The 108,623-nt window shown below is 35.8% G+C and overlaps 4 protein-coding genes and 1 long non-coding RNA gene across 15 annotated transcripts in view; 1 reads left to right on the forward strand and 4 right to left on the reverse strand.

Moving 5' to 3' along the window:
- The window catches only part of LOC109848398 (probable serine acetyltransferase 2), a 10,949-nt gene extending 2,584 nt beyond the window's left edge, over positions 1–8,365 (reverse strand). Inside the window, exons 1-9 of one of the 5 annotated variants that reach the window (XM_020417864.1) lie at positions 8,133–8,364; positions 6,554–6,751; positions 6,372–6,431; positions 5,550–5,645; positions 5,427–5,451; positions 2,926–3,020; positions 1,873–2,039; positions 1,589–1,662; positions 1,406–1,465 (exon numbers count right to left, since the gene is read on the reverse strand). In XM_020417864.1, the coding sequence (XP_020273453.1) occupies positions 1,406–1,465; positions 1,589–1,662; positions 1,873–2,039; positions 2,926–3,020; positions 5,427–5,451; positions 5,550–5,645; positions 6,372–6,431; positions 6,554–6,751; positions 8,133–8,222 (865 nt within the window). In that variant the 5' untranslated portion in view covers positions 8,223–8,364. Of the gene's footprint in view, positions 1–1,405; positions 1,466–1,588; positions 1,663–1,872; positions 2,040–2,925; positions 3,021–5,426; positions 5,452–5,549; positions 5,646–6,371; positions 6,432–6,553; positions 6,752–8,132 lie in introns of all 5 variants that reach the window. The other 4 variants (XM_020417868.1, XM_020417865.1, XM_020417866.1 and 1 more) reach the window with 4 other exon arrangements.
- Positions 36,011–38,876, forward strand: LOC109848442. The gene is made up of 4 exons (XR_002248792.1): positions 36,011–36,444; positions 36,559–36,696; positions 38,341–38,478; positions 38,567–38,876. It is a non-coding gene; the product is annotated as an uncharacterized LOC109848442 (long non-coding RNA).
- LOC109848441 (probable rhamnogalacturonate lyase B) lies at positions 39,488–48,494 on the reverse strand. Of its 6 annotated transcripts, none has more exons than XM_020417931.1 (16): positions 48,342–48,494; positions 48,177–48,261; positions 47,939–48,060; positions 46,641–46,691; positions 46,430–46,552; positions 46,231–46,356; positions 45,703–45,844; positions 45,465–45,635; positions 45,077–45,232; positions 44,677–44,783; positions 44,492–44,582; positions 44,265–44,406; positions 44,032–44,188; positions 40,736–40,852; positions 40,316–40,442; positions 39,488–39,931 (listed from the first exon to the last, which is right to left on the reverse strand). In XM_020417931.1, the coding sequence occupies exons 1-16, from the start codon at positions 48,362–48,364 to the stop codon at positions 39,674–39,676; spliced, it is 1,998 nt and encodes a 665-aa protein (XP_020273520.1). In that variant the 5' UTR covers positions 48,365–48,494; the 3' UTR covers positions 39,488–39,673. The 6 variants fall into 6 exon arrangements, with proteins under 6 accessions (XP_020273520.1, XP_020273521.1, XP_020273523.1 ...); XM_020417932.1 differs by having other exon boundaries at positions 46,231–46,350; positions 48,342–48,493; XM_020417934.1 differs by lacking the exons at positions 46,641–46,691; positions 48,177–48,261; positions 48,342–48,494 and having other exon boundaries at positions 46,430–46,506; positions 47,939–48,002.
- On the reverse strand, positions 51,203–57,207 carry LOC109849846. Of its 2 annotated transcripts, none has more exons than XM_020419731.1 (5): positions 57,006–57,207; positions 53,790–55,057; positions 52,423–53,210; positions 52,240–52,321; positions 51,203–51,615 (listed from the first exon to the last, which is right to left on the reverse strand). In XM_020419731.1, the coding sequence occupies exons 3-4, from the start codon at positions 53,198–53,200 to the stop codon at positions 52,299–52,301; spliced, it is 801 nt and encodes a 266-aa protein (XP_020275320.1). In that variant the 5' UTR covers positions 53,201–53,210; positions 53,790–55,057; positions 57,006–57,207; the 3' UTR covers positions 51,203–51,615; positions 52,240–52,298. The 2 variants fall into 2 exon arrangements, with proteins under 2 accessions (XP_020275320.1, XP_020275319.1); XM_020419730.1 differs by lacking the exon at positions 57,006–57,207 and adding an exon at positions 51,768–51,945.
- LOC109848238 (ubiquitin domain-containing protein DSK2b-like) lies at positions 69,036–81,985 on the reverse strand. Its single transcript, XM_020417654.1, has 6 exons — positions 81,634–81,985; positions 71,735–72,502; positions 71,026–71,228; positions 70,791–70,937; positions 69,905–70,046; positions 69,036–69,535 (listed from the first exon to the last, which is right to left on the reverse strand). Exons 1-6 carry the CDS (start codon positions 81,842–81,844, stop codon positions 69,387–69,389), a joined length of 1,620 nt encoding a protein of 539 aa, XP_020273243.1. The 5' UTR covers positions 81,845–81,985; the 3' UTR covers positions 69,036–69,386.

A 108,623-nucleotide genomic window follows, 5' to 3' on the forward strand; every position in this document is an offset into this window, starting at 1 on the left:
TTAATATTATAATTTTTAGTTCAAGTAATACTATTAAGATAATTATACTATCTATATACTATAAAAATATTTATCTATTTTTTTAATTATGCTATTAAATAGTTTAGTACTATAAATAATTTTATAAATTTTTATCATACTATCATTAACAATTAATAGTACTATTATTAATATTAAATAATTTTTCATAAAAATGTTATTTTTTCAATCATTACCAAGTATAGATTATTCAGTATCATGTAATAATCTTTGAGAAAATACTCTAAAACTAAATTATTTATTTAATTTATTTAATAATATAATACTAAATAAATAGTGTAATTCATAATTTATGCGATCTTATAAAAATATTTACACCATTTATGCGATTCAAAATTTATTCTATTTATTTTATTGCTCATTGAATTATAGTATAATTCTTAATAGTATTTAGTAATATATTATTCTATTTATACTATTATTTTAATTATTTTATTATAATTCATAAATAATTATTATAATTATTTAATTGGTTACTACTAATAATTTTGTATACTTATTTTATTAATTTAAAAAACACTATTAAGATCATTATACTATTAATACTATTACAATTATAATAAATACAAATTATTTTCATACTATTATCATACTTGTAAAGGCTAATAAAATGGAAGGTAACAGGTACTGTCAGGTAGTCCTCCATAAGAGGTGAAACCCAAGGCACAAGGCATAAGCATAATGAAATTTTCTTATTTTTAATTTTTCTAGAATTCTAAATATTATATGAAGATAAATTAGGGACAAATTTCAAATTTTCTATGAAATAACATACTTAAATAATAAAATAGAGTTACCAAAGATTTTAAAAAAAGTGAGGAAATGCATAATTAATAAGAGGTTATATGTAATTAGCGAATAATTAATTACATCCAGTGGCATATTTGAGAATTATCAAACCTAAAAGGGTAAAAATTGAAATTGAAAGTTTTGCCAAGGCAATCCTCTTTTATATGTAGTATAGATTACTAGAAGCCTTTTATGGTCATGAGCACATTTATTGAGGTTTAGCAGTGAACTTGGAAGGTTTTAGTTCGAAGAACAAGATGATTAGTAAGGAAGGTAACAATTTTCTGCAACAATAAGATGCCTGTATAAAAAATCTACTGGTTTCTTGCTTGCCTCACCCTCGACCATAATAATCGACTTGCGAGACTAACTTTCAGCATTCTATGTTATGTGCCCAATTATCCCCACAGAACCATTAAAAAAAGAAATATGCAACACAATTTTTCTACATCCCGACTTTTACAGGATTGTTGAGAAACTGTATCCTATATTCTCATGATAAATGTGCTTTTGAAACTATTACGAGGTGTTGCTAAAATTTTCTTGAGCAATTATCTCATGTGAAGTTTAGACTCACCGTTAGAGTTCACCTTGGAAGACCTAACAGTTAACTGTTCGAAACAATACTTTGTTGCATCTGCAATTTGATAGAATAAGTTACATTAGATGTAGTAAATATAAAAATATAAGCTCATAAGGACATAGAAATTGCATTTTCAAATTGAAAATGGAAAATCAAATGATTCTTGAATACACTAACCATGTTTCATTGTTAAGGATGGGTCTTTCTCTTCCAGCCATCTGACAACTTGGGCAGGATTACCAGCAGACATGCTTTTTTTTCAACAAGAGTAAATGGAGAAAAAAAAATTCAGCACTATCAGTTTAGCACATATGTAAAGCTACGGAAAAACATTATTGCATAGTGACAGTAAAGAACAAAGGGCAACTTCCTATACATGGGCTCATGGCAAGAAAACAGTTGATGAATCGCTCATGCTAGCATGTGATTTCATCAAGCAATTGAAATGGGATGTAGCTAACCTGTGAGGAGGAACATGTTTCAGTACAAGCGAACCAGCAGCGATCATGGCACCTTCTCCTACAGTTATGTTACCAAGAATGATTGCACCAGCTCCAATAAGAGCACCCTGGCCAATTTTCGGATGCCGGTCTCCGACTTGCTTGCCACTTCCTCCTAATGTAACACCCTGTGTACATGTATTCCAACATACCAAAAACCAGTTCTTCAGCAATTCCGAAAAGAGAGAATTTTTCAGGTCAACAAACATCATATAATGCTCTCGAGAGGTAGCTAGCATATATGCTTATATCACTATGAGAAAATATACAAATAACATAGTTGACAAAAACTAGCCCCAGATTACATAAAAGAAATGAAACTGCTCGAATCAATACTGCTCCTTATGGCTCAACCCAGATAAAAAGTAAATTATAATGCACGCACACATACACACGCACCCACGCACACACAGAGCACACACAGAACATGCGAGTATGGATATGCATGCGCACGGAGGGAGATATATCAGCACAACTCCTTACAGTCTACATAACACGCCCAAATGTTATCATATGATAGTGTACATACTATCAATTTCTACATACTGAGAAGATTAGTAATCTGATTGAAATATTAATATCCATGATACTATTCAGATAATTGAGCTTTATAAGACGAAATTCAGCATCAGGAAGCCACGGACCACCTCAGATTATGAACAAAGCTTGAGCCATACACTTTAAGATTGTAACATTTAAATATGCAGTAACCTGAATACTTCAAGTGAAATGCACATGCAGACATGTGTATGCCAAGGGAGAGGATGGGAGGCAGAAGAAAAGGGTGGATGGTGATGGTGTCTTTTTTCTTGTTTTCTCTCCCTTTTTTCCCTTGGGGTGGGTAGGTGTGTTCTTGGGATTTTGTGGGGAGCGTGAATGAGAGAGAGGTTTGTACACTGTCAAAATATTATGCACGAGAAGCATCTCTATAGCCATGATCTAGTCAAAAATGTGTACGACACAAAGACCCTATAGTGCTATTAGGTCATGCAAGAATAGAGAGTTCATACTTGCCTGCATTAGTGAAACCCTGTTCCCTACAATGGCAGTTTCACCAATAACTAAACCTGTTGCATGGTCCAATAATATCCCCTCACCAATTTTTGCAGCTGTATTGATCGATAACAGAAGTATAGAAAAACTTCACACTCTTCCTAGGCAAATATGTATGATAGAAAGAGAGATCCAATAAGAGAATAAACAAGAGGCAGGAGTCAATTATGGTACAATCATAAGTAACTGTCGGCAACAAAACCAATATATAATTACAATGTATTTTCACGATAAAAAAGAAAGAAAATTTATAAATACCCTTGACCTGCAAGCATGTGTTACCTTAATCTCTTACTCTTCTCTTCCAGTCCCAAGTCAAGATCAAGGAAGAGGGTTGCCTTGGATAATAGATTATTTGGCATTAAAACTTAATGAGGCATCCATGAAATAAAATTTAAAAATCAAATAACAGAGCATCCCTTCTGTGACACATTTATGTGGATGCAACTACATTGCAATGATAAGAAATTACAGGTTAAAGCATAAAATAAGTTAGTTGAAAAGACGGCTAAAGACGATAGGGCATCTTATAGAAGACGTGAAAAGTTTCAAAGAAGAAAGTTAAGAAAGTATAATAAAGTTTTAAAGCCAAAGCTGCAGCGAATTTATATATGAAACAAAGGAGGGAAAGAAGTATGTGGGTGTACAGATAGGTATAGTATATATGTATGCAAAGCAGCACATGTATGTATTTACGTATCTAGGTACTTATAGATATGAATGAATTTATGGAACAGAATCTTATCACACAAATAATAACTGCATTAGTAACCAAGAAATTATATCTTCCAACTCCTATCTATAATAATATAATATCATTTGACTCCTAGCCCAATCCTTTTTCTTTTAAGATCTTTTCAAAAGATTTGACAAGAGATAGGCCTAAGACATCATCGATTGAGACCCTTAAAAAGATAGTAATAGTGCATAAGGAGATATCTCTTTTCTTTACTTGGTGATCAACTTGCTAAGCATATTCAGTATGCATGCACTTGTGCATTTTTATTTCCATCAGTGCATGACTCATTTTCCCCATATGCATACATGTAGCACATGTCCTGTTCTCTTAGATAAATTGAAGACAACAAGATCCATTTTGTATAGAGAAAAAGGATGCATGTTTGTATTTCGAGTGTTCAAAATTGAAAAAAATCGCAAGAAAAATTCAAATTTTCTAGTAGAAAAAGAAATGACTCACAAATTACAAGTTACCCTTCTGGAGGCAACAATATGGAATAATTAACAATACATCAAAAATTGGGATCATAAGTTATGTAACAAGATAAACAAAGAAATAAAATCTTATCTAACTTGTCAATATTTGAGGTTCTTTCTTAGTTTACTATTTAAACAAATATAAAACTAGTAATCTCGTTTAAAATCATTATAGGTACTCCGTCAGCATAAATACTTACTTCAACTTTCAAAAGAAGTGTTCACTTTTCTATAATTAAAATTCACCACAACAATTATGATAATCAAAATCAACGAGCTGTTTCTCAATATAATGCAGCAATTTAAGGGATACAACTCCAACAAGAAGGGTGATGCAACATTAAAAAATTTTGTTCAGATTTTAATTTTAATTAAATTAGTTACGATTAGATTTGTTATTAGTTAGGAACGAACTTGCTATTTTGTTAGGAATTGTTATTTAATTATATCTTCTTAGAACTTTATCCTGTCTTAGTTTACTTCTATAAGTATGTTGAACTTCATTTCAAAGGGGTCAGAAGGAAAGTTTATGAAAACAAACTTATTTGGAGAAATCTATTTTTAGTACATGACTTGCTACTTTCGCATGTGATTTGCTATCTTATCTGGTATGTGATTTGTCCAGGATTGAACATCAAATTATCTCTTTAATTTGTTATCCACAAATCAAAAATCTCAATCCCCTTCCTCACCACGTCTTAGACATTGATCAAATAAAAAAACAAACAGAAATCCACTGCAAAATATCTCTTTTCCTTCTCTGTTTTCCTGCAGCCACCACATCAGCCCTTTTGTTTCTTCAATCTCCTGCAGCCACCACACCAACCAAACAAACCCCTAAACAAAACCTGCCAACACTCCACAAACAACCCCCTGCCCCGATAAAGTTTAACATAGCTTAACAGTCACTCTCAATTTTAACTTAAAGTCAAACTAATAAGCTAATTAATGCAAGCACTTTAGTTACAACTCTGATGTAAGAGGAACATTAAATGTTAAATAAATTGAAAAGTTAGAGTTACACTGTCAGCATCTTATGGTAAAAGCTAAAATTTAAAGTCCAAAAAACCTACCTCGTAACACTGATAACACATTTATCACTCCTGACAAATAAGTATAATAGCTAGCATAGCTACTTGATTAAGAATCCATAATAATATTTGCACTCAAAAAGGAAATATAACTTGCATGTCAGCTCAGAAATCTTTTTCACTGAATTCTAGATTACAAGGAAGGAGGGGAAATACCAGGGTGTATATCCACAGAGAAAACCTATAATAAATCAGAAAGTAACATTAAATAGTTAAATGAGTAGAGATAAATATCCTGCTTTGTGAAGTACATCAAGTAGTTGGCTGTGTAAAAGTCACCTCACTGATTCGACTTTGTAATGCCAGAGCTAAAACTCTGCGTCCCCGGTTCCACAATGCGTGAGCTACACGATATGATTGCAAAGAATGATAACCCTACAAGAGAAGGAAATAACAACCCTCGCAAACTAATCGTGCTGAGTAATTAATCGACAGGGAAAACATGTTAGGAACTAATATAACTTCTAGGCACCAAAACCACTAATTTCTAACAAAATATGATACGCTTTAACCTTATGTTTCTTAGCAATTGTGCATTTCATAATGTCTTTTGCATATGTACCTACATGACGTTGTGCTTTTGAATTATCTTGCAGATATAGCTTTTTGACAGACATCAACTAATGGGGAAATTGTACTAGAAGTTTAACAGATCAAGTTTTGCAATTTTCATGTCAAAATACCTTTGTTTATCCATCAGTGAGTCATACCAACAAAGTCTCGCCTTATGTACATACCCAATAAGTTTAATCAAATACATGAGCATATACTTTCTCATATGATGAAAGACGGATTTAAGAGAAACACTGTTTAATAAATCATAGATAGTGAAGTATGATTTAGTTCATTTAACTTTCTCGTTAATTATTTTTTGATTAGTTGTTGGCAGATGAAGGAGTGTATCAGAAAAATAACAAACTAATGTATGGTCACGTAGGTAAACATGCAAACAGCTAGTTAAAACATGCAACCCTTCAGAAAAGTATACACTAAAAAACCATTTCTATACAACCTTGCCCAAGTATCTGATAACCACATAAAACTTGTGACTGACATAGCATTTAATCCATCAATGTTAAGATAAATCAGTAAAAAACATGCCTTAAGGTAAAGAAGTGCCCAGCTATAAGATGCGCATGCAGGATCCCTATTCTTGAATGCCTGTATGGAGGAAGTAGTTCTATGCCATCAATAAAACATCAGCAGTGCCAGAAATAATTGGATAAACAGACAGTTGAACATAAATGAAAGAGAAGGCTTCTTTTAGATGAAAAGAGGGTCACCTGAAGGTCTAGGCGAACTGAGCGCTTAATACCTTTATCATTCATTATCACATTGTCAAAAATATCCATTAATTGTGTTGCCAGCAATGTAGGATCCTGGAGCCTATTAGCAAGTACAAAACTCAGCGCTCGCTCCAAACAATCATGAGATAAAATACTTGCATACAGGAAACTGCTTAAGATAGGTTCGTTCTCAGCCTGAGACAATTGTATGGTAAGTGACAGTAAGAATAATTACTGATGTATGGGAAAACCAACTGTTAAGTTCAAAAACCACTCATATTACTATAACAGTATAACCTTAAACGCTTGGACCCAGTTTAAATCTGCAGTTAAATTCACAGCGGTTGGGCACTCAATTGTAAAATTTCAGATTGAGGTGTGTCTGAAAGTTCTTCGATGGTCAAGTGGTCAACAGATATGGAGAAACAAGAATCATTTAACAACGGGCATGGCATTAGCCAAAATCCAAACATGGACATGGTTAGATATGTATTCATCTAAGCATATGTATAGTTGATTCAAATAATGTTTATTTTGTACTATTCATATAAAGAACCTAATTTTAGTAAAATGATCGACAAAGTAATTAGTTTCCTCAAAAGGACCACAACATACTCCATGTAACACATCATACATAATGTTTGAGGTAAGTAGAAATTTACAAATGTGTTAATGTCCTGACTTGGATGGCATTCTTGCTGCGCCCAAATGTGTCGCACATACCAATTCGTTTACCAGAAAAAATTTCCTACCTATCATAGCCATTATTGGAGCTATCAAAACTTCAAATGATGAGGCTAAAGACGAACTAAACGCAGCTTTTGAGATTCCTGATCTTTTTTTTTCTTTTTTCCCTTTTTTTCCCTTTTCTTTTTCCCTTTTTTTCCCTCTCTTTTCTTACTGCAAAATCACAGTTATAGATGTGCTATATACAGTTGGCAAAAACATTATTTCCAACCTGAAAGAAGGTTGCAGCTATGAAGATTACAAAGCCCAAACATATCAACTAGCAAAAATCCAGATGGAACATATAAATTCCCCTCTCATGATAAATGGTCCGATACATTCATTTAAAAGCGTAGATAGTGCACAAAAGGTCACAGCATGCGGATGAATTTTATTAGAATCATAACTCGCAAATTAAACCAGATCATAGCTCAATAAATCATAATCACCATATTCGGGTCCTTACCTATCAAAATAGTATGTGTTACTGATAATTCAATAATGACTCGTGAAGAATTTACCATGTTTACATGTTTAGCTTACAAGCTGAATTCTCACCTCTACTGTGACTCAAACATGGCCGTGCAAAACCTTAGCAAAAAAGGAAAAAAAACTATTTCTCTTATGGGTCAACTATAAAAATCGATTCTTTTTGTCCTTAGTGGGAGTAACCTCCGGTTTCCTGTACTATCATTAAACTCGCTTCTTTGCACTCGCTGTTTTCTAAATACACATCATTAAGATTCATAATCTTATAGAAAATCAAAAATCAAGAAGATTCAACTAGAGAGCAACCTAGAACCGAACCCTAGTTTCAAACAGAATTAACAAAAACCGCAGAATCTTTTACCTCAGACTTGGCCTCAGCCTTCATCGCTTCCCAAATGGGATCGGCGTCGCCACAAAAATTCTCGCGTTCCTCCGCTCCTTCGATGAGCATCTCGGAGAGGAACCTAGGGTTTCTAGAGAGAGAGAGAGTAGAAACCCTAGAGATAGCGAATTCACGGCGATAATGAAAGCGAGGGAAAGGCAACGAGGAGTGAAGAGATTGAGCCGTTCGCAAAGAAGCGACTCATTAGTTGCCACTGTACTAGAGTGGTTTTGTCTGGGTCAGCGGACGGGAGTCAATAAAAAATGTTAGGACAAAATTTCAAAACCAACCTGTTTTGAATCTTAATCTTAAAAAAAGACTCGTTTCAAACTTAATTTCAAAAACCGATCCGGTTGGGTGAAACTGGGTCGGTTTTTTAAAAAAAAGTTCTCAAACTTCACGAGAGTTAAAGTCCCGTGAAGTTTTTTACGTAACAAAACTTCCTGGGACTTCAACTCCCGTGAAGTTTGGGAACTTTTTTAAAAAAAAACCGACCCAGTTTCAACCCAACTGGGTCGGTTTTTGAAATTAAGTTTGAAACATATCGGTTTTTTAGGAGCACGAGAGCATCTAAGTAAGGAAAAAAGATAACAGTACCAGAAAGTTTGTGCCGCTTTGATACTAGCTAGGAAAATTTGTGTCAAGGACCAGAAGCAAATTTTATGTGCTGCAACTTTTTTGACTTTTTTCATGTGGTTCAATCCTTAAATTTTAGATATATGTTCTCTAGTTCTCTTTTAGCAATTATTACCTACCAACTAAACATAGAGAAAATAAAAAGTAAAAAAAAACTCCAAAATGTTATTATCTCCTCTATTCTTTCATGTTAAGTCTAAAATCAAGTTGAATTAGACTTAACATGAAAATCTATTTCATGTTAAGTCTAATTCGATTCATGTTAAGTCCAATTTAATTCCTTTTAAGTCTAATTTAAATAATGTTATGTCTAATTCAATTTGTTTTAAATCTAATTTCATGTTAAGTCTAATTTAATTCATATTAAGTCTAATTTAATTCTTTTTAAGTCTAATTTAAATAATGTTATGTCTAATTCAACTTGTTTTAAGTCTAATTTAATTGGACTTAACATGAAATTATACTTAAAAAAAGTTACATTAGACTTAACATGATTTAAATTAGACTTAAAAAATTTTAACATGATTGAAATTAGACCTAACATGAACTGTTATTAGACCTAACATGAACTAAATTTAGACTTAACACGAATCAAGTTGGACTTAACATGAAATTAGACCTAACATGAACTGTTATTAGACTTAACATGAACTGAAACTAGACTTAACACGAATCAAGTTAGACTTAACATGAAATTAGACTTAACATGAACTGATATTAGACTTAATATGAACTGCATTTAGACTAAAATTAGACTTAACACGAATCAAGTTGGACTTAACATGAAATTAGACCCAACATGAACTGTTATTAGACTTAACATGAACTGACTTAGACTTAACACGAATCAAGTTAGACTTAACATGAAATTAGACTTAACATGAACTGATATTAGACTTAACATGAACTTAATTTAGACTTAACATGAACTGAAATTAGATGTAACACGAATCAAGTTGGGCTTAACATGAAATTAGACCTAACATGGATTGTTATTAGACTTAACATGAACTGAACTTAGACTTAACACAAATCAAGTTGGACTTAACATAAAATTAGACTTAACATGAACTGTTATTAGACTTAACATGAACTAAAATTAGACTTAACGCGAATCAAGTTGGACTTAACATGAACTATTATTAGACTTAACAAGAACTGAATTTAGACTTAACATGAACTGAAATGAGACTTAACACGAATCCAGTTAGACTTAGCATGAAATTAGACTTAAAAGGAATTAAATTAGATTTAACAAGAATCAAATTGGTCTTAACATGAAGTAAAATTGGACTTAACACGAAATTAGACTTAAAATAAGTTGAAATAGACTTAGCATGATTCATGTTAAGTCTAATTTAACTTACTTTTAGACTTAAAATAAGTTGAATTAGACATAACATGATCATGAATCACACTGGACTTCATATCAATCAAATTGGACTTAACATAAAATTAGACTTAAAACATGTTAAATTAGACATAACATGATTCACGTTAACTCTAATTCAACTTATTTTTAGACCTAAAACAAGTTGAATTAGACTTAACATGATGCAAATTAGACTTAAAAGGAATTAAATTAGACTTAACATGAATCAAACTGAACCTAACATGATAGATCTAGAGAGAACGAAGAGGGAGGAGAAAATGAGGGTATTTTGGACTTTTATGTTTTTTTTCTCTCGTTGTGCTTAGTTGGCATGATAATTACATGTAAAAAGGGCTGCAGCACATGATGTACCCTTTCTTTGAGCTGAATCACATGGGAAAAAAGTGAAGGGGCTGCAGCACATAAGGATTTTACTTTTGGGCATTGACACAAATTTTCCTCGATACTATATCATACTCCCTTTAAAAGTACGAGTTCGGAAAAATATTTTCATGGTCAATATTACCCTTAACTTTTAAAAAAAATCTTTTTATGGTCAATATTACCCTTAATTTTTTTGAATATTACATTGTTATCCTAATCTATTTTAATTATTCTATCTTTCTTGAATTGGTAATCAAATAATTTATCCTATTCATACTGATATTTAACATGTTATTGGATAAAGTAGATATGTTAATTTAATATAATTCAAATACTTTACTTATTTCAGTTTGCAGAGAAATCTAAAAAAACATATGCTAGCAAGCACATAAAAATTTTTAGACTTTGTAAAAAATATCCTTTAAGTTTTAAAAATTATAAAAACACCCCTACAAATTTAAAATTTTATTAAAACACCTTAAAAATTATAAATTTTACTTCTTTCAATTTAGTGAGAAATCTGAAAAACATATCCTAGCTAGAAATTAAAAGTTTTTTAAATTTGGAGAAAATATCTTATAAGTTTTGAACATTGCAAAAACACCACTAATTGTAAAAAAATACCTTAAAATTTTAAACCTATAAACACACTAAAAACCTACAAATAACATTAACAAACCCTAAAAATTTATGAAATTTACAATATACACTCTAAATTTTTTATAAATTACAAACTAAAACCCTCAAAATTGTAAATATAGGAATTTCAAATAGACACTCTAAATTTTCAACTTAAGAGTACATTGAAAATATAGGAATTGCAAATATCACATACATAAGTTATAATTTATAGAAAACATCCTTAAAATTTAAAAATTACAAACAAAAACTCAAATTTTAAATTTTACGAAAAAAACACCATGAGAATTGCAAACTCATTAGTAAATTGAAAACAAATGAATTATAAATAGTCTATAAATAATTTACAATACGTAAAAATGACCTATAAGTTTAAAAAATTATAAAAAAACCACTAAAATTCATAATTTTCAAAAAACACCATGAGAATTTCTAACCTATGGACACTAAAATGAATATACAAATTTACTAACAACCCCTATAAAATTAAAAATTTGTAAAAAATATTATACTTCCTTTAAAAGTATAGGTTTAGAAGATACTTTTCATGGTCAATATTAGCCATAACCATTTTGAAACGAACATAACTAATTAAAAATCTATTAAATTTGAAATTTAAAAAAAACCCTTAAAGTTTAGTACACTGCAAATTACCCCCTCCAAAGTTTAAAAAATTCAATGACTTTTTGTAATTCCTTGATTTCAATGTAATGCTTAATAGTTTTGTATATTTGTAAATTATAAAAATTTTGGGTGTTTTTACAACTTTTAAAACTTTGAGGGTGTTTCTTTTGTAGTTTTCTAGATTTTCATTGTGTTTTCAGTGTAATGCATAGATTCATCAATTAATAATGATAATGAAGAATAAGTCATTTTAAAGATGTATTAGGCTATAGGTAAGATGTATTAGGCTATAGGTAAGCGCACATCACTCTTCCTAAGCAGTATAGTTTATATATGTAAATATTTTTAGACAATCTATATAGTGGTTAAAAGGATTTTAACTTTAATGTACTATTTTTTATAAATTATATTTAATGTGAACCCACCATATAATTTTGACTGTGGTCATCATAATTTTAATATGTTTGATTGATTGACTAAATAGGTATATAGACCATAGATTACTTTACTTTCTCACATGAACTAATATTTGGCGCTTAATAATTTAAATTATTACTTTTAAATTTAATATAAAGAGAAGCTCTAATAATATTTATTTATTTACCTGCAGGATTATACAATCTCAATTCCTATTTTTTACTTGAGATTTAGTCCATATATCAAATTAGTAACTATAACGTAAAGTTAACCAATTTTGTGGAGCCCAACTACTAGCTACAAGCATCGATGTAAACCCCCCCCAATATATATACTATATATATATATATATATACTAATATAATATATATATATATATATATAATAATATATATATATATATCATATATATATATATATATATATATATATATATTATAATATATAAGAGAGCAGGAGAGAGAAGCACGGGATGAGATAGAGAGAGAGAGATTATACTGGGTATCCTTTCATAGGAGGCAGATTTTCTCCTTGTCACATATGTCGGTACAATCTTCACCATCTCAAAAATAGGCACAATCCCCACCATACTCACACTCTCTCTCCTACATTTATGAGGTATGCGTGGAGATTATACCACAATAGGCGTCAACGGGAGAAAATCCCCTCCTATTACAAGATACTCATTAATCTTATATATATATATATATATATATATATATATATATATATATATATATATATATATATATATATATATATATATAATTTATTAAGAAGGGTCATATAATCTTATATAATAAAATTGATTTAATACTAAATAGTATTATCGTTGTAATAATATTGTTATTAAAGAAAATTCTTCATGAACCAGTATGTTATTTACAATATATAAACAATACACTCTAAATTCTTGTGTGTTTTATAGAGCCAAAAAGTTTGAATACAAGCCTCTAACATTTTACTCTCGTAACAACAAAATTCACTTAGCAGGTGTGGATATTCCATATGAGTTATATGTCCTATATATAATACAATTGCCCTAGGTAAGTAAGTTATAATAACATTTTTTATTCACATCATTTGGAGCAAGATATGATAGTGACCTTGCATCAAATAAAAAATAAATTCTAATATTTAAAGCACATGAGGAAATATATCATAATCTCCCTGTTCTAATTTTGCAAGAAAATAATTCTTCATAATTTCAATTTTATTTCTATGATACAGAGAATGTTGAACCATACAATGATGATATTATTCTTTATAATATTTTTCAAAGAATAAAAATTAATCAATTCTTCAAGTACAAGTGTTGCTCCTCAACTGTTTCTTTGTAATATTTTTAAGGTATTTGTAATTTACAGTTTTACATCAATTTGGTAAAAGTTTATTAAAGTTTTACTTCTATCAATCCCACAAAAAGCTTTATTTTTTTATTTTTATTCTACTTTTATTAATTTAAATAGTTATGATATTCAACCACATACATTGCACGTGCATCTCAACTAGTAAGAAATAAAAGAGTGAGGCTTTTTTTTTGTTAAAATTGTAAAAAAAAAAATGGTAAGTCATCATGACCTTGCTCTTTTATTTCTTTTAGTGTCAAAGTAGTAGGGAAAAAGTAGTATGCTTATCACTACTCCCTAAGCAACGCTCTAAAAAAAGGGATGTGTTTGAAAATATTTTTTTCAAATAGGCACATTCTAATATTTATTTCTCAAAATCGATCTGTTTGACATTTAATTATCAAAATTGACCAACTTTTAACCATGTCAGTATCGTGTGCCAAGAGTTGGTCGATTTGTTTTTTAAAATACATTTTTTAGACTATGCGAGATTGACAGTATCATGTGCTAAGAGTTGGTCGATTTTTTAATGTATTTTTTAGACTATGTGATTGTCAATAGTGGGTAACTGGTAAATGCCTGTGGAGAAATTTGGAAAATTCAGGTTTTTGCAGATTCTGTGTCATAAGTCGACTCATGCACAGGCATAAGTCGACTTATGGTAAGTCGACTTATACAGACTGTTAAGTCGACTTACGTTCTGCTCTGGATTGTTGGTTTTTTGCTCTGCCAAGTCGACTTATCAGGTCTGATAAGTCGACTTACGATCTGTTCTCCAGTTGTTGTTTTTCGCTCTGCCAAGTCGACTTATGCAGACTGTTAAGTCGACTTATGACGGGTTTTTTGGAAAGTTAGAGTTCCTATTTGCAGTCTGTTTGGGTTTCTGTTTTGGTATAAATACCAATACGATTTGAGGGTTTTATAGGGAGAGTTTTGGGGTTTTGGAGCACAGAAAAAGAGAGATCTTTCTGAGCTATTTGTTAGGGTTATTGGTTGAGAGATTGAGAGATTTGTTGGTGAGATTAGTTGGTTCGTTTGAGCGATTTGTAATCTCAATTTGTACTCTCCTTCTCTATTAGTGAAAACCCACCCCCTTCTTGCCCCGTGGACGTAGGCAATTTGCCGAACCACGTAAAACCTTGGTGTTTGTGTTTTGTTTGGTCTTTCTCTCGGCGTTCGTTGGTTTGGTTTCTCAAAGCATCAGTCACAACAAGTGGTATCAGAGCACGGGCAACGCTTGGGCTATTTGGAGGAGTAGATCGCTTTGGAAGTTCATCTAGGGCTTCGTTTGGTGATAAAGGTGGGATCTTTTTTTGTAAAAATCTCGTCTTTTTCAGTTTGGATCTATTTCTCGTTTGTTTCCGCATTGGTTTGGTGGTGCCTTGAGGATTATGGCCGAGAAAGAAGGAGTTGTGGGCAGTACTTCCGGCGTGAAGACCGTCCAAAGCTTGAATATCCACTCAATGAAGATTGATGTGGAAAAGTTCAATGGCACAAACAATTTTGGACTTTGGCGATGCGAAGTCATGGATGCGCTCAACGCGCAAAATTTGGAAGATACGTTGGAGTTGGACGGGAAACCGGACAACATTGATGAGAAGGTTTGGAAAAAGATGAATCGAACGGCGTGTGGTGTGATTAGGTCTTGTCTCACTCAAGATCTAAAGTATGATGTGATCAATGAGACTTCTGCAAAGAAGATTTGGGAGATCCTTGAGAGCAAGTATTTGACCAAGAGTGTGGAGAATCGCTTGCATTTGAAGAGGAGGCTTTACCGCTTCCAGTTGAAGAAAGGAACCTCCATTGGTGATCACATGAACCACTACACGAAGCTTCTTGCGGATTTGGCGAATGTGGATGTTAAGATTGAAGATGAGGACAAGGCGTTGTTGCTATTGAGTTCCTTGCCTGACGAGGAATATGAGACCTTCGTTCTTACTCTTATTAATGGGAAGGCATCTCTTTCGTATAGTGAGGTCACCGCTGCACTTGTGAATTATCAGCTTCGAAAGAAGGATAAGGAGACTTCGTTTGAGCCGGTAGCGGGGGCGTTGGTCGCAAGAGCAAAGGGTCCAAACCGTAGTGGGAGGTCGCAGTCTAGAGGGGCACATCTTGGAGTTCGTAAGAATCAATGTGCCTTTTGCAAAGAAGATGGACATTGGAAAGCCGATTGCCCAAAGTTAGTTGATCGAGCCGGGAAGAATAAGGGAAAAGCTATTCAAGCTTCAGAGGCGAATGTTGTCAAGGCTAGTGGCAACGATTCAGATTCGGATTCTTCGGGCTACTCGTTATCTGCACTGCCGTCAGTTTGTGTTGCCTACTCTACAGAGTGGATATTGGATTCGGGTGCTACATACCACATTTGCCCTAGGAGGGATTGGTTCTCCAGCTTTCAGGAGTTGGAAAGAGGGGATTTCGTGCTCATGGGGAATGATCACAAATGCTCTATTGGTGGTATTGGTACTGTTCGGATCAGGATGAGTGACGGGGTGATTCGGGAGTTGGTTGGAGTGAGGTTCGTTCCTCAGTTGAAGAAGAACATCATTTCACTTGGAGCTTTGGAGGCAGCTGGCTATAGGGTGACCTTGGCGGATGCACGCTTGAAGGTTACATTTGGGTCCATGATTGTGATGAAGGGCGTCAGAAGAAGAAATTTGTATTATTTGCACGGAAGCACGGTGATTGATAGGGAAATGACGACTTCATCAGATTCGGCTAGACTGTGGCATTGTTTGGTGCTGGGGTATATGATTGGTAATACCGTGCATTGGTTGTTGAGGAGTGCTATGACCTGCAGATTGAAGTCCTGTGAGCACATTAGGATGAGCGAGACCGTGGTGGAGTTTGGCACTTCTATCCATCGAGCGAGGGGTCTTTTTGGAGGTGTTCAGTCAGGCATTTGGGGGCCTTCCAAGGAGGCATCATTGGGAGGTAATCGTATCTTGGTTTCCACAGTTGGTGATTGTTCTAGGCATTATTGGGTCGCGACCAGTTCCCGTTGGTGTAAAGTCCTAGAAGTCAACAACAATTGGAAGAAGTGTATTGGCAGAAAGGTAACTCATTGTTTCAGCTTTGGTAGGGGTCCTTTCTTGCGTTGGTGCCGAGCTCACGGCAATAGGAGACACTTCATTGGTGTGGAGACTTTGGGGCGACGAGATGAGATGACAGTTTCGATGGGTCGTTCCTTTCTGGAGGAGGATCGGCGTTTGATGTCGAGCATTGGCATTGGTGTGCGGGCTTCGACATATTTGGGTCATCTTATGCATAGGTCGCCGACTGCTGCTTTAGGAGTTATTAGATCTGGTGGAGCTGCTTCAGATTTTGGGTCGCGTCGGATATTTGGATACCCAGCATTTGGTCACATCGTGGATGTGAGATTGGATCCGATTGCGCGTTTGGGGTTCGGAGGCTCAGTTGATTATCGTTTGGGAGCTTCTGATTTTGTTCTGAGCAGGTATGTCACTTTTGACTCTCGGCAGGTGGAGAGTGTTGATCAGGTCATTTGGATATCGCAGCAGGTGGAGAGTGATGCTACTCCACGTTGGGTGGAGATTACTCCACATACTCCAGATCATACTGCGTCATTTGGGATTCCAGCTAAGGTGACACAGGTTGGAGATCATTTGGTTTTGGATGCAGATGATGGATTGGTTTTGGATTCAGTTGCAGCTGGTAGATATAGTTTGGATATGGCCATTGGTTTACCTCAGGTGGAGGTGTTTGATTTGTCTCAATTTGGGGTCATTGGGAATACTATCAGTTGCAGATCGTTTGGTGATATTGGAGAAGAGTTGCAGACTTTTCTATTTGATTGAGGGCCTTTGGAGGCCGTTTGGGTGAACTACGTGAAGGCTTGATTCCTTGGGCAAAGGATACGTAGGCAGTCATTTTGATGCAGCCGATTTGGTGAGCGACATCGACATTTGGGGTGAGTGTTCACACTCTCATTTGGGTCTCAGCATGTGAGGCATTTGTTTGGTTGGTGTCGGCTCAGTTTTGGGAAAACTTCGCCGAGGTGGAGAATTGTGGAGAAGAATTGGAAAAAGCAGATTTTTGGTCATAAGTCGACTCATGCACAGGCATAAGTCGACTTATGGTAAGTCGACTTATGTTGGTGCATGAGTCGACTTACGTTCTGCTCTGGATTGTTGGTTTTTTGCTCTGCCAAGTCGACTTATCAGGTCTGATAAGTCGACTTATGATCTCTTCTCCAGTTGCTGTTTTTCGCTCTGCCAAGTCGACTTATGCAGACTGTTAAGTCGACTTATGACGGGTTTTTTGGAAAGTTAGAGTTCCTATTTGCAGTCTGTTTGGGTTTCTGTTTTGGTATAAATACCAATACGATTTGAGGGTTTTGTAGGAGCAAATCTGGGGATTTTGGAGCACAGAAAAGAGAGATCTTTTTGAGCTATTTGTTAGGGTTATTGGTTGAGAGTTTGAGAGATTTATTGGTGAGATTAGTTGGTTCGTTTGAGCGATTTGTAATCTCAATTTGTACTCTCCTTCTCTATTAGTGAAAACCCACCCCCCTTCTTGCCCCGTGGACGTAGGCAATTGCCGAACCACGTAAAACTTTGGTGTTTGTGTTTTGTTTGGTCTTTCTCTCGGCGTTTGTTGGTTTGGTTTCTCAAAGCATCATAGTTGGTTGTTTGTTTGGCTTCCGCGCCGCGCACAACAATGCCATTATAGACATTGACAATGTCATACATAATATTCCTTTAAATTTTTTAATAAATATGATAATAGGCTAAATGGTTCAAGTTTATGGTTTTTTAATTCTTTAAAAGGCAGTGGGTTTAAATCCCACATTTGTCAAATTAAATTGTGTATTTAATTTTTAAATCTTTTTCAATGTTGATAAAATTTTATTTATCTGAAGCGGGGACTCACAATCCCATATGAGATCTGGATTCAAACTGAGGACAATTTAAAACAAACTTTACGTCTAGCACCTTAGCCCACTAAAACAAATTATTTAATTTAATTGTTAAAATATTTAAAAGGTATAGCTTTGTTCGGATTGGTTTTTATTCAAAATTTTGAGTGGAATTATAACATGTTTGAAACAGAATTTTGGATAGGATTAGGTCGGACTATTTAATCCATTAAAATAAGATAGTTTAGAAATTTCTGACTGAGGCCATGTTTGGATTAGGTATTATTTTGAAGTAATAAGTCTTCATCCCTTAAAATAAAATAGTAAGGTGTTTGGTTCAAGATTTTGGGCGGGGATTAAGGTTTTGGGTGGGGATTAAGTTAGATTAATTAGTCATTTGAAATGAAATAACCTTGAGATTCCGGACTAAAGAAGGGCGAGAGACGTGGTGTTATTGTAATCCCGGGACTCTTTACTATTCAGGATTAGATCTAAAATGACAACTTTACCCTTAAGTTTCCTAACAATTCACCTGTTGCCGTCATATGCTGATAACAAAATTATTCCTCACATGTTGCCATCATATATTGATAACAAAATTATAAAAAAAAAAAAAAAAAAAAAAAATCAATTCATGCGGCTTTGGCAACATTACATTTGCACTTCTGAGAGAAGTGGGCTTTCATATGATCATTGAATGATCATATTAGCGAATGGTGTCCTTTGTTGTTCCTAAGTCCTAAAGACTTATGCTAATAGTTTCGAGTTTCCCACTAAAGATATTTGTCAAATTTGCATCAGAAACAACGTAGTACAATCTAATCTATATCTATATTTATATCTATAATCTATAATCTATAAACTATATAAAAAAGATTAGGTTGTTAAAACTTTTAATTTTTTTTTTGCCCTTTTAAATTTTGATAAATTCTAACTGTACTATTATCTCTAATTAATCAATCATTAAATAAATAAAACTTCTTATTTATTATGAACCTCCTAATATTCCTAAATAGTTATAAACATCAATAACATTATAACTATTAATTGTTTTAAAATAAAATAATGAAATAAAATAAGTATACACAATTATTAGTAATAACCAATTAACTTTATTATTATTATAATTATTTATAAATTATAATAAAATAATTAAAAAATAATATAAAAATAATATATTACTAAATACTATTAAGAATTATACTATAATTCAATGATCAATACAATAAATAGAATATATATTTAATGGCATATACACTTTAATTATTTTAATAATATCACATAAATTATGAATTACACTATTTATTTAGTATTATATTATTATATAAATTGAATAAATAATTTAATATTACTTTTTGAGTATTTGCTCAAAGATTATTACATGATACTGAATAATCTATACTTGGTAATTATTGAAAACTAATCTTTCAAAAAAAATTATTTGATATTAATAATAGTATTATAATTGTTAATGATAGTATAATAAAAATTTATAAAATATTTATAGTATAAATTATTTAAGTGCATAATTAAAACAAATCAAAGTAGATAAATATATTATAGTATAAAGATAGTATAATTATTTTAATAGTATTACTTGAACTAAGATTAAAATATTAAATAAGGTAACTTGTAGTAAACCACCACAAACTTTTAGTATTTTATAGTAAATAGACATTATGAACTTTCAAAATCACACTAAACCCCTAATAACTTTTGTAGAAAGTCCCCAATATTTTTTAGATAAGTTACACCAAACCTCCAATAACTTTCAAAATGCATTTTATGCCATTTTCTGGCACTACAACAAAATACAATATTGCCGACGAAACAAAAACGTCTGCAAAAGTTTAAAAAACGTCGGGAAAAATCTTTCTCGACGTAAAATGCACCGGCGCTAACGCGTCACCAAAAGTGCATCAAGAAAAATATTTGGCGACGCAAACATACTATGTAGGTAAAATATTTGGCGACGCAAACATACTGTGTCGGTAAAATATTTGGCGACGCAAACATATAGGGGTTACCTGCAAAATATAGAAAGTTATTGAGGATTTTCTTTGAAACAAAAAAGTCATTAGGGGTTTAGTGTGATTTTAAAAGTTCATAGGGGCTAAAATTTCATAAGGATTTAGTGTAATTTACTTTATTAAATAATTATAATGAGAAGTAACTACTACAATATGTTGCAGGTATTAAGTGTAACTATGTAGGAAACATCAAGAAAAAGCTAGCAAGATTAATGCAGCTTAGTTAATTTAAAATTAAGTTAAAAACTTTCAACTTGGAGGGGTTTATTTAAGAGAACCTTATAAATTTGGCATTATTTAAGAATAATATTAGATTTGGGGACTTGTTTAAGAAAAGGTTAGCACTAGGCGAATCATTATAAGAAAAACATTCAATTACAATAACTACACAATAATAATTAATTTATACATTTCTTTTTAAGCAATCTTATTATACAATTTTATTTATTAACACATAGTTTAACTATTCAATAAAAAAATTAAAACTTAAAAACATTTACGTTCACGTGCAAAGCGCGTGCATTATACTAGTATTCATATAAAGACAATAGCGACGAGAGCATAACTGAAGAGAAGTATTGTATTTATGTAAATGGTACTAGGTGCTTTTGCGTTGGTCCATATCCAAAATCCAGTGAAATTCTGTGCAAATTTACCAAGACTTATGTTGGAAATTGGGGTGTAGCCCAAACCTTGTTAGACCCTAGAGGGGGGGTGATTAGGGTCTTATGCTAATCTAATCCGATTTTATGCCAATTAAAAACTAATTAATAAATTATTCTTACAAGATAGATATACAATATGTTACAAGCAAGAATAAGCAATATGAACAAATGAATATATCCTAGCAATGAGATACTATAAATATATGTGCAAGGATATATAACCAACACAAGGGTAAATAATCTAAGCTAGATAGTGGACAAACTAAATAGTGAGACAATGGCGAAATGAGCAATGAGCACAAATAAGAATAAACGTCAAGGCACACACAAACACAATCAAATGATCACGGAGTTCGGCCCTTCTGTCCTACGTCTCCGCTCCCCACTCCCGGGGAGAAATCCACTATCACAATCCGGTTTGGAAGCCGGAACTTCTACACACTCGGTTTCTAGCTAACCGAAAACTCTACAACTCACACTCTTACAAACCCACTCTACACCCTAACAAGTGTTGGACCTAGCCGTGTCTCCCTCAAGTGCTCGGTTACAACCTCTCCCTAGGTTCGTCAACCAATGCCACTCCTCTTGGGACGATCCCCGACTCTCACCACACACTCCTCTCGGTGTACAAGTGTATTACAAAGTGATCTCATGATTAAGCACAATACAAAGAATGATTGTTCTCTAATATGGATGAGAACACAATAAAAGCTCACACTCAATTGTTACAACTCTCACCAACCCAAATATACTATGTATGAAAATACAATAAGCTCAAGTGTGTGTGTGTGTAAACAATGAGTAAAGTCAAATCTAACTCAAATAGCAAATTAGCAATAATAAGAATACGAAAATCAATAATAATATTGCTAGAGAAAAGAGTTAGAAAACTTCTCTATAAACACAAAGAGAGGATGAGAAGATATTAAAGATGAACTCCTCAACAGATGATACAAACTCCTCTTTGTAACAGCAAACCCCAAAAACAAACTAAACAAACTTAAACTCTTTTAAAACTTGTTAAGAGTGGTGGTCTAGTGGTGGATTGTCCTTCTAACATATGCATATTCAAAGAAGCCTCCATTAGATCTTTTCTCTAAGGTTGTTAAACCAAAAACTGATATAGAGACCAAGCTCTGATACCAATTGTTGGACCCTAGAGGGGGGGTGATTAGGGTCAAGAGGCTCTAATATGCAATTAAAAATCAGCACAAGCAAACCACAAAACAGAAATGTGATAAAAGTAAGAGAGATAAGGTTAGGAGTTCGTTATCCTTGACGCGCGATGTGTTAACGAGGTTCGGCCCTCTGGCCTACGTCCCCGCTCCCCACTCTCGAGGAGAAATCCACTACACACCCGGTTTGGAAGCCGGAACTTCGTCTACACAGCGATCTCCATAGATCTCTCTCACTACACAGTTTGATCTCACAGATCACACTCCCTCACAGTAGATCTCCACAGATCTCACTCACACAGCAGAAGAAAGAAATGCAAGAACCTCTCTTTACACAGCCCTTATAGCAAAGAGAATGTATACTGAAGCTGGGAGGTGAATCACACTTGAAACAGAGAGAAAAACAGAGTTTTGAAAATTTACTCAGGAAACAGAAAAAGCTCTCTGGTTTTTCAAACGTTAGGGCTGAGGAAGAAGAAGAGGTCTGGGGGGCCAAGAGGCTTAGTAAATATATCCGCTAGTTGAGATTTGGTGTCAACAAATACTAGGGATACATCTTGTCGCTCTACATGATCGCGTAAGAAATGATGGCGTACATCAATATGTTTAGTTCTAGAATGCAAAACCGAATTTTTGGAAATATTTATAGCACTTGTGTTATCACAAAAGATTTTAATATTTTGAAAATTCAAATCATAGTCAACTAAACTTTGTTTCATCCATAAAACTTGAGCACAACATAAGCCGGCGGCAATGTATTCCGCTTCCGTAGTGGACAATGCAACACAATTTTGTTTCTTGGAAGCCCAAGAAACAAGGGAATTTCCTAAGAATTGGCATGTTCCACTAGTACTCTTGCGATCTACCTTACATCCGGCAAAGTCGGCATCACAAAAACCATATAAATCAAAAGAGGTGCTTCTTGGATAAAATAAGCCAAGGTTAAAAGTTCCATTAACATACTTAATGATTCTTTTAACCGCAATTAAATGAGACGCTTTGGGAGAGGCTTGAAAACGTGCACATGCACATACACTAAACATGATGTCGGGTCTACTAGCGGTGAGATAAAGAAGACTACCTATCATACCTCGGTATAGTTTTTGGTCCACATCTTCACCACTCTCATCCGCATCAAGCTTAACACTAGTACTCATGGGAGTAGGCGCATGCTTAGAATTCTCCAACTTGAATTTCTTCACCAATTCCTTCGCATACTTGCTTTGTGAAATGAAGATCCCATCCTTAGTTTGCTTGACTTGGAGCCCGAGAAAGAATGTAAGCTCTCCCATCATACTCATCTCAAAGTGATCCTGCATTACTTTAGAAAATTCCTTGCACAAGGATTCATTAGTAGCACCGAAAATGATGTCATCCACATATATTTGAACTAAAATGAAATCATTTTTCCTTTTTCTCACAAAAAGTGTGTTATCAATTGTTCCTTTTGAAAAACCATTTTCAATAAGAAAACTAGAGAGGCGAGCATACCAAGCCCTAGGAGCTTGTTTCAACCCATATAAAGCTTTTTGTACCCGGTAAACATGATTAGGAAAAGCATGATCTATAAAACCGGGGGGTTGCTCAACATACACTTCCTCTTCTATAAAGCCATTTAAGAAGGCACTTTTAACATCCATTTGAAAAAGTTTGAAATTTTTAAAGCTAGCAAATGCCAAAAACATCCTAATAGATTCCAACCTTGCAACCGGTGCAAAGGTTTCATCATAGTCTATGCCCTCCTCTTGATTGTATCCTTGGGCAACCAAACGAGCTTTATTTCTAGTTACAATGCCATGTTCATCAAGTTTGTTTCTAAAAACCCATTTTGTACCAATAACACTAGCATTGTTAGGTCTAGGAACTAACTTCCAAACTTCATTTCTTTGAAAATTGTTTAATTCTTCATGCATAGCCAAAACCCAAAACTCATCATTTAAAGCATCATTAACCTTTTTAGGTTCTAGTTGAGATAGAAATGCAACATTACCACATTCACTCAAGGCTTTTGAGCGAGTTATAACTCCTTTTGAAGGGCTCCCAATGATTTGTTCCTTTGGATGGTTTGATGTGAATTTCCAAGCTTTAGGTGGTTCAACTTGTTCTTGAGCATTGGTGCTATCTACATCCTTTTGAACTTCTATAGAGGGAGTGTCATTGATTTGCAACAAGTCCAATCCTCCCTCAATATCATCATCATCATCTTTCCTAGGCAACACAACTTGAGAGCCAACATTAGTCTCATCAAAAGTAACGTTTATAGACTCTTCAACAACGAGGCTTCGTTTATTGAAGACCCTATAAGCCTTACTTCGAGGTGCATAACCCAAGAAAATACCAACATCAATTTTGGAATCAAATTTATCATGGTGATCTTTTGTATTTAAAATAAAGCATTTGCAACCAAAGACACGAAAATAACCAATGAAAGGAGTTTTTCCATAATAAAGTTCATAAGGAGTTTTCTTAAGCTTTGGTCTAATCAAAACACGATTTAAAACATGGCAAGCCGTATTGACGGCTTCCGCCCAAAAATATTTTGGTAAATCAAATGAGTTTAACATAGTGCGTGCCATCTCTTGTATGGTACGATTTTTCCGTTCAACAACACCATTTTGTTGTGGTGTTCTAGGAGCGGAAAACATATGAGTTATACCATGATGAGCACAAAAATCATAGAAAAATTCATTTTGAAATTCACCACCATGATCACTTCTTATTTTAACAACTTTCAAATCCTTTTCATTTTCAATTCTTTTAACATGATTAGCAAATTCTTCAAAACAATCATTTTTCTTTGCAAGAAATATTGTCCATGTAAAACGAGAAAAATCATCAATAATCACAAAAACATAGTGTTTGCCTCCAAGAGAGGTAACACGCATAGGACCAAATAAATCAAGATGAAGTAATTGCAAGGGTTTAGAAGTCGATACCTCATGGATGGATTTGAAAGAAGATTTTGTTTGTTTACCTTTGGCACAATCCTCACAAATTGTATCTTTTATGAAGTGCAAGCTAGGTAGCCCTTTCACAAGATTCTTCTTAGACAATTTTGATATTAACTCCATATTTGCATGTCCAAGTCTCTTGTGCCAAATCCAAGGATTTTCATCAATTGCCGCAAGACACTTTACATCTTGATTCACTAACTCATTCATCTCAAAAATGTAAACATTAGACTTGCGATTTGCAATAAAAACAATTTTTCCATCCATACTAATGATGCATTTATCCGGTTTAAAAGAAATATCAAAACCTTTATCACTTAATTGGCTAATGCTAAGAAGATTATGATTCAAACCATTTACTAAATAAACATCTTCTATAATGGGTGAGGGTTTCTTACCAATAGAACCGATACCAATGATTTTACCTTTCTCACCACCACCGAAGGAGACATTGCCTCCTTCAATCCTTGATAGGGTTGCAAATAACTCTTTGTTGCCCGTCATATGATGTGAGCAACCACTATCAAGGTACCACATCTCCTTACGTCGTTGCCGTGACGTTCCCTACAAAAGAAGAAGATGAAGGTGTAGTAGCTTTAGGTACCCATGTCTTGGGTCCTTGGTGGTTAGTAGTTTTGGTACCTTTGGGTACCCATATCAAACCATAAAAATCTTCATTGTCTTTAATTCTACAATGAGTAGAAATGTGTCCATGTCTCATACAATAGGTGCATACAAAATTTCTTTTGTATGTACGAATGTTAGAACCATGAAACCTATTTCTACCATGGTGATTGTAGTTGGCATAAGCATGAGTGGGTCTAGTCCTACAACCCTCAATTTCTAATCTTTCAATCTTTGATCTTAATTGCTTATTCTCGAAATCGAGATCTCCTAGCAATTCATCTTTTAGAGCAAGAGAGGTTGTTAGTTGTTCTAGCTTAATATCACAAGAGGCATGCAATTTTTTGAAAGAAGAGTATTCTTTAGACATTCTTTTAAATTCAAAGTTCAACTCTTCTAAAGCCATAGCTATGTCACATTGCATATAAAAAGATTCACTTTCGGCCTCGGATATTACCTCATGTTCATTTGCCATGAAACAAACATTTGGGTCATGAAGAGCAAGTTTGGCTCCTTCTTCATCACTATCCGAGTCACTTGGTTCGGATTCTTCCCATCCGGCATACATAGCCTTCTTCTTCTTGTACTTCATGTACTTTTCTTTGAGCTTGGGGCAATCCTTAGCGATGTGACCCGGTTCATTGCACTCAAAACATTTACCTACACGAGAGGAAAACTTGTTGTTAGATCGAGGGTTAAATTTTTTGTTCATTTTTATAAGTCTAGAGATTCTTCTAGAGAGATGAGCCACTTCTCTAGAAAAATCGACTTCACTCTCCGACGATGAAGATGAGTTGTCACTAGCTCCTTTGAGAGCTATGGTCTTCAACTTTGGTGACGGCTCCTCAACTTCTCGTGATGGCACTTCCTCCTTCTCCTTCCCCTTGAGCTTCTTCTCATGCACTTTGAGCTTTCCGATAAGGCTATCAAGAGCTAAGGTAGTGAGGTCATGAGCTTCCTCAATGGCCGTAGCCTTGGGCTCCCATGCCGGAGTCAATGAGCGAAGTATCTTGTAGTTCATCTCTTGAATGGATAATTGCTTATCTAGACCATGTAATTCATTGATGATATTAGTAAAACGGGAAAACATAGCATCAATGGATTCATTAGGAAGCATTTTAAATAGCTCATAATCATGCATGAGTCCACTAATCTTAGATTCCTTAACTTGGGGTGTTCCTTCATGTGTGACACATAATTTTTGCCAAATTTCGTATGCGGTTGCACACGTGGAAACCCTATTGTATTCATTGGGGGAAAGACCATAGATTAAGGCGTTCATGGCCTTAGCATTTAGATTGGCAAGGTGCCTTTCATCATCGGACATGTTCTCAACTTTGGACTTCTTTACATATTTCTTTTCTATAAGCCCTAGGATGTCAAGATCAATGCAACGAAGGTAAATTCTCATCCTAGCCTTCCAATAAGCAAAATTTGCCCCTGTGAAGAGAGGTGGTCTAGTGGTGGATTGTCCTTCTAACATATGCATATTCAAAGAAGCCTCCATTAGATCTTTTCTCTAAGGTTGTTAAACCAAAAACTGATATAGAGACCAAGCTCTGATACCAATTGTTGGACCCTAGAGGGGGGGTGATTAGGGTCAAGAGGCTCTGATACCAATTGTTGCACCCTAGAGGGGGGGTGATTAGGGTCAAGAGGCTCTAATATGCAATTAAAAATCAGCACAAGCAAACCACAAAACAGAAATGCGATAAAAGTAAGAGAGATAAGGTTAGGAGTTCGTTATCCTTGACGCGCGATGTGTTAACGAGGTTCGGCCCTCTGGCCTACGTCCCCGCTCCCCACTCTCGAGGAGAAATCCACTACACACCCGGTTTGGAAGCCAAAACTTCGTCTACACAGCGATCTCCACAGATCTCTCTCACTACACAGTTTGATCTCACAGATCACACTCCCTCACAGTAGATCTCCACAGATCTCACTCACACAGCAGAAGAAAGAAATGCAAGAACCTCTCTTTACACAGCCCTTATAGCAAAGAGAATGTATACTGAAGCTGGGAGGTGAATCACACTTGAAACAGAGAGAAAAACAGAGTTTTGAAAATTTACTCAGGAAACATAAAAAGCTCTCTGGTTTTTCAAACGTTGGGGGCTTACAAGAAGAAGAGGTCTGGAGGGTTTATATAGAAAAGTTTAAATCATTTTAAAACAAAAACAAATCTTCCCAAATGAGATAATAATCTCTTCTTCAGACCCTCATCACAGACTGTGCCAAACACTAACAAGTGAAAGCACAGTAAACGATGTAAATGACCGTTTAAAAAAGTCACGGCTGACCAGAGGCAAAAATCGGTTGACCGAAGGAAATTTCGGTCGACCGAAAAATGCCTTCGGTCGACCGACCGAAAAATTCGGTCGACCGCGAGCAGCTAAGGAAATTTGGTAAAACACGCAGAGACTCATCGGTCGACCGGCACGGTCGACCGATTAAAGATTGAAAATTCGGTCGACCGTACCGGTCGAGTCATAGGATCGGTCGACCGGACCGGGCGACCGATTTCTGATATTTTCTGAAATCTGATTTTTGACCAACTTGAAATATTTGCAAAATATTTATTTGACCTCTGAAAATTCTGAAACTTTGTAAAATGTTTTTAATACTAAAAACAAACTGCTTGGAAAAAGAATTTTGCAGATAGGTACTCAAACTTGTGAAAAATAGTATTTTGTGAAAAACGCTTAAAAGCACAAGTTTAAAAACGTGTGTGTGATTCCCAATAGCTTCAAGTAAACTCAGTAACTCTTTGCCTACATTCTAGCACTAGAGAGAAAAACAAAAGAAAGCTAATATCCTCATATAGAGAGCAATATACTTGAGCTTTGATATAGCTTGAATCGGATGAAGCTTTTGATCGAATTTGTCGTTCTTGAAATAACGTTGCTTCATCTCTTGGCCTCCTCCTCCTTTGGATATCTTCGTTGTAGCATATATTCCATCCATCCTCCATTAATGGCACTAACGAGCTTGACAAATGAGTTTACTACATTTACACTCAATAAGCCATTAGTACCGATAATGGTGGTTGTAAGAACATCATCAAAACATAAGGGCTAACAATCTCCCCCTTTTTGATGATGACAACCAACCATTATATAAAGAAAACAAACAGAACTGGCTACAGTTGAACGCGACGGTCGACCGTGAGAACTTACAGACTGACGGTCGACCACCACGGTCGACCGTAAAAGTTTCTGCTGACTTCTTAGGAAAAAAACATGGGCGTGATCGACCGTGGCGGTCGACCGCGAACTGATATATGAAATTTCAGGTTTTGAAAACAGTTTGCTGATTTTAAAACACTGTTTAAAAATATCAAATAAATTCCAAAAATTATGAAACTTTGGAAAATAATTATAGACATGATAATACACTTGCTACAAAAATTGGTTTTCTGAAAGAACTTCCCAAATGAGAAATATCATCATTTTGCAAAATAGTCCAAAACACAAAAATGTAAACATATGAATTTTGACATTTAGGCTAAACCATGTTTTGAAACTTTGCACAATAATTATGTAGACTTAATAAAATATGTATATGATTATTGTTAAGTCCAAAAACTAAGAATACAATATTTTTATAAATACAATAGAAAATGAAATATATGAGTATGTATATGAAAATATATTTGTTTCATATCTAAGTAGTTAAACCAAATCACAATAATAAATATGAAATATGTAATTTCATATTTATAAACATAAAAACCAAAACTTGTGTTGTATATATATATGACTACATATATATACAAGGAAACCAATAAAATGTGTGTGTATATGATATTGAGCTTAGAGTATCTAACACACATAATATAAAACATAAACTAGATTACCCAAGCACTAACACACATAATATAAAACATAAACTAGATTACCCAAGCCGATCTTGATCTTCAATAAGCTTGACTTTGTATAATATGCGGGTGAAGCTGAACTTGGATCTTGAACTTGAATTGCATAAGCTTCACTTCACAATTCCGCCAACCTCCATTTGATATCGTCGTTAAAGCGCTATTCCATCCATCCTCCAACATATTGTTTGCCTAGAATAAATATAAAATACAAATACTAGACAAACAGTATTAGATGTAAATTGTTTGTAAATCATCATCAAAACAAGAAGGCCAACAAACCTGGTTGGCGACGAGCTCCTCCAGTGAGCTTTAGGCGACCTCGATGAAGCTCAGGCGAGCTCGAAGAAGATCCGCAGGCGAGGTCCTGTCAGGCGAGCGCGAGGAGCTTCACTCAGGCGAGTTTGGTTGTAGACGAACTCGAGCTCGAAAGGACTTACAAGCGAGCTTGGAGTTGGGACGAAGGTGAGATCGAGTGCTCTCTTCACAAGCAAGTTTAGGCACTCGGTTGAGTGCGGGATAGGCTACCAACAACCCACTTAGGGTTTCCCTATTTAAAGGAATCTAGAGCCCAAGCCCTATGTGCGCCGATCCTCTCTCTTCTTCGTGATCTCTCTCTCTGGCGGCTGCCTCCTCTTCTTCGTTCTTTCTCCAGCGTCCAAGCAGTGTATTTTTTGGGTGAGGTTGAGAATTTAAAAAGGGGAATTAAGAATGGGATTAGAGAGAGAGAGAGAGAGAGAGAGAGAGAGAGAGTGTGTGTGTGTTCCTGTAGCATTTATTGAGGAGAGAGAGGAGAGTTTTTCTTGTTGGAAAAACTCGCGCCCTTATTTAAACAACAGATAGTTCTTTTTCTATTAGTTCCCTTTTGAGAGATCTCAAGTTGAGATCCACTCTTTTACAAGCTTTGTAATCTTCTTTAATATAAAAGAAATTATTTGTGTGGCTCCCGAGGATGTAGGCAAATTATCGAACCTCGTTAAAACTTGGTGTTCTCTGTTCTTGCCATTATTTTGAATTTGTTGTGATTTCTTTTTTTTTATTGCTTAACACAAGATCCAGTAGGGCAAATTCCGCAGAACAGATGTCACAGCGTATCTGATATTTTCCTAACAACTGGTATCAGAGCCCTTGTTCACATCTGTGTGTGTAAGAAATGGCAGAAGAAGGCAAATCAAAAATTGAGAAGTTTGACGGATCAGACTTCGCCTACTAGAAGTCACAGATGGAGGACTATCTGTACCAGAAGGATCTTTACTGTCCGTTGATGGGTAAAACAAGAGGAAATAATAAAGAAGAATCCGACGAGGACTAGGAAATATTAGATCGAAAAGCCCTGTGGCAGGTCCGATTGGCCCTCGCCAAATCTGTAGCACACAATATATTAAAGGAGAAGACGACAATGAGGCTTATGAAAGCGCTCGCAACGAAGTACGAGCAACCGTCAGCTGCAAATAATGTGCATCTCGTCAAGACGCTATTCAACCTCAAGATGGCAGAAGGATGTTCCTTCACGATGCATCTCAGTGAGTTCAACATGATTGTTAATCAACTTATCTCAGTCGACATTAAATTTGATGACATAGTGCAGGCCCTATTGATACTATCGCAGTTACCGGATAGTTAGGCAGGTTGCGTAACGCAGGAAAAGAGAAGTTGAAGCTGAAGGAGGTGGTAGCTATGATTCTATCTGAGGAGGTTAGAAGAAAATCGAATGAATTAGAAGGTTCAGGTTTAGCCCTAAGTCTCGACCAGAGAGGCAGAAGCCATAATAGAGGGAACCAAAATAGAAATTGATCGAAGTCGAAGAAGAAAAGATCGAACTCGAAGGTGAGATCTATCAAGGGGAAATGTTAGAACTGCAGCTAGGAGGGTCACATGTCTTCTACCTGTAAAGCACCGATGAAAAATGAGCAGGAGGCTCATATTGTGCAAGATGCGCTGATTCTCTCTATGGATAGCGATTCCGATTCATGGGTTATTGATTCGGGAGCCTTATTCAACGCCACTGCTAATAGAAGGCTATTTTAGAACTATGTAGCAGGGGACTTTGGGAAAGTATACTTGGGGGATAATAAACCCTGTAGTGTCATTGGAAGGGGCGACGTGCAAATACAGTTGAAGGGCTCTAAGTGGTCTCTGAAGAATAACAGACACATACCGAAGTTGAAGAGGAATCTTATTTCGGTAGGTAAGCTTGGAGCAGAAGGCTATGTTATAATTCACCGGAGATTCGTGAAAAATCTCCAATGGTATAATGGTGGTTGCCCGAGGCAACAAGACCGGTACCCTCTACCTAACTTCACACGCGAGTGACACCCTCGCGATTATTGCAGGCAAGGAGAATACAGATCTATGGCATAATAGGCTGGGACACATGAGTGAGAAGGGTATGAAGATTCTATACTCAGAAGGGAAGCTAACCGGCATCGATTCGGTGGAAGTCGGTGTTTGTGAAGACTGCATCTTCGGGAAGCAAAAAAGAGTTAGTTTTCTGAAGGGTGGAAGACTACCTAAAGCTCACAAGCTAGAGCTTATTCATACAGATGTATGTGATCCAGCTAGTGTGTCTTCTCTTGGCGGTTCAGCACTCGAGGAAGGTGTGGGTATACTTCATGAAGCACAAGTCAGAGGTGTTCAACATCTTCAAGAAGTGGAAAGCCATGGTGGAGAATGAGACAGATCTGAAAGTGAAGTGTCTGAGATCAGACAATGATGGAGAATATGAATTGGAGGAGTTCAAAAAGTTCTGTACTCTGAACGGGATTCGTTTGGAGAGGACTACTCCAGGGACGCCACAACAGAATGACATAGCAGAAAGGATGAACAGAACGCTGACAGAGCGTGCGAGGAGCAAGCGTCTACATGTAGGTCTACCTAAAACTTTTGGGCGGATGCGGTGCATACAGCAGCGTACCTGATAAATCACGGACCATCAGTTCCATTGGACTTTGGGATTCCGGAAGAGGTTTGGAGTGGTAAGAAGGTTAATCTCTCACACTTGAGAGTCTTTAGGTGCGTGGCATATGCCCACATCAGTGACCATGTCAGAGACAAGCTGGAAGCTAAGTCACTGAAGTGTACATTCATTGAATACAGTATTAATGAGTTCGGGTATCGTCTTTGGGATGAGAAGAACAAGAAGATCATCAGAAGCCGAGACGTCATATTCAATGAGGAAATGATGTACAAGGACAGGGACAATGCCAATACGGGCCAAAGCAGTGGGAGCAGCACTACGGATGCGGGCGCATCTGAGTACATGAATTTGGAAGAACTTCTAGATGGGGGAGACAATATCAATTGTGACCAAAGAACGGAGGAGACTCCAGGTGCAGAACCGACTACCCAGGGCGAGGAGCTTAGGAGGTCCTCCAGGATACCCAAACCGAATTCCAGGTATCTCTTGTTACTAGATTACCTACTTTTGACAAATAGCGGAGAATCAGAATGCTATGAGGAGGCTATACAAGTGAGCAAATCTCAGCAGTGAGAGCATGCAATGCAAGAAGAGATAGTTTCTCTCCACTCGAACGAGACATGGGTGTTAGCCTAGCTACATGTATAGAAGAAGACCTTACATAACAAGTGGGTTTACCGAGTCAAGAATGAGAGTGATGGAAGGAAGAGATACAAGGCCAGATTAGTCGTGAAGGGGTTTTAACAGCGGGAAGGAGTGGATTATACGGAGATATTTTCTCCCGTTGTGAAGCTCACAACCATCAGGGTGGTGTTGAGCTTGGTAGCTGCTGAAAATCTCTACCTTGAGCAGTTAGATGTGAAGACTGCCTTTCTTCATGGTGACTTGGATGAAAAAATCTACATGAAGCAGCCTATTGGTTTCATTGAGGAAGGAAAGGAAGAGATGGTGTGTAGGCTCAAGAAGAGCTTATACGGATTGAAACAGGCTCCACGACAGCGGTATAAGAAGTTTGATAACTCCATACAGAGCAATGGCTATGGAAAATGCAATTCAGATCATTGTTGTTACTTCAAGAGGTTCGGGTCCAGCTATATCGTGTTATTGCTGTATGTTGATGAGATGTTAGTTGCAGGATCGTGTTTACAGGAGATAAACAAGCTGAAGAAGCAGTTAGCAAAGGAGTTTGCCATGAAAGATTTGGGTGCAGCAAAGCAGATTCTTAGGATGCAGATCAGCCGAGATGCGGCTGAGGGGACGTTGAAGTTAAGCCAGTCTGAATACATTAAGAAAGTACTTCAGAGATTCAACATGCAGAATGCTAAGGTCGTTAGCACGTCCCTTAGAAGCCAGTTCAAGTTGTCTGTTGAACAATCGCCCAAGACTGATGCATAGAAAGAGCACATGCGGAAGATGTCGTATTCATCAGCCATTAGTAGTATGATGTACACAATGGTTTGCACGAGGCCAGATATTGCCCATGCAGTGGGAGTTGTGAGCAGGTTTGCAAGCAACCCAAGGAAGCAGCATTGAGAGGTCGTGAAGTGGATATTGCGATATCTGAGAGGGACTACAAATATGCCACCGTGTTTCGGGAGAAAGGAATTGGTACTGTAGGGATACATTGATGCAGATTTTGCCGGTGATCATGATACGAGACGAAGCACCACGGGGTATGTTTATACCTTAGGGTCGACAGCAGTGAGCTGGGTCTCACGTTTGCAGAAGATTGTGACGTTATCCACAACTGAGGCAGAGTATGTCGCAGTGACCGAGGCGAGCAAGGAAATGATTTGGTTAATCGGGTGCCTGGAAGAGTTGGGTCTGAAGCGGAGGAACGAAGTTCTTTATTGTGATAGCCAGAGTGCTATACACCTTGTCAAGAACCCAATGTTTCATGCCAGAATGAAGCACATCGAGTTATGTTACCACTTCATACGCTCGATGATTGAGAACGGGAAGTTACAGTTGGAGAAGATTTTAGGGAGCCAAAATCATGTCGATATGTTAACTAAAGCAGTGACCATTCAGAAACTAGAGTTGTGCGCAACTTCAGTTAGCCTTCATATGTAAAGATGAGGGCGGAGCCACACAATGAGAATATAATTATTAAGAGAGCTTGCTGATAGCGGTTTGGTCTCCAAGTGGGAGATTGTTGGAAATTGGGGTGTAGCCCAAACCTGGTTGGCGATGAGCTCCTCCGACGAGCTTTAGGCGACCCCGATGAAGCTCAGGCAAGCTCAAAAAGATCCGCAGGCGAGGTCCAAGCGAGCGCAAGGAGCTTCACTCAGGCGAGTTTGGTTGCAGACGGACTCGAGCTCGAAAGGACTTACAGGCGAGCTTGGAGTTGGGACGAAGACGAGATCGAGCGGTCGCTTCACAGGCGAGTTTGGGCGCTCGGTTGAGTGTGGGACAGGCTATCGACAGCCTACTTAGGGTTTCCCTATTTAAAGGAATCCAGAGCCCAAGCCCTATGTGTGCTGATCCTCTCTCTTCTTCGCGATCTCTCTCTGGCGGCTGCCTCCTCTTCTTCGTTCTTTCTCCAGCGTCCAAGCAGAGTCTTTTTTGGGTGAGGTTGAGAATTTAAAAAGGGGAATTAAGAAGGGGATTAGAGAGAGAGTTCTTGTAGCATTTATTGAGGAGAGAGAGGAGAGTTTTTCTTGTTGGAAAAACTCGCGCCCTTATTTGAACAACAGATAGTTCTTTTTTGTTGGTTCCCTTTTGGGAGATCTCAAGTTGAGATCTACTCTTTTACAAGCTTTGTAATCTTCTTTAATATAAAGAAAATTATTTGTGTGGCTCCCGAGGACGTAGGCAAGTTGCCGAACCTCGTTAAAACTCGATGTTCTCTGTTCTTGCCATTATTTTGAATTTGTTGTGATTTTTTTTTCATTGCTTAACACAAGATCCGGTAGGGCAAATTTCGCAGAACGGGTATCAGAGCGTATCTGATATTTTCCTAACAACTTACTGGTAGGTAGAAGGACACGGTGGACATTTGCTATTATTTTCCTAATTCTATACCGCCTTTATAATAACAAGTTGATAAACATGATATAGATATTACATGTGTTAATATCAAGTTAAACCAAACAAATTTCTAAATATTTAACTCACTATAATCTCCTAGATTGTTATAATGCAAGGATAAAACACTACCACATACCTTACATAAAGGAACGGTTTTGTGGTGTCGGTTATTAACCGTCGCGTTAGGAATCAAGGGGAGCGGTTTCGGTGCGGTTTCTACTGTTGCGCTTGGCTTAAGGGAATGGTTTGACAAGACCGCTTCGATAGGCTTGAATCTATTTCAAGCACTTAATCCTTGCCCTCAAGTTTTCATGTGCGCCCAACTTTTTAACTTTTATTTCTTAAATCTCAAACTCGCAAATCGCGGTTAGGGCTTTGGCTAGGGCATACAAGCTCCCAAAATTTCCTCACCCAAATTCATTCAGCCACCATAAATCCTGAAGAATCCCCTAAATCCTATGCACCCTCAAGCCCTAAAACTCTCTCCCCTCTCAGCAAAAACCCTAAGTCAGTTCATTCTCCTATCTCTTCTCTCACTCAAGCGCTCTGTCCATCAATCTTCTCCTCCCTCCGGTCAACCGCCAGCAAACGCCGCCTCCTCTTCCTCACTGACCGCCAGCTAATGGTTCGATTTGAAGGAAGATCATGATCAGTCGTCTTCATTTTGATCAAAGAAGGAGGAGATTAGGATCAATTGCTTAAGGTTTAACAGATTTATCCATATCAAGGTATTTTTCTTGCGCACCAGGTGTTTGATTTTGTTAATTATTTCTCTTAGGTTTTGATTTTTGATGCAAGTCATCCTTTTGTTGTTTTGATGTTGATTTTTGTGGAAATTGTAGTTATTTGAGGATTCCTTTGGATGTGATTCCACCAAATTCTAGGGCTAAAAATTATATGGTGCTTAGGTATTACAATTTCAAAAGTTCGCCATCATGCAGATCCCACCACCAAACGCCACAAGGTCAACAACCCTTGAGGTACTATTTTGATGTAGCATTTTATTTAATTCTTGACTGGGTATGAATTTATAGCATTCATCCTAGTAAAGGAGCAAACCTACACAGTTTTTTTTTTTAAATTGTCCTGACTAATTTATATTTCGTATTAAATTGTCTCAATTTTTTAGAACTGCATAGGTCTTGTATTATTTTGGTTGATGAATATGATGAAATTGTTATTTTAGATAAGTTGACTTTCTCTGAATTTTCATTTCACCCAATTAATAAAAAATACGAGGACATTGAATTATTTATTGTGACAAACACCAATTTCAAGTTCTTGTTAGTGAGATTTGGTTGCAAGAATTTTGTTCAATTGGTGGAAAGAGAGGGAACTTCGGTGAGAATTAGAAGTGAAAATGGACAATATCTCATCATTTGAAAAAAGACATGATTCTTTCATCCCCTCAGTTTATCAGGGAGGAGGACCATATAATTTAACGACTACTATTGTTCAGCCTTATGGAAAGTCATATGTAGTCTCATTCTTCCTATGTCATTACTCTTTTTTACCTTTCGATAGATAATTTTAGTGAAATATGAGTTTCTTGTTTTGTACAACTGTCATTATTCTTGGTTATCTTTCTGTACTCCGCTCATACGATGTCAATTCAATGCATACCAAACTTTCCTCACGACCTTGTAGGTTGCTATTGACCCCCCGATCTAATTTCAGGGTCATGTTGAGACCTGTATCAAAAAATAGTTGCTCTTCAGAATTTGAATCCTCATAATATTTGACCATATAATTTAACGACTACTTTCAATGTATTAATTGTGTCATAGCAACTTAGTTTTTGGTCATGTATCTTTATTTGTCAGCTTATTGATGTGCTCATGCTGCAAATGCAAGTTTTTACCTTTATGCATGTTTCTGATGTATATTTAGTTTTTTTTCTGCACATTTTGAGTAGTTTTTACTATATCACATACTCTTGATAGTTATACAAAGCAGTCATTATTGCCTTCTTATTGTTGGTACACATTCATTTTAGCTGATTCTTTAAAGGGTTTCTGTTGCAGCCTTAAACACACGATTCTCTTGTAACATTACTATTGCAACTCATGTAAATCTGAACCTCAGGATATTTTGTATTAAACACTTAAAATCGTTACTTCGTTTTAGTAAGCTGTTGATGAGAAACATCTGGCTTCTATTTTTATCTTGAACTTAAATTATTGTTTTGGACCATGGAACTTCGCTTCTATATACGCATATGCTACTTCTGTATCTGCGAGTCCTATATTGTTGATGGTTTTCTAGTTATAGTTTATACTATAAATAGTAGCATGTATACCACCAAAATGGGATCAGGTATAACCTTAATTTATTATATCAATTTTATGCAATTACTATTGTTCCAAATACTTTCTCTTATAAAAAAGTCCCTGGTAAGAAATGGTTTGTTTGAACTTAATTCCTGTGAGATCATGATGGATGGTGCATAATTTGTTGAGTCTGATGTCCAATTATGATATGTTTTTGTAAAAGGACAAAAATCCATTGTTCGAGTACAGCAGGTCTTTGTGCTATGAACTTTTTTAGCATGTTATTTGTGATCCATTCAGAATATTTTCTACATGGTAGCTTTTAATATAATCTGATATCATTTACATGATCAGGTGTTTAAAAGAATCCTCAAAGCATATGCAACAAAACTTTATTCTCGATTACCCAAGGGGGGTTCAGGGCTAGTTGCAGCTGCTACTGGTACAAATGGGCAAATCAATGTTATATAAGCACTCTTTTACTTGTTGCTTGTAAGTAACAATTCTTTTTGAAATTCTCTGATTTTGTTATGTAAGTTTACACTTATATTAATAAATCAATTACTTCCCTAAATTGCAGGTTCCTAGTGAGTATTGGACAGGTTCCTAGTGAAATTGGCGAAATTGGCGATTGAGGCTGACAGGTTCCTAGTGAGTATTTGACATTGAGGCACAAGTTTTTGGAAACAAATAGAGAATATAAAGTCTTTGACCAAGAAGTTTCATTTTTTGTAATCAAATGTTGATGTTGTTTGAATATTAGTTCGGTACGATATTTTCTGAGCTGAAATGTTGGTAATGTGGATTTTATACTTTGTAGTTTTTATACTATACCGATGTATGTTGACACTTATCATTATAGTTGATTATGCTCAACATTTTCACTTTGATATTGTGTATTTAAATTTGACTTGGGCCATGTTCTTAAAAAGATTGTACATGTAATTAAATACTATATGATTTTGCCGTAGGGAACCAAGAACAACTCAATCGGAGCCGTTGCAATAGCTCAATCAAAAACACTGCAATAGCTCGATCAAAACTGTTGCGATAGGTTAATCCAAACCGTTGCGTTAGGTCTTTTAAAACTGTTGTAATAGCTAAAAAAACCGCTGCAGTAGCTTGAAAACCGTCGCAATAGCTCAATCAAAACCGCTGCAATAGCTTAAAACCGTCGCAATAGCTCAATCAAAACTGTTGCAATGGCTTAAAAACCGCTTGCCTTTTAAAACCGTTGCGTTAAATGCGGGGGCAACGGTTCAAAAAACCGTCACAATAGAGTTCAAAACCGTTACGGTAGAGGTAGGACAACGGTAGCATATGAGGCGGTTTGAGAACCGTCGCACTTGCTCAAGGGCGACGGTTCCATGGCTAGTGCAACGGTTTTGAACAGTTGCGTTAGAGCAAATATGTGGTAGTGAAAGAAGTCCCCGATCCTTGCACAGTCTTAGTATCAAAATGCTTAGAGCCGATAAATATACCAGTGTCAAGATTCACGCAATTGGGACTCTTGTGAAGGGTATATATTGGAAGGGAAGACGGAGCGAGGTTAAGAGATGATTGGTTTAGGAATTGAAGTTAGGGTGAATACACACGCAATCAGTACCGCATATCACATTCAGTAGCACTACATTCATGCTCTTCACTCTACGTTAGCTGTTACATACTTCAGATGCACGGATGATAGTCACGTCCTCCTGTTTGAGTCGGAGTTCGTAGGTCCTTCTAAGCGAATGTAGTCATACATTATCCCGTGAAACGGACTTGTGTTCATCGCCTGCGTCAGAAATACGGTATTCGTACCTTCAACGAGCCAAGAACCCCGCACGTCAACATCATACAGCCAGTAGAGACCATGGATCCCATGTCTCGCAATCGCGTTATCCTTGCCAATTATCCCCGTCCAGAAGTGAGGAGGGTTTGCATTCAGGTCGTTGACGCGGACCTTTAACAAAGACAAGTTATGTTTATTAGTTTCAACAAAATATGGTTAATTGCAAGTACGCAGTCTGTGCTATGCATGCTACAGTTGTCAGTTGTAACCCCTTGACATCAGATAGCATTACTTTTGTGCTCAATCCAGAGGGCAATGTAGTTCTTTTTTCAGTTAAACTGAGGGCAAAAGCTAATGTATCATCACGTGATTTCAAAGGATTCCTACGTGACATCTCAAACCTAAATTAGAAAATAATGCCATCTGCAGTTCAGGAGATGTAAGTGCTAATAATTTTATGGAGTGCAAGTGACTACATCCTCGTGGTAGAAAGGAGGTGTATCCGCAATTGACCATGTCAAACACAGACTTTGAAAAGAACGGCAAAGTTTCTACCTGTAAGTCAGAATACGAAGCCGATGCAAGTGCAATCCGTAGCTTGTAGTTTCCATTTTGATCAACAGGGTCAAGTTGGAATCTTATCTGCCAAGTGGTCGATAGATATGAGCTTTGACCACTCTTCCTGAAAGGAAAAAGAATTTTTGAATTAGCTGTCACAGGCAAAAGAAAATGTGCTGGAAACTAATGTTCATTTTTTGTATTTTGTTTTGTTTGCCAATTGAAACATGTAAGCTAACAAGGAATATGACAAAAAACAAACAAAATAATTTATGAAATGTCACATTTCAAAGGAAAGGGGGTCGTTAATATTAGCTCAAGTAGTAATCCAAATATTCTTATTTCTTATCCATCAATAATTTAAATTTGTTTATGTACTGAAATACCGATCAAAATGCAGCACTTAGGCAACCTTACCGTGTAACTTGAGCGAAGAACCAGTCCTTGGTATAGTCACTTTCACCGATAGTATAAACAAGATCTCCATCTGGGTATAAATCTGCATACCTCTCCCATAGTCCATATTGCCTAAACCTGTAATAAGAACGTCGCATATTTGTTAGTCATTTCGAAAAAAGAAAATTGTCTTCAAAATTTGTTAAGTTGAAAACCTTATTGATCAAAAGCTTTTTGACAAATTTACGGTTAATGCGAGTACATCCCCTGTACTATCACCTAGTTGCTTACACTCAATTGCGGATAGACTTCCTAGTTCTATGTAGATCTCTTGACTAAAATGTTTTTATTCTTAAAAGTCTATTTGTCATAAAAAACTTCCTCGAAGGGTAAAAGAATTAAATGAGTTTCACTCATGATGCAGACCGCTTAACAGACAATTTCATGGATGATTCAAACAATCACGAGCTAAATACAAATTTATACGTATTATTGACTTCCACAAAAAAAAAAACAATCATATCTTCCAACCTATAAGGCAGATTCTGACATATTATATATGTAAATCGCCTATCTCGACGAGACGGAGCCAACTAGATTGTCAGATTTTTAAAATCTCATCAGTAATACCCGGTTTTGGCTGAAATCCTAAAATAATTAGCTTTTAGTTTATTTTTAGTAATAAAGTTGGAGTCTATTTAGATTAAGAAATAAATTCATTTTAGAGTCAAATTAGATTAGGAAACAAATTCAATTTTGACTCATGATTTGTTTCCTCTATTATAGGGAGTCTTTTTAGGATATAATTTGATACTATCTATTTCTTTGTAATTCTAGTCTTACTAGGAGTCTTATTTGTATTTCTATTTAAGAAGAGTCATGTAAACCCAAAGAAGAATAATAACTTTTGATTAATAAAATTTCTCTTTTTAATATTTTCTTCGTGGATTTGAAGTTCTTGTGGATTCGAAGATTGTTCTTTGTGGATTCAGAGAACGTCCTTGGTGGACTTCGAGGCTATAACTTCCGCACTGCGTTAATTTGTATCAGAGCTTTGTTCCTCTGATCCGACGGCATGTGATGAAGCCTTTTTTTTCTTGAACTGAGTTCGACGTGTTGAAGACCGATGTTAATCAGATAAAGATTGTCATAGAACGACTTGCGTCGATAGTGCAGCGTCTGAACACGGGAGGAGTTCGAAAATCGTGTTGATGATCACCAACGACATGATCCGACTCCACATGATGAATTCAATAGTGATGACTATGAAGCCTCATGCCACGGTTATGATCGCAGAGACCACCAAAGACAGGACAATTATGACACTAGAAGATTAAAAATACCATCCTTCAATTGAAAACTTCATGCTGATGATTTCATTGATTGGATGATAAAGTTGATAAGTATTTTGAGTATAAGATAATCCTAGAAGATTAAAAAGTTAAATTAGTGTCTTACAGGCTTAAAGAAAAAGCATCTGTATCGTGGGATGAAGTACTGATAAATCGATACCACCAAGGGAAGGATCCGGTTCGAACGTAGGCAAAGATGAAGAAATTATTGAGAAACCGTTTCTTACCTTCCAACTACAAGCAATGTCAGATGTCTTTAAAAGATTCTTTTATCTTAGCCGCTACGATCCGTCTAGCGAAGAAGGTGGAGCGAGAACTTGAGCAGAACGACATATGACCTTTATCATGAATGTGTTTAGAGAGTTATCAAACTAGTTATGAATATGGGAAAATTAAGAAACCTCAATTCATCTCTGAGAAAGAGTCTGGATTTGTGAAGAGCACTGAGGAAGCATCAATAAAGACTTCATCAATTATGTCAATCATAGAACCGAATCCATTTAAGACAGAGATTGGTAACGAGAAGACTTCTCTAGTGGCAAACAACAAGACGCTCACTCCCAAAAAGGAAAATTTTGCCATCATCAAGATTCATTTTGAGGAACCTGATGTTGATGATATGTTAATAAAGATGAATATTCTACATGATATCGTGAGTGATGTGTTCCGATGGAGAAGGATAAAATAGAGAGCAGGATAATTGATGGTATGTGTGAATTTCTTGGTGGAGGGCTCGAGGCAAAGAAGATGAAAGAATTATGTATGGATAATTGATGGTATGTGTGAATTTCTTGGTGGAGGGCTCGAGGCAAAGAAGATGAAAGAATTATGTATGAAGTATGAGGGAGAAAATTCTTATTCTTGGTGGAGGGCTCGAGGCAAAGAAGATGAAAGAATTATGTATGAAGTATGAGGGAGAAAATTCTTATTTGGAAGCAACGATCATCAATAATTTCAGCAACGATGAGATGATACCGACGACACTAGAATATGGGAAGCAGCAAGAAAAATATTTGGAAGAGTTTTTCATGTCAACTACAGAGCCACATGCTGCCAATTATATACACATGTCATGGGAAAGATTCATAGACAAGTTTGATACAGAAGAAGTCCTAGCAGAGGAGGTAAAAGAACAAATGGAGAAAATCAACGCTAAATACAAGGTTGATGCTGATCGTTACAAGCGAAAAAATATTTAATAATGAAGTTACTATTCTAATAAATATAAGCTCGGGGTCGAGCTTCTTTCAACAAGGGGAGACTGATGTAGGACACTTAACAGATAATTTCATGGATGATTCGGACAATCATGAGCTAAATACAAATTTATATGTATTATTGACTTCCGTAAAGAAACAATCATATCTTCTAACCCAGAAGGCAGATTCTGACATATTATATATGTAAATTGCCTATCTTGACGAGACGGAGCCAACTAGATTGTCAGATTTTTAAAATCTCATCAGTAATACCCGATTTTGGCTGAAATCGAAAATAATTAGTTTTTAGTTTATTTTTAGTAATAAAGTTGGAGTCTATTTAGATTAGGAAATAAATTTATTTTTATAGTCAAATTAGATTAGGAAAGAAATTCAATTTTGATTCATGATTTGTTTCCTCTATTATAGGGAGTCTTTTTAGGATAGAATTTGGTACTTTCTATTTCTTTGTAATTCTAGTCTTACTAGGAATCTTATTTGTTTTCTATTTAATTAGAGTCATGTAACCTCAAAGGAGAATAATAACTTTTGATTAATAAAATTTTTATTTTTAATATTTTTTTCATGGATTCGAAGATTTTTCTTTGTGGATTCAGAGAACGCCGTTGGTGGACTCCGAGACTATAACTTCCGCGTTGCGTCAACTCAGGGCGCTATCTGCAACAATAGATCTACAAGGGATCTATCCACAATTAACCTTAAATCTAATAGCCAGCCAAATTGAATTGAGTTACATAAGAATTACCTGTCAGGATGATTGATATAGAGTCTGTTGACATAGTTAGGGTTAGGATCCGGAACAAAGAACTCAGCGGCTGAGCGATCAGGGACTCCTATCTCCCACAAAGTAGGACCATCTCTTGGAGGCTCATATATAAGATCACCCAAATCGATAATACATCCTGCTCAATTAAATGCCAAAAAAAAATCCACTAGTGCATGTTTAAGTTTATTTCAAAAGGGATGACACAACCTCACCTGCAGTTAACATAATAGTTGCATCAAATCTATAGTCTCCAACAAAGCCAGGAACCCATGCATACAGATTATAATCTCCAATTCGAACATTGCTAATTGAGAATTCTCCAAAAGCATCAGCCCTTGTCCAGAACTGGTATCCCTGAAAAGATCCTAAGATGTAATATTATGATTATTTACTTGATATTTCAACTAAAACATAGGAATAATATCAACTTTATGTTGACCTTGCTTTCCCTTTGCCACGAACCGGTTTCCCCTGGTAAAGCCAAGCCGACATATGCATAGCCTGCATAAATGTATTCATCGTCTATATACCTGAAGGGGAAAGTAAAACAAAATAACAAGTTAATCCTTTGGGCTTCTATATGTCTTTATTGTGAGAATAAACTATATTAAACCAAAATAATACCTATCACTGACAAGTAGTCTACCAGTAACGCAACCTCTCTGCTCGGATGTCGGGTAGTCCTCTGAGAAGGGAAAATTATATGGCCAACTGTCTACTTCAATTTGCATCTGAACATTAATTTAATAGGAACAATTAAGAAAATTTGTGTCCCTCAATTTTTTTTAAAAATAATGTGAACTTTGTAACAAGCAAAATAAGAGGAGGATTCATCAAGTGTATGAACTTAGAGAAGAAATTCCTATCTTCGAAATTCTTAATGCTTTAAAATAAATGCAGTGATTTGAAATACTAAGTTGCATTTCAAAAAAGTTTATTTTATATCAACTGTTTTTTGGCCCGAAGTTACTATAGTGATAGTGTACATTTAATTAAGAGCAGGAAAAAACAGTGTGATGACAACCTGAATCTTTGCATCCTCCCACAAAAGTTGTGGATCTGTAAAAATCCAAGAAGAATTAAGATACATAAACACTGGACCGAAAACCTTTTTCCAGTATTCTCCACCTCTAAATTGTAGTGCAAGGTCAGCACCGGCATAATGTGTACTGACAAACATCTGCGTGCACACAAACATAATGTCAGATATATAGCAAATTGTCTAACGTGAACACAAAAATACATGACAAATGCTAAATACACTAGAATATTCTTTGGATACTACGTTACAAACATGTTACAGAAACAGACACATGGAACCTAATTCCAATCCACGAGGAAGTTTCCCACATGTATCTTGTAGAACGAAAGCAGTATGAATAGTAGTGCATTTAATAATATACTACACTTACAGCAAGTGTAGTAGGACCAACATGCGAAGTAAGATCTTGCTTGATGGGCCCACCAGTTCTGAACTCATCACTAGGTGTAATTTGCCAAAACCCTATCGGAGGGTCGAAAGAAATCCAACCATGTACCTTGTTATCCTTGTTCTCTATCGAGTATTGATATTTGTCATCCACCTAGGTATATACTCCACAATTAGATCAACAAGAAAAGTAAATTTCAACCAAAAGTCCTTCATGTTACCTCTCCTTTGAGCTCTGGATTGATTGGATTCACCAAAAGCACGGCCTCTGGATATGCTAATTGTTTACCCCTCCCTGGGAGACGGTCATCAGGCATCGGCATGATCCTCTGTCTGTCGTCAGCTAATGCCATATATTGGAACCTATATTGAATAAAAATTTGTCATTCATACTAATAAAACATATATCTTGTCCATAAAAGCTAACTAGAGCACAGGGTATTGGCTCAAAGTTTTAAAAGAATTGAGCTTGAGCTAGTCAATAATGCTGGCTCTCTAGTATAATCTCAATATAGATATTTCCAACTTGTATATTTATCCTTCAATATCCTAACTTACTATGGCATGTGACTTCAAAAACATATAGTGGATATAAAGGAACAGTAGAAATAGAGAAAAGTGTGTGTGTGTGTATGAAAATTCAATGGTTAGCTTAATGAATATCTATTACTTAGCTTCAATTACAGCAAATATAAACTGTCTGTTGAGAAATGTAATATTCAAAAAAATGAGGGCTGAGAGCAGCGTACTTGTCTTTTCGAAGCTTGAATGCTATCCGAGCCTCTGGCATATCAAAATCAGGCCAACCCTCCAAATGCTCATAAATGCCGTAAGTGTAGAATCCTGAAGATCCTCGGAGCATTACAAACCTAAAACTGGAATATCAGTTATCTCATAACTATCAAAATGTCAAAGAAATTTCTCACCAAAACAAAAAAAATTACATACCTCTTTTCAATGTTTAATGGTGCAATCGTAGTGTCTTTTAGGGAAGGATCCCACATCCGGGTGAATGACACCTCCACCTGATTATCATCTTCAGCTATTATGCTAAAATCAGTACCTATTATCCTAGATGAGAGCATGAATGTCCAGTTTATTTGGTATTCAACATACTTCAAGGACATAAACACAAAACGAACATAACGAGCATATTTACTTATCAAATATTATATTGCCTCCAGGTTCACTCCAAACATGATCCCAGTACCTATATGCCCACGTAAGCACAATGTAAGAATCAAAGCAACTCAAAGTTTATATGACTACCATCATGTAAATTACACCTTACTTATGCCAGTGTTCTGGACATCCATTTTTTTTTTGGTAATTGATATAAAAGAAACTGTTCGATGTCTAAATTGAAAATATGAATACATGTTAGCAAGAAATATGGTTCCTTGCTACAGCCATTGAATACATTGTATGTAGGTTAGGTACAAACCACGTTTGTCCACACTAAATTGTTTATTGGCACTTACATCTCATGAACTTCAGACAAGATAATTTCCTAGTGAGAATCATGTGAGAAAATTAATTTTTTTGTCATCGGTTTTAACTGATAGAATGAAATCAACCTCAAAATTGAGGGCAAAAAGTAATGTACGCTCACATGATTCTCTCCGTAACACGTTAACCTTGAAGAGAAATAATGTTCAGGGAATGTAAGTGCTAATGAAATAGTTTTAAGGGATATATGTGGCTTCACTTCCAGAGTACAGGGAGTGTATTAGTAGTTAACCCCTTACATGTATGGTGACAAGGATAAGGCTTGGGTCCTCGCAGGAAAAATATGGTAAATTTCTCTTAACCCCCTGAACTTGAGGGTGTTTTGCACATAATCCCCTGAACTTTTTATTCCACTTAATCCCCCTGGATTTATCTCACTTAACCCTCCAAACGTAATGCTGTGAACTTTGACAGGTCACGTGCCATGCACGTGACAGCATAGGACCGAGGGGGCCCAATTAACTTTTTTCATAATTTCCGGTTGTATTTTCAAAAAGGCCGGTGTGATCGTTTCACCATTAGCTGCTGACGCTGTCATGGGGATGTTCTGGAAAAACTTCAAAGTTTACAGGGAAATTGGAATAAACAAAGTTTGGGAGGGTTGCGGGCAAAACCGCCCAAAGTTTTGGGGGATTTAAGTGCAATTTACTCAAGAAAGCAATCATCTTCGAAGAGGATACCCTAAAACCTAGTTGTTAGATACTATGTCAACCATTTTTTTTTTCTTAGGAAAAATACCATATCAGGTGCAGCCGTGCAGGCCAAGAAAGCAAATCAGGCCATCATTTGAAATGGCAAGTTCGATAACGTAGTCACAATCACAGCATGCGCAACTAGTTTATAAACAATAACAGGGCAACATCAACCGCTTTCAAATACAAATCTATACTTTAATGTACCTAATTCTATAAATAGCTAGTCACAAGTTAAGGGGAAAATAAAGCATACCCTCTATTGTCTTCTTTGTTGAGAACCTCCATCACATTATCCACACCATTATATTGAATTCCAGTAACAATCCCATCCGGCTTCGACAATGTAAGTTGCAACAACCCATTATCAATTATAACCTACAAAACCCATACATACACATACACACGCACGCGCGCGCGCGTAACCACAAAATCAACAAATAATCCATAACAAATAAAAATATCATCAGGATACAAGGAATTTTGATGCATACATATTTATCTTGAACATATAGCCGGACCCCGATAGGCGACATTGGACCCTGTTGGCCTGAAGTGCAGCAGTTTGATATGGCTTTCCTGTTACATATGGACAGTAGATCAAATTGGGCATAGTTTTAAGACGGCTAGGTGGTTATTATAGTTAGGACGTGTGTTACCTAAGTTTATGAAGAGGACGCATGCTGCGGGAATTCTCTTGAAAGCCAAGTATCAGTCTCTTGAAAGCAAAGATGAGAAAGGAGTTTAGCTTTGTAGGAGGAGGGAGAGGAGGGAATTGGGATGCTTGTTGATGTCACGGGCGCTTGTTTGTGTGGGGTTTGAGACGCTTGTCATGCTTTTGGGATGGACAGAGATTTTACTTCTTGGTTTTCTGGTTAAAATATTTTTTGGCTAACGAGTCAAAAGGTGCTCTTTTTTTTTTTTTTTTGAACTGTAGGGATTAGACTCGGTGTTCTGTGTAGAAATATCACGGGGGAGGATTAGGTACTGAAAAGGCTACGAGAGTAGGGAGCTTTTTGGTTATATGATCTAATCGAGGCTAAATGCCACTTAAATAGGGGTGTGCAACGGTCGGTTCGGTTCGGTTTTTATCAAAATTTGAACAACCGAACCGAACCGCCTATAATTCAAAACCAAACCGAACTGTTGCAAGTCGGTTCGGTGCGGTTCGGTTCGGTTTGTTCGGTTCTAACTTCATCAAAATTCTTATCAAACAACAAACTGTGTTAAAGAGAAAAAAGATATCAACCAAGTAGGAGATTATGAAGCATTAAACACTGATATAATGATATTGATTTTAACCCATAATGATTCAGAAAATGAGTTTAGTGTTTGAGTTTTTGACTCTTTGGGGACAGGTCGGGTAGGGTTTGAGATCAGAATGGGTAATGTTACGCTATATTCGGTCGGTTCGGATCGGTTTGGGTTGAAAAATTTTCAAACCGACCCGAACCGTCCTACTCATAAAACCGATTTTTCCGGGTCGGTTCGGGTCGGTTCGGTCGGTTTTTTCGGTTTGGACCGAACCATGCTCAGCCCTACACTTAAATGCCCTATTGTTTTACACATTTATACTAAAATCCCCTAAGTTAGTAAAAAAATAGCGCTTTAATATTCTAAGTTGTAAAATTTTGATACATTAGTACCTTTTTGGTAGTTATCATCCACATAAACCTAAGAGTACGTCCTAACGACTAGCAGAATATATCAAAGTGCTACTTTCTTATAACTTAAAGAGTATTAAAGTGCTACTTTTACAATTTAGCGTATTAAAGTGTTATCTTTTTTCAACTTAGGGTATCAAAGTGATACTTTTAACGACCTAGGGTATTTAAGTGTCAATATGGTGAAACAACATGATATTTAAGTGCGATTTAGCCTATAATCTATGTATTTACTTGCTTTAAAAAAATCTATGTATTTCTATTCTTAGAAGAAAAGTATAAAGTAATGAAGCCAAATTGGTAAAAGAAATTTCTTATATGAAAATGGAAACCGAGGAGTTTAATATTCAGTGGAGAACCCTCTAGTTGAGAGGAAAGAAAGTAAAACACACAAATGGATTGCTTCCACTGTTCCACCTATATTAAATTGAAGTTCCTCCCTAACAGAAAAATAAGACTGTTATCTGAAACTGCTACCTCTAAAAAGTCCATTTTATAAATCTCTATTTTTGTTTTATTTTGTTCTTTTTTTTAAAATCTGCTCTAAAATTTATGACCAGAGAGAATTGAACTTGGATTGCTGTAATACCATGTCAAAAGACCCCATCACTAAACTAAAACTATCTAGTGGTGATGAGGGTAGCAATTTATTCTCCATCACAGGAGCCTTTTTTGACTTTTAACACCATACCCAAACTTGAGTGAGAGGTCATATAAAAAAAAGTAAGCCTAAGAGCATCTCCAATGGTATACTCCATATTTAGAGGGTTTGAAGAGAATATTCTTCAAGATTCCTCAAATATAGAGGGTTTGTAAAAGTTGTGCTCCAATGGCGCCCTCTATATTTATATGAATTAATCTATCATTAACAAATTAATAATATAAATAAAATAATTAAAACTTATCATTTTTTGTACAAAAATTATACCTTTAGAACCGTCTCGCTGAAACATTTTAAATGAGATTAATATTGAATATTTTTAGAGTCATTTTTAAATTAGTTTATTTTAATATAATAAAATAAAAATATTCGTTAATAAAATATTTTTAAAATTAGTTTATTTTAAGACGATTCCTCGCTCGACATAGGAACATCCAAGATCGGGAGGCTCACTTTGAACTTCGGAATGCACTCATTGAATATTTATGGCAAAGACATGGTAATAGAATAATGTAATTTTTTTAAGCTTGATGTATTTTAAATTCTCTGTACTTTAATATTTCATAATGATAAATTTAAAATTAATATTAAAAGTATTAAATATTAGTCTCATTTTGAAGGTTTCGGAAAGACAATTTCAATGATATAATTTTTATTTAAAATAGACGAGTAAATTTAAAATTATATTAATCTAAATAATTAGTTTAATTATATTTAAGGATACAATTGGTATTTATGAAAAGTTATAATGAGATGGGAAGACAAAATTGGAATTAAAATATATGAATAGTATTATAGAGGGCACCCTCTATATGAGCCCAAACCCTTCAAAAATTAAAATATATGAATAGTATTATAGAGGGCACCCTCTATATGAGCCCAAACCCTTCAAATATAGAGGGTTACTGTAGCACCCTCTTAATATAGAGGGTACCCTCTATATGAGCCCAAACCCTTCAAATATAGAGGGTTACTGTAGCACCCTCTTAATATAGAGGGTGGTACAGTTGCACCATTGGAGCCAATGGTACTCCATTTATAGAGGAATGGAGTACCGTTGGAGATGCTCTAACAATTAACAAACTACTGAAAATCCTTGGAAATAAGGCCCGACGATGAGCAAGAGATATTGACTTAAAAGAGGGGACAAAGAAATCAAACTCAATGGAAGATACCTGATAAATAACAAAATTAGTATAACACAATGCTCAAAGGCTACCTATTGCATTGAAATTTTACGACATTCAGTAGCACAACAGAAGTTACAATTATTGTCTCCACCTCTCTTTAATTCAAGTGAGATATGCCCTCTTCAAGAATAACTAAATATACTACAGTAGCAATCCTTTCTACAAAGATAGCCAAGCAAAACTCTTTACATTACCATGAAAAGTTTATAATAGAATGACAAGGTAGTCATCCAAATAAGGGGCCTAAATCAAAATACATTGCTTAAAAACGGTGACTTGTGACTATGCATTGATTCCATTCTTTGGAACTGAGATTGTGCAGCAAAGATTTGAGTTGCGGGTGAAGATTCTGAAGAATGATCCTGCAACTTTGCTTTACCTACAATGTTCAGAACTTGCATTCGATGCAGCTCTTTGCCTGCAAAGGATATGGGAAAACAATCAGATATTAGCATCATTGGATAAAAGTTTATGCCTGAGTTTAAGCCTCGAGGGGCAAGGCATGAATTTAAATGGGTAAATTCAAAAAAAAAAAAAAACCCCAAGAAGTTTGGCCCATTTTGAGATAACCTGTTGGATAATCCAAATGCAGTAGGTGCCATTCTTACTGGCGCTTCTAACTCTCCTCTCCTACTTGTTTTGTTTTTCACAATAGTTGTTTCTCCAAATAACAGAGAGTGGTGAGCAAAAACTTGAGTGCCTCTAAATATAATCCATCACGCTCCCAATATATTTCTCCAACATAACCCTCAAAAAAATTGGAAAGTGCAATAAGTGAATGCTTAATAGAATTTCATGGCAGTTTCTTCAATTATACAAAATTTATAGTAGCATTCTGAAAAATCAGCGATATTTCATGATAGTTTCTTGAAGTTTACCCTTAAAATAACTTATATAAGTGCTAAAATATAAAATTGTAACCCTCAATCCTCACCACAATTTTGGAGTTTTGGTGTAGTGGTAGAGACTTTGAAAATATGCATACAACAAGTTCCTAGTTATAGGTATGGGGTGGGTGGGGGGCAGTAGAATGCTGCATTACCTTCCTCAAGTAAGAGATTTAATGCTCTTTTCTCCAGCTCAAGAGCACATCTACTATGATCAACAGCAGTTAGGCCGAAACACTGTTTACCAAAAGAAATATAAATATGTTAGAGAAGTGTAATTTTGTAAATTCGTCATTTCGCAAATTCGTTGTACCATAAGAGATGACAAACAAACTTACTCTGTTTATAATCCTCTAAACTTGACTGTTCACAGTTCTTCAAGAATGCTTGAAGCTGAATATACCTTTGTTTCCAGTCTTGAGTCCTTGATCTTTGAGGATCAACTGGAGGAGTTTTGGAGTGTTGATTGCTTGGTCCCTGAGGACAAACTCGAGCATTGCAATATTGATTGCTCACTCTCTGAGGATCAATTGTCTTTTCACTGTGTTGGTTGCTCTGAAGATCAGCTGGAGATTTGGAGTTCTGATATCTTGCTCTTTGAGGATCAATTGGAGCAATTTGGTGATTAACTGGAGCATTTGCATCATTCACGAGTTCCTGGGTATCAAGTGGAACAATCGGAGGACTTGGGTCTTGATTGCTTTGCCTCTTGGGATCATCGGGAGCTTTGCAGTCTAGATTACTTGGTCCTCTTGTATCCACTATCTCGTTATTGCACTCTTGAGCTTTGTCCTGCTGCACTTTGAGCTCATGTTTTAATTCATTGTCAAGTTTCATTGACAATAAGGAACTAGAAGAATCCACATTTTGTGACAGTTTCCTCCTTACATATACAAGATGACCATTTACTCCTCTGTTAACATGAGATTGATGGCTTGATGAGCTCAATGAGGAATCAGGATGCTGCCTCTTAGCACCAACTGATGCCATTATGGTATCATTTGTGGCTATTTTCTCTTTAGAATTTCGTGAGTTCTCTGCTGACGTTGACATTATGCTTTCAGAGGTACTTAGCTTAGTATTTTCACAGTGAAACGAGGTGTATTGATCAGTCATCTAGAACAAGCTGAAGAGAATGTCAAAAAACAACAGTAGTAATAGCAGTTAGTAAAACTCCATAACCATTTTTGTGTGAATGATAACTGAAAACGGCAGAAGTACTGGAAAGAATACATATTCATATATGATTACTGCAGGATAAGAATGCAACATTTGGGGTGTGTGTGTGTGTGTGAAAAGTAGTTTTTACATGGTATGTAAGGCTAAGGCTCTTTTCAACACCAAAAAATGGTAATCTAAACAAGGATGTAAACACGTAACTTTACCAGCAGCGGACCCTGCTATTATAAACTTAAGGTCATCTAGTCAAGGAATGAGTAAACATGACCTAAGATGAGGAAATTTCCCGATAAGTATACCAGGTTCAATCGTTGTAACATCTTAGTTTATAAGCCTATAAGCAAGCAAGGGAGGAAAAAACCGCATCTCCTGATTAATGAAGAAATAGGACTGGCTACACCAGAATGTAGGAACATCCTGCCTACAATCTCGGCAAGAGAACTTGGCTAAGGTAGAAGATATAATAATCAAAACAAGTTGGAAATATCTTCATGGTGACATATTTTACTCTAAGATCAGAATTTACCATCGAATAGTAGAAGGCAGATCCAATCAAGCTTGCATCAACACCATATTCTCCATCATTGCTGATATCCATTGGATCTCCATCTTTTGCCCCATGAGTGTCTAACTTTTAACCAAACTTTTTGGGTATAGATATATGAATCCTACTCATCCATTCTCCTCTATAATAAAATGGATTAATTTAAAAAGAAAAACAAATGACCAAAGGAAACTCTCAGCAGACACCAATACATTTAACATGGAAAACCCTTTAGCTGAAGGTAAAAACCGTTGGACCTAGCCTAGAAAAATCTCCAATATCAAAATAATAAGTATGCAAAATTTCTTCCTTAGATACTTGCATCCCTAGACACTTTAGAGGTACACTCATAACAAATAGGAAAGGAAAGAAGACTTGTTCTACACGTGAGAAGGAACACAAAAGACAGGTGAAAATACTCTCTTCTCTTTTTTTTTCTCTCTCCCTAACTCAGGTCTCTATGGCTTGGGTTGAATGTTGTTGTTCTGCCTTCAACCGGAGGAAACGAAGAACATTTATAGGCACAAAACCAAAGTGTCTCTTCGCTGGAGAAGGTAAGCAGCACTCTAGGCCGGTATTGTAGTTCCCTAAAATTGACTTTACCACCATCCCCTCCATTTCATTTTTCATGTGGGTATACCCACGTTCTCTTGTATGGTCACACCTCCATCAATAGGAGGGACCACTACAATTCTCCCCTCCCAACTATTTAGAGAGGTCCACCACTGCTAGCTTCAAGTAGAGATCAATCTTATTCTTAGAAATAACATTCATCATCATATCAGCAGGATTCTTGTGAATATGGATCTTCCACAGCAACAACTGCTTCCCTTTCATTACATCTTGTAACCAGCATTTCGTTCAAGAATGTTACGTGCTATTCTTGTTAATATTAATAACGCTTTGACTGTTCGAGCACATATATTACGTATCTATCCTTCCTTGATAAACCTTTGCATCCACAATATTTTACTTGCTTTTGTAGCTATGATATAGTCTATTTCTTTTACGGATAAAGCAATACACTTTTGCATCTTGGACTGTCAAGATACAACTCCTCGCCGCTGAGTATGGAACATCTTTGGTGTAACATGCACTTTGTCATGCACATCTCCTCATGCTGTAACATTCTCTAGTGAGGAAGGAACCGTCATGTGTTGGAATCTCCATCAACCTCGTTATTTGAAATTTCATCAATTGTTTGGCCTTCATGAATTGTTGTTGTCCCTCCTATTAATGGAGATGTATCCCTAAAAGAGAAAATAGGTGTATCCACATGAAAAATGAAATGAAGGTGATGGCAGCAAAGTGAAATTAGTGAGCTACAATACCGGCTAGTGTGTCGCTCACCTTCTTTCAACAGAGAATTTCTCTTAAACTCTTTCACACTTCAGTTTACTACCCACCCACCCACCCCAACACACATGCGGGCACGCCAGAAAGAGAAAAGAATCAAACAAAACGAAACATCAAAGTTGTTAATGGTCATCTGCGATATAACAAACTACTAACACGTCTTTCTTAGTTGCCTCCATCCCATCTTTTTCCTACTTCAGCAACTAAAAATATTTAATCCTAAAGTAGCTGAAGTGTTGCCTTCATATATTATAAAGTGGTGTATTTTACTACATTCTAAGCATAGCAAAAGCTTTTATCATCAGATTAAGTGTATTTCATGTCAAGCAAGTTGATGGCAAAGTCATATAAACTTTTGATATAAGTATGCTAACTATGATAAAGTTAAAAAAAATTATAATAAAATTGCGATAAACTAATCTTAAGAGACCCTCCAAATCCTGGCTTGCCAAAACTACATACAACATTAACATTTACTATTTATCAACAATTCAGAATTTACAAGCTCAACATCCTCCAATATCGTGAATCTCATTATATCAGGCATAATCATAACATAATCAGGGCTAATATAAGCTACTTGTGGTAAACTTCAATGTCATATGAGACCAGCGAAATTTTAACAAAGTCAACAACCTAACATTTTCTACTAAAAGCACATTGTCTTTCTAAATGATCATACAATGATGAATCTCTTGTGATCATACAAAAATAATAACAATACAACAATCTATAGACTGATCTCATGGCATTGCTTCTTTCTTTACTACTTAACTTCAAGAGAGTCACTTGAATATACCAAAATAGTTCAAGAAAATACATCAAATCAAACTACAAAACCTAGACATCCACTAAAAACACATTTAGTTTAAGAAAGTTTAGAATGTACTCTGCGTGAAGAAAGAAACTGCTGAAGACTATCATCATTCATCAGAAATAATCGACTCAGATTAAAAAGTACTCTCTTTCTATGTTATCAATAGAATAAGGAGGTTCATATACTCATGGGCTTGTAAAACACCAGACAATGTGACTTATTAGATCGAATCTACAACATATACTCTCTCTTCATTGAAGAAAACTGTGATATTTAATATAAAACTGATGATTGTGGTTTTCTTCCTCAATTACATGAATGTAATTTTGTTAACAAATGAGACAGGCATCGCACCAACTTGGCATCACACCAACTTACCTAAATTGCATGCAATCCCTCTTTAAAAAAATAAATAAATCTAACTCTAGCACTTTAATACATAATCTATCCTTGAAAATTTACTAAATACTCCATGAAAGGCTCTTTCTCACAGGAAACATAAGTCTAACTCATGTTACCTTGTACCCTTTCAAGCATAACCCTAACAACCTCGGAAAGATGTAAGATGCAGTAGACTTGGATGCATCTACAGACTGTGTCAATTATTCAATCTATCTGTCACATCCCCCTTCAAACAAACCATACAGCCAAATACCAAAAAACTATGCTCATAATTAATCAACTTTTCGCCCTCCACAATTTTTCAAGAAACCCAGGATCAAAGTTTCAAATTTTATCAAGTCAACGGAACCAATAATGCTTATTGAGATCACATCAAAATCTACAAATACCTATAAAGTATAGACAATTCTTTCGCTTGCAATTCTACCGTACCCAAAACTTGTCCCACTGATTATTTCCATCCACAACTAGAAATTCAAAATGGAAAGCGGCAAAATTAAAGAAGACCGACAAAGGGGCAACTCAAATTTTGATCAAAATTTCTCAGGAACACAAAAGATCCATCAAGAAATTTCACCAAATACAAAGATATCGTGAAGAAGAAGAAAGGGGAAAGTTTCTACCTTTGAGCATTACGGCCGATCTCAGTGGGAGAGCGAAAGGAGAGAAATTTTGGGGAATTTCAAGAAAATAAAAATAAAAGGCTAGCCAAATTGTACAGAGAGGAACTTTGGCTCTAAGGGATGAGAAATGACAAAATGAGACCTTTATTACAGTTTCAGTTCCTCTCTCTCGCTCTTAAAATATTAACGGCTCTTTTTTTTTTTCCTTTCTTTTTTTATCCTCTCTCCTTTTGGTTTTTTTAAAGTCCGGTTAAGGGTTTTAATAAAAAGCCAACCTTTGAGCATATATATATATACTAGTATTTAACCCGTGCAAAGCACGGGCTAGTATTAATCTTTTGGTTTGTTTTATGTGTACATATTTTTATGCATCACTTGCGCTACTGTGATAACACTTTTTGTTGTCTTTCTTAATTTCAGCATCGTTCTCAATTCAAAGAATTATATGTTGTTTGCAAAGTTGACATTTATGTTCAATAAGTAAGATTATTAAATTTACTAAAAAGCACTGGTACGAATATACATTACATACATGTGTAATTACAGAAATTTACTAAACAGCACTGGTTCGAAGCAAATCTCCAAACAAATCTTCAAAAATTTCAAAAACACAAATCAAAGAACAATTCACAAATTGATGGAAACAAATCAATGAAGCACAAAAATGTATATAAAACCAAACAGATTTATCTCCTTACAGCGCATGAAAGCTCTTCTCTCAACCGATCCATACATGGAAGCCCATTATTATTATTATCAGACGAACATGCATTCTCACCAAAATTCTGTTCTCCCTTCATCTTCTTCCCTTTATCACTATCATCATCAACAACATTCCCCACTCCATTTTTCTTCACAGCAACGTCTGTAGTCAAAAACCCGATACGATTAACGAAGCCCAACTAAATAGTGATCAACAAAAAGTCCCCAAATCAGATTATTAAAATAAACAAAATTAGAAAAAAAAACAACCTTTTTTGGCATCCTCTTCCCCATCATCAAGGCAAAAAGTCCCCATTTTCTACAAACAAATTTAACTCTCCATATGTATCTTGCTACTAAAATTCTCGGTAGCACACCTACAGCTACATGCAATGGTGAATCCCAACTTAAAGTTCATACAAACCATAAAAAGGCAGAGACTTTCCTCATTCGTAGTTCTTAAAAACCCCACAACTGACTATCAAAATCACAACTCCAGATCACAACAAATTTCATAGAAATATTCTAATAGCATGCTAAATTCTGCTCTGTAAAACCTTGGTGTTTGTGTTTTGTTTGGTCTTTCTCTCGGCGTTCGTTGGTTTGGTTTCTCAAAGCATCAGTCACAACATTTTGTTCTCTCTGATTTTGTTATTTATGTTTTTTCCCCTGTTTCTTGGGTGTTTTCATAGATTGTCTGAAAATCTCAAGCAAAATATTTGCATATATAGATATTCGTTTTCTACAAAACCCAGAACACCCATTTCAATAAAACCCAACAAACTTGAAAGAAAAACAGGAAGGAAAAAAAAAGATGAGTTTGTGGAAGCTGGTGACTTGAGATTGTGATGGTTTGGTCGTTTCTTGTGCCTCGAATCCCTGATCGGCGTATCCTCGACGATGAGGCTAGCGAGGAGAAGGGCCCCTTCATCCCAGCCAGCCATGGCCGCCGCTGACCTGAACCCGGGGCTGAGAATGCTATTGGTTTCTTTTGATGGGTTTTTTGGGCTCTTGGTTTCTTCAGATGCCATTGTTGTTTGTTTTTGTTCTTCAGAGGGGAGAGGGGAGTTTTCAAAAGACTTGGTGGGGTCGCCGAAGATGAGGCGGTCTTTGAAGGAGGCAGAGGGGGATTGGGCGGAGGAGGGGGAGGAGGAGATGGGGACGGAGACCTCGTTGTGTTCGGGGAGAGGGCAGAGAGGGGAGGAAGGGGAAGGAAAGGAAATCAGCAGAGAAAAGAAAGGGGGAAGTGCTTCACGCCGCTCCTCGGAAGAAAGAGAAGACAAAATGGGGAATGTGAGAGAGAGAGAGAGAGGGAGAGAGAACGTGGGTTTTCATTAACTGTTAATCAAAGCTTTGACGTGGGTTTTGGTTCTGAAAACGTGCGAATTTGGACGGTTGGGGTGAATTAATTCAATAATGGACGGTTGTGGAGAATTGAGGGGTAAATACAAAAAAATTATAAAATTTACTGTTCATTTTAGCTTTTTTATTGTTCTCCTTTAGTAATAAAGAAGTAGATTTCAACTCATGCCTGGTGAAAACAAGGTCAGCTAGAATTTTGTTTTAATAAAAAAAAACATCAGACTAGTGCTGCTCCTAGTTTTACTTGAACAGCGTCGACGTCGGGCAAAAATCCGGACCGGGTCGGGCCGAACTGGGCAAAAATCCGGACCGGGCCAGGCCGGGCCAGCCCGGCCCGGCCCGGTCACAACGGTCAAGTGACCGTTGTGACCAAAAAAGGTTAAGTGTGCGACGAATTTGCACCAAGAGCTCCTAAAAGGCCAAGATCCGATGTGTGGAATTTTTACGAGAAAATCGACGTCACCAAGGATGAACACGGTAGGATCCTCACCCAGAAGGCTAAGTGTGCGTTGTGTGGCAAGATTTTTTAAGCTCATCATAAGAGCGGTACCAACCACCTCAAACGTCATTTAGATAAACACAACAAAGACCAGACTCCTCAAGGTGATATCTGACAATCTATGATTTCTCAATCCTCCTCTTCTGGTAGTCTCGGTAGTTGGAACTATGACGCTGCCAGAGCCAAGAAATGCGTAATCAGGTTTATCATTCTTAAAAACCTTCCTTTTAAATTAGTAGAAGATGATGAATTTGAAGATATGTTTAGAGATGGTTTTTATCTTGCATTTTAAAAAAATTCTCGTCAAACCTGTCAACGTGATATTTTAAAATATTATCAGGAGGAATAAGGAAAAATAATTTCTTATTTTAAAATTTTAAACTGTAAATTTTCTTTAACTTCTGATATTTGGACATCTAGGTTGCTTATATGCATAATGCTTCTGAACAAAGACTTAAAAGATAGAAACAATTTTGTAAAAGAAAAAATATAAAGCCCAGACTAATTCCAAAAGATGTTGACCATAGGTAGAATTCCACCTATACAATGTTAAGTGTAGCAATAGAATATAAAGACATTATAACTGATTTTATAAATTATTATGCTTCTAGTTCTAGTTCTGGTAGCACTTATGGAATAACTGAAGAAAAATGGACAATTATATGTAATTTAAATGAAATGTTACAAGTTTTTTATGATGCTACAATGTTATTATCTGGCTGTTATTATCCAACCATTACTTTAGCTGCTTTACAAATTTTAAATATTCAAATTTTTTTTGGGAAATATCGTATGGATGATACTTTTGGATCTATGATTTTTTAAATGGAGAGCAAATTTAATAAGTACTTTAGGCCTATTCCTCATATTTTTGATTTGGGGGTTCTTATTGATCCATGCTTGAAGGATATTGGCCTTCGAAGTTTGTTACAATCCTTATATGGTAATCAGATTATAGACTTAGATGATGGAACCACCCTTACTGCTACTACTCATCATTTAGCTATTAGAAATTATTTTTAAACCTTATATGATGAGTATGCAGCTAGACATGATGTAGCTACACAACAGTCTACAGCTTCGGTTTCTTCGAGCTCATCTCGAGGTAAAAGTGTAAGTTTTGATAGGTATGCAATGGTAGCTGAGCTAACTGGTGGATCTGGACTTGGATCGTCATCATTGGAGGTTTTTGAAATAGATGAATATTTATCTGCTTCTTTAGTTAAATGTCAAGAAAATGCTTTAGATATTTTGCAATGGTAGAAAGTATATGGATCAGTTTCATATCATATACTTTCCACCATAATTCATGACTTACTATCAGTGTAGGTTTCGACAGTAGCTTCGAAATCCTCCTTCAGCACAGCAGGTGTGACGCCCCTGGGTTCACACAAGGCTGCAGTCCGAGGTGAAACCAGAAATATCAAACCTGCCATGTACCACACCGTGCAATAACATGTTTCACCATCACAATTTCTATCTCTCTAGCGGAGTCAACAACAGGTGTAGTACAAAGCAAGTAAAATGTTATACAAGAATCAACTGATGAAATAATAAAGATCAAATTAATATTTCAACATCTAATATGTTGGAGTACAAATAAATGTTTGAAATAAATAAACTGGAGTTCTCATCAAGTCTCAAAATACAAAATGTCTGACAAGAGAAAATAAGGCACACAGCCTTTACAACTTCTAGAATAAAACTCTCAAATGTCTAAACAGAAGTCTACAGTGGAGCTCAAAGAAAATATAACTAAAATAGATGGCTGAAGCTAAAGTGCATCGCCGTCAACCTGCGACTCTCCGGGCTCCTGGCTCGTTACCTGAAAGGGGGAGGGACAACGAGCGTCAAAGCGCTAGCGAGCAACATCACAACCAACCCCAAGGGATAGGGCTCGTTGTCTATAAAAATACAGTTAATACATAATAATATAAATCATTTACACAAACATTAATGGGTTTTAGTACTTAGGGAAATACAACACGAGCATAGGTACGTCGAGCGAAATAATCCAAATAAGGAAACCCTCATGTATATACCTTATAACTCAAATTGTAGATCCCTAAATATTAAACCCGAGGTTGGTCATAAGCAATAAATAAAGAAAAGAATACATACTCATCTCTACCAAAAAAAAATGTAAACATGTCAAAGCTACAATAGGTCTCATGCACAACCTAGGTAGCTATCATGTCCCAGCCTAATACAATATATCATGTACCCAATTTGATTACGTGACATGCTCAAGGTTTAGCAAAAATCTAAAACATGATTAAAATGAATTATAGTCCAACACGAGGACTTTAATGGATTATAGTCCAACACGAGGACTTTAATGGATTATAGTCCAACACGAGGACTTTAATGGATTATAGTCCAACAAGAGGACTTTAATGGATTATAGTCCAACACGAGGACTGCGTATAAGAAAAGTATGCATGTGTTATAATAGCAGGAAAGGACTTCATGAGTCGACTCATGACAGTCATGGGTCGACTCATGACTTATGGGTCGATTCGTATATGTTAGACCCTAGAGGAGGGTGATTAGGGTCTTATGCTAATCTAATCCGATTATATGCCAATAAAAACTAATTAACAAGTTATCATATGAGCTAGGATAAGCAATATACAATATGATATATCCTAGCAAAGAGATATATAGCAAAGTATATATGCAAGAATATATAAACAACACAAGGGGTAAACAATCTAAACAAGATAGTGGATGATATAGATAATGAGCTAATGACAATGGCGATATAAGATATGAACATAAATATAAATGAACGCCAAAGCACACTCAAACACACTATATGATCACGGAGTTCAGACCTTCCGTCCTACGTCTCCTCTCCCTACTCCCGGGGAGAAATCCACTATCATAACCCGGTTTGGAAGCCGGAACTTCTACACACTCGGTTTTCTAGCTAACCGAAAACTCTACAACTCACTCTTGCAAACCCACTCAACACCCTCACAAGTGTTGGACCTAGCCGTGTCTCCCTCAAGTGCTCGGTTACAACCTTTCCCTAGGTTCGTCAACCGACGCTACTCCTCTTGGGATGATCCCCGACTCTCATCACACACTCCTCTCGGTGTACAAGTGTATTACAAAGTGATCTATACAATTAGGCATAATAACAAGGTGTTTGTTCTCTAATACAAGGTGAGAACACAATGTAGGCTCACACTCAATGTCACACAATCCCACAACCCAATTATATAATGTATGCAAATACAATAAGCTCAATGGTTGTGTGTGTAAACAAAGAGTAAATCAAATCAAACTAAACTCAAATAAATTCTAGCTTAATAAAATGATAATCAAACAATTATATATAAATGTAAAGCTAGATTGAGTTTAGAAACACTTCTCTAAAGATGACAAGAGAGAGAGGGAGAAGAGTTGAATGCCCAAACACCAAGGAATGATCTCCTCAAGCTCTTGTGAAAGTTTCTTCATAAACAAACTCTTGAAACAAACTTAAAAACCCTTAAACAAACTTATAAAACTCTTTTTAAAACTATCTTAAACATCCATGAGAAATAATGAAAGTTGAGGGCTTTTTATAGCCTCTTAAACCAGCCACAAACTACCAAAAATCGAAACTATAAAAAACTAGCCGTTACTAGCCGTTATAGGCTGAAAAGACCAAAATACCCCTAAATTCAGCATTCTGGAAATTTACATATCTGGCTTTGTAAAATCAATTAAAAATAGTAAATCAACTCTAAAAATTATGAAATTTTGAGGAAAGGTTGTAGACATGTAGAAGAACATTTTAGAGAAAGAATTTATGAAAAATTATTTATCATTTGAGAGAAATAAATGTTTGAACACAGATATACAGTTTCTGAAAATCTGCTGACATACACGATTTTGTAAATTCAATTGGGCATAGTAAATCAACTCCAAAAATAGTAAAATTTTGAAAAACGTTTCTAAACATATAGATAAACATGTCAAAGAAAGAATTTCTTGAATATCACTTCCCATTTATGAAAACTCATCTGTTTTGTAAAATATGCACGAACATGTGCACGAACAAAAACATGATTTTGTAAATTCCATTAAACATAACAAATCAATTCCAAACTTGATGAAACTTTGCAAAATATTTATAAACATGAAAACAAACATGTTACAAAAATAAATTTTCAATTTTCATTTCTCAATTGTGAAAACTCATTATTTTGTAAAAACATGCATGAATATGAATTTGTTAAGAACATGTTTTTGACAAAAAGAGTTTAAACGCATATTGAAACTTTATGAAATGTCTTCATAAACATTATAACACATGAATATAAAGTAAACATGGTCAATAAAACAATATCACAAAGTTTTCTCAAAATAGCTCATTTTGTGAGAAAATCCAATATTGTGTGTGTATATGATATTGAGCTTAGAGTATTAAACACACATAATATAAACCTATACTAAATATACCCAAGCTTGATGAAGGTCTTCAATGAGCATGACTTGGTAAACTTTGCGGAAGAAGCTTGTAATTGGATCTTTAACTTGAATTGACGTTGCTTCACTCTACAATTCCGCCAACCTCCATTTGATATCGTCGTTGAAGCGCTATTCCATCCATCCTTCAACTACGTTGTTTGTCTATAATAAATAAGAAAACACAAATACTAGACAAACAACATTAGTGGTAAATTATTTGTTAAACATCATCAAAACAAGAAGGCCAACAGTATACTGACGAGTCGACTCAGCAGAAACAAAAAGACAACACAACTAGATTTCGTGAGTCGACTCATGACAGTCATGGGTCGACTCAACCTGTTGAGTTGACTCATGATGAGCCGTGGGTCGACTCACGAGCTGAACAAAGCATTTCTCCCAACTGTAACTTGTTCAACACGATCCACACTTCCATTTTTCTGATCTACACTTCTATAGTCATCGATTCTCGACTATAATACAGTGAGAAAAACATATTTATTATGAGAAACGATTTTCTTGTAGGTAAAATCTAACATTTAACTCCTATACATGAAAGAAAGCATTTAATCAAAATAAAACTCACATTTTTATTCTTTAAATAAAATTTCAGATCTGGGTTTTCATGAAAAAACTTGTTGGTGGGGATTTAAAATCCGAAATACATGATCTCTAGCATTAACCCTAACAAAGATGTTGATTTATACTTGAAAATAAGTCTTAGGTTCAATAAAACCTATGGAAAACAGTTGTAAACAATTAGAAACATGGGAGAAGGGTTGGGCGAGATGTTACTCGCCTCAAAAGTGATGATGAAAAACCCCCTTCGCTGCAATCCACGAAAAGCCGCTGAAAATCCCCAAAAATCGCCCAAGAAATCCCAAAAACGAGCTAGGGTTTTGAGGGGGAGAAGAGGCTAGGGTTTCTCTAGGGTTTTCTGATGAACAAGAGTGTTTTCGGGTGGGGAGAAACATATATGAGTGGATAAAACCCGACCCGAAACCCAAACAAACCCGACTCAGAAAACCAGAAAAACCCCGATGAGTCGATGGGTCGACTCATGACTCATGGGTCGACTCATGATATAATGAGTCGACTCAGCAGAGACTAAATAACAACAGGACTCGATTTAGTGAGTCGACTCATGACAGTCATGGGTCGACTCATGGACTAGAAACTGCATACTCTGACTTTGCTGCATATAATTGAAATCTAGCACACTCAACCTCATTACTGATGTGCATATACATACTCAAAAATCTACGGGGTCTTACAGCAGGATGTTTGATCGACGATCACAGGACATGCTTAGATCCGTATACTGTACAAGCGGTGATGTGCTTACAAGATTGGTGGAGGTACGAGAAGCGAACGCAAGGCATCGATCGGATGGCTAATTAAAGATAAATTTGAAGAATTGGGACTAGCAGATAGATATAAAGAATAAATAATATTCATCAAATTGTAATTTTTATATCTTAGCTTAAAATTTGTAAAGAATTATTTTGGAAATAGTTGCAAATGATAGTGATATAGGTGAGTAGGTGCCAACCTAGTTGGGATGTACTTATCTATTGTGATGCGATGAATTCTAAAATAAATTTATACTTGTAATTTATAAATAATTTATTAATTGTTAATAAAGAATTTATGTTTATAATTTTTTATTTGTAATTTATGTCATTTTAAGTGATTAATCAAATTATTGTTTTTTATTAATTTTTTGTCTTTTTTTTGTATAATTTAAATTTTAAATATAATTAAAAAAATAAACCGGGCTGGCCCGGAACCCGGCCCGATCGGGCCCGGGCCCGGACCCGGCCCGGGGTACCCGGGTCCAGGCTCCGGTTTTGCCCTACCTAGGCCCGGATTTCCGGGCCGGGCCGGGACGGATGGACACGCCTATCCATCACCCTTAAATCACACCATAAATTTAGATCACATCTCTTCTAACCCTTCTATTTAATGTTATTTTTTATTATATATTAGAATTGTATAATTAATTTAAATTTAAAAAATTAAAAAAAAATATGTTTTAATAAAAATTAACTAAAATTGAGAGATGATGGAATGATGTCTAAAATATCGGAAAAAAGGGAAAAAGAGGAAAAACTTTGTTTTTTATTTTATTTGTTTTTTGATTTTATTACAATAATAAGTCCAAAAAATTACAAATTATTATAATAATAATATCTTATGAGCAATCCAATAGTTCTTCTTGATTAATTAACACTAAAGTAAATAATTATTATTAATAATAGTAAGTTTTAAATATATTAAAAGTAGTCTTATCATCAAAATGCATGACTTATATGCTTATTAATTATTGAAAATTATCCTTGCTTATATTAACAATTGTCCCACTAAAATATCTCATTTTAGAAAATTACTTTTAATTATCCTACTAAAATATCTTACTTTAAAAAATTATCTCATACTAAAAATTGTTCCACTTCTATCAAAAATATTCTAGTTGACTAACACTTAGAGAAAACAATGTTATTTATTTAGTTTGTGGATAATCATATTATTCAAGAAATTTATTATTTCTAATTATCTTATGAGCTTAACTGTAGAAAAAGCAGGTATTTCACTGTTTAGATTATTAATTGGGTTGTCCTATAAAATACTTCTAAGGAGATTAATTTTTCCTAAGGTGGGGTGAGTCAAGTAGAACTTAAAAGTAGAATTAGGATAATTTGTAGAATAAAATTTTATAGTGTTAGAATTAGAACTAGAAAAAAAATTACAGTGTTAATCAACTAGAGCTGTAACAAGACTAGAACTGGGATAACCGTACAAAATTATCCCACTTTTTTTACTTTTCAATATAAAATTAAGAGTTCCAACCTCTCAAATTATCCCAAGTTCTAGCTTGGAACTAGGTTGGAAGAAACCAGAACTCTCCATTTTATTTTCTTTATTTTTATTTTTTCTTTACCTCTTTGCTTAGATGATCATCACCATCATTAGACCATGCTTTCAGATTGGATATCGTCTCCTCTTAGGGGCTGTTTGGTTCAATTTCTATATAAAAGAGGAAAAAAAATTACTCAAAATTTGATTTCCTTGTATTTTTATAAAATTTGTAGGAAAAATTTATAGAACTCAAAAGAGTATCATATTTCTTATTTTTTTGCTATATCTTTGTTTGGTTCAAAGTATGAAAAAGTTTCTAACTTTATAGAAAATATGTTATTTTCCTTTTCTTTTGTTTGGTTGGATGTCACTTTATAGAAAATAGCTTACTAACAATGCCCGTGGGAAATTACATGGGAAGGGTACTGATGTACTTAATTATTGTTTTAATTTATGCGTCATATTTCTGGGTGATTTTCGTCCATTTTGAGCGGAAATTAATTTATATAAAATGGGGTAATTTTCTGTACTTTATAGAAAACTTTCCTGTAAATTTTTTTTGAACCAAACACAGTTTATAAAAATCTCCAGAAAAGTTTTATTTACAAAACTGCCACTATCAACCATTTTCTATAAAGTTTTCTATAAAACCACTCAACCAAACAGCCCCTTAGTCATCTTTTATATTTTCTTTTTTATCGTATATCATAATAATATAATTAAATTAAAAGTAAAGAAAGTATAGATCCTTAATTTATTTGAAAATAAAATTGAGAGATGACTAAGGGGCTGTTTGTATAGATACTTTATAGAAAACTTTCCTGTAAATTTTTTTTGAACCAAACACAGTTTATAAAAATCTCCAGAAAAGTTTTATTTACAAAACTGCCACTATCAACCATTTTCTATAAAGTTTTCTATGAAACCACTCAACCAAACAGCCCCTTAGTCATCTTTTATATTTTCTTTTTTATCGTATATCATAATAATATAATTAAATTAAAAGTAAAGAAAGTATAGATCCTTAATTTATTTGAAAATAAAATTGAGAGATGACTAAGGGGCTGTTTGTATAGATACTTTATAGAAAACTTTCCTGTAAATTTTTTTTGAACCAAACACAGTTTATAAAAATCTCCAGAAAAGTTTTATTTACAAAACTGCCACTATCAACCATTTTCTATAAAGTTTTCTATAAAACCACTCAACCAAACAGCCCCTTAGTCATCTTTTATATTTTCTTTTTTATCGTATATCATAATAATATAATTAAATTAAAAGTAAAGAAAGTATAGATCCTTAATTTATTTGAAAATAAAATTGAGAGATGACAAACAGAGATATCAGGGAGCAAAAAAGAAGGAAAATATGAGAAACCTTTTTTAGACTTGTACTATAATAATAATTAAAAAATAAAAAAAACTACAGCATATATATTATATAATAATAATTGACAATACCTTATAGTCTAACAAAAAGTTATTTAATAGTAACTAACATTCTAGTAAACAAGTATCAATTAATAATAGGAAGTTTAAAATACATGAATAGTATTTATATCATCAAAATGCATAAATATATACTTCATGATCATCAAATATTTCATTTAATTAGAATATCAGGCTTCACCAAATTGTTCTCAACTATCCCACTAAAATATCCCACTAGCAAAACATTATTCCAATTTTAAGGTTATCCAAATTCGCGTGAAAATGTCCCAATTGGCTAACACCCCTTAAGAAACTTAATTTGGTTTAACTGTATTTGCTTGAAGCCAAATTAGCTTGGGGCTCGTCTAAAATGAAAACGAAGCATATCCAACAGAGTCCGTATTGATTTTAAGAACCTGACATGAGTATATTTTTGATTAATTTCCTCCAAGGTTACCATCTATGAGATGTCTTAACGGTTACTCTTCAAAGCGCGCGTAATAAGGTAATGTTCGTTCATCATCTCATAAATAGGCTAAGCGCAGCGGCCGGAGCCCACAACTTCAGTATACGTCTAAAATACGTCGGCATGGGAAAAGCATATTTTCTTCTCCATTCAAATACCATCTCAAGCTCACCACAACATCTATGCACAAAGAATATAATGAGCTGCAAATCTTTCAAGGCCCAACACCACAAATTATTCAAAAGGAATGACAAGACTAAAACATATTCAGTAATCAACCCAATTTGTCGAATATAGACAATTCACAAAGTATTAAAAGTATGTATTTACAAAGATCCTGGGTTTTTTAATAGAGCATATCCATAAAAAGAGAAAGAAGATGGGAGGAAAGAAAAACGAAAAAAGAAGCAACCCATAACTTCCACAGGAGTACATAAAGTTCAAACCTCTTTTAACCAATACCTCTAATCCCTCCCACGCTAAAAAATAGGAAGTGAATAACTGCTTGTCCTGGCTTTTCTTGAAGGAAAATATATAGGAGAAATGATAATCATTGAGACCCATTTGCGACTAGTATCTGCACCGCGTGATGAGAGTCTTTACTGACCAAGGTTTCCCAAAAGCCTCTCCACTGCAGCATGAACATTTCCAGCTGTGGCGCTGAGTGCACGAATGTTTTCCTGAGTGTCGAAGAAACCCATTTCCTGGAGCTGGGTTAGCTGTGTCGCATACAACTCTTCTGGTGGAACTGGAAAAATGGTGGCAGATAAAAAGAAGTTTTATTTAAACATGTAATCGATAAAAAGTGAATTAACATAGGGTTAATAGCATATGGACCTCCTAACGTATCGTGCTTTAGAACTTATTGTCCATGTAGGTTGATTTTCACATAGACCCTCAAGTGAAATTATTTTCACTCTTTTACCCTCGGTGAAATTTTCGCAGATGTTTACACCTGGGAAATTAGTGTTCTATCTGAGGGTAAAAAAGTCAAAAAGCATCCAAGCGGACATCTGCCAGAATGAAATTGCAGGGCAATAAATATCCGAAGTGTGATATTACAGGGTCTGTGTGCAATTAACCGATTAACATAAGTACAGATGTTAGAATGCCTAACCATTGGAGGGATTGGGCACACCGAGACCACCAGCACCAAGTCCCCCGAACATGTTCATCAAGAAATCCATGTTTGGCATCCCTGCAGTACAATGACATGATAATAAACGACAGGGAAAAGATCTACTTGGTTGATGAACTTTGTAGCTTCTGTAGGAGAAAAACAGATTCATATTTTATATTTAGAGGAGGTCCTTACCCGCACCACCAGCGGTCTGGTTTTGTCCCCTGCATTACACCAACGAAAATAGAAATTAGAGTTCCACAGAAACATGGGAGGGGAAATGAAAATTGATCACCACAAATGATGAGAGCTTTTAAGCTTGAATTTTACAATAAATCAAATGTAATCGCAAAAATCCATATATATCTACTATAAACTTTACATGAATGTTTGAGGTAAGGTGATTTGTTACTTTCATAGTTGGTTATCACCTCTACATGAAAAGGAAAACCTCACCATACTAACTAAGAGACCCAATATAATTAAGCCCCGTTCAGCCACCAAGTGGGTCTACTGTGGCTCCCACTCCCTTCCACAACAGAAAGAAACCAGCCCAATAATCAAAACAGAGGGGAGTAAGGGAAGAGGGTTAAAGTTTAACCAGACCAATATACAGACCAAGAAAGATGGAATATTGGAACATGGTAGATACGCCAGCATAAATGCAGTTGGTTGATTGAAACCCCTAAACCCGTGACTAAAGAATATAATACTTAAACGGCCAAGGGTCAAAATTTTTAACGAAAAACTTTCTACAATTTACTTGCAAAATGCAAAGTAGTATCTTATTGTGTACTAGAGATATTGAACCTCTTCGGAAAAGAGTGACTGCAAGGACATGAGGTGCTGCAGGAAAAGAGGAAAAAGTTATTCAGGAAATGATATGAAATAGAATCTCTTGGTAATTAAAGTCAACCTGCATTGTTTCAGGGTTAGTCATCTGGCGAATAAAATCTGGATTTTGCAACATCTCCCTTAGCTGGGGATTAGAGTCCATTGCAGTTTGCAGCTGGGGATTCAGACTAAGAACCTAGAAGCATTTTAGAAATTGAAAATTAGCAAAAATACATTTTTTACTGCTATTTCAGTAAATAAATGTAAAACAAATCACAATTAACCTGATTCATATACTGAGGGTTGGAAATAAGACTCTGCATCATTTGATTTATTGCCGGGTTTTGCATAACCTGACTCAAGGTGGAAGGGTCAGGCATGCTGCCAGCCAGACTCTCCAAGTTTGGTATTCCAAGGCCGCCTAACCCAGCAATGCCAGGTGCTCTGGCTTCACTCACAGATCTTGCATTGTTTGGTTGCGTACCTCCTGTGTGCGCAAAATTTCATAAGTACCATACTATTTAACAGTACAACCTTACAGCTCATTGATGAAGAATATGTTTAGCAATTAGCAAATCCTTCTTTTGCGAAACCTTACAAGGGCCCTATTACTTATCTTTAAAAAATCCATTTAAGTGTGTAAAAGAATAAGGAAGAATGTTTGGTAATTCCAGTAACTTTTAAGGATCTATGTTAAGGGGCAAAACAGTCTTTTTATATGGGATGGAGTTGTTGGAGGTGATCGAGGGATTAGTCGAATTCTTGGAGATCCAGGGACATGGGATGGAGATTTTGAATTTCTTAAGAGGGAAAATTAGTATTTGTAACATCAATAAGTAAACCTCCTTAAAAGGGCGAAAAAGAAAAGACGGAAAATCCCAACTCATTGCCTTCATCCTAATGGACAAAGCAATATGTAAAATCTACCAAACATGTCACTTTAACCCTTATAATAAGTTGCCAAACATGCCCAAAGAAACAACAGTAAATCACCTGTGTTTCCCCAAGGGTTAGGCAGTGGATTGGTATTCGGAGCAGGAGACCCAGCAGTTGCTTCAGAACCAGCAGTTGTTGAGTTCGTTGACCGATCTGTGGTCTGTGTAGTGCCTTGGTTCCCCAAAAGGGCTGCGAATGGATTTGACCCTGCCCCATTTCCAGTCTCCCCTGCCATTGTTGTGGCATTCAGAAATGGCTCCTGAACAGTTTCATACATGCGCCTTAGCATATTAAATCCTTCTGGGGTAGATTCGATGTTGCTCATAGCTCTATCTGTGTTGCGCATCATTTCTCTCATAATTTCAGGATTCCTTGCAGCTTCCAGAGTCTGCCTAAGAGTGCTGGGGTCATTAAGTACATGTGCAAGTTCAGGATTTCGGTCTATTATTTCCCTCATTTGAGGATTGTTCATAATCAAGTTGCGCATTATGTCAGGGTTGTTCATCATGTTTTGGATGGCGGGCAAGTTCATTAATTCCCTCATCATGTTAGGGTTCTGACTTAGCTGTTGCTGCATCTGATCAAGCTCTGGAAGTCCAAATAAACCAGAACCACCAGTGCTGCCCAGACCATTGAGTCCAAGACCAGGAAACAATGAACTACCAAGACCTTCTCCCCCAAGACCAGCACCTACACCTCGTGTAACTGCCGAATTGCTTCCAGTACCTGAAGCCCCAAGGTTGCCTGCTCCTGCATTAGTATTAGCCAGGGTTGGTTGTGCTGCAGCTCCACGAACCAAATGAATAGTATGATCGTTTTCAACACCTAACAATGATACAGTAGGACCAGTTTTCAGTCATAAGCATGAAAGGAATGAGGAGAAACAAGTTTGTATGGACATAAGAATCATGCTCTTAAATTCCCAGACGAGCAAATTCTTCATAATCACAAAAGAAAAAAAGTCAAATCACAACTAAAATCAAATAAAATTGAAACAATAAACAGTGACCTTCAGCACCAAGTGAATAGCATGATTGCTACCAAAGCTTGTGCGCCTCTAGAGCCTCCTATAAATAGAAGCCTATAATAGCTGACTGTTACATTTTAATATGTTATTCCGAGGACCAAAAAAATATTGTAAAAATTCATCATTCCTTATCTCTAACATAGTTCACTCAACACCACATTACCACAAATTCTCAGCACAGTGGCATGTGTGATACTTCAACTATTTAGTCAATTTCCTATAGTCTAGGAGGTGATCCTGAGATTATAAATTTTCAAAAAACCAGACCAATCACCAAGAACTGCATAATAAAATGCTTTCATGATTCATCTATAGAAAACTGCAGTATCAAATTTCCCAGCGCTTCTCTGTTTATGTTAAGCCAGTAACAAGAAAAGAATACAATCTTGGTTTCAGTGTAATATTGGACACTATTGAATTCAGTAGTTTCAGAGCCTTGGTAACACAATCTAGAAGAATAAAAAAAAAAATTGACGATAACATCCAAATCTGCATATTACTTGTCCATAATTGATGAAGTTTTGAAGGAAGATTTTACAAGAATAATTCTAAAATTTTAAAAGAATAATTCCATCTATGCCATATCCAACACTGACTTGTATATAAAATTAATTAATATCAAAGATATTAAAAAGTTTCTTGTTACAAATCTCCAAATGTTTTTCCCCCTTGTTTTGAACTTTTTTTTACTTTAATTTATTGATTTCTGATATTTCGTACAACTACCTTATCTTCTCACCTCGTCATCATAATTCATAATGAACATGGATTTGCGTAAGTACTTTGAGTTGCTTACTACTAAATATTTCATGAACTAAATGTTAGGCACACGTCTTATGATGCAACTGATAAGTAATGCATATACACAGAACAGTTCACATGTTTATATAAAAGCAAATGTGATTTTTATGAATCATATGATTTTTTATATTTTGATCGGGATTTAAAGAAAATCATTGACGTTGATGGTTTGATGCGAAAAAAATTGTTTAGTGGTTGCAGAATAATAACATGAACTGTTAAGGCTGGGGGCTGTGGGGGGGGGGGGAAAAGAAACTCTAGATGTAGTCGCAAAACCAAATTGTCATCTATAAGTTTTAGTTTATACCTTTTGCATGTTAGTTTTGGCCGATTTTGTCCTGTAACTAAACAAAACTACAAAACCTAGTCAGCATCAACAGATCAGTCATCTATAACTTTTATTTTTTATTTTTTATTTTTATTTTTTGTTTTTTGCATCTGAATTTTGGTCGGTTTTGTCCTGTAACTGAACACAATTACAAAACCTAAGCAATATTATGTGCTGGTTGTACTTATAGGGTTTAGTACAGATTTAACTCATAAATACTCCAATCTGCTATCCTGAGGTGATTTGTTCTTGAATAAACTACTAAAATTTAGACTAACACAACATAAGACTTAACAAGTTTCTTCGTTATTTGGTTCTAATTAAACAACATGCAGGAATCCAGTAACCAGTTGTAGAATACCTTTGTAACTATTGCAAATTCAATTTCAACATAAATTCAAACTAAAGCAAGCAGACAAAGTAAAACAGAGGAGCCTGTTCATTACAGCTTATGCACTCAAACTGTTGCTAAACCATTCTGTTTCAAACCGCCTCAATCAAACTAACACACACAAGTCAGCCAGGATCCAAAGGTCTGAAAGGAACCTTACAGAAGCAAAAGCCCCTGTTAAGGGATTAAGTGAACATTCAGCATAACAAAACCCGTGTTACTACCTTTAGCCAGGACCAATATAAATCCGACTATCATACCAGCTTTATCACGGGCCACTACAAACTTTGATTTACATTGATAATACTGAGAAAATCATTCGAGCAGAAGACTAGATATTTAAGGGTATCTTAGCCAATGATATCCCACAAAAACTCAATTAAAAAAAACCCAAGAGAAAACCTGCACATGGTTATTTTTGTTCGGAACTTGTATTTGTCTCCTCATTTCATTTCCCTATAGCCAGGATAGCAGGGTTAAAGTTTTGTAAGAAAATCATGAAAGCCCAAAGTTTTTAAAAATACTAATAGTTCTATATTTGACTAGGTTTTAGGTAGATCAAAAGGTTAACTAATATTTCTCAATGAGCCTTGGATCTGGGGTAATATTTATCCAACTGAGAGAAAAAAGCAAGTTAGATTATCTTTAACGGAGTTAGGGACTGATTAATTCACCAAGAGAATAGCAGCCTCAAATAAAAGTGCAAGCAGACTCAAGTTTACATGCATCAGTCTCATACATTTCACAGCTCCATAGTCAACTGTCAGTAATTTGGAAAGTGGTCTGGCAATAAGACGCAGAAGCCTGACAGTGGAACGTGTTTAATACATATCATATTGTTCCATTCATATATTGTATAAAACTCGTGATAATTTACTTTAACAAAAACAGACAGAAAAGCATGAAGACTTTACAGAGAAATTAAAACTAAAAGCAGTAATTCTAGTAATGGTAGCCCTTTCATTGTTGTATACACGGTGAATGTATTCTAAGGAGATCCACGGGATGGTCTATGTCATATTGCGGGTCAAAGCTTTTATGAAATGTGACTCCATGTACCGGCCTAACTGTTAAGTTTCTGATGCTTTCAGAATATCTTCCTGGATCTTTACTAATCTAAAATAACCCAACATCTCCTTTTCACACTGATTTTATAGCCTTAATTCGCTACATAGAAGCTGGAAACTCAGCCACCTCATGTGATGGCCATATGGTAATGAGCTTATCATCTCAACATAGTATGGGTGTGAACAATGTTCAAAAACACGGTTTTCTTATCCATGCAATCCGAGAGCAAGTCAAGATTAATTGCATTATGTTCCGATTAATCAGATTATGCGGAATTATGCGTTTTTGAAATTTTTAACGTATATTTATTATTTTTTATACATAAAAATGTATATAATTCATAAAAGATGGATCATATATTAAGAAAAATGCCAATATACATGTGACTGAATAATCGATAACTAAGTAACTAAGTAACCACTCAATCCAATGCATCCATTATCCATGCATATCATAATTAACTAGCTACTCAGATAAAAGTTACTAATTAAACACTAGATTAAAATAAAAAGTTCATAAACTAAAAGTAGAAGATGGTGAACACTACAAGGAAAAGGCGGTGAAGAGGGGATCCAGTGGAAGATGGAGAAGACTGGAAGATGAGAGCTTGCCAGCGGTAGAAGAGGAGATCCGGCGCGGCGGCTAATGGAGAAGGAGAGTCCACGGTAAGTTGATTTCGGGTTTCATTTCATTTTTTTTAAGTCAGATGGAGCAGAAAGTTATCGGGTGTTTTAGATAAGAAGTCGGGTAGGTATCAGGTTTAAAACATGTTCGAGTTCATTTTTTTGACCCGAAACCCATTATTACCTGGAAGAAAAAAAGCCTCTATATTCATGTTATGCAGTGCGAGTAAGCAATTTTCGCTCCATTATGTGGTTGGCCGCATAACTGAGCGAATCAACCCATTTCCCAGCAGAAATGGACCAATTCCGCTTATTCGTCCGCATATGCGGGCCAGTAAACCGTCTTTTAGAACACTGGGTGTGAAGGCTATATGATAATGAGTTCATCGTCTCAATATACTTCAGATATGGGTTAGTCAATTTTGTGAAACTACAAATATAATGAGTTATTGATAGCTCAAAAGACTGAAAGATGGTTATGAAGGATTGCAAGCATATTACTAACACATTGCATTACTATGCCATGTGTGCCAGACGACATTAGTTAAGCCTTTACCCCAAACTTTGAGGTCGAGATAATATGAATCTATTTTCCTCGTTCAGCTCTTTTAAGGCCATGTTGGCATGTTCTCTTCTGAACAATGTTTTAAATTGCTATTGCGGCCGCCATGTCCGACATGTCGGATTTGGGGACTCGCTGCAAGGAAATCTCAACTTTCATATTGTATGACGTTTTTGACCCAATATCAGGGACATGTTAGTGAATTTTGGAAATTAGGCCGGTTTTTTTCTATTTTTAGATTACGGCTTTTAGGTTTGGGTTTACATCGCTATAATACACCTTGTCACATGCATATATGAACAATTTGTTCAAACAAAACTTGTTATTTTGTAATACATGCTTCTTTTACTTTTAACGTCTAAAAGTTTCCGTTGAGCTTTTGCAGTTGAGCTTCAAGAATGTTAACAATAGGTAGAGACCTATTCTATAAAGAAGTGATTGTTCATGCTTCAACAATTAAAATAGAAGCTCAAATTGAATGTTCCTTGCTAGTTGTTAGTCTTGTAGATTACATTTTAGAACATTATATTATATATCACATCATCAAATTTGGCACTCCAATATTTACTGCCTATCCCCGATATTTTCCCGATTTTTGCAATCTGCTATGAATTTTGACCTTCCGACATGTCCCCAACATTCGATATTTAAAACCTTGCTTCTGAACTAGAAAGTAGATATCCTTTCTTACTAACAAGCCATCTTTCATATGACACCGATTCAAGTAACGGTGAGGAATGGGGGAAAACTCAAGCTAAAGTTACATGTACCAAATGATGTCAGCCACATCTTGGTTCTTCTGCATTACCAAGATTATCTATCTCTAGCAATAGGATCCAAAGATGTTCAACATATGAAGTCATTGGCACATATATATTAATCCCCATTATTACAAGATGATAACACATCTATCTTTATCCACCAAGCCATACATCTTCTACAGTTGACAATCCAAATTGCTTCCAGCAACTTTTTATTAGATGATGTTCAAATGTTGGTGTGCATCAGTTGAAGAGTCATCATTCCAATAAGACTGGGGTTCTTCATAACTGTAGGTACTGGTAAAATAATTCAGACAAAGGATTATACCTGCTATGACCCAGATATTCATGTCTAATAATTGATGCCTGAAAAAAATCTTAGGTAGTTGTAAGTGAAACTCAAAATCAAAGCTACCAATTTGCTAAATATAGACACATCACACATGAGGATTATAAGTTGAAATATCCACTGGATAGACTCATTAAGTGACAAGAATGATAAGGTGCGTCATCTAGTATCCATCAACCATAGAAACATAATGTAAAAATACACTGGACAGATTAATTATGTATTAAAAGATCACAAGCATCGATATGTTATACTGTAACAATTTGGAAGCAAACTGCAAACATGTCATGCGACCTGCCTTAGCATAAACAGAAACTATCATCAAGAGTATAAACTAGTCGCTTTTGTCCTAAGGCCATGTTTGGATTAGATTATTTTGACTTAATAACCCTTTATCCTCTAAAATAAAATAGTGAGACATCTGATTCAAAATTTTGGAAGGGATTACATTGGACTATTTAATCTGTTAAAATAAAATAGTCCAGAGATTCCAGCTAAATGAGGGGAGGGGATGTTATTATAGTCTTGGGACTATTTCCCACTTGGGATCAGGTCCGAGAAGACCATGTTACCCTTTAATTTTCTTAAACATTATATAGGATTCCGCTCTCCAATTATTTCCTTGGACTGTGGCCATCATCTACCAAATACAGAAAGTTTAAAAAACGAACTGGAAGATCTGAACTCAGCAGAAAAAGAAATCTGAATACTCCTGGTGAGCAACTCTTAGCTATTTAATTCATGGTTTGTAATATGTTAGTTCTTTGGTAATTTTTTCACTCCACTCAAAATAATCATTCTTTATTTCATCTTTTCTTAACATTGCATCATCCTTCGGAACTGTGCTGGGCTTTGGTAATGTGATAGAGCACAAAGAAATAAATGTGAGTGTTAAAAGGCTTGATTTAAATTGCCTGGACATTACATTTAGGTGGACTAAGTTTTTTTCACCCTCTATGTTTATGCCAAAATTGCAAATTATGGCTAATTAGGTTTGATTGTCTTGACATCTATTTATGACTTTCTTGAAAAAACGTTAAATTAAATTAGATGTTTGACATAAAAAATTTACGTGAAACAACCAAAATTGACGCAGACTTAACTAAAACATGGTTGATAGGTAGAAGGGCATTGTGGACATTTGATGTTGCATTTTAACCCTATACTACTTTATAATGACAAGTCCCCAAACATGATACATATTAGAGATGTTAATAACAAATTGAACCAAACAGATTATTACAAATTTAACTCATTGTAGTCCCCAGAATAAGAGAATAGCAATATCCTATGACTATCACGAGTTAAATTAATCCAATGATAAAACAAATCCCCAATCCAAACATGGCATAGTAGCACACTACCACATGACTCATATAACGTGTTATGACCAGGATTCCAAAAGCTAAGATAAGGACAATAGCCCCTATAGAGATCTAGAACAATAGACAATAGACATGCTACACAACAATTAGAACTGCAAGACTATAATCAAAAGCAAGAGAAGTTTTCCTAAAGTTCGAAGGAAAAAAGCTCTCTGAATACTGAAAAGCTCTAGTGACATGTTAAATAACTGTTAAGAACAAAGGTGTGCTCCCAATTTCAACCCCCAGCTAGCGTAAAGGTTAGGTTTATCTAGAACTGTCTACTTTCATGTGGCATTGTGAAAACCGCTAATGGTGCAGCTTGTACACCATTTTGATTAAGCAGGTGTAGATGGGTAAGCTACCACCATATTCCTATTGCTGAAAACCATATTTAAGTTTTGTAAATAGCCTTAACTAGTATTGACAGTCTTGGTTTCAACCTTAAAAGTTCACAAGTAATATGAAAACGAAGATAAGCTTCAGCAATAGATTTTTTTTCATACATCACATGAGCATAATTGATTTTTCCTCGACCACATGTCCTTTCTTTAATCCATAGAGTCATAGACATCATTTAGTTCTTTTCCAATAAAGTGTGAATGTTAATCTTTCTCCAAAAGTAACAATATTTAATTGTAGTAAGAGGTAGAATCACATTTTAGGAAATAACCAAGTTTTGTGAACATTAGATCTTGTTATAAATTCTAGTCCTCCAAAAGCCCAACTCTATAGAACTCTCATAGCTTATCCGAAAGAAGAACAGATTCAACAGAACCATCTTTGACAGACTTTCAATGGTTATTAGCCTCCAAGAACCCAAGTGGCATAACATTTTGCGATGACATGCATATAAATTAATCCAGATCATTTTGATGCTTCTGCCAAATGTTTCTAGGTTCTAATTTCAGTCTGTTGGACCTCTGAAGGTTCAATTTCCTTATAATCCTGAAAGAATGCTCTCGTAGGTCATAACAAATAGTCGAAAGCACTGAAACTGAACGTATGATTATCCCTTGGATCATTGTATGTGCCAATTTTGAAGGTTTTGCCCCATGCATATAAGCATTTTCCCCTCTTATTAGATAGTTTTCTAGTAGGGAATCAAATTAAGCATGTATTGTTCACCAATTGTTGTTTTGGCCCTCCAGAACAACCTTGGGCCTGAATTGGTCCTGGTTAACCCATCAGTGTAGCAGTCATGTGTTCTCTTTCTTTCATTCTTTTTTTCTTTTTCTTTTTTTCCAGGCAGGAACATGTGTTTTCTCGAAGTTTAACTTAAATTTCAGGCAATAGCTTCCATTTGTAGCTCAAGCAAATAACCACCTAGCAGTGTCAAACCTCGTCAATCTTTGATGAAATAATTGATGCGTTCACTTAGAGTTCACTTAAATTCAGGTAACAAATTCTACTTGTAGCTCATGCTAAAATACCCAAGTACCAGAGTCAAACTTCACAAAAGTTCGATGAGATAACCTAAATATAGAACTGCTTGATATGGGAAGCTTAAGTAGACTATGCCACATATTTATTGCAATATACAAAATTAAGAAAAAGCAACAAATAGTAAATAAAAATGGAAATACACAAGCTAGGCATGTCTAACCTAACCTAGAAATTGCATTTCAAACAGGTCCCAAACAAACCACAATATATTTAACAGTTTCTCGATTGGATAAAAGAAATCAAACAAAAATGACAGAAAATGACTTCGTAATAAATATAGATATCTATACATGAGACACTAAACTTCCAAACATTCAAAGATGAACCACTAGAACAAAATAGAAACAGAAATTAAATTTGAAGTGGTCCGACTTTCGTCCGCCACAATAAGACATAAACACACATGCAACAGACAGAGCAATAAAGTTAAAACATATTCCAAGGCAGTGGAAAAGAAAAATAAATCCATCCCTCCTGCCAACAATTGAACAGGAAAAATCCTTCCAACTTAATTATGAAGATAAATACTAGTTCAAGCCTTCTAACTTTAATTGCCACATTAGTGGCATTACTGTCTCTTCCCTAACTTAATTCCAAAGATCATGTTACTTAATTAATGATTCTTAGCATGAAACCCAGTCATACAATCATTCCACTCCTGACTATTCTCCGTCAGTACGCGACAAAATTACAGATAAGCATTAATCAAGCAAATCATTGTCTCCACACATATTGTGTTCACACACCTGAGCTCATGTAACTCCTCAAATACAGCTAACACCTATACAAAACCCTCCCCACTACCATTTTTTTTAATAAACTACATTTAGTGCTGAAGTCCAAATACTGAATAGAAAAGTTCCTTCAACTTGATGCCTGCATGTAATAGTGATTCCTAAAAGTAATCACTTCAAACATTACCGCCCACTTTTAACTATCCCTTCCCATTTTAGTTTTATATAATCATTCAGCTTCCATCTCTCCCAATCAGCTAAGTCACAAAACTAGGGTTAAGCATTCAGCAAAGAAGCCTAGACAACAAGGAAATTACAAACAATTGATCTGCTGTCTACAAGCACCCAAACTCAAATAACCCAATCATAAACTAAATACGGTTAAATCTCATAGAAACTACCGCACTAAAAGTCTCATACCTAATTTCTTCCCCCCAATTCAAAGCTAATTGTGAGAAATTCATATAAAAAGATTAAAAAAATCGAGAAAACAGTTTAGTACCATAGCTTGCTAGGGTTTGATCGTCCTTCAAGATCCGGCCTTTATAGATCAGCCTCTGCTGCGCGGCCGGCACATCGCACTTCTCGGCGAGAAGCGCCTTGAAAGTCTCCACCGTTGCATCGAGCGGCGTCTCCACGGCGATCTTGGACCCGTTGGAGTACCGTATGTTGACGGTGGCGGTGGAGGAATCGCCGTCGCCGTCTCCGCCCATGAGTTAGAGAGATCGGAGGGATTGAGAACCCTAACCCTAAGTTAGAAGACAGAGAATTGGGGATTTTGGATCGCTTGAGGTGGAAGAAATTGGACAGGAAAGAGGAGATTTATTAGTTGAGCAGCGGAAAAAGAAAGGAATTTTAGACGGGGTTGGCTGTTTAATGCGCTGTAATGGGTCGGGTCCGTGTTCGGGTGCGGAACGGCGTTGGTATTTTGTTTATTTTATTTATAAGGGGATAAAGGATTATTCTAGAATCTCAGTTGCGGGCTTAGTTAGTCTCACGTAATTGCAATTAGGTCCCTAAATCTTTCAACGTGTTCCAAATTAGCCCGCCTGGTCCGCTATCGTTTGATTCGGTGTAGTGCTCCTTCTAAATGATACGTCCCTCGCTTTTTCTCTCCCTAGCTTCTCATGGTCTCCATTTCCCAGTAACATGTTACCTTCGCTAAAATCCCTCTCTTCACCAAAGTCAACAAATCCTTGTTCTTCATCTAGTCAATGTCTTGACAATGTTTAATGATAGACTCGTTATTAATCTATATCTATTTATATCTATATCTATATCTATACTTTTATAAAAAGAGAATTTAGATGTTAAAACTTTTAATTTTCTTTTTTCCCCCTCAAATTTTAATAAATTCTAACTATGTCACTATCTATAATTAATCTTTTATTAAATAAATATAACCACTTATTAATTATGCAGCTCATCACATTCCTAAATAATTATAATTATCAATAATATTATAACTATTAATTACAAAACAATAATATAATAAAATAATTTATAAAATAAGTATACACAATTATTGACAGTAACCAATTAAATTATTATAATAAGTATTATTTATGAATTATAGTAAAATAATTAAAATAATAGTATACATAAAATAATATATTACTAAATACCTTTAAGAATTATACTGTAATTCAATGAGCAACAAGATAAATAGAATAAGTATTTAATGCATGAATAGTGTAATTATTTTAATAATATCACATAAATTATGAATTATACTATTTATTAAGTGTTATATTATTAAATAAATCAAATATACAATTTATTATTATATTTAGAATATTTTCTCAAAGATTATTACATGATACTGAATAATATATAATTAGTAATAATTGAAAACTGACCTTTTTATAAAACAATATTTAATATTAATAATATTACTATTAATTGTTAATGATAGTATAATATAAATTTATAAAGTATTTCTAAATTTAAATTATTTAAGAGCATAATTAAAAAATAGAATTAGATAAATATTTTATAGTATACAGGTAGTATAATTATTTTAATAGTATTGTTTGAACTAAGATTTATAATATTAAATAAGGTAAATTACGGTAAGCCCCCATGAACTTTTAGCATTTTCCAATTAATAGACTCTATAAACTTTCAAAATCACACTAAATCCGTAACAACTTTTGTAGAAAGCCTCCAATATCTTTTAGATAAATTACAANCCCCCCCCCCCAAAAAAAAAAAAAACTTTCAAAATGTATTTTTATGCCATTTTATAGGAGTTATATGCAAAAATTAAAAAGTTATTATAGGTTTTCTTTCTTTAAAATAAAAAAATTATTAGGGCTTTAGTGTGATTTTGAAAGTTCATAGAGGCCAAAAATTCATAAGGGTTTAGTATAATTTATCCCGTTAAATAATTATAATAAGAAGTAACTATCATAATATGTTGTTAGCATTAAGTGTAACTATTTAAGGGACATTAGGAAAAAGCTAGCAATATCAATGTAGCTTAGTTAATTTAGACTTAAGTTAATAACTTTTAAGTCAGAGGGGTATATTTAAGAGAACATATAGATTTGGCAGACTTATTTAAGAATAATTGCAGATTTAGGAGACGTATTTAAAAAAAGTTAGCATTGGGCAATCATTATAAGAAATACATTCAATTACAATAGCTACACAATCTACTTCTTTATTATTAAAGGAGAACAACAAAAAAAGTTAAAATGAACAGTAAGCTAAGGTTGTGTACAATGAAAAAAATAAAATGAATAACCAACCCAACAATCTCTGTACTCACACGTTCTCCTAAAGCGCATTTCCCAAACTTCCCAGGTTACCACGTTCTCCAAACTGCTCTTTTTTTCCAAGCAACCGCGGTTTCAATTTCAGCCAATTGTTTCTCTTCCACTTTATCAAAACTTTCACCCCCTTCATTTTGTCTTCACAACCTAGAAAAAAACCCTCTCTCCCCCCTCAGATTGAACGGTCCTTTCTCTGCTTCTTCTTCTTTATACAGGAGCGCGCCGCTGCAAAGAGCTCCAGCTCTCCGTCGTCTTCGTCTATAGTCGGCGATTTGTTGGACTACCTTAACGAATCTTGGACTCAGTTCCACGCCACCGGTGATCCCCAAATCCCTAACCCTACTTTTTTTTGAAGGTTTTATGTTTAAATTTAGATTTGCTTGAATTTTTTGCAGCCGAAGCCAAGAGGCAACTGATCGCTGCTGGATTTCAATTGCTTAATAAGACTAATGATTGGGACTTGCAACCCGGCGGTCGATACTTCTTCACTCGAAATATGTCGTCTTTGGATGCTTTTGCCGTTGGAGAAAAGTGAGAATTTCTTTTCGAATCTGTTGCGATTGTTTTGAGGGTAGAGGCCTTAACACAATCAATCTATTTTCTATTCCTATTTAAGGTAAATTTCAACCCCTTTTAAGGTCTCTCGCTGCTCTCTATCTCTCTACTTCTTCCACATCGAGGCCACGGCCGAGGTTGGATATGAGGTATTTGTAGATTGCCGATAACTACAGATCCCTCCAATAGGTATATCCTCTGATTAGTTTTATGATGCTAATTAGGTCGGTTATGTCATTATTGATTCATTTTTTTATTTGAAATGTTGTTTATATTTTTGAAGTTGTATAATCTATATTAGCTTATTTAATTTTCTACATTGTTATTCTGCTCGCAACGGTGTAGTTATATTTTTTGTTTCCTTTATAAAGCTTCAATTTTAATCCAATTAAGATCTGAATTGGTGAATATCTCTCTTACAAGTTGAATGTGAATATTTCTAAACCTTTTGATTGCATTTATATTTGAGAATGTCCACATCCAGAAAATATTTAGTTTGTCTCTTTGATGAGTTGCTACATTGCTTACTCTAGAAATTTCTTGACAATGTAAATAAAGAATCCATTGCATGAAAATAAGGTTTAGGGTATCAAAGTTCAAAAAATTGAAAGAGAATTAGAAGTTGTGAGCAAGTCCACGTGGATTTAAATATGGAAGATTATGATAAACGGTGCAAGGCTAAGAGTAAAGATTGCTAAAGTATGATTTTATTTCAGTGTCATGGCATTTCTTATGAGTACTAAGTCAGGGCTATTGTTAGAAAATAGTTTCTATTATTGTCAAAATATCAGTTCCATCTCTGCTATATTTTGAAGCATGAGGCAGGTATGTGATCGGGAAGTATATGATACAAGATCAGCATATAGAAACTAAATATTCTACCAACATATAAGCTAACATGCTCAAAGCTATTGCATGTGCAAACATATACTTCAGAAAAATTATGTACTATAATGTTTTTCTTAAGAATGTTTGTGTTGGATGATTGACAGAATTAGCATTGACAGTTGCCTGATCTGTATAGATCAAGAAATTGATAGATTATATGTCATCTTTTCTCTCTGTCTTTACATTGATCATATGATTTCTCAGCTACTGTGATTTCTTTGTCATCTACTACTATGTTCGCTGATCAATGACTAGGTCATGGATTGGAAGAACTATTTTTTGGGGCTATGATCATTAACATGGTTTGCGTTTCTCATGAGTACTAAGTCGGTGATATTTTGTTTTTACAAGTTTGTGCATTTATTGAATGCGTAATGTGATTGTTTTTTTAAAGTGTTAGAGGATTAATAGAGGATTGTAGGGTGTAAGGAGACATAAACATATTTCTCAAAACAACTCTAGGTTTGCCTAGGAATTGTTTTTGATGAATTTTAGTATAGGAGTCATGATATTAAGGACATAAGTTAAAAATTTGTAGAATTTTATGGTTTCCCCCCTATATTTGAAGAATCAATAGTTTTTATGCCCTTCTGGTCTGCTTCCCAAATGAGCTCTAAATAAGGTATGTAACTCATATTTTGTCCCTAAATCAAATTAAGTTATGCTGAAATTGTGAACTCTCTTGTCATGTTTAATGCATTTACCAACTCTCCTTAAATTCTCTTTCGAAGCTCAATATAGTTATTACATAAGCGAGCAATACTATAAACGTTGTAAGCTTCTTTGGCCTTTTCCTTTGGGATAAGAACCTTAGTGCCTGTGCGCGAATTTCATCACATATGATGGCCCTTTGTATGTATAAGGGGCTGTTGCACTATGGTATGTTACTATGATTCCAAAAAAGATGGTCACTTTATTTCATGTTTCATCTTTGATTTTTTTTTGTAGGGGGTTTCCAGCATGCCTTGAGGAAGAGACAGTGACCAAGTTTTTGCTAGATTGTTTGTTGACAAATTAGGGTGGTTCTGACATTATAGGCTAGATGGATGTTAGTAAAAGTTCTAAAGATAATTTAATTTTTGTTATTCTACAAGAAATAAGTGTTGATAGTTCAAAGTTTAATTGTTGTCTTAAGAAAAAAACCTAATTGAGGCAATGTAAGCTTAGGATTATGCATAATCTCCTTGGGCAAATTAGTTTAAAGATTCCCTACTTGCACATGTATTTCTATCTCCATAGATATTAGTATTGCACGTAGACTAATTATTCTATAAACATTGATTATATCTTTTTTTCAGTGAAAGAAAACTTTCCATTTTCCATGAGCATACAAAACATAATAATCTCTATATACAAATTAACCCAGGCATACCCAAGTAAGCTACAGACATCTCAAGAAAAAGATACAATCCCCAAGACTCAACAACTAATACAAAGACTACTACATGGCTAAATATTAGAAGCATCATGACAACGAAAGAGGCCTACAAAAACATAAAACGTGATCAACTTTAACACTTCAACAGGGTTCTCTCTTACCTCCATGCATTCTACAGTTTCGTTCTTGCCAACTACCATAACCAGCAACTGGTAAGGCTAATCTTTTGATTATTTTTGTAACGTAATCACCCAACATTTGAGTATTATGCTGATTGAACATTATATTCACATTTGAGTATTATACCGATTGAACATTATCTACCACTTGAAACTGCAAAATCTAAATTTTAACACTGTATCCATCCATTCCATATATGAGCTGCAAATGCATGGTTAAAGAACAAAATGTGCATGATTCTCAACGGCACAAACACACAAGACACAAGTATTTTATGAACTTTTATTTTGAATGTCATTTTTTGCTTGAATTTTGCCAAGTTCTTAGTATTGCAGCAAAATAAAAGGAATTTTTCTATTATTCCAATTGTGTTAATAGTTCAAGAGACTAACCATATCGAAGCTACTAAGCTGAGAACCGCTGAATTTGAATTAGTTTACTATGTCCCAGATGCTTATTTTCAACTCTAGGACACACATATTTAATTTATTAGTTGATGCTTATTTCAGGTGTGAAGTTTAAGTTTGACAACCCATCAGAATTACAAGCTGAAGATTAATAAGAAGAAAGCATTATCGCCAAAGCCCATAAAATTTCTTGAGGTTGTCAGAACTCAATAAGAGCAGCAAGAAAATCTTGCGTTCCAAATTGTACAGTTTACTATGTCAAAAATTTTGCTGATTTTGAGAAGAGCAGCAAGAAAATCTTGCGTTCCAAATTGTACAGTTTACTATGTCAAAAATTTTGCTGATTTTGAGTTAAAGCATGTCAAATATGTTGGTTGAGAATTGTACAGTTTACTATGTCAAAAATTTTGCTGATTTTGAGTTAAAGCATGTCAAATATGTTGGTTGAGGATTAATTCAATAGTGACTCGATAAAGGGGTTTCTTTGGTTTGTTTGGAGTAATTTTATTGTGTGGTTTAATTGGGTAAAATTTTGTGTAGACATGAAGAAAGTTGACTGTGCGTTAGTAATTGTTTGGCAATTTGTCCAATTATTGACATTGACTTGGATAACTTGAGGATTGCTAGGTAATTTGGGTAACTTGAGGATTTCATTGTTAGCGGAATGCATTTTTTTAAATTTTGTAGTATTATAGATCTTTTTGTTACTGATGTGGGAGAATTTTATGAAATTTAGATGTTTGGTAATAATAATAATAAGCTTGTGAGTTGATTATGAGTAATATTCATGTTTGGTAATGATAGTAATAAGCTTATGGGTTGACTATTAGTAATATTAATTGATTAATGATTAGTTTTATTAGTAATATTAACTGTTAGTAATATTAAGTAATTAATGATTAGTTTTATTAATGAATCTGCTTGCACGTTTAAGAAAGTAAAGTTATAAAACAACCTGTGCTTTGCACGGGCATGAAAACTAGTAATAATTAATTCATACATTTTTTAAGCAATCTTATTATACAAATTTACTTATTAACACATAATTTTATTATTCAATAAAAAATTTCAAACTTAACATGTATGTTCACGTGCAAAGCACGTGCATTATACTAGTAGTATTAAATACATATTTCTCAATGAATGTTACCAGAAAATCATTCATCCAATGATCACACATCCGATTATGGAGCTTACATTTTATAAAATTCATTGCAGAAAAGACCATTTCTAAACTTGCAGTGATCATCGGAGAAGGCATGTTATTTTTACAATTTCTTGACAATAACTTGCACCTGCCAATTTGCGATATCAGGGGATTAGGTTTATGTTTAACGTGTTGTTTTGTAAAAATAAAAATAAAAAAGGTTGTGGCTCGAATGGAAGCTACAACTGATAACTATGTTCACTTTACATATTTTAGTAGGCTTCTTCTAATTTTTATGTAGTATTCAATTTACAATATATCCCATCATGTAATAATAATTACATATTTTAGAATACTCACTCTCACTATTGGATTACAATATCTCTTATTGCGATTTCATTGAAAGTTGGAATCTAAATTTATAATTTTATAATTTTATAATTTTATTCTTCTAGTGGCTTCCTACCTTAATTTCAGTGGTGTCCTAATTTAATTTCAGTGGTGTCCTACAATAATTTAATGATTAAAGGGGCTAATTGCAAGACATTAATGATTTAAGGAACCAATGTGGAAAAAACCCCTCAAAAATTGATTGGTGTTTTCTATTGCACTGATTTTTATTTATTTATTTATAAAGGTCAGCAATGTGGGCCATACGCTGGAAGCATGGATATCAGTGGGCCAATTGTTAATCATGGCCCCATGTTGATTGTTGGGATGGTTTTAAGATGTATCAAGAAATATAAAAGATGATTAATAGGGGGTCAATTAGTTTAATCCAGATGATAACATTGTCAACTACGAATCGTAATATGTGATCCGATTAGTATAAGGGGTTTTTGCTTTTAACCACAAAATTAGACCCCCATTTATGAAAAAACTCACTGAGTAAACGCTCATTGGCTAAACACTTCGAATGGGCCCAAAGTCAAGCCCACAACAAGCTGCAGCGAAGGACGCCTGATGACCGAAGTGAACCTCGCCAAAGCAACCTACATCGTCTCAATTCGACCAAGTCAGAGATGAGTCGACCCCCGTAACACGTCTCAGATCAAGTCGAAAGGCATCATCAGTTGATTAAATCATGAGTTAAATTATGTGTTAAATTCAAACTCGTAGGCGAAGTTCGCTAACTAATGAACTCCACCCACGTGGACCAAGTCATCCACTTTCGAAGAAAACGAGCCCATGTTCGAAGCGATCTTTGCCCACATCTTTTGTGAGCTTTGCCAAGTCTGCAAAGTCCACCCAAATAGCCATTTAAGAACTATTTTTAGGGGATAACTGCTCCCCACTAACTCCTATTTTAATAGCCACTTAATCCATGATTAAGGAGACTATTAACTCTCTCTTTTAGCTTATAAAAGGAGAGGAGATCATTCATTTCAAAAAAGCGAATGAGATTCAAAAGACTCATCACACGCATCACACTTGGGATATTATTGGGAGACATTACTAAAAGAAGACTGAGTTAGCTTCCAAGCAATTTAATACTCATCGACAGCAAAAGGCCCATTTGTCTTGATCGGTGCTTCAACATAGTACAAGATCAATACTCCACCAGCACACAGAAAAGAAAACCAAGAAATACAAAATTTTCCTTTGTTTCGTTATAATCTTTGAATTGTAATCCGAGTCAATTGTAATTCAAAAGAACCTAAAATAGGATGGCGACTCCACTGGGATATCCTTCTCCTCCGACGAGAAGATTGTGTCGCACACCGACACTAAGACCCTCGAGTCTTTTGCTGAAACACTGGTCATTAAATTTGACCAAGCGAAGTTCGAGGAATTTATTTCCGTGAACAAAATCTCTGCAACTGCGACTATACATAGTTGCCATAAAATTCACCACAGAGTGTATCTCGAGTCTAAAATGACCCCCCCTCCCACGTGAAAAGGCCACATTCGCTGAAAATAGTTTGAGCTTAGCTAGAAGCCAAACGAACCTTGCCACAAGCAAAGAAATTTTGTGCCGCGAGCAAAGAAATTTTGACTCTTGCCTCGAGCGAAGATCAAGATGTACCACATCTGATCTTGGACTTTAGTCCTCGACTCCTTTATGAGTTCAATTTAAAGAGTCTCATGACGCTTGCAACGCTTTGTTGGCCTTCTTGTTTTGATGATGTTTAACAAACAATTTACCACTAATATTGTTTGTCTAGTATTTGTGTTTTCGTATTTATTGTAGACAAACAACGTAGTTGGATGATGAATGGAATAGCGCTTCAACGACGATATCCAATGGAGGTTGGCGGAATGTCGGGTTGAAGCCTTGCAATTCATAGTTAAAGATCAAGTTCAAGCTTCATCCACACGTGTACCAAGTCAAGCTTATTGAAGATCAAGATCGGCTTGGGTAATCTAGTTTAAGTTTTATATTATGTGTGTTAGATACTCTAAGCTCAATATCATATACACACACATTTATTGGTTTATTCGTATATATATATATAGTCATATAGTATGAATAGAATTGGAAAATACTATTTTGTTTCATGTTTATATGCCTATATATGATTTCATCTTTAACAAGCTTATATTTAATGAAATCATATTTAGTGTTTTGAATATATTTGCATAGAATATGCAATTTTATGAAAATATTGTATTTCTAGGTTATAGACTTCATAACAACATGTTATATCTTTTATCAAGTCTATACAATCATTTCATAAGGTTTCAAAATGTTGTTTAAGTCAAAATATCAAAATATCAATTTTCAGGTTTTCATGTTTTTGGACTATTTTGTAAAATGATGATATTTTTCATTTGGGAGGTCCTTTCTGATAACAAGTTGCTGTAGCATGTTTATTATCATGTCTACAATTATTCCCTAAAGTTTTACATTTTTGGAATTTATTTGATATTTTTAAACAGCATTTTAAAATCAGCAAATCAGATTTTCATATATATCATTTCGGTCGACCGCCCGGTCGACGCCGCTCAATTGTGTTTTTAATACTGTGGAACAGAGAGTCTGTCGATCGGACCGTCGGTGCGATCGAAAGCTCCATCGGTGCGATCGCTTGAGCGGTCGAGCCGACGCAAGTCTCTGGCTTGTTTTTCTCGTTTTCGACCTGGATAGCGGTCGACCGAAATTTCCGTCGGTCGACCGAATGATTTCGTCGGTCGACCGAATTATTTTGTCGGTCGACCGCTGCTCGTTCTGACTACTTCCAATGGCTATTTTTGTTACCGTTGCTGGGGTGTTTTTGGTCTTTTATTTTGGGAGTTTTGGCTGAGTTTTGAGAGGGTATAAATACCCAATTGCTGATCTCTTTTCAAGAAAGTCAAGAAGTGTTTCAAAAGAAGTTTTTAAACAAGGGTTTTAAAAAGGAGTTTAAGCTTGTTTAAGGGTTTGGTTTAAAGCAGTTTTAGCTTTCACAAGTGGAGGAGATTATCTTATTGTTTGGGCCTCAAATCTCCATCTCTCCATCTTGATCTAGAGAAGTTTTCCTAAACTCAACTCTAGCTTTTATATATTGTGCTTAATTGTTAAATCACTTTGTAATACTCTTGTACACCGAGTGAGGAGTGTGTGGTGAGAGTCGGGGATCGTCCCAAGAGGAGTGGCGTCGGTTGACGTGCCTAGGGAGAGGTTGTAACCGAGCACTTGAGGGAGACACGGCTAGGTCCAACACTTAGTGGGTGTAGAGTGTGATTGCAAGAGTGTGAGTTGTAGAGTTTTCGGTTAGCTAGAAAACCGAGTGTGTAGAAGAAGTTCCGGCTTCCAAACCGGATTGTGTTAGTGGATTTCTCCCCGGGAGTGGGGAGCGGAGACGTAGGACGGAAGGTCCGAACTCCGTGATCATATCGTGTGTTTGAGTTTGTCATTGGCGTTCTTTTACATTCATGCCTATTGTTTATATCGCCTTTGTCATTTGCTCTTAGTTCATATTATCCACTATCTTGTTTATCTTGTTTATGTTTATATCACCCTTAGTTTCATATCCTTGCATATAACTCATAATTTATTTCATTACTAGGATATATCCCTTGTTCATATTACTTGTCCTAGCTTACATATCTTGTTGTATCTCATACTTGCTAGGATAACTTGTTAATTAATTTTAATTGGCATTTAATCAGATTAGATTAGCTTAAGACCCTAATCACCCCCCTCTAGGGTCTAACAATTGGTATCAGAGCTTGGTGCTCTTTGATTTAAGGTCTAATCGCCTTGAGTTAAAGATCCAAGTTAGCTTGTTGTGCTAATCTAATTTTGAGCTTTATTTGTATCTTGCTTGTCTTTTATATTATGGATATGCATGGTTTAGGTTATGCCATTAATATTGCTCCTAGATTAGATAATTTTCCCTATGCCCAATGGTGTGTTAGATTTAAACTTTTTGTTCAATCTAAACACTTTGAGTTGTGGGAAATTATAGATGATGCTTATATTGTGCCCACTTTAGAGAAATCCAAATGGAATAAAAATGATCATCGTATGTTTACTATGAACAATATTTTGTTAGAATATTTGCTAAATGCTTTTAACTCATCTATGTCTAACAAGTTTGTTCATGTTGATAGTGCTTACACCTTATGGAAATTAATTGAAGCACATCAAGGGGACTTGGAGGCGATCCGACAAGCTTTCGAGGATCCCGCTTCAAGTTCATGTGGAGATCTCATGCCTATACAAAATTGCAAAACAATTTTATTGATCTTAAAAGCAAGCATATTAGTTTAAAATCCGATCATGAGTCGCTAGCTTCCAAACTTGATATTGTTGTTAAAGAGAATGCTATTTTAAAAGAAAACAATGAGTTATTAAGTTTGGAAAATAATAACATGTCTTCATCTATTGCTAGCTTAACTCATGCTAATAATAATGCCATGATAGAAGTAGAAACTATTAGAAATAAGTTTAATTCTTTTAGAAATGATCATGTTTCATCTACTTCTATTTCCAATGCTTGTATGCATAATGATGAATTGAATCTTGTGAAAAACCGAATATCATCTTTAGATTCAACCCTTAAAACATGCATTGTAGATAATAAGAAACTTATGGACTTGGGTGCAAAGTCTAGTACTACAACTTCTAAACCCGTACACTTTGCACACTTGTATAGTAAAACTTATAAGTGCTCCATTTGTGGTCGTAAAGGCCATTTAGCTAAATTTTGCTATGATGCACAAAAACATAAGAATACTAATCCTTCTTGTGCATCTCATCAAGTTTCTTCATCACATGTACACACACATGCACCCATTGCTCATTATAAGCATGCTCATGTGTATAGATGTGATCATTGTGGTAGAATTGGTCATTTGGCCAAATTTTGTTTTGATTTAAAGAGAGTTTCACATTTGCAAAATAATTTTAAAAGATCATCCATGTTTGCAAATGTTTCAAATGTTTCTCGTGCACATCCACATTGTCAACATAACCAAATGCATCCTCTTCATTGCACTTATTGCAATCGAATGGGTCATTCACATAATTATTGTTATGACCGGACCCGTGCACTAAATGCGCCCAAATGGGTTCATAACCCTAGGGCTTTGAGCTTAAATGATAGGGGTCATGTCCCTAAATCTTTTGGTACCAAGAGTTCTTGGGTACCAAAACAAATTTAAATTTTAAACCAAGATTTTTAGCGTTCTTATTTTTCCTTTTCTTGGTTTTTGAAAATTATATCTTAAAATTTTTTGGTTATGAAAACAAATTTTCTTTGATCAAATTTTTTGTTTTCATGATTATTTGTTTTGATCTTGATGAGAGGACTACATTTATATAACCCTCCGGATTTATTGGGTGTTTATTCCCAAATCATGTTTACCGGATGCTAAAATGTTCATATGGGTTAATACTAGCTCAAGAGCTAGATAGAGTTGCCTCTCTTGATTTTTGAAATTCAATGATGATTTGGTTTCATGATTTAAACTTTGATTTATGATTTCAATTGGTTGATTTGTTTTCATTTGAAAACTTTTTACATGAATCTCATGTTCCTCTTCTTTTGATTTCATAAATCTATTCTTTTATATGGTTTTTATATTTTTTTGTGCTAATGAGACACTTCTTTCATATTAACATATTTATATGTGTTCTCATTGTCCTTTTGTATGTGAGTGGTGTTTAGCATATTTTTCATCTATGCTTGCTCACATATGTTTGCCATGATCTTCATTTCACATATTCTATATGGCATTTTGATAGGGGGAGCAATCCCTATATCTTTTTATGTTTGATACTCACCCGTGCTTATTGATAGGGGGAGCTTTCGCTCTCTTAGTCTTGTCCCCTTTTTGATGCTGTCAAAGGGGGAGAAATATTGTGAGTATATTCTTTCTTGTTTATATGCATGATATATTATATATTGTATGTTCATTTCCTTTCATGCATATATCATTTTTGTAAATTGTTTGTCATCATCAAAAAGGGGGAGATTATTGGCCTTCTTGTTTTGATGATGTTTAACAAACAATTTACCACTAATGTTGTTTGTCTAGTATTTGTGTTTTCGTATTTATTGTAGACAAACAACGTAGTTGGATGATGAATGGAATAGCGCTTCAACGACGATATCCAATGGAGGTTGGCGGAATGTCGGGTTGAAGCCTTGCAATTTATAGTTAAAGATCAAGTTCAAGCTTCATCCGCACGTGTACCAAGTCAAGCTTATTGAAGATCAAGATCGGCTTGGGTAATCTAGTTTAAGTTTTATATTATGTGTGTTAGATACTCTAAGCTCAATATCATATACACACACATTTATTGGTTTATTCGTATATATATATATATATATATAGTAATATATATATATATATAAGTTTTGGTTTCTATGCATATATATAGTTATATATATACATACATGTGTTTTTGAGTTTTCATGTTTATAAATATGAAATCACATGTTTCATATTTACCATTGTGTTTTTCAAAACATTGCATAGAATATGCAATTTTGTGAAAATATTGTATTCTTAGTTTATAGACTTCAATATCAGTTTATACATGTTTTACTAAGTCTACAAAAACATTTCACAAAGTTTCAAAAGTTGGTTTATGTCAAAACATCAAAATTCAAGTATCTCATATTTTCATGTTTTGGACTAGCATGTTTATTATCATGTCTACAATCATTCCCCAAAGTTTTACATTTTTTGGAATTTATTTGATATTTTTAAACAGTGTTTTAAAATCAGCTTTGTTTTCTGAAATGTCTGTTTTCGGTCGACCGGTACGGTCGACCGGTCAATTGACCATTCGTCAGTATTTTTCCAGAGAGTCGTCGGTCGACCGGTCCGGTCGACCGAGAGCTCAAATCGGTCGACCGACAGAATTTCCGGTCAACCGACGTTAGTCCAGAAAGTTTTCTTCGTGTTTTTGCTCTCATCGGTCGACCGACGGAATTTTCGGTCGACCGACAATAGATCCGTTGCACTCCAACGACTATTTTTCTGAGATGTTTGTTGGGGTTGTTTTTATCTTCTCTCCATCTTGATCTAGAGAAGTTTTCCTAAACTCAACTCTAGCTTTTACTTATAATTATTTGTTAATTATCATTTCTATTAAAGCTAGTTTTATATTGAGTTTAGATTTGTTTTTATATTACTCATTGTTACACACACCCACATTGAGCTTTTAGTATTTACATACATAGTATAGTTGGGTGGTGAGAGATTGTAACTTTGAGTTGTGCTTTAATTGAGTTTTCATCTATTGTAGAGAACAAATTTATATTTGTTACATTGTGAGTGTTGTAAGGTTTTCGGTGAGCTAGAAAACCGAGTGTGTTGTGAAGTTTTCAGTGAACTAGAAAACCGAGTGTGAGGAGTGAACGTTGTTCGGTGAGCGTTGAAAACCGACATAGTGTGGTTGTAAACGTTATTCGGGTGAGCGTAGAAAACCCGGTTGTGATAGTGGAATTCTCCCTGGGAGTGGGGAGCGGAGACGTAGGACGGAAGGTCCGAACTCCGTGATCATATCGTGTGTTTGAGTTTGTCATTGGCGTTCTTTTACATTCATGCCTATTGTTTATATCGCCTTTGTTATTTGCTCTTAGTTCATATTATCCACTATCTTATTTATCTTGTTTATGTTTATATCACCCTTAGTTTCATATCCTTGCATATAACTCATAATTTATTTCATTACTAGGATATATCCCTTGTTCATATTACTTATCCTAGCTTACATATCTTGTTGTATCTCATACTTGCTAGGATAACTTGTAAATAATTTTAATTGGCATTTAATCGGATTAGATTAGCTTAAGACCCTAATCACCCCCCCTCTAGGGTCTAACACGCTTCCCCGATAGAAGCAAAGAATGGAGGTAACTCCTCATCTAAATTAGCTCGAGGGAATAAAATCATCATTGATGATCCCGCTGGACAAACATCTGGCCAACGTCATCGTAAGTGACGTTCGCATTCTAAAACCAAGACTAGTGAAGATGGCACCAATACTGACCTGAGAGATTCATAACTCTAAAGAGTGCTCGCCAGTGTCAGCATTGTGCGATCCTCAGAGAAGTGGTCTATGCAGTTCAAAAGAGTTTCTAATGCAAAGAATCAGTCTTCAACCATCTCAGTCATGTTCTTGAGCCTTCAAGGGTTCGGACTAAACGATGATGACAAGCTCGAGGTGGCAAAATGCAAGTGTTCAATGTCAACATGACAAGTGTGACTTCCAGAGACGATGAGGAGAGTTCAAATAGCTCACCTGATCCGATATACACTCCTGGCATTGGATCCATAATTACCAGAAGTCGATGGTGTATATCGTAACACCAGACTAAGGAGAAAAGTGGCTATTCATTTCGACTACTCCTTCATCCCAATGCGGACATCGCAGTCTTTATCCTAGATGAATCAACCCACTTCTAGTAGAGCCAACTCCGCCATGGAGTCGAATCCAACCCCTAGTTCAAGTCAAGAATGACAATGGACGATAGACATGGCAGACCGAGAAGATATTCTGACTCAAATGGTGATTTGAAAGAAAGATTCAGACGAACGGATTGAACGTCTGGAAAAAATGGTTAAACAACTTATGCTAGCCTCTCATTCTCAAGCAAGCTCTTCAAAAGGGAAAAGGTCATTTGGTGAAAATCCTTCTGATGAAGACCAAGAACATTAAGATGATGCAAACTCTGAACACGCAAGATCAGAAACTACGCTACCTTCAAAGCCAAATAAGAAAGCGAAAGTCTTGGAGGATATTCAGAAACAACTTAATGTTCTTTCTCAATGAACTTAGCTCAAGAATGTCGGAATCATCCGACTTTATCCCGTCAAGTGGGACATGATTCCTTACCTAATAAAGTTCAAGCCACCAATGCTACATACATTTGATGGCAGAAATTCCTCGAACCAGCATATCTACAACTTCCACCAGAAAACTTAAAATGTAGTGGGTGACGATGTCATTAATGGAGATATATGCAAGGATATATAAACAACACAAGGGTAAATAATCTAAACAAGATAGTGGATGAAATAAATGAGTAATGCACAATTGGCGATATAAGATAAATGCAAAAACAAATACGCCAAAGACAAACTCAAACAAGCAATATGATCACGGAGTTCGGACCTTCCGTCCTACGTCTCCGCTCCCCACTCCCGGGGAGAAATCCACTATCACAACCGGGTTTTCTACGTTCACCCGAATAACGTTTACACCTCACAGTATCGGTTTTCAACGCTCACCGATCAACGTCACTCCTCACAATCGGTTTTCTAGTTCACCGAAAACTTCACAACACACTCGGTTTCTAGCTCACCGAAAACCTAACAATCTCACAATGTAACAAATATAAATTGTTCTCTAATATGGATGAGAACACAATAAAAGCCCACACTCAATGTTACAACTCTCACAACCCTAATATATTATGAATGCAAATACAATAAGCTCAAGTGGGTGTGTGTAAACAATGAGTGAAATCAAAATCAAAACTAAACTCAATTAAAATCTAGCATATAAAAATTATAAACAAAATAATAAATAGCTAGAAATGAGTTTAGAGATTCTTCTCTGAATAACAAGATGGAGAGATGGAGATTGAAGCCCAAACAAGAAGATGATCTCCTCCACTTGTGAAAACTTCTTCATAAACCAAAACAAACACTAACACACTTAAACCCTTATTTAAAACTCTTTAAACTTGTTTAAAACATTTCTTAAGTCCTCTTAGAAGTATGAGGGCATGGGGTATATATAGGCTCATGAAACAAGTCCAAAAACCAAGAAAAACACCCCCAAAACATTAAAATAAAAAAATAGAACTAGTCATTACTGTAGCAACGGTCGGCTGCTACAGTACTTCGGTCGACCGGTACGGTCGACCGAGAGCCATGTGCAAAGCTGAGAAACGTCCAGAGACATTTCCGGTCGACCGGTCCGGTCGACCGGAGTTACTGTAGTAGTGCGCAGCTGTTTTATAAAATCAATTTAAAATAGTAAATGAACTCCAAAACTTATGAAATTTTGTGAGAATGTTCTAGACATGTAGAATAACATGTCAGAGAAAGAATTTCTAAAAAATATTTTCCCAGTTGAGAGAAATAAATATTTGAACACAAATTTACAGTTTCTAAAAAACTGTTAACATACACGATTTTGTAAAATCAATTGGGCATAGTAAATCAATTCCAAAAATAGTAAAATTTTGAGGAAAATTTCTAAACATGTAGATAAACATGTAAAAGAAAGAATTTCTTGAATATCACTTCCCATTTATGAAAACTCATCTGTTTTGTAAAACATGCACGAACATGCACAAACAAAAAACATGATTTTGTAAATTCCATTAAACATAACAAATCAATTCCAAACTTGATGAAACTTTACGAAATATTTATAAACATGAAAACAAACATGTTAGAAAAAGAATTTCTCAAATTGAATTTCTATTTGTGAAAACTCATGTATTTTGCAAGTATGTCCAAAACATGAAAACCCAAAACCATGCATGTATATATATAACTATATATATACATAGAAACCAAATACATGTGTGTATATGATATTGAGCTTAAGGTACTTAACACACATAATATAAAATATAAACTAGATTACCCAAGCTTGATCTTGATCTTCATTGTAGCTCAACTTGGTACACATGCGGATGAAGCTTGAACTTGATCTTTAACTTGAATTGTATGTTGCTTCACTCCACAATTCCGTCAACCTCCATTTGATATGATCGTGAATGCTTGATTCCATCCATCCTCCAACAACGTTGTTTGTCTACAAAACATAGGAATGCACAAACACTAGACAAACAACATTAGTAATAAATTGTTTGTTAAACATCATCAAAACAAGAAGGCCAACAATTAATGCATGTCTTTTCATTGGCACCCTTCAGGGGGTAGCCTTTGATTGGTTTTAAAATTTGCCCATGGGTTCAATTAGATCCTGGGTAGATTTAGAATCAAAGTTTCTCTCACACTTTCATTAGGAATAATTCGATGTTACCATGCCCAAACTCTTTGAAACAAAATGGGAATGAGACATTCAGGGAATACATCGAAAGGTACAGCAATTTGACATTGTGATGTTGAGATATACCTCTACCAATGCTGCTTCAAACTTGCTGACATAATTTTGTGGCATGAATTAAAGCTCAAATGGGCGATGTCACTGGCCACACTTAGAAGGATTTAATGGAGCTGAGATATCTGAGAAGTCATCAGAGCATTCCAACAAATTCGAATCTCGCACCAACTTTAAGGGTAACAAAGGCAAACAAGATTTGGCAAAGGTTACCTAAGAGATTAAAATCAGTCGGGGACATTCAAACAACCCAAACTAACCAAAATAACCCGAACCAACCAACAAAAGGAGACCCGGTTCGATAAAGCCTTAAAACATCCTCCAAGTGACCCTAAGGCCCCGTTCAAATATGGTATCATGGCAACATTGGTCAATATTCCAACTCGTATCACCTTATTCGAACTATTACGTTTGTCTACGGATACGAGAAAAGCTTTGAAAGAAGCCTTAAAAGATAGTGAGTCGCTTCTTACCCACATGATCAAACCTCCTCAAGATGAAAGACCAGAGTAATGCTATCAATGCCAAAAGTAAATGCCACACATCACCTTCACCCCGAAGGAGATACTGGTCAAAGATCATCATCATAATCGACCTTTTTACTATATTGGGTATATAGGGTTGTGAAGGATCGAGAGGATTCACATTGATCTAGGATCTGCGTTGAGCATAATTCCACAAAGATTATTGAGCTTTTTTAGGAATCCCCCTTCATAAGCTCTCAAAGATGTCTGTAACTATACTCGGCTTCAGCTCCAGTAGTAGCCAATCTCTTAGAAAGATCAGACTGAAATGTCAGATCAGAAACTTGAGGATGGAAGTGATTTGCTATGTCATCGACGTCGATACACCTTATAACCTTCTAGTTAGACGACCTTAGATCCATTCCAACAAGCTCATCCCTTCAACACTTCATCAATGTTTTAAATACAATGATGCACAGGAAGTCTAAGAGAGAGTTTATGCTGAAAAGCATCCTTTTAAGGGGGTAGAGAATTACTTCACCGACTCTTTCTTGTATGATAGAAATCAGACAATTGAGATTGTCCTCCCCAATGATTAGGATAGCGGTAATAAAGTAGATGTTGAGCTAGATCCCATTGATGATTCAGTCTGGGAGATATATCCACTTGTAATTACCCTCGAGGACATCTGTATTGACCAATCCGCTGAAGATCATGGCGTTGGATCTTTATTGAAGAGGAGTTTTCTTACGACTACTCTTTAGACTCTGAGTGTGAGAACTCAAGAGTCAAAATTCTGATGGCCAGGCTAGATTTGGAATCAGCATTGTATATGTGGATAAGCAAGTCGTACTCCGCTCACAAGTAGCTAGATAACTCGGAGGATGCTATTTCATGTGTAAAACCCCGAAAATTTGAATACTTTATGATAAATAATAATAAATATGTTATACATTTATAAATAATATATTATGATGTTTAAGTATGCTAGGAACTGATTTGAGATCAATTCAATGTATATATGTATATATGTGAGTACAAACACACAAATCATGCACAAAGGCCAAGAGTGAGAATCTGGGAATTTTGACTAGTTGAGAGTTTCTATATTTTTCTCACTGATTCATTAAGAATCTGGAAAGGTGTATAATACCAAAGTTGTAGGTCTCTTCAAGAGCTTTCCAACAAATCTTATATCACCTTATTCCGAGGTCGTATGAGAAAGTTATAGCCAAAATACCAAAGAGAATGTTCCTAGTCAGACTGAATTTCCAGTTTCGGGTTTCGGGTTTCGGGTTTGCTGCTATATATATACATGTTATATCACGAAAATCACCTCTTTTCTTCTATTTTACAAACCCTATCAGCCCCCCTCTTCTCTCCCAAACCCTAGATCCGTTCTTGGCGATTTTTGAGGAGTCTCGAAGGGTTTCAGCGGAGGATCATTCTCACTTGTTTTTGGGAGTTCATCTACACCCCTCAGGCGAGTAACTTCTCGCCCAACTCCACCCCCTTTTGTTTTCATGAAAAGTTTGAGTTTTTATTGAATTTATTGAGCCAAAAATCGTATTTTCTTGTAGAGATAGTAGATCTATATGGTACATGTTATGAGAATCATGTTTTCAACTTTAAAAGCTCACCAAAGGACTTTTATCAATAAGATCTAGATCTGAAATTGCCTAAACAAGAGTTAAATCATTTTTTTACAGTTATTAAAACGTTTTTGGTTTGTTTCTCATGGATTTAGAATATTAAAAATGTAGATTTCAAGCTTGGGATTAGTTGTTTATCTTTAGTATGATTTTTGAATGGTTAAAACTCTTGTTATCGTAGAATAACAAATCTTGTTTCAGGTTTCGAGCTGACAGAAACCCAGAATTGGGTTTCTGTCCGCTTGGCGGTCGACCGGAGTGGTCGACCGCCGGGCTCGCTTTAGGGCTGCGGTCGACCGCGACGCTCTGTCGGTCGACCGCGACGCTCTGTCGGTCGACCGCGAAGCCGCAGTGGTCGACCGCCAGCCGCGTATCAGAGAGCGGTCGACAGGTGTGGTCGACCGCCGTTCTGTCTGTTGTATAACCCCTGTTTTGTGTATTCTGGGGTATTTCACTCATGTGCGAGAGTTCGCCTGGATTATCTGACATTGGTTTTAGTCTTATTATGTATCCATGCATGATAGATGACCTGAGGGTATAAATTGGGGACTTACACACTAATCTGAGTGTGGATTGATATAAGTAGGTTTTTCTGTATATCTCAGTCCTCGTGTTGGACAAGCATTACCTTTTAGTCCTCGTGTTGGACACCCTTCCCACTTAGTCCTCGTGTTGGACATGCATTGCTATTTAATCCTCGTGCTGGATATGCATTACCATCCGGTCCATGCGTTGGACAACGGTCACATCCGGTCCATGCGTTGGACAACGGTTATATTCAGTTCATGAGTTGGACGTTTACTTCATGCAGTCTATGGGTTGGACGTTTAATTTATATAGTCTATGTTTTGGACACTTAATCGTTTTCTGACATGTCACTCATGTGAGTTTGACATGACACTTATGTAGATTTTGACATGATATTCATGTAAGTAATAACATGATACTCATGTGGGCTATGTCACAACACTGTTTTCATGCTCTGGTGTTCGTCGTATTTCTTTTATTATTATTACTGCACTAGAACCTTGGGTTTGGTATTTAGGAGTTTACAATTTGAGATGTAAGGTATATACATGAGGGTTTCCTTGTTTGGATTATTTCGCTCGACGTACCTATGCTCGTGTTGTAAATTTCTAAATACTAAAACCCTCTTTAGTAAGATCAATGATTTTTGATCTCTTATATATTAACTGTATTTTTCTTATACAACGAGCCATGTTCCCTTGGGGTTGGTTGTGATGTTACTCGCTAGCGCTTTGACGCTCGTTGTCCCTCCCCCTTTCAGGTAACGAGCCAGGAGCCCGGAGAGTCGTAGACTGATGGCGATGCATTTTAGCTTCAGCCGTCTCTTTAGTTATATTTTCTTTTGGAGTTCCACAGTAGATTTTTATTTAGACATTTGAGAGTCTTGTTCTAGAAGTTGTAAAGGCTGTGTGCCTTATTTCCTTTTCGTCAGATATTTGTATTTGAGACTTGTTGAGTATTCCAGTTTATCTACTCAGATCTTGGCTATGTATTTCTGTATGTGGGATGATGAGATATTTATGTGACTGTTATCATTCCATTAGTATATCTTGTATTATCTTTTACCTGTTTTGTACCTACACCAGTTGTTGACTCTACTAGATAGATGTTAATTGTGATGGTGAAACATGTTATTGCACGGTGTGGTGCATGGCAGGTTTGACATTCTTGGTTTCACCTTGGACTGCAGCCTTGTGTGAACCCAGGGGCGTCACATTCAGGTTCTCAACAGTTTTTAGTCATGATAAAGACTCTATGCCCTCCCGTCCTCTTTTAGTAAGTTGCTATGATTTCAATACAATAATTAAAACTTCTACTTTCTTAGATCATTTACTTATAACCTTGTCCAAAACCTACCTTTTTTCCTAGGGAAAAGTTGATACTGCAAAGAAAAAAATCCCAGTACCTGGTAGATCTTATGGCTCCCCTAGTCGCTAGGATAGCAGCAATCGAGGAGCTTGTGGCGAATCACATTACACCACCACCACCAGTAGCTGAAACCGCCATTTCTCAAGAAAATGGGACAGCTAAGTTCCAGAAGGACGAGGAAGGGAGTGCTAAGAGAGGGCACGCCGGAGACAAGGGCAAGAACAAGAGACCCTTGATTGGATCCCAACAGCATCAGTAGAGCCCTCATAAGAAGGGATCTCAACAGGATCAGAGAGCAAGTCAGCAGCAAAAGTTTCGGGGATCTTGTTTTAACTGTCGCAAGGTCGGACACAAGGCATTAGAGTGCCGCAGTGCACCAACAAGAGCTCAGAAGGGAAATGGTCTAACTCAGCACAACGGAAGACTGAAGGGCAGGTTCTAGCAGTTCAGGAGGTTTCCCAGGGGCAGATTGTCCCATATTCTCCAGCACCAGTGACAGAGCAGTCTTTAGCCACCGACAGAGTATATGCAGTAGTCCCGTATGATCATGGAGCTAATGGAGCAGTTTTGGAGGGTACGTTCTTTGTGAATCCCTTTTTCCACCCGTATTCTTTTTGATTCGGAATCGTCGCATTCCTTCATATCGCATGCATTTATGACTAGACTCCAGCTTGTAGCTCAGCCACTAGACACACCTTTATCTGTTTCCACCCCTTTAGGAGATGTATCGCTTCTGGAGAGCGTTTGTAGGAGGTGTACCGTCAGTTTAGACGAGTCGAAGTTCATAGTCGATTTGATAGTGTTGCGTATGTCCGAGTTCGGTGTCATCCTTGGTATGGATTGGTTGTCTTCCTACCATGTTAGCATTGACTGCTTTGCGAAGACAGTTAAGTTGCGAGCGTCCGACGGGTCCGAGATGATTGTAGCCGCCTCTCAGGGCAACCGACTTGCGGAGTCATTTCTGGCGTACATCGAGGAGGTGATGCGACGGGATCAGGGTGCTGAGTTATTGGAGACTAGAGTTGTCTCAGAGTATCAGGATGTCTTTCAGGACATACCTGGATTACCTCCAGTGAGAGAGGTAGAGTTTTGCATTGAGTTGCAGCCAGGCACAGCCCTGATATCCCGCGCACCCTATCGTATGGCACCAGCTGAGATGAGGGAGCTTCAGACCCAGTTGGACGAGTTATTAGCTCAGGGTTTTATTCGCCGGAGTCATTCTCCGTGGGGCGCGCCGGTCCTCTTCGTGAAGAAGAAGGATGGTAGTATGAGATTATGCATAGATTATAGAGAGTTGAACAAGGTCACTATCCGGAATAGGTACCCACTACCTAGGATTGATGACTTGTTTGACCAGTTACAGGGAGCGCAGTATTTCTCGAAGATTGATCTTCGTTCCGGCTATCATCAGTTGCGGGTTCGGGAGATGGATATTCCCAAGACCGCCTTTCTTACTCGATATGGTTCTTTCGAGTTCTTGGTCATGCCATTTGGGTTGACCAATGCACCCGCGGTATTCATGGACTTGATGAACCGGGTTTGGATCAGTTTGTGATCGTCTTCATCGAAGATATACTCATTTACTCGAGGTCGGAGGCGGATCATGAGGAGCATCTACGGATAGCATTGAAGACTCTTCAGGAGCATCAGCTGTATGCCAAGTTCAGCAAGTGTGAGTTTTGGCTTTCAGAAGTCAGATTCCTTGGCCACGTCATTAGTAGAGAGGGCATAGCAGTGGACCCGGCTAAGATCACGACAGTTCTTGATTGGGAGCCACCGAAGACGGTGACAGAGGTTTGCAGCTTTTTGGGTTTAGCTGGATATTATAGGAAGTTCATTCAGGACTTCTCGAAGATTGCGACGCTTATTACACACCTTACGAAGAAGGGTGTACCGTTCATATGGATCATGGAGTGCCAGAAGGCCTTTGATATTTTGAAGACTAAGTTGACTACAGCGCCGGTTTTGACTATTCCGAGCAGCGACATGACATTCGTCGTATATACAGATGCATCGTTGGCAGGCTTAGGAGGTGTATTGATGCAGACTCAGAGGGTAGTAGCTTATATCTCACGGCAGTTGAGGGTGCATGAGCAAAACTATCACACTCATGATTTGGAGTTGGCAGCAGTGGTATTTGCACTGAAGTCTTGGAGGCACTACCTATATGGAGTGCAGTTTGAGTTATTCACAGACCACCAGAGTCTGAAGTATCTCTTTTCCCAGAAGGAACTCAACCAGAGAAAGAGGAGATGGATTGAGTTTATTAAGGACTACGAGTTCGCGATCCAGTATCATCCGGGGAAGGCGAACGTCGTAGCAGATGCATTAAGCAGGAAGCGTAGACATCAGATTTCAGCTTTGAGATGTTCATTGCATCGGGATCTTATCACTCTTAGCCAGTTTGATTTTAGACCCGAGATTGGAGGAACCAATGCATTTTTGAGAGCCGTGGCAGTGCAACAGAACTCAGTTGGAAAACTATTGAATTCAAATCCAGAAGGAGGAAATTTCCAAAGCGCCTAAGACTGATTGGGCCGTTGGAGCAGATGGAAGTCTACGGATGAAGGATAGACTGGTTATGCCAACCAGTGCAGAGCTTAAGAGAGAGTTGCTAAATGAAGCATATCGTACTCAGTTCATAGTACTTCCAGGGACCCCTAAGATGTACAAGGATCTAAAGAGACACCTTTGGATGGAGTGTTATGCGTAGGAAGATTTCAAAGTATGTAGCTAAGTATCTTACCTGTCAATGAGTAAAGGCGGAACACTAGAGACCAGTAGGATCACGTCAGCTTTTAACCATTCCGGAGTAGAAGTGGGCAGACATTTCTATGGACCTTAGGATCACGTCAGCTTTTAACCATTCCGGAGTAGAAGTGGGCAGACATTTCTATGGACCTTATTGTAGAGTTGTCGAAATCGAAGAAAGAGAATGATTCGATTTGGGTGGTAATGGATGGACTGATGAAGTCAATACATTTTTATTCCAGCAAGGACTAACTATATAGCTCAGATGTATGCGAGGATACCTATTTAAGAGACTATTCGACTTCATGGAATTCCAGATGCGATAGCATCAGATTGAGATTTCAGTGTTCATTCCACATTTTTGGAAGGGTTTCCAGGATTCTTTTGGGTAACAGATTTATCGTACTGTAGTGCATTTCATCTATAGATGGATGGTCAGACAGAGAGAGTAAATTAGATGTTGGAAAACAGATGCCGGGCTTGTGTCATTGACTTTCAAGGTAGCAATTCGGAAGACGGAAAAAGGTTACGACGAGATACATTGGACCGTATCAGATTTTGGAGAACATTGGAACTGTGTCATACAGACTAGATCTTCTAGAATCGATGTCTAGTATACACAATGTATTACATGTTTCTATGCTTAAGAAACAATTACGTGATGAAGAACAGTAGTGAGTGTTGAACGCATCAGAAATTTAGCTTCAGGATGGTTTGACTACGATTGAAATCCCAGTTTGTATACTTGCTAGAGAAGACGAGAAATTTAGAAACAAGATATTTTTTTTCCCTTGGAGAAAACTCAGTGGAACCAGAAAGGAGTTGAGATGATCTTCAGGGTCGCGAAGATGTTATGCCGCGCGACTTCCTGAAACTATTGAGGAAGTGCACATTGATTTATGTGTACGATTATTGGTGTGGTTATATTTTGATTTAACGCTAGAATGAGGATATTTTCACTTAATTCTTAATCTTTCGGAACACATGGTATATATATGGGGGGTTCCTTGTTTGGATTTTTCGCCCGACGTACTAGTTCCATTCGATTAAGGGTTGAGTGGGAATATAATTATCCTGGACTGTTAAATATAAATATCCATATATGCTTATCAAGAGTAAAATTCTAAATGTTTCTGGTTGCGGGTTGAATTAGACCCACTATGTGTTTTTCTAGTATTATTATTTGCTTAAGTATGATTTCTGAATTTCGAGGACGAAATTCTTTTAAGGGGGGAAGAATGTAAAACCCCGAAAATTTGAATACTTTATGATAAATAATAATAAATATGTTATACATTTATAAATAATATATTATGATGTTTGAGTATGCTAGGAACTGATTTGAGATCAATTCAATGTATATATGTATATATGTGAGTACAAATACACAAATCATGCACAAAGGCCAAGAGTGAGAATCTGGGAATTTTGACCAGTTGAGAGTTTCTATGTTTTACATGCTGATTCAGTTAGAATCTGGAAAAGTGTATAATACCAAAGTTGTAGGTATCTTCAAGAACTTTCCAACAAATCTTAGATCACCTTATTCCGAGGTCGTATGAGAAAATTATAGCCAAACTACCGAAGAGAATGTTCCTAGTCAGACTGAATTTCCAGTTTCGGGTTTCGGGTTTCGGGTTTCGGGTTTGCTGCTATATATATACATGTTATATCACGAAAATCACCTCTTTTCTTCTGTTTTACAAACCCTAGCAGCCCCCCTCTTCTCTCCCAAACCCTAGATCCGTTCTTGGAGGATTTTGGAGGAGTCGACGCGAGATCCATCGGTGTTCAGCGAAGGAGGATCATTCTCACTTGTTTTTGGGAGTTCATCTACACCCAAGGCGAGTAATTTCTCACCCAACCCCCACCC

Source organism: Asparagus officinalis, chromosome 7 (genome assembly GCF_001876935.1).
Source record: "Asparagus officinalis chromosome 7, Aspof.V1, whole genome shotgun sequence".
In the NCBI taxonomy this organism is placed as follows: domain Eukaryota; kingdom Viridiplantae; phylum Streptophyta; class Magnoliopsida; order Asparagales; family Asparagaceae; genus Asparagus; species Asparagus officinalis.

Excerpts from the sequence above, each read along its gene's own strand:
- LOC109848238 (XM_020417654.1), bottom strand. The coding sequence starts at position 81,844 with ATGGGCGGAGACGGCGACGGCGATTCCTCCACCGCCACCGTCAACATA. Across the intron at positions 70,938-71,025 it reads ACCCTCAGTATATGAATCAG|GTTCTTAGTCTGAATCCCCA; the intron begins GTTAATTGTGAT and ends AAATGCTTCTAG. Across the intron at positions 69,536-69,904 it reads TGTGCCCAATCCCTCCAATG|TTCCACCAGAAGAGTTGTAT; the intron begins GTTAGGCATTCT and ends CCATTTTTCCAG.
- LOC109849846 (XM_020419731.1), bottom strand. The coding sequence starts at position 53,200 with ATGACTGATCAATACACCTCGTTTCACTGTGAAAATACTAAGCTAAGT. Across the intron at positions 52,322-52,422 it reads TTTAGAGGATTATAAACAGA|TGTTTCGGCCTAACTGCTGT; the intron begins GTAAGTTTGTTT and ends TTTGGTAAACAG.
- LOC109848441 (XM_020417931.1), bottom strand. The coding sequence starts at position 48,364 with ATGCGTCCTCTTCATAAACTTAG. Across the intron at positions 46,553-46,640 it reads GGCAATATAATATTTGATAA|GATAATAGGTACTGATTTTA; the intron begins GTAAATATGCTC and ends GCTCTCATCTAG. Across the intron at positions 44,407-44,491 it reads CGTGGCAAAGGGAAAGCAAG|GGATACCAGTTCTGGACAAG; the intron begins GTCAACATAAAG and ends GGATCTTTTCAG.